A 144179-nucleotide genomic window follows, 5' to 3' on the forward strand; every position below is an offset into this window, starting at 1 on the left:
CACCCTAAACCACCACGAACACCACCTGGCTTGCTCCCCTCTTCGACCCCACCACCAACAACCGACCCCAGGCTGGTCGATCGCCACGGCGAGTCGAACCAGAGCCGTCATTTGGCCCGGTTCACCGCCGAGCCTCACCAACACCCCCTATCCTCGTCACACAACCACCGCAGCCATCCCCTAACCTCTGCCAAAACACCACGTCCCTCGCCGTCGACCCCACATCCGGACACCGTGACACCACCATTTCGACCTCCCCGAGTCCACGGTGGTGCCACCCCAACCTAAGCATCTAAAACCCGTCCGAAAACCCCCGCTACACCCGTGTGATCTACCCTATCAATAACAACCCCTGCCGCCAATTCTGCCACCAAGAACCACCCTAACCACCACCAACAGAGACGACCCAAACCACCCAACACCATATCCCCGACACCAGTCATCAACACCCCCTCCCTGAGACACGACACCACACACAAAATCCGACAGAAAACGCAAACAAAAGAGGAAGTTGTACTCATACCTTTTTCCTGCCACCCCAACAGCCACCACGGTTAACTGTGGACGTCGACAACCACCCTAGGACCCTCCTTGCTGCTCCGACAATACACGCACTCACTCTCCCTCTCTCGATCTGTGTGTTTGTTGGGGAAATGTGCCGCTGAAATGGTAGGCGTGTGAGGGGAATGGGGTTTTGTAGGGTTAGGGTAGAATTAGGTTAAATGTTTAATTGGGTCATGGGTAAATGGGCTAGGGTCAACGGGAGGTCAATGGGTAAATGGGTAAGTGTAGAAAAGGAATTAGGTGACGTGATTCGCTCAATTAACCCGTCTTAACAAGTTTACGATAACTCGATCGTACGATATCAATACAACTAAACAATTAACTCGACTCAATTAACGATATAAAATACGGAGTATTACACGCCATGTTGAGCACCTGTACCTCCAGGTGAGGGAATGGGTGGAACTAGTCTTGAGGGTAGGGATGCTAATGAGCCAAGTCAAGTTCGAACTTGGCCTTGTTCGGCTTGTGCTCAAGAATATCGAGCTTGTGAGCTTTAATGCGAGCTCAGCTATTCGAGCTCAAATCAAACCTACATATTTTTTTCTTCTCATATTTTCAATAACAAGGCTCAAATATTATATGTAAAATTATTTGGCAACCAGTGAGTCATTTGATATGTATGATACAAATATATAATCATTTTTATAAAATTTCGAGCAATATCTTAGCTAATCACACGAGTTCGAGCTTTACGAGTCGAGCCGAGCTTTTATGAGCCGATCTCGAGTTTCTCACGAGCTGTCTCGACTTATTATCACCCCTAGTTGAGAGATATGGGTATGCGGGAATTCTTAGGTTCATGACCGGGGTGTTGGGCTATATGGGAACGACAGATTAATGCGTTGTTTGATGATGGATTACGACGAGCTAATATGGTCATAATTAGGACAAGGGAGAGCTGTTGTGGCACATGATGGCGCCGAGGGAAAGGGATGAAGAGGGCTATGTGGTATAAGTGGAGTAGGGGGACTTCGAGGGATTATAGTGCGGAAAATTAAAATTGGTGTCGGTGTTGTGGAGGGGGTCGATGTAGGTTGGGTTGCGGTGTGTAGGGATGGAGAGGGTCATATTGAGTTAGGAAACAAAGACAACAAATCCTACACTAGGTGAGGGGGGGGGGGAGCTTTTTGAGGTGCATGAGGCTATTAGAGCGGGAATTGACCGTGTCGTGTACTCGTGTTTGAGATACTGTTTGACGTGATGAAGAATCTACAAAAGGAAAGGGAAGGACGTTGCGATGTTCATCTCATTTATGAGGACATCTGTGTCCTGTACTCTAGGTTTGTGTCTGTTTTTTTTTTCTGTTTTTTTTTTTCGTAGGCGTAGCAATAGGGTGGTTGATGAGCTTTTGCTCATTTGCCCATGGAATGTAGGTAGGTGGTTTTGGAAGGAGTCTATCCCTCAACATATTGTTTCTTTCGTTGCAGTGGATTTCATTTTACAATATTGTTACTTCGTATATAACTATACACTTGTATAAGGTAGTTGTACAACATTTTATTGTAAAACCACCTAAATCCGTTTTATAATTACTACCGTGTAAAACCGACTTACCCGGACTTAGTCAAGAAATAGATGGAGAATTAGAGATGATGGATTGCAACGAGTAGAGCATAATGCAAACCAAAGCCCAAGAAGCCCAATTGTGTAATACCCCATTAGATAATTAGATTACACAAGCGCTGAAACCTAAAAAATTGATTCATTTAATTTTCCACTCCATCTTTTCTAAAACAATGGATATGGAAACTCCTAGAAGTAGGCGAATTTGTTGGAAGAGATATGCGTATGGATCTTATAGCAAAGATCTATTCGTGTTTTCCTAAAGATCGTATTTTATCTTGTAAATCTGTATCAAGAGAATTTAACAAAGTTTTATCCAGCTACCAGTTCTCATCCACTGTTAGAAACAATAATGCCCTCTCTTCTCCAAAAGTTCTTCTTTATAAGGACACTGGATTCTCAATTATGGATCTGGATCACCCTTCAACTTCTTCGGTTCTATACACAAGAGCTGTTACTTTTCCCTCCCTCATCAGCGACATCTTAGCAAAAGAAGTAGAACGAGACGAGGATGGGATTTCTTTTCGTATTCATGTTCATGAGCAGGGGCGGATCTAGGGGGCCCGGGTGGGTACGTGCCCACCATAAAAGTTCAAGAATATATATTTGGGTTTTTACCATAATTATTCAGAATCTCTTACAAATCTTACCATATTTAGGTTATTAATGTGTGCCCTTAGGGCACACATTAGAAAACCCCTATATATTTATATGTGCAGATAATTGTCAGATAATAGTTCGGGAGGTGAATAATTACTCTCATGCCAAATAAGGAAAATGCACCTTACATATCACTCCCATATTTATTCCTCTCCTTTACCCTCAATCAAAGCAAACCCTTACTGTATTTTTGGACTTTAGCCCATAGCCCATCTCCATAGTCTACACTCTATTCATTGCAAATAGTTTCTTTAGCCAAAATTTATTTCCCACAAGATTAGAACCCAAGACCTTCAATATAGCATGTCAATGTTTGAACCACTAAGTCACTAGTGTTCAATGTTTAATATCTAGGTAAACTATATTTTATCTTAAATGAGACATTTTATAAATTACATTTTGTAAAAGAGTAAATAATTAAGAATTTTTTGTGATGTACAAATAATATTTAGCTCATCTATACAATATAATTAAAAGGCTAATGTAACATGGCAAATTAAATGTGACATGACAATTGTGACAAGGCAAAATTAAATATAACATGGCAAATTAAATATGACATGACAATATCATAATCCACATATTATCAATCTATACAATATATTTTAAAAGACTACATAAAACATTAAATTTTATTCCATGAGTCATTTTTACAATTAATTTGTATTTTGTATTTGATTATATAATATTTGCTTAGTGACAAATTACAATACAATATTGACGTCTTGAGGGATAATTTTTACTAAAAAAAGACACATTGAATGATAATTGAGTTAGCGCCCCGCCAAAAAAAAGTAAAAGCCTATTTGGAGAGGTGTATATCAATTATAAATAATTTTCTATAATAAAAAAATTACCACATGAACACCGAAACTTTGATTATTTCTAATATAACACTGTTTATTTTGAATGAGACCATTACAAGTAACTAAATTACCCTACAAAGTAATATTTACAAATTTTTTGGATCAACTTAAAAATAGTTTAAGTATTTGTGACTTTAAAATCGAGAAAATATTGCGGTCATACAAAAGAACGGTCTCACAAAAAAACTTTACCTTTATGTAGAATTTAGAACATAATCAACACAAATATTTATTATAATATTTATGTCATAATAATGAAAAAAAATGACGCTCAAAAGTCATGAACTTTGCTCCATGTTTATGCCTATATTAAATTTGATAATAATGAAAATAGATGTTCAAAAGTCATAAAAAATATTCTCAATTTTTTATATATTTTTGATGGATGACCAAATTTGTGAGACAAAAATAAATCTAAAACATTAAATACAAATAGCATAACAAACATTAAAGTTGGCCCTTTTTAATTTCTAGATGAATTTAACAACAATTAAAAATCAAATAAAATTCATACTAAATTTTAAATTTCTACTTTATTGTTAGAATATTCTAAGCAACACGTAAATATCACATAATTCTAATTTTATGCCGCTTATAGAATAATAAAGAATTTATAAAGATTAAGGGCAAATAATAAAATACTTAACATTAAACATTGACCTTTTAATTTTTCAAACTATGATAGGTTAAACGACAAATAAAAATTTACATCACTCTAATTTTAAACTGTTTATATGTGCAATTCCCTCTTAAATCTTATTGCAATAAACTTGCTCAATTTCATTAATTGGATACATAAAATCTATAAATATAATTTATAAATAAAAAAAAAGCCAAAATATCTACCATATTTTAGTTTCGTAAGATAAGTCCTTAAACAATTCTCATGCAATGTGGATTTTTTTTTAAATAAAAATAAAAAATTAAAGCAAATCTTTTACATTTTATTTCTCCTTACTCTATATTTATGTCTCAAAAGTCATTAACCTTTGCTACATATTTATGTATATATATTAAATTTGATAATAATAAAAAGAGACGCCAAAAATCATAAAACACATCCTCATTTGGCTATAATGTTTGATGGAAGATAATATTTGTGAGCCAAAATAAGTCAATATCCCTTTGCCCCCATCACCAAAAGAATTGTAAATAAGTGTTAATAATTGTTCTTATCATTTTATCAACATCAAGGTAAGTGTATTAAGGTTTTAAATTAATAATTTATTAATTTATTTTTAAGTTCCATTGGTTATGAATTACTTTTCACATTTTTAACCTTCTCATATATGTTGTTTTGTTCCATTTTGGGGCCTATCAAAAAATTGTGGAGTTGTGATATTCAAAGGTAAATACACTTACATCTTTATGATTCAATGCCATATTTTTTTCATTATTTACGGGAAAACTTAAATTGTTAACGATAAAGTTAATATTGCATAAATTAAATTCCAATATTTTGTTTGTTATTAATCACTCAATGCTTTTTGTTTTTGTTTTTGTTTTTGTAGGGATATTTCAATGGAGAAAGAAGATTATATGAAAAAGAAAATACTAGAATTGCATAGATAAATACTCCCTCCATTCCACTCATACTATATTATAAACTAACTACAAAATTGACAACACGAATTGAATATGAATGACTAATTGTTTTTAGGTTCATAATTTTTTTTTAGGATTTTAGAAACTTTCAAAAGTATGTTTTATTTGAGTATGTGTTGTTTTTTTATTTATCATTTTTCCTTTGAATAATAGCTCTCATAGAATGAAATTGGAGTTCCGAGGATCTTAATCTTATTAACAAGTTAGACAAAAAAATCCTATTGTCATGGATAAGATCTAAATATAAATTATTATCTAATATTTATGCATACATGTCATATTATCTATCTAAGTATATATACAGAACATATAATGAGATTGCAATGAAATTTGTAATAAGCTACTATATTTTTAACTCATTTTATCATTTATGCAAAAATTTAAAATTTAAAATTTTTGACAAATTGATATAGATGATATAATAAGACTAGCATTTATTAAACTTCATAACTATGTTACCATAAAAAATATAATTTATGAGAATTAAAATATTGAGAAAATAAAAAACCCTATAATCATATATGTTTTAAATTCTTTACATTGTGAGATTTATCTTTCTCAAAAAAAGAAAGAAAAAAAAAAGAGAAAATAATTCAACATTATGCATTCATTTGTCCTTTCATCTTCACTTACTAAATTTATTTATCTTAAATGGCAAAAGGACGTTCAAACTTTCACATAGAAATTTTAGTACAAAATATATACAATCTAATTAAAACGCAGCCTTAACCATTTTTTTCACATGGATGCCATGAATTACTAAACTCATTGATGATTTGAAGGTATTTTTTTGTTTTTTTAAAACCACATATTATTAGTATATTAATCAAAACAACGATTAAAGTATAATATATAGCCTATAAATAATATAAAAAGGCAAGCTTATAGTACAATAACACACCATTCACTTTTTTGGAGAGTTTTAAGCAAACCATGTCATCACATATTATTTAGAAAAAGAAAAAAAAAAGATAAATTTCATAATTAAATTTTAAACTGAGTTAAACACCAATAGTATAATTGTTAAATTTTTCAATATCTATATCAAAGAAACCGCGTATAAACTATTTTGTAATAACACAATCATCAAATTTGGCTTTTTATTCTAAAAGTAAAACTAAATAGTCACTAAATATCAAAACAATTACTAATTAAATTTTGGAATTTTATTATTATAAAAATTTGGCTGACAAAATCATCATTTATTTTTCTCAGCGTTTACAGTTCTCACGTATTCTTTCAAAATGATAAGTGCATATTTTATACATTTTAACCCCCTATATTAGCTTGATTTTCATGTCTTTAGCACTTATCTTAAGTGTTTTATAGCTAATATTTGCATTTCTAGTTGTTTTGGATGTTTTGACATATTTTGTAGGAAATAGGTTTTTTGGAGCTAAAATACTACAAAGTTGCTAGAAATTGCAAGCTAAGTGGAAAGAAGTGCAAATGGACTAAGAATTGGATGTTGTATGGACTTTGCATGAAGGAAATGTTGGATCAAAATAAAAATACAAGAGAAGTCAACAATCAAAGTCAAGCCCAAAATGAAGGTCCATATTTAAGGTGCAAGCATTGGATACCAAGAAGCTTAGGATGCTATGAATTTAGAGCATTACTGGGTGATTAAGGAGCATTAAAGCACGAGCATTGGGATTCCTCAAGTAATTAATCAAGAATTTAAGAAGAATAACCGGAAATCACACGATCCCGATCGGGGCTGCATGTTTCTAGGTTTCTTACGTTTCACCTTTGCTCCCCTATATAAAGGGGAGTCACTTCATAGCTTAGGGTATCCAATTTTTACGTCTCATTTTCATATATAGCCTTAAGCAATACAATTCTCTCAATAGTTTTCATTTTAGATTTCATTATAAGTTAATCTTGTAGTCATCAACATTTGGTTCTTAATAAACTTCAAGCATTTGGTTATTATTTGTTTCTTCCATACAAGTTCATCTCTTTTAAGGTATTTCTATTTCTAGTTTATAATTTTACAATTCTATTTAGTTTATACATAGTTTATAATTAAGTATTTTATTTATATTACTCTAGTTTTATTTCTTTCACATGTTATATCACCTAATTTATTTAAATCACAAAATCACGTCTAGCATTTCTTATAATATAGTTTGCAATTTATATTCCAACATGAGTAGCTAAATTTTCTAGTCTAAAGGCTAGGGGAGCCATGCAAAATCAAATATATAACATGTTTAAATAGGTTAATAATAATATTGTTCAATTGTTTCTATCACATGTTTGTATTGTCACGTTTAATCTTTGGTTATCGGCCGTAATCGTAGATTAAGTTTGTTCATTCGTTCTAAAGTCGATAGGCACGGAATTGAATTAGACTAAGCATGTATAGTAGGACGACCTAGTCATGGACGAGAGTTTCTCTAGGACCCGGTCCAAGGTTGATACTAATGCCGTAAGGTGGGTATCTCTAAGCCTAAACAATTGACAATGTTATTAGTACCGAATTTATAATGATCATATGTTTACCTTTGCATGTGTGACCCGAACCCTTTAGACTCCCTTTTAATTATATAATTTACACCATAGGTTTTATTAGTCATCAAACAAACAAACCTAACCAAAAACGAAATCGACCTTGATAAGAATCTTTCCATAGCATTTCACAACGTAATTCCCGTTTCTTGCGTTCGACCCCTATTGCTACATTAATTTGTTGTTTAGGGTAATTATATTTGCATAGGTACACGATAAGTTATCACAAAACAATGTTAACCATTCAATCTATTATGAATTATTGTTCGTGAATAAAAATATAGAAGTTTCTATTTTGAAAATTTTCTTTCAGATTGAATTATTACATAAATCAACTGTTTTAAATGAAATAATAATAAAAGATAGAAAAATGACTGACACGGATGAAATATAAAAAAAAAATAGAAAACAATAATAACAATAATCATTGCAAAAACACTAACAAATGTAGCAATATCTGTGGCAAAATACTAATAATCGTGGGCAAAAGTTTAGTAAATTGTGGTCACATGCATAACAATAAATATATGTGTATTGATTAATATTTTTTTCCTTAGGAGTCTATTTTGTCCTTAAGGTCTAGTGCGATCGCAAATGCGGGTGTACATGACACTATCGACAATATAGTTAGTCCCGTGAATTTCACGTGTAATAAAACTAGTTACTATTTTATATTTTACAGAAAATAATTTATAATATGTATAAAGTGCCTTATACGAAGTAAAAAGGAAGACAATTTGTTAAAAAAAAAAAAATTGTGTCCCCCTTGTACCAAAATCCTGGGTCCGCCCCTGATCACGAGGTTCAATTTTATGGCTCTACTCAAGGTATTGTCTGTCTAACAATTGACTCGAGTGGTTATATCGTATGGAATCCAAGTACAGGTAATTGCAGCGAATTTACTAGGTTTTCTCCAACTTTTGTTTATGATACTAGCTAGTGCGTTAATATCCGGGATGAGTGATACGCGTGATGGTGATATTCAAATTGTTTGTGTTGGAACTGCTGGTTATACGATGCCAAATGTTGGAGTTCCTATGATAATTCATCTTCTCTCTTTAAGCACCCGCGAGTGGGTTACTGTTGACACAGACGCTGTCTTTATGGGTACACATCCACATCCAATGTACGTTGGTGTTGCTGGAGATATGATGATGTGGGCGTACCCGTTTGTTAAACCTCTTAAATTATCGGCTTATAATTTCCGTACAAGGTCGGTCATGACCATCGACAAACCCCACTTGGTCCCTCCAAACCTCAAACATGCACAACAGCCACTGCCAAAAGATAAAGATGGTCTTCTCAGCCTATATGAAGATTACCGTGTTCGGATTTATGTTGGTGCGAATGTTTTCCGGGCATTTGGAGAATAGCGTGGACAAGAAACTTATTACTTTAGAACCTACGTGGATGATAGATGGGTGCGTGCTGTGGATGCATTTGAAATTCCAACAAACTATGGAATGGTCGATACATTGGTTGGATGTAGCTCCGATTTTACTAAACTCCTTATTCTTTCAGATGAACATCATCTGTTTTTGCTACATTTGGTTATGCAAGATGGTCAGTATCCCATTAGTGTGGTGGACTCACCCTCTACAACTCCCGAATGTCGCTAAATCGGCAAGTCAAACTACAGAGTTCAAAGACCTCCGTTTTATACAATTCGAGGATACTCTCTTCTTTCCGGGTCAGTAAACTCAAACCCTCTTTCATTTCCTTTTAAGCTTGCTTTTATTATGTTGATATGACATTAAATTATGTGAGTCTAATGGTCTAAACTTAACATACTCTACTTGATTACTGGGACTAATCAAGTCCGTTGTTGTGACAAATTGACAATGGTTGCATGAATTATTTAGTTTACGGAGTATTTTTTTAACTTTGTATTTTTTTCTTGTGGATGATTTCTCAATGTCTAGAACTAATACAGGTGACAGAATTACTTTAGAGTCAATGACATTGTGTATATTCTCTTGACCCAACGGGTCGGGTTTTGACCTGTTATTTACGGGTCAAGACGAGTTCGTGTATCTTTCAGGTTCGTTTTAAAAACTCGGTTATTTATGGGTCGGGTTACGGTCGGTCGGTTTTTGAGTTGGGTCAGGTTAATAGGTTTTGAGTTTTTGACAAGTCTAGTTAGCATCCATGATCCTGTCAAGAGGTTTTAAGAAATATACTGGATTATTTAATGTGAGTATAATTCTTTTTAGGATTATTTAACGGGAATACTCCAAACTATTGAACTTTAAATTAACTCGCAATAAACTATACTATTGAGCCTCTCTTCCCGTACTACACTAGTCCTGTTTTTAACCTGTAAAATCCGGTTAGAAAGTTAAATTGTCCGGTTACTACCATTAAATCACCCTCCAAGTCCCAATCACCATCATACCATCATCTCCAGTCATAAACTAATAACCTCACGCCTAAGTCAACCACTTCAACAACCATTCACCACCGCAGACAACCACAACCGCCACCATCTTCTACCCATTAAACCACCATTCACTCAACCAACACCACCATTCATGCAAACAACACCATAACCGCCCCTCCGATAAGCCAACCATTGTTAACAAAGACGAGAATAGCTTCGTTGCCGCCATTGTTGAGATGCGCACGAGTCTTGTTGGACTGAAAACAAATAGCTTTTTCACCATAACTTTTGGATTGTGATACTATTTGATTTTATGATTTATTCTAAAAGTTTTCTTAATTTTGTGATTTATCCTAAATGATTTCATGGTACACTGTCAAATGGGTTGGGATGTACATAAACCTAATTGCCTCCCCTTCTTCTTTGTTTGAGTTGTTTAATTTTGTGAAAAGAGGCCATGACCTCTTCTGCCTCGCCTTCTTGCCATCGACGATGCAGCACGACTCCGTCTCTTGCATTCTGACAGGCGTTGCCTCATTGCATCATTGTCATCGTCATTGTAGTGCCCCTCCGTCAATAGTTCAAAAACCTAGATCCCCAAATCAATTTGGGGGTAAATATTATTTTAGGTTTTGGGAGTATATTGGTGGTGTCGTTATTTTGGTGCTTAGTAGGGCTTAGATGGTCCGTAAGTTGGGCATATGTGTTGATGGGGTGGGATGGCGGCGATTATGTCAGTGGTGTGGTGTCGATAAGGCTGAGTAGGGTGGTACATGGGTAGCTTTGTAAAAAGAGAGGAGTTGACTTGTTACACAGGTAACTGGTTAAAGAGTGTAATATGAGAAGAGGGAAGCGACAATATGTTTTATTGTGAGTTAAATTAAAGTTCAATAGTTTGGAGTATTCACGTTAAATAACCCTTCTTTTTATGTGTGTAAACAAAAATTAACACGATCATGGGTGTCTTATACAAGTTTAAATTGACAATAATAAACACTCCCTTAATTCTTTGTAGGCATTACTATAGCAGTTCATAGACTATACATATGTAGTACCTCTTATTGACAATAATAAACACTCCCTTAATTCTCTGTAGGCATTACTAAAACATTACACTAAAAAAATATAATATTGCGCAAAAACTATATTTATAATGGTAATATGATAAAAAAAAATGTGTATATGCTCAAAAACTACAAGGCCATGAAACTAAGGAAGTCGAATCCTTGGAACACTTATTCAGGGACTGCGAAGTATCGTCAAGAATTTGGTTTGGTTCGGTGTTAGGCATCAGAACGAATCAAAATAGATCCTTGGAAATAAGTGAGTGGAATATTAATTGGATTACCTATCTTAAGGGTCATAAGCAGAGTTCTCGCAGCTTAACACACTTTTTAGCTACCTTGACTAGTATTTGGACGTTGCGAACAATTCTATTTTTAGAGGTGAAAGTTTTATAAAAAAAGTGTTCTTTAAACAGCTGGATAGTTTGGTTTCATTGGCCATGAAGGAACCTAAGAAGAAGAAAGGGGATAAAGCTGAGTGGCAAAATAACTCGCAAGGATCACAGATCTTGACTATGAGATAAAATGTATTAAACAGGGTCACCCCGTCTTCCTTATAGGCCCTTTTGACCCTTGTCCTAGAATGAGGATTTTGGTGCATGCAAGCTGGGAAGTGTCAGGGTCTTGCTGCTTTTGGTTGGGCTGTCTTTGGAGAGGTAGGGGGTCCGCTTTTTGAAGGAAAGATGAAGGGGCGAGCAGAGTCACCGCTTCAAGCGGAGGCTATTGGAGTTCTAAAGGTGATGGAATGGGCTAAGGCTCAGGGTATCCTTCACTTAGAGGTTTCCTCAGACTGTCTTAGCATGTTGCAACAACGGGCAGGAAAGGAACGCAAGCATCACCACATTAAAGGCATCATGGGAGAGATCACGTCTATCTCAGCAAGCTTTCATTGTTTATGTTTTAGTTTTATTCACAGGAATCTTAACAGAAGAGCTCATACTCTGGCTAAAAGGGCTATGAGAGAATGTTAGAAACCTTTATTTCTGCTTGCTAAAAAAAAAAAAAATAGTCTCTAAATCGAATGATTTGTAAATTCTACCATTGCTTTGACGATAATTTTTTTTTCCCTTTTTAGTAAGAGTGATGTTAATGAGGTACCCATATTGAAAATAAGATTGATATTTGAGGTACTTAAATTGAAACTATACAAATGTTAGGTACCTAAAATGGAATCAAGGCTAAACCTCTGGTACCTAAAATGAGATTATGCATACCTTGGATTTAATTGGAAATTTTCCTTTATTCAATTTGTTCTGTTATTTTTTTATTTTTCGACGGCGATCTAAAATCATCGTGTTAGTGTTATTTAAGGCGATTTTAAGTTTGGATTTGGAAATTTTCCTTTATTCAATTTCTTTTGTTATTTTATATTTTTCGACGGCGATCTAAAATCATCGTGTTAGTGTTGTTTAAGGCGATTTTAAGTTTAAAATAAACGGAGTAGGGATTTTAATCGTCATTAGTATGGAAAGATGTCGTTATAAGCTTAACGGTTTGCTAATTGTCTTCTTTTAGATGTCCCTGGAGCTGCCGTACCAAAGCATCCAGAGCATTGTTCTCAGAATCGCGATTCGATCCAACGATTCTACGATTTTACGATCCAAAAATGGTTGACCGATCCTGGATCCTACGATTCTATCTTAGTTGTAGAATCTTACGATGCTATTAATTTGAAAATTTCTAGAGATGGGATCATAATACGATCCTACGATTTTACGATCTACGATCCGATTCCATAATAAAAAAATCAATTTATATTTTTATATAATGACACCGTAAAACCCAATTTTCGTGTAAGTTGTTCATACAATGATACTAGAATCATTAATTACCAATATTTTATGAATAAATATTAATAAATAAGTGTTTTAATTTGTAATTATATGTTTTTACCCTCCCTATCGATTCAAAGTAGAATCCCGATCCTGACAACATTGATCAAGAGGGTTGTGACAGTACATCAACTTCTTCTCCAGTATAATCAGGTGGCAGTACATCATCAACTTCTGCATTATAAATACGCAATTGCTAAATCCCGCACATCCTTTTACTAAATCCCACGCAATTCGCCCTAATATTCCATAATTACCCTTCGTCATAAAAAGACCTAAAAAAATTCTCTCCCTTCTCTCCCTCACAAACCTAAATAATTCATTAACAACTTGACAATTATGATTGTAATTTGCACATCAAACATGTAATTTTTCCGTTTTATCAACAATTTTATTAATATCGTCTTTAAGGTGATTTAATTAATGTTTTTTTTTTAAAAAAAAAAAGGTTTCTTTAACAATTAGGGTTTGAATAGATGTAATTTATTTTATAATCAATAGGATTTAGGTGGATTCAATTGAAACGACAGATTTTTTTACTACTGAACATGATGCGAATTGCAAGGCTGCAAATATCAAACTCATTTGATTGATTTTATTGCTGATGGATCAATCGAAGGAGCATTTTTCCAGATTTGATAGTTTAGGTGACATGATGTTTATTTTTGGAGGTTTTTCGTAATTTTTTTTTTCTTTTGATAGGGGTAGAAATGAGAGGGGTACACTCAGAATAAATAAAGAAAATGTGCGAGATTTAGTAAAATAGTGTGCGTGATTTGGCATGTCCCTAAAAGACTTTACTGTTCGAAAAAGGCGCGCCTCAAATTATAAGAGGCGTTTTTATAGAATGGCGTCTCAAATATGCCTTCATTGTTAAAAAGTTTTAAGAGTTCAGTTGCGCACATATTAGCTTCGAAATCTCACAGGTTTGAGTCGAAATTCTAAGGTATTTTTTCTTTAAATCTCTCCGCATTCAATTTTCAATCATCAATTATCACCTTAGATTTCAATTTTCTATGTATTCAATTAGTTTAAATGATCTGAAAAACATGTGTTAGGTTGATTTTTGGTATTTGATCGACATTTAATTATACTGGAATGTTGATTCCAGTACTCCATCCATTCCATTGATATGTTTACACCTTTATTTCTCCCTCACAAACTAGAAGAGAGGAGTACTTAATTAGGGTTTGAATTTCAATTGTGCGACAATTAATTGCCGAATTCCTTAATCTTAGTTAGGGTTTGAATTTCTACTTATTCAATTAGATTGGGTAATTTCAATGGTTTATTTTATCGTCATTTAAAATTTGATAGAATGAAGATGTATGTTGATAGGAATGTTTAGTGTATTTGTGTAATTGAATAATTGGGATTCCGCTTTGACAATACTTCCCCCGTCCCAATCATTTGTTTCCCTTCTATATTCTTTGTGAGACGTATTTTAATCGAAGGTAAACAAATGATTGGAATTGACTAATTGAGGGAGTAGTTATAAATTGTAATTGAGTAATTGGGATTCCGCTTTGACAATACTTCTCCCGTCCCAATCATTTGTTTCCCTTTTATATTCTTTGTGAGACGTATTTTAATCTAAGGTAAACAAATGATTGGAATTGACTAATTGAGGGAGTAGTTATAAATTGTAATTGAGTAATTGGGATTCCGATTTGACAATACTCCTTCCGTCCCAATCATTTGTTTCCCTTTTGTAATTTTTGTGAGGCATATTTTAATCTAAGGTAAACAAATAATTGGAACGGAGATAGTAGTTGTAATTGAGTATAGTTCACTCTTGGCCTCAACTTATTGTTTGTGTTTGTATGATACTCCGTAGATATTCCGTTCAATGGATCGACACGAGATCAAACGACGAGCTGCAACTGAAAAAATTGTTCCAAAAATTAATATTATTAACGATGACATATTATGTTATATATTAACCTTTTTACCCTTGAAGGAAGCGGTGAGAACGAGTATTTTAGCAAGAAGTTGGAGAAATCGGTGGAAGTTTAATCCAAACCTTATTGTTAAATATCCTGATGGCATTAATATCGATAATATGCCAAATAGTAATACAATTATATCCAATATCTTGGATTCCCACAAAACAAAGTTACAATGTTGCCAGATACGCCACGGCATAAGCGATATTAATCAAGGACGGGTGCTCCAGTGGATTACTCGTCTCAGAGAGTCGCACCATGTCCAAGACCTCACTCTCAAAACTTTCTGTGTGAGTACTACTTATCTAGCACCATGTCATTCCTTATTCATTATGTTCCTATGTATCTACTTGATCCGTTTCTTGGTTTATGACGGATATGCCCGTTTTGAAAGTAGTTATCCTCCCTGTGATCACGTAAGAAATTGTCTAATTTAAAAAATTGTGCTACTTTGGACAGGATAAGGAGTACTTGAAATTTTGCACACCTGTTTTTGACATGCAGTTGTCTCCTCCATCAAAATTATTTGGGAGTCAAACCTTGCAAGTATTAAAACTCAGTCACTATGTTTTAAGGGATGGATCGGCATTTGAAGGATGTGTAAATCTCACAACTCTTAAATTACAAGATGTGAAGATCTTTTCTAGCAGGACTACTATTGCTGAGATCATTGCTAATTGTCCTCAACTTACAAATTTGAGTCTTACACATTGGGCAGATGAGTCACGAAGATCTATGGCGAAGGACTTGACATTGTGTTCTGATAAGCTCGAGTATTTAGAGCTGCGCCAAGAGAGCCGTATTCTTAGCCTATATATTGATGCAGTTAAGCTTCGCAGTCTTGTACTTGAATTTCGATTAAGTGTGGGTGATACTTATATCAACACTCCCGTACTTACTTCTTTTCGACTTCTTGACAACCTAGGATCAAGGTTTTTGCGTTACCCTCTCGGACTTACGGTAAAGCTTCTGTCACCAACATTGTCCGTTTTTTTTTCAGTGTGTAATCTTAAATGTCAAGTCTTTATTAATTCTTAAATACTTTCGTGTTAATGTAGACTACCAAAAGATTTAGACACAAAGGACTGGAAAATCTACACTACTTATCAGTAGTTATGGGTCTAAGCTACCAAATTGATGACGAGTTGTTGTGCCGTATCTTTCAAGTTTGCCTTCATCTGAAAGAGCTACATATCGTCAACTATCATCGTCTCCAGGTATGTCGCTGTCGTGAATGCTGCAGTGATAAAACTTATTGCAGAATCGTTGTACCAAATTAATTTTTTGTGTAATATGTAGGATTTTGGTGGACCTCTTGCACAAGAGAACATAAGGGAGAATGATGAACCGATCTTGTTTTGGGACGATGACAAGATTGAAAGCATATTCATAATTAGATTAAGGGCTTTGGAGGTGAGTATGTTTCGAGCTGATCGTTTGGAGATGGAGTTTGTAAGATATGTCATGTCCTACGCTGACCAACTGGAATTGCTTGTGCTACGCTACGATAAATTATGTTCAAGACAAGTAATAGACGCAGCTAACAAAATTCTGCTAGCCCATCCAAGAGCTTCTGGTACTGCTGCCATAAAATTGAGATTAGAAGAATCTTGAATATCTGATAATTGGCCGTCAAGATATAACAGTTAATTGTATTACTCGTAGTAGCCAGCGGAAGTATAGTAATTATAATTATAATTATGTATGCACGATTTCATGTTAAATGACGATTTCATTTACAGATTTATCTAATAGGAGTATATTTTTAGTTTGTTGATTTTACCTTAAATCCGTAAACTAATTATAATTATACTCCGTAATTATTATTGGAAAGGTGGTCTCTGGTTACGGTTTAAATTAAACGCGATTTGCCCAATTAAAGTCAAGGGGGATGAAGTTCAATCAAGAATAGGCATGGACTTCTTGATTAAGACAATCAGGATCCATTTTAGCATAAACGTTGCGAAATCAAACTCTTTCTGTTAGCTCAATAAAAATCACTCTCATTTTATCTCAGTCAATAGTTTACATTTGCTTTATTTCCCTCTCACAAAATAAAACACAAATACGAAGTATAAATTATTCACCGAGACAAAGGGAGTACACGATTGACGATTGTACAAAGTCTGAACTGCACATATTAATAGTAGAAGCGAAAATACAGAACAGCGTCTGAAGTTTGTACAAATGGTCTTTAAATTTTCAACCAAACAATCAAAATCAAAATACAACACTAGCTATGACAAGAGGGGGGAGAGCCGCCGGAGAGAGATGGCAAAAACATCTGATAAACACCGCATCTAAGCACTTACATCAAATTTCTTATTGTCGGATCATACAAAGGCGAGGAGGATATAAATAAAAGATGGAACCTAGCAGTCGCAACCGCCAGACCTTGCTTGGTTTGCATTCACTACGTCAATTGTGTCTGGCAAGTATCTTCAGTCGGAAGGATGGATGTAGCAGACATTGGAATATTAAGTAATTAGTCAAAGTCATGAAAATCAAGAAACATTATTGATACAACAAATATTAAAAACCAAGCAATAAAGAAGACAACAAGACCAGCATCTTAGTTTCTACTACGCTTTGATGAGAAGGGCTATATTCTCTGTTACCCCGACTTTCCGATACGGGAGTGGTGTCTGACACATGAGTGTCTGATACGGCAATTTTGTGCTATTTTTTTCAATTTTTTTGGTCTAAAATGAGGTGTTGAAGTGTCGTGTCGGTGTTGGATAGGAAGGTGTCGGACACGCGAAACGGCGGCTAAGTGAAGTGTCGGAGTAACATAAGCTATATTACCATGTCGCATGCATGAATAACAAATACTCCATGTCATTCGTATTATTCTCATTTAACTAGAAGGATATTTAAGATTTTGTGATGAAATATTATTCCATTGACGAGATGGAAGCAAATGTAGAGGCACCATATACCCTTACCTTTTACCACTATGCTGCTTAACAAGGGGTAATTTTAAAAGTTCAGTTTAATTTACTCGCTACAAAAGGGCTGGTTATCTCGAGATGGACCAAACAGGATATGGGGACAAAATATATGGGATGAAGGGAGAATTATAAACCAGGATGCAATGGAAAACGAAGCAAACAACAAATAAAAGCAGCCTCCAACACCGAGATGAAATAATTGACAACTAGAGGCTGCAATTTCTGAAGCAATGGATATTCAACTTACATTTCCTCTTCTTCACCACTCTTTAGGGCATCTTTTGCTATGCATTGGAAAGCTTCTTCAACGTTTGTGCCTTCCTTTGCCGATGTCTCAAAGTAAGGAATATTCCCCTTCGTAGCGCACCAAGCTCGTGCCTTTTTTTCAGGAACCTGTAGTTTATGTTGATCAGACAGAAGTCGACTACTAAATTTATTGTACTTTGTTTAATTACAAGCAGCTAAGACTAAGTTAATAGATCAGCACTCACCGCTCTACTGTTTCCTCCATCAACATCGAGCTTATTTCCTATAACAACAAACGGAAAGTTCTCTGGGTCGGAAGGGCTAGCCTGCAAGGAAGACAACCAGAAGTACCAAATAAGCTAATTAGAAACCGAAGAGATGTAGGGTAAATTGAGAAAATAAGTACACTAAGGCCTTTCCGTCACAGTTGCTCCTAGAGTTGGTAGCAGCCAATGTAATTTGGAAGTAGCTATCTAAAGCTACAATCTTTGCTAGTAGACAATTCTACGATGGTTAAGCATAGTCAGCCTTTGGAAGAGAAGCCTAATCCCGGTCAACCCAAATATACAGGCACACAATTCATCTCAGTATAGCATGTATTTTGGACTGTAAGAGTCACACTTTTGATAAATATCACTAAATAAGAGTGCTCAAACAAGAAACATTCGTGGAACATGCAAGGGTTGTATTCTCTCCATTTCATTTTTATTAATCAATTTCATAATAATTTTTGGTAAAAATAATAATTCAAATTCTTATTATATCCTTGCTAATACTAAAGCTTTCTGCCTATAATATTCTTTCTTGATCAAACAAACTTAAACTTGACGTCAACGGCAAATCAGGTATTTTGCATAATTTTGTAAACATAACCCTTGGTCAAATGCAGCCAATAAAAAAATGAAACCGATGAGTCCATTATCATTAGTGATAAGCTTTCTGCCTTTAATATTCCATTTGTTGGAAAATAACAAAAGAAAATTATTTAGAAGGCAGTGGACGAAAGAAAACTCACCTGTATAAGAAATTCTTCCCTCCAGTTATTTAGATTGTCGAATGACTTCATAGAATTAACGTCATATACAAGAACACAGCAATCTGCGCCACGATAGAAAGCAACACCTAGACTTTGAAACCTTTCCTGCCCAGCTGTATCCCAGATCTGACAAGTAAAAATATCAAGCAAAGACGATATTACAAGGAGAACAAAAACGTATCATTAATGGTTTGACGCAAACATCAGTATCATTAAGAATTGCAGTGTCATGGATAACGGTATCGCATTATCAGCTTCAGTGCCAAGAAAAAATGGAAAGAAAATCCAGCTACTATTTAGAGTTGCATTCATCTGAACTCGGTAATAATCGTAAGAAAAAAATTAATCCTTTTCCGAAGGTACGCCAAAGCCTAATGAAGATCTCTGACTCAAAAATCAACATAGGAAGCAACTCTTTTACCTTACTCTAAAAGTCTAAAGTGACAGCAATCATAACAATAACGCTGTTGAGAAAAAAAAAAAAACAGTATGCTTACAGAGTTGCGATAAAAATCAGTAATCTGAATGGCGAACATTCAGGTATTGAAATTTCTAATGAATCCATGGTGCATGACAACCAAATTGGAATTATCGGTAACCGTCTTTCAGATAGTACAACTACAGTCGTCACACTTACCTGTAAAGTAAAAAGCCGATCATCAAACTGCACTTCCTTTGTCAAAAAATCAGCCCCAATAGTAGCCTTGTATTGATTGCTAAACTTCTTGTTTACATATCTAGTCACTTTAGATTAAGGTAAACAGCTTCAAACAGCAAGAGTATACAAACTACAAGATATCCGATGGCATACTGTGGACTACTCCGTATAACAGAAATCTTTTCTTTTACATCAGAAAGCCTAATCTTCTGAGAAACACGGTTTAGCTTGGTTACTTGGTGGTTAGGACCAATCCGTTCAACTTCGTAACCAGGACAGAATCCCCTTACCCCCACAAAGCACTTGCCTACATACAAAAATCAAAATAAATACTCTTCGACTCCACTACATTGACTGCATTAATACGAGACAAAGGATACTGGTTCATCAAAGAGGTCTTCCCCACCCTGCAATCCAAATAAAAAACACCGGTCAATCGGTCATGACAAATGATGGATTTATAAAAATATTATATCGACAATATTTTACAGAACTACACACAGCTAAGAGGAAGGAGACGGATTCGATCTAAACTTCTTGATCCAGTCATTTGGTTCTCCAAATGAACAAACTACAGAGTACAGAGTGCATAAATATGCTTTATTTTGCTGCTGATTCATACAGTCTGGCGTCTATCTACGACACAAGTTATTTGAACATTAAAACAGATATGGCTTCTTATACCACAAGATGAAGGGATAATTTGCAGCAATCTCGCTATCTCGCTATACCAATCCCTCCTTGCTTCCCTAAAACTTCACTCAAGCATTGTAAATGACTTATTAAACCAGTAATTTCTATGACAACTCAACTCTAATCACGGCAAACAATAATTCTCACTACCCACCTAATTTCTATGACCCAAAAACTCAAATAAAATAGTTGTACGCCTTTCGCCTAAACCACGGCAAATTAGTTGTACTCAGTTCTAATGACGGCCTAAAACGAAAACCACGGACACATGGCTAGATTATTAATTAGCTGAAGTTCACACCTTTCGCCGATATAAACCAACGGTCGTTTCTATGAGACAACATATCCGTCTTAAGTTTAAAACGGGTCAACTAGCATCCCACTTTGATAGAACAGATGGCACAAGCTTTCTGCGGGTCCCATCTATCCTATTTGACCCATTTTAAGTTTAGAAATTGTGGAAAATAAAATCAAATGTCTTGTAAATGCAATTGTACTCTTAAACCTCATTGCAAAATTAATACAGCTGCTTAAATTAACATTATATATTATTAAAATAACACAAATCCAAATGAATTTCGTATTAATATACAAAAACAAAGAAAAAAAAAATGGAAAATTGAGGTATAGGAGAGATCGAAGGATATAAACAGTGAAGTACTCGGTCCGTCCCAATTATTTGTTTACCTTCAAATTGAGGTACGTAAATAAATGATTGAGATGGAAGGAGTAAATACAATGATTAAAAAAAGAGAAAAGAAACGAACCCGCTGTCGCCAAGAATGATGACCTTCAAGAGAGTTCTCCGTCGAGAAGGCATCCTCGGAAGATGCTGGATCTAAACACACACAGAAAATAATTAATAAGTTAATGAATGAATGTTGTGTGAAATGTGAATGTGTACATACGAGAGCGAACACGAGTGACAGCTGACAGGGTGTGCATGATGTGTTAGACGAAAGTGGTTTTTTAATTATTTGGGGATGTGGAGTTGTGGACCCTTCTTTTTACGGAGTTATCCAGTCGGAGTCTCGTGCCAAATGGGTTATTCGGGGCGGTTCGATCGGATTAAATTGGTCCGATTAAAATCTGATTTATCTAGCTTATTTTCAATTTTAATTCGATTAGGTTAGCCACTTTAATCGCTTTATATTATTTCGAGTTGGGTACGGTTCGGGTCGAGTCATTTGATTTATACATCTCTTAAGTTGAGGGGATTAGCTTAAATATCCCTCTTATACCTTTCAATGTGAATGTAATACTCCCTCTTATTTCAAATAATTGTCCCATTTGGACAATGACACGAAAATTAAAGAATGAAGTTAAAATAATGAAAAGTATTGTATAGAGGTAAGAATATAGGAGTTAAATAATGAAAAATATTGAATATGATGGTTTACGAGTGGTTGGGTGGTAAATAAAAAAAAGAGCCAAGGGTAGGAAAGTCAAAAAAACATGTCCAAATATGGCAAATGGGACATTTATGTGAATAGACGGAAATGACAAATGAGACAGTTATTCGGAATAGGAGGGAGTAATTCAAAACACTGTTAAATAAACAAAAAATAATGAAAAAATATCTAAAATATGTGTGTATTTATGAGAAATAAATATTTTTGATTTAGGTTAATCAATTCAGTTCAGTTTCTATGGTTCAAATATATTCAAGTTCAAGTATCATTCGGTTATTAAATAATTTAGTTTCGGTTCAACACGGATTGAGTCGGGTTTCGGGTATTATTTAGGTTACTCATATTGACTGTTCGATCGGTTATCTATTCAAATATTTTCGATCGATTTTCGGGTTCGGATTTATTTTGCCAGGTTTAAAACTCTCGGGGGTGTGACCACATGTGGAGCTTGCAAAATTGACCCAGACCGTACGAAACCCGAAAAGGCAATAAACCGAAAATCTAATTGAACCTAATCGTTTGATTTGACACCTGATGATTAGTTACCTAAACCTGAATCCGAATCGATATGATATGAACCCAACCTGATATTTGACCTATTACATGATGACCCGACAATTATTAAGCTTAATATTGATCAAAATGAAAACGATATATTCCCTCCTAGTCTGAGTGTTGGTTCCTCTTTCCATTTTCATGCTAGTCGGGTGTTGGTTCCTCTTTCCTTTTTTTGGTAAGTTTTGTGTGGTCCAAATTCAATTCCGTGTGGGGTAGGGTGTTTTGTGTGGTCCAAATTCATTTCCATAATTTTGGTGCCCAAAAGAAAGGGAACCAACACTCAGAATAGGAGGGAGTATTATATAATACGATACAACAATTGATTTAATAACATGACAAGTAACTAAATTAAATAATGATTGAAAATTAAGTTAAAAATAAAATTATGAAGTTATGTGATAAAATAATTAAACCTGATAAAACCCATTTAAAACAGGACCTAATCGAATACATTAATTTACTCATCACCAAGAATATCCTTTATTTGTTATAAATTTGTTGGCAATCCAGTAAAGTGACAATTATTGAAGTTAAAATGAAAAGGTAGGAAAAGGAGGACAACCAATGATTCCTATAATTTAGGAGATGGATGGAGAAGGAAATATTGATTAATTTTTCCTAATTGAGTTTCTATTAGCATGACCATTCTTTTCTACTTTCGTTGCTTTTCACATTTTGTTTGCCCTTCTCCACAAAGGTCTCTTTTCTTCTTCCCTTAATTATTTTTCTATGATCTTGATCTATACCCTTTATCTTTCTCCTTTTAGATGCATGATTCATACATTGTAAATTTATGATCAAATCATACGATATTTTGCACATAACAAAAGGAAATGCATGCCAATTATCAACATTAAGTACTATTGAAAATTATTGAAACTTGAAAAATGTTAGTGGTAATCAGGGATGAAGCAAAGCACATGATGACCGAGTCAGGGTCCAGACAAGCTTTTTGGGAAAAACAAATATACGCAACTTTTTTTCCCAGAAAAATAACTATAATTATTAATATAGGTAAAATTGATAGTTTGGCCTTAGGTTGAATTTGAAACTTTAAAACTAGTTTCGTCCTAATACATAATTGCCCTTACATTTATATTTACATGCATGTACGTTGTTATCTTTTTGTCCTTGGTTAATCTAAACGTTTGTTGCATGATGTTAGGGGCTTCCAGTTGGAGAAGAGGCAACATTGTGAAGAGTCTATATTATCACCCACGTTAAAGTTCATTGAAAAGATTTGATACATATGGGTTCGTCTGATAATAATAGTGAATCTCCCTCCCCTTCGGGTTCTTCCTCTGACTCAAATTCTGATTCAAGTTCCGATTCAAATTCATCATCTCCTCCGCCACCTCCCCCGTCAGATCAACCATCACCCCCACCTCCGTCTCAAAATTCAGATAACAGTGATAATAATAATAATAATGGAAACAATGGGGGTGATAACAATAACAATAACAACAACGACAATGGCAACAGCAACAACAACGACAATGGCAACAACAACGACAATGGCAATGGCGGCAACAATAATAATAAGGGAGACAATAACAATAACAACAACGACAACAATAACAACAACAACAACAACAACAATAATTCGCCATCACCTCCACAATCCAAAAACAAGTCACCAAATTCTCCATCATCGCCGCCACATCCAGGTTCAAAAGGAGGGTCTCGATCAACATTTACACCTCCTCCATCACTAAGCGATGATTCTTCATCCCCATCATCCACAAACAATATTAATGCCCCTCTCATAGCTGGACTTGTGGTGGGAATTGGAGTATTATTGTTACTTCTAATTATTATAGTAATTGTTTGCTCCAGAAAAAGAAAACACAAGCGACCTGAAACCATGCAATATTATAGGGATTCTTCTCAAAAAGGTACGTACAAAATTACAAGTTAATGTTCTTTAATTTGTTATAAATGAACATAAGAAAACTAATTAATTAACATCCTACAAGATAAAAAAATATTTATTTCAGAGTATACAACTTTTAATGTAGTGCCTTCATTCCAGTCATTTGTATACCATTAGCTATAACTTTAATAATTAAAATGCGCGATTCAAAAGGTTTAATAATATTTCGTTATATTAAAATGTTATAAAGGTAGTCAACAACAACAACAGCAGCAGCAACAACAACAATACAACGGTCAACCCCCGCCATGGAATATGGGTCCAAGCCAAGACATGAACTACTCTGCTGCAACAGGGATGTCCTCAGCTCAATGGGGTCCACCAATGCCACCACCACCGCCACCTAACATGATATCAGCAGAAATGAGTATGGGATACTCATCAGGACCCACAGGACCAGCATTGCCACCACCACACCCATCAGTAGCCCTAGGGTTCAACAAAAGTAGTTTCACCTACGATGAGCTATCAGCGGCCACATGCGGGTTTGCACAATCGAATTTGTTGGGTCAAGGCGGGTTTGGGTACGTGCATAAAGGAGTGTTGCCAAATGGTAAAGACATTGCTGTTAAAAGCCTTAAATCAGGAAGTGGACAAGGTGAAAGGGAGTTTCAAGCTGAAGTGGAGATTATTAGTCGAGTTCACCATCGTCATCTTGTGTCCCTTGTTGGGTATTGTATCGCCGGAGGTCAAAGAATGCTCGTTTATGAGTTTGTTACCAATAACACCCTTGAGTACCACCTCCATGGTTAGTACATACATAAATTGATCAAACGATAATATACTATTATCCTGTTTGAATCATTTGTTTAGTTTTGATTAAATACTCTCACAAAGAATATTAAATAGTAAACAGCTGACTGAGACATTGCTGAATCTCAATATTATTAATTGCCTTTGATTTTTATAGGAAAGGGTCGACCAGTAATGGATTTTCCGACAAGGATGAGAATTGCTCTAGGATCGGCTAAAGGATTGGCATACCTACACGAAGATTGTAATTGCCATACTAACTTGCTTGTGTTTTTTTCCTTCCTAATTACTCGCTCTGTTCCAGTCATTACTGATAGCTAAACAAATGGCTGGAATGGAAGGAATATTACATACATAATTGATAATTATACCGAGTACTAACTTTATTAAACACTATGTTCAGGTCACCCGCGCATTATTCATAGAGACATTAAAACCGCAAATATCTTAATCGACTTGAGTTTTGAGGCCAAGGTTCGTACCATTTTAATAAGTTGTTGTCAATTTTTAAAGTAGATGTTTTACTGTTGATTAATTTTACTTGTTTTGTAAATCGTAAGGTGGCTGATTTCGGATTAGCCAAGTTATCTTCGGATACTAACACTCATGTGTCAACACGCGTGATGGGAACATTTGGGTACGATATTAAACAAATCTGATCTGTATGTTATATTCTTCTTATAAATTTCATATTGAAGTATAACGATTTTTGTACCGTGTCATTGATTTAGGTACCTTGCACCGGAATATGCATCAAGTGGGAAATTAACCGAGAAATCGGATGTTTTCTCCTTTGGTGTGATGCTCTTGGAATTGGTCACTGGACGTCGCCCCATCGATCCTTCTAATGATGAGGAAGATAGTCTAGTTGATTGGGTTAGTACATAACTTTCTCATTCATTAGACCTGACAAAATAAATCCGAAACTAAAAAATCTATTGGAAATATCAGAACTGATAACTGATCGATAGTACCAATTAAAATTATAAAATGTATGTATGTAATGTAGGCAAGACCTCTGATTTCAAAGGCAATGGATGACGGAGTATTAGATGCACTTGTGGATCCACGCTTAGAAGGTGAATACAATCACCAAGAAATGCTACGCTTGATTGCTTGTGCTGGTTCATCCATACGACACTCCGCTAAAAGGCGGCCAAAAATGAGTCAGGTTCGTCATTGTCAACCGCTTTATCAATTAGCCATTGATCGTGTCTCAAAGTTTACTCACTACGGCATGGTGACGACATATGTATGCAGTCACATCCTAGGTTACAAAGTCATTATATAATCACAAATGTTTAATCTGTTTACTCACTACTGAATTGAATGAAGCTGAAATAAGAGATGAGCTGTAGAGCCAAACTGAACTGAAATTAAGTTAGGAAGAACTGTTTCGTTATATAATCACAAATGTGTAATCTTGACAATAATTTGTCATATCTAACACCAATTAATAACAGATTGTACGAGCATTGGAAGGAGACGTGTCATTAGACGATTTGAACGAGGGAACAAAGCCGGGAAATAGTGCCTTATTTAGCTCAAGCGGGAATAGCTCCGACTATGACACAGTGTCATACAACAATGACATGAAAAAGTTTAGGCGACAAGTGATGAATAGCACTGATTACACAAGCAGTGAATATGGAGCGACAAATGAATATGGACATGGCTCCAGTTCAAGCGGAGAATCACCCGGTATGCCTAAGAGAAACTGGACCTAGTCATTGCTTTTTACAACTTGGAATGTAAAATCAAATAACTGTGTGAACTATTTTGTGGGTTATAATGTTGTATTCTTGAATCGTCTAATTAAGGGCGCATTTGTTTGTTTCTTCTTTTCGACAAGCGTTTGTCGAGTTACCGCCTTACCGGGACAAAAATTATAATTAAGAAAAATATAGGTATGAATTATAACGGACAGATGAGATAAGTTTATTTCATAATCACAAACGAAGTTTCATTCACATTCAGTGTATGAGAGATAACTACTGCTCGGTTTAATAATAAATCTCGGATTTTATCAATGTGATATGATCATTTTTTTTTGTGTGTGTGTGATGAGAAGCGGGTAATAAGCCCAAACATAAAGAGAACAAACCAAAGTATGATACTACGAAACTACAAAAACATAAAAACTAAACAACATGAGCCGTGACAAGACGAGGCCACGCAATCCCTCCAACATCTTGTTGAGATAATTTGAACAACTGGTTCGGCACATTCGATAAATCAAATCAAATCAACTGCTGCATTTGAGTCACCTCATAATTCACCAGCCAGTCCGCACAAGCATTAGCTTCCCGATACGTATGATGCATCTCCACCCTGCATGAGGAATGACGAATAAATGGTTGGCATATTTTAATCATATGAATATGTGCCGTCGGAGCATTAAGCTCGGATTCCATGAAATCAACAATTACCTCCGAGTCAGATTGAATAATGAGACGAGGTATTTGACGCTCCAAAGCTATCATCAACCCCCTCTTAAAGGCTATAATCGTAGCCTGCATTACGTTGCTTCACCCAGCCTCTCCGCAAAAGCCTCTATGATCTGACCCGAAGAGTCCCGTATGATCCCTCCATCCCTCGCGGTCCTGGGTTACCTCTCGAAGCGCCATCGATATTCAAGGCCATCCAACCCTTCGGAGGAGCTAGCCACCTAACAAAAATCTTTCTTTCGGATTTCTTTCAACCCAACCCAGCCGTTCTTGTGCATTTACACAAAAGTATATGTTAATAGTATCGGATTAAATTGGGCTGGCTCGTCTAATAAATTTAAGGCCCGGTTCTATGTGTTGATTTGAGGCCCCAAATAACAAAAGAATTTTTATTTTTTTTTTATTTTTATTATTATTGATTTTGAAATAATGAATTGCAACCCGATTTTCGTCCGAGACTAGCTTATCGCATACCGGTACAGTCAAATGTCCTTTTTGTTTCTCAAAAATTATGTGGCTACTTTAACTCACCTGAGGAACCATTCGTATGATTTACGGACATATTTGTTCCGGGACATTGAAATCCCGAAATCCATGTATTACACACTTAAATTTGAACCGTTTGAGAGATATTACCGAGTCATGTTTATTGGGTCGCTTTATTAGTTATTGATGGGGCATATTCTGCACCCGCTGACCGAGTCAACATATTGACCAAGGTCAAAGACATCCACAACAATTCGACATCTCAGACAGCCTAGCCGATGCAACCTATCGGCCTGTCACTTGGGTCCCGGCTAGGACAACTAGCCAGCCGGGGCACATATCCGCGTACTCATATCCAAGACCCCTCGGCCGGCCTGCCATAGGTCCATCGATCGAGGGTAGAACGGTCTTTCCGCCTGCTAGCCACTTGGCCACTTGGCCACTACGTGACAAAAGGTGAAAGTCTATAAATACTCCTCAACCCTCATTGAGGAAAGGATCCACGATTTAACCTAAGAATCACTATTCATCTGGTAATATCTTCCTTCTCTCTCTACAATATACACTTAGCCAAGTAACAACAACTTACCTCTCTAAGTTTACTGACTTGAGCGTCGGAGTGAGTACGTGATACGACTCATTTAGTCGTAGTTATTTGGAGCGATTTAGTATGGTTTTAATGGCTTGGAGTAGTATTATGAAGCTTAATTGCAGGTTATTTGTTAGTGAGCTTTGGTTAGCTATTGGGCCGGTTTTACAAGTTTTAAACGGAGTCCAAGTCCGAGGAGAGATAGGCCCGGATACCTATGGAGATACATGAGACGTGTGCGCTTAAAGTGCGCTAATTGAGCGCGCATAAATCAAAAGAAAAGGGCAGCGGCAGCAGCTATGCGTGACCTGCGTTTGACCTGCGTTCGACCTACGCGCGACCGAGGCGCGACCTATGTGCGACCTATGCGCGTGCTGCTGTGTCACGCTTCCAGCTTTGTTTCCAATTAAATTCTTGTGTTTTGTTTCCTTATTTGACTCGGTTTGTTCCGATGAATTTTATTATTATTATTATTATTATTTTTAGTACTTTATTTCCTACTTTAATTATTTACCTTATTACTATATAACTTATTATTTTTAGTTTTAGAAAAGAGGGACACAACTTTGAGAAGAGAAACCCTATTATTGTTTTTAGCAGACGATGTGTAACTAATCTTTCTTCTTGGATTCAAGCAATTGAAGCGCTCATAATACGATTGTGAGTTTGAATGTTTTAGTTTCTCGTCTTGATTATTGTGAATTGCTTAGTTATTAATTTTATGAATGTCGATTGATTATTGCTAGGTGTACAACTAATGATTGATTTCTTCATTCTATTGTTAGTATTGTTAATTGAATAGGATTTATTGATTAACTCTACGCTAGTAATGTGACTAGGAATTAATATTGAACGGGATACGTTGATATTAGTACTTAGAAGCGATTCACATAAATATCTAAAGTGCAATTGGATTGTATGCATTATTTATTCTCTATCGAGTTCTCTATTTTATATTTTCTTTGTTGAATTAAATCTTGAACTGGATTGTTAAGGTTGCTTAATGATTAGGGTTGATTAAGAACGGGATTCGTTTTAATTAATTATTCTTAAGGAGAATTGGAATTTGTCATTCACGATAGAGTAATCAAGATTAGTAATTGAAACCGTCTTACAGTGATCAATTGTTATTGAGTGTGGATATATGCGTGGCTCTAAGACCCTTTTAAATCATTTGATACACCAAAAATCATTAGTTTTATTACTCAAATTGCATTAGCTTTTAATCTTAGTTTGTTAGAAAATCAACTCAAATCCCCCCCTTTTTGTTACTACGGTCTTTAATTACATTAAAGATCGACTGTTCCTACACCATAAATTGCATAAATTGTTAATCTGATTCCCTTGGGTTCGACCCTTATTTCCGCTTTACTACTGTTTAGTATTTGGATTTAAGTGATATAAATTGTTAATTTGAGGCATACGACTTTAGCTTGTCAAATTTTGGCGCTGCTTCTTGGGGAATTGGCATTAATTATTTTAGTGTTTTAGTGTAGGTTTATGCATAATACTCGTATTTCTAACCTGAATCTCGAGCCTTTCGATCCAGAGATTGAGCATACTCTTTTCAGGTTACGAAAGAATAAACGAGGTGCAATAGTGGCTGTTCCTGAAGGCAGTGAGTTCGACGATCTACATTCAGACTCTGAATATTCTGACATTTCTGAACAACCCGAACCTTTGAATATGGCTAGAGAAACCCGCACTCTAAGGGAGCTCACAGCTCCAAATCTTAACGTTCAACCATTGTGCATCACTTTTCCAGCATTGGATGATGGAGTCACTTTTGAACTGAAATCGGTTTGATACATCGGTTACCAAGTTTCGGTGGTATGAGCATTGAGGATCCGAATAAGCATCTTTCAGACTTTCATATTGTGTGCACTGGTATGAAGCCACCTGCTATTACTGACGAGCAGTTGAAATTGAGAGCATTTCCTTTCACCTTGAAGGACAATGCGAGAGACTGGTTAAACTATCTCCCACCGGGAAGTATCACTACTTGGGTAGGTATGAAGAAGGCGTTCTTAGAGAAATATTTTCCTCCTTCTCGATCATCTCAAATTGAAAAGAGCCATCGTAATGTTGAACAAGAAGACGGGGAAACTATGTATGAGTATCTTGAGAAATTTAAGAAGCTATGTGCTAGTTGCCCTTACCATGGTTACTCGATCGGGATCTCATTATGTATTTTTGTGGTGGATGAACCAAGATGACCGTCGCATGATTCACTCGCTTGTGGAGGAAATATAGCCAACAAAAATCCGGATGAGGCTTGGGAGGTTATTTTGAGCTAGCCTGAGACCTCTAGACAGTTTGAGAGGAAACCATCACGAAGAGGAGTGAATGCTATGGGTGTTAGTCCTGGTTTAGAGGAAAAGGTTGATAATATTGTTTCCACTCTCCGTGATATGTTATCTGGGAGACAGATGGCTACTGTTTGTGGCATATGCGCTACTGAGGGTCACCCTAATGATTTGTGTCCTTACTTGCGAGAAAATGGCCAAGAAGAAGTGAATGGTGTTTGGGAGAGTACTACAAATAACAGGAAATGGGATCCATATTCCAAGACCTATAATGAAGGATGGAAGGCTCACCCTAACTTTCGTTGGGGAAATTCTCAAGCTGGTCCATCGTCTGACCCCCCTAGAGGTCAGTTTCTCCAAAGACCACAAGGACAACAATTTAATCAACAAGTACCTCAACAAGCAGCTGAGCAAGCACCACCGAGTTCATCAATGTCCACGGAGGATATGATTCGGGCTCTTACTCTCAGTGTTACTCAAGATAGAGCAGATAATAAGCAAAATTTTAAGAATCTTGAAAATCAAAGTTAGTCGGTGGCCACCGCAATTAATCGGTTGGAGGCTAGAGATTCTAATGCACTACCATCTCAAACGGTGGTGAATCCTAGGGAGAATGTGAGTGCCGTATCATTAAGGAATGGTAGGCAATTGGTCGAGATTGAAAAGCCAAAAGCTAAGCCTAAGGTGGTGACCATTCATGAAAAAGAGGAAGAGATAGTGATCGAGGAAGATGAAAAAGCTTCTAATGTCAAGGAGAAGGAGCAGATTCCCTCTTCTATACCGAAGGAGGAACCGGAGGTACCTTTTCCCGATGCATTGAAGAGAACCCATCACTTTGAGCATGACAAAGACATTTATGAGGTATTTCAAAAGTGCGAGGTAAATATCCCTCTTCTTAATCTTTTAAAGAGTGTTCCTAAATATGCTAAGTTTTTAAAAGAATTATGCACTATTAAGAGGAATAACAAATTGAAAGGGATGAAGAAAGTAAAGGGTAAGGGTTCCAAGGGGGAGATTATTAGTGAATATGTGTCTGCTCTATTTCAAAAGAAATTACCCCCTAAATGTGGTGACCCTGGTATGTTTGCTATCCCTTGTACCATAGGAGACCTTAGGTTTGAGAAGGCCATGTTAGATTTAGGGGCGTCTATTAATGTCATCCCTTTTGCTATTTATGAGACTCTGAAACTTGGACCTTTAAAAGACACTAGTGTTGTAGTTCAGTTGGCTGATAGGTCTAGTGTCTATCCTAAGGGGATTGTGGAGAATGTCATGGTAGGGGTTGGAAAGTTGGCCTTCCTAGGTGACTTTTATGTTCGGATATGAAAAATGAGGCGGGTGCTATACCGGTCTTATTAGGAGACCATTCTTGAGGACCGCGGGGACTAAGATAGATGTCCCTAAAGGTTCTCTTACCATGGAATTTGATGGGACGGTTGTTAAATTTGAAATTAATAAACCATCTTATCGTTCTCCGACAATTCATTCATTGTGTGCCATAGACACTTCTACTAACCATGTGTTACCAAAGTGCCGGAAATCTCCTATTCCGAGCAATGTGTCTTATGTTTTGCAGGGATCCCCTCATAAGGAACAAAGGTGTGTTATCTTATGGGACTGTCGGGACGATGCAGAGGCATTTAGAGGTAAAAATGAGGCTTGGTTTGATAAGTTAATTCGCCGGAAGGGCTCCGGGAAAGGTTTGCAAACTATCCATATAAAATCTCGTCATCATTCTTCCTCTTGCAAACCTGTTGGTAAGTTAAGGTAGTTTACTTCTTCCTATCTTCAGTCCGGTGGTTACCATTCCAGAGATGTCGAGCCAACGACGTTAAACAAAAGCGCTCACGGGAGGCAACCCGGGTTTTGTATCCTTTTTCTTTGTAATTTTTCTTTAATTGTCGTTCATAGTTAGTTAATTTCTTTTGTTTTATTTAGTAATTTAAAATATTGGTGTGTGTGTTATTACTCGTTTTAATTAATTTTATTTTGACGGTTTATTATATGTGCTAGGAACCCAGAATGATGTTGCAAGATAGAGGAAACGAGCCGTGAAAATTAAAGGTCGATAAGTGAGTTGAGAGCCTCGATTTGCGTGTCACGGTGGCGCACTTAGGGCGCACTATTTGCACGCACATACCACATCAATTACGTCAAAAGGGCAAGCGACGAAGAATGTCGCGCGTTCGAGACTCACCAGGCGCGCGTTCGACATTCACCCAAGGTACACTTTACATTCACCTTGATCTCGCGCATCACTCAGGTATGGAAATTCTTTGATTCCTTCGACTCTTCATCTCCTTCCCTTCTATTTTCCTAAAAACAAAATCACTCAACCATAAATCCCTTCTTATTTCCAAATCTATCAAAAAAATTGCTGCTGAAATCTCACGAAAATCCCTCACAATAGCAATTGCCTTAATTCGTTCTTTGTTTCGCACAACTCCATCTCCATATTTCTGTAAGATTGTTCGAAAAAATTGGGTTTTTGTAACCCTAATTTCTGAAAAAATTGGGGATTATTGCTGCAATTCTCACATCGTGTTCATTCATTATGATTTCGACAAACAAATCGTCCCATTATTGCTGAAATCCGTTCCAATTGCTGCAATTTGTGCGAAAATTTTGGGGTTTATAACCCTAATCTCTGCGAAATCAACAATCAACCACGATATTCCCCAATTCGTGTAAGTTCGATCCTTTCTTGCTAAAATTTCGTCCCTTTACTGCTGAAATTGGGACGAAAACATGGGGTTTTATACCCTTAATTTCTGAATTGGAAATTGTTATTTCCATTGAAACGATTTGGGTGATTAATTTGGGTACTCGTGTCGAATTAGAACTGCTCACGCGCCTTTCCAATTGCTGTAAGTACTCATCTCTTTTATATTCTACTTCCCGTTTTGCACTGATTCGAGTTTTCATCGCTCGGGTAGAACATTTGTGAGTACTTATAAGCAGTTTTTATTCCTCTGCTGCGACTTATTGTTGGATTGGTGGTTGTGTTGAGGGATTGGTGAAGTGAGGTTAGGAAGTGCTGGGCTGTGTTGTGGGAGTGCTGAGTTGTTGAAGTTTTTGTGTGGTGCAGAGGAGTATTATTGCTGGATAAAGGGAGTGTTGGAATTGCTGTGGTGTTGTTGAAGATTGCCGGTGTTGTGGAGTTGCTGCTGTTTTGTTGTTGTTATCGGTTATTGCCGTGTTGTTGTTAGATGGCCCAAAACGAAAAAATCCACCCCGAAAAGATGCAGAAACTATCTCAAAAGTTGTCGTAAAGTTGTTGGAGTTGCTGTGTTGGGATGTAGCTTGAATGAGAGGCTGACGGGTCGGGCGAACCGGAGAGTGCTGAGGAAGAGGAGGGGGCTGATGATGGTGAGGGTACTAGTGGTGGAGAAGCTATTGATGATGCCTCTTTGCGAGGCTGTGTAGCGATTGAGCTGAGGAATTGAGAGATGAGTGACATGTTCAAGGACATGAATCCGGGGTCTTACAAAAACCCCGTGGATTCCATGTATGGAGAGTTGGCAGAGGGGCTCGTGCAAGAGTCCGGCAGACCCGTCGCTTCGGGTCTCCTTCTTCCTAGTTGGTGGTATGCCCCTTCTTGTTTATTTTGTGTTCCCGTACATTCGTACAACATTGGGGACAATGTTGAGTTCAAGCATGGGGAGGGGTATAGTCACTATTGTACATTTTATTCCGTCGTTTGTAATTTAGTTTGCTTTCCATTTAAAAAAAAAAAAAAAAAAAAAAAAACAGAAAAAACGAAAAAAATGAAAAAAATGGAAAAACAAAAAAGAAGTACCCGGCTAGGTGAAAACCCGAAAGGGCGCCTAGGCAAAAATGGGAAAAGTGGCCGAGGACGGAGTGAAAACCCGAAAGGGCGCTCCGGGTAAAATGAAGAATTGAGATGCGTGCCACGAGAGTAGTGTGAGGAAATAGCTAGAGTGAAAACCCGCAAGGGCGGGCGCTCTAGGCAAAATGAGAGATTTAGAAAAAAAAAATCCATTTCACACTAATTTTTGTGTCCTGTTTTTGGTGTGGCGTCATAAGAAAGGTGCTAAAGAAGGTCGGTCGGGTAGGACTAGTGGCTAAGGTGAGGAGAACCGCGGTGCTATGTTGTTGTTGGTTACACCTTGCTATGGCGGTTGTTGGTTTTGTGCTAGTGAGTGGAGTAGAGGTGTCTAGGATTATATACATGGCTAGTTGGTTTTTATTGTGAGCCTTGTGAATTTTTGGTTAGGATGGAGCGATAAGGGGCGTAGCATTGTTTTCTATTGCTCTATTGTGGTGATTACGGTCACTAATTATTGTTACTTTGCTCTTTTGTATTTTGAGGATGTGGGTGTGTTACTCTTTGCTAGGCGGAGGAAACGATTACACTTTTTGAGGGTGCTTTGGAGGGCGTGAGAGGGAAGTGAGCATTCTTGTTGTCTGTCATTTTTCTACCATGTCTTTGGGTTTGTCTTTGGTGTTGGTATGCTTTTTCATTGTGTTCTTTGGTTTACATCGAGGACGAGTAAAAGTTCAAGCATGGGGAATTTGATACGACTCATTTAGTCGTAGTTATTTGGAGCGATTTAGTATGGTTTTAATGGCTTGGAGTAGTATTATGAAGCTTAATTGCAGGTTATTTGTTAGTGAGCTTTGGTTAGCTATTGGGCCGGTTTTACAAGTTTTAAACGGAGTCCAAGTCCGAGGAGAGATAGGCCCGGATACCTATGGAGATACATGAGACGTGTGCGCTTAAAGTGCGCTAATTGAGCGCGCATAAATCAAAAGAAAAGGGCAGCGGCAGCAGCTATGCGTGACCTGCGTTTGACCTGCGTTCGACCTACGCGCGACCGAGGCGCGACCTATGTGCGACCTATGCGCGTGCTGCTGTGTCACGCTTCCAGCTTTGTTTCCAATTAAATTCTTGTGTTTTGTTTCCTTATTTGACTCGGTTTGTTCCGATGAATTTTATTATTATTATTATTATTTTTAGTACTTTATTTCCTACTTTAATTATTTACCTTATTACTATATAACTTATTATTTTTAGTTTTAGAAAAGAGGGACACAACTTTGAGAAGAGAAACCCTATTATTGTTTTTAGCAGACGATGTGTAACTAATCTTTCTTCTTGGATTCAAGCAATTGAAGCGCTCATAATACGATTGTGAGTTTGAATGTTTTAGTTTCTCGTCTTGATTATTGTGAATTGCTTAGTTATTAATTTTATGAATGTCGATTGATACACCAAAAATCATTAGTTTTATTACTCAAATTGCATTAGCTTTTAATCTTAGTTTGTTAGAAAATCAACTCAAATCCCCCCCTTTTTGTTACTACGATCTTTAATTACATTAAAGATCGACTGTTCCTACACCATAAATTGCATAAATTGTTAATCTGATTCCCTTGGGTTCGACCCTTATTTCCGCTTTACTACTGTTTAGTATTTGGATTTAAGTGATATAAATTGTTAATTTGAGGCATACGACTTTAGCCTGTCAGTACGCTCGGCCAAAGCCGAGCCCTCAGTTTGTTCATCATTTCAGGAGACCGAAAGGAGGATTCAAGCAAAGACGTCATTCTACAAGCACGGGTGGTCAACAAATAACTGCTCTGGAATTACACCCGGAACAATTGGCGCCGTCTGTGGGGAAGGATACTAGAAGCTAGTCACATTCATTCCCAAACTCAAAACAAAAAAACCCACCCAAAAAGCTAAGAAGATGTCGAAACAACAAGAGGTATTCGTGACTGACGAAACCGAATTCTGCCAAGATGATACCGTTCACAATTCTGGAGTTGCGCAGCCCTCCACCGGCGGAGTAATCCAACCGGATTATGGAATGCCAATAATACCAGATACGCCGCTGCCCGCCGACTAGGTCACCATCATGGGACACGTGGTTGATGCAGCCAAGCTGAAACTACTCCTGGACCTAATTGGTAGTACGCCGGCTCACACTGTCACACCGACAAGAGCGGCGGAACCCGTCCAGGAGACCAGGGCCCAAAATGTGACTCCGAGAAACTTGAACGGAGCGCTAGGAGAAGCTGACCCTGTCAAGACGCCGGGGGAGCCCAGAGTAGTCGTGGTAGACCTAAGTCCTTCCCGCACTCATGGGAGGACAGCGTCGCCGCGACACCAACGAGGCCTGCCCCAGAGGAGCGAAAGAAGTCCGACTCGTCAGAGTTGGAGAAGAAGCCCGACTCACCAGAGTCGGAGGAGAAGTCCTTCCCGCTACGAGGAGAGGAGCCGGACTAGGAATGCGAGGAGCCGATCGCCTCGTGTCGTTCGACACGTGGTCAGACAGCCCCTTAGTGCCTATGTCCTTGAAACCACCGTGCCAACCAAGCTAAAGTTGCCGGCGCTCACATACAAAGGGGATAGCGACCCCACCGACCATGCCGAGGCTTTCGAGTCGTACATGTCGGTGTGGGAACAACCCGATGAAGTCTGGTGCCGAGTCTTCCCAACGACCTTGCATGGGATGGCTCAAAGTTGGTACAAGGGGCTGCCCGACGGCTCGGTATACTGTTACGCCGACCTAAGGGACGCCTTTCTAGCCCAGTACTCTTGCAATAAGAGGAGGGCCGTGGAGACATCGGATCTCCTAACTATCAGACAGGAGGGGGGCGAGTCCCTACGAAGCTATGTGAAGAGGTTCGACGCCAAGGTTCAGCAGATTCGGGAGATTAATCCCGAGCTGGCGGCCTTCGCACTGATGAAAGGCCTCCCAAGGGGAGACTTGAAAAACGAGTTCATCAAGTACGGAGGCCTGGGCTTAGATGCCGCTAGGAAGATGGCTGACCAAGCCATCAAGGTGGAGGACTATCACAAGACCTGGGTAGGCCCCAGCGAGGCCGAGCACTCAGAAAAGAAGAGCCGCCGGGAGGACAACCCGGATGAAAGACGCCGTGACAATAATCGGTCACGGTCCGATGAAAGACGCCGTGACAATAATAGGTCACGGTCTGACAATTCTGCCGGGAAACAGAACTCGGCTGGTGCCGGGGGGAGCTCGGGAACGTACTACCAGAAGCGGTACAAAGATCGCACCCCCCTGGTCGTATCTGCCGCCGAGGTCTTCGCCCTGAGCAAAAACGAGGGCCAGAAGTGGGAAAGGCCCCGCAAGGCGAAGGGGGACGGTGACACGAGCCAGTACTGTGAGTACCACGGCCACACCGGTCACCTTATCGACAATCGCCGCATCCGAAGAATGCCATTGAAGAGCTGATCTGGAAGGGGAGCCTCGGCAAGTATGTTGCCAAAGGCCAAAAGACTGATGCCGGCGGTTCAGATAAGAAATCCGTCTTTGAACGCATAGGAGTGATCCATGTTGTCATCGGGGGCAACGAGAACGGTGGGTCCGCTCATGGGCACAAACGGCACCTGAACGACCTGTATCAGGCCATCAACTTTGTGCCCAAAACAGCGGTCCCCGCTTCCAACATCCCCGACATGACTATTGGAAAGAAGGACTACGCGGGAGTCATCGCCCCTCACAGCGACCCACTTGTAGTCCACTTGGACGTATCCAACCACCTGGTCAAGAGGTGCCTGATTGACACAGGCGCCTACACGAACGTCATGTTCAGGGAGTGCTTTCTCAACCTCGGTCTGAAGGTTGAAGACTTGAGCCCCTGCACCAGTTCACTGTACAGCTTTTCCGGGGCCGTCCTGGTACCCCTGGGGTCAATCAGGCTGCCGGTGATGTTCGTCAAGGGGAATGCGGCCAAGAATGTCCTAGCTGAGTTTGTGGTCATTGACGGCTCGTCCGCCTACAACGTTCTCATAGGCCGAGTCACTCTGAGCGAGGCCGACGCAGTGATGTCCATCCGGGCCCTGACACTGATGTATGTCTCGGACCGGGGGGAAGCGCATAAGCTCGTCTCCAAGGACGAGAAGGACGAAGTGGTCAATGTCCAGATATCTGCCAGAGGATGCAACATGCAATCCCTCAAAGTGGCAAAGAAGTCAGAGAAGGGAAAAAGCCCATCCTTACAACAGGAGGGCGACCTCATGGATGCAACTGACGACTAACTGGGGAGGATGTGCCTTTGATGAGCCATTAGGACACTGCCAATCTCGGGAAAAACTTTTTATGGCGGCGGAGGTGCCCAAGACAATTGTGGGCACCCCGACGCATGTTTATATCTAATGAAGAATCATCCAAGTTTTCCATCAAAGTGTTCATTTCCCCCCACAGTCACCATCAATAAATAGACGCCGTCGCAGTCACCCCAAGAAGTAGACGCTACGGCAGTCACCTCAAGAGGTAGACGCCGCAGCAGTCACTCCAAGAGGTAGACGCCACGACAGTCACCATCAAGAAATAGACGCCGTCGCAGTCACCCCAAGAAGTAGACGATACGGCAGTCACCCCAAGAGGTAGACGCCGCAGCAGTCACTCCAAGAGGTAGACGCCACGGCAGTCACCATCAAGAAATAGACGCCGTCGCAGTCACCCCAAGAAGTAGACGCTACGGCAGTCACCCCAAGAGGTAGACGCCGCAGCAGTCACTCCAAGAGGTAGACGCCACGGCAGTCACCATCAAGAAATAGACGCCGTCGCAGTCACCCCAAGAAGTAGACGCTACGGCAGTCACCCAAGAGGTAGACGCCGCAACAGTCACTCCAAGAAGTAGACGCCACGGCAGTCACTCCAAGAGGCAGACGTCACGGCAGACACTATCAGCACAGTTGATACTCGCGAAAGTGATCAATGTGCCTTAGAAGCGTTGAACACAGTTGAGATACGCACTCTAGACTGCCTCGGCCAGGCCGAGGCGGAAACAAAAGAAGCGCTCAATTAATAACGTGAGGAGAATACAGACGACGGCCGTCCCCATAAGGATAAGCCAGAAACACAACCTACCAAAGTTGTACAAAATACAGGGAAAAGAAAAGCAAAAGGTTACAAACATGTCATTTGAAGCGCCAAAAGATGGCAGGGAGGAAAGGCTTAATAATTGGCTCCCGAACAGCTGAAGCTATCTGAGACGCCGGGTGAGCCTGGTGACGACCGCCCGTCTCCCTATGCTTGTTGCTGCTTGCCATCGGCAGCGGTAGCAACATTTTCTTTGATGGGCAACCCAGCAGCTTTCTTAGCAGCCTCAGCCTCAGCTTTCTTAGCAGCCTCAGCCTCAGCAGCCTCAGCTGCCTTCATCCTCTCGGCTTCCTCCTTGGCCGCCTTAGTCTTCTCAGCAAGGGCAGCCTTCTCCGCGGCCGCCTCTTTCTCTATCTTCACCCTTACCTCCTCCTTGGCCTTCTCTTCCGCGGCTTTCTCTTTAGCTTCGAGCTTGTCGTCAAACAGCTCGTCGAATTTGTCCCACGGAAAGGAGCCATCAAGAGGGAAGAGCTCCCCAATCACTTCCCTGGCAGCTTCTTCGGCCAGGTCCCGGTATTGGGCGCACATGTTAGGGAGGATAACGGTTTGGAGCATCTCAATATCCTCCTCCCTTTGGGCGATGATAGCATCCTTGTTCCGAACCACCTTCCCCTGGGCCTGAAACAGGCCCCTAAATTCGTCCCTCTGCTTAAAATAAAGGTCGGCGTGCCTCTGAACAAGGTCACACTTCTCCAGCAGCTTAGCAGCTTCAGCCGCCGCAGCCTCGGCCTTGGCTCTCTCAGCAAGGACCTCCTTTTCAGCGTCCTCCCTGAGTTTTCTCTCAGCACAGACTGCCCCTTCAGCCTCAGCCTTGGCCCTCTTAGTCTCCTTGTTTGCCGCGTAGAGTTCAAGCCTTAGCCGCTCGAGCTGTGGGGCAGCGTCAGCAATGGTCTTCTCTTGCTCCACAATAAGAGCACCGGCCGTACCAGCCCACTTGGCCAGTGACCTGATCAAACTTACGCCCTCCGACTTAATCTGGAGGGGGGTAGGCTTCGGGAAGGAGGTGACAACGGTGTCGTCTTGACCACTTGCCTGCACAGTTTCCTTCTGATAGGCTATCGCACACCTATGCAAAGATAATATTTATACCCTAGACAACAAATGAATGTAGTACTTAGGGGTCGAACCCAAAGGAGACGGGAGTTATTAATTAATTGTTATGGATTGAATTTTACCTTGGTAGATTATCGATTGATTGATTGGTTTGGTAATGATAAAACAATAATAAAGAAATTGTCTAGGGAGGCCGGATCACGCATGCTAATTATGTAAATGCTCATGTCAAGTTAGGAAGTTGATTTTACGATAAATGTTTAGGCTTAGAGACACCCACCTTACGGCATTAGTGTCAACCATAGACCGGGTCCTAGAGAAACTCTCGTTCATGACTAGGTCGTCCTACTACACATGTTTAGTCTAATTCAATTCCGTGCCTCTCGACTTTTAGAATGAATGAACAAACTTAATCAATGAATAAGGCCTTTAAACATAGATTAAACATTAAGGTGCAAACATGTGATAGAAACAATTTATCAATTTAGCTTAACCTCATTTTGACATTTACATATTACTTAATCATGCAAGGCTTCCTTTATTCCCTAGACAAATGCAACTACTCTAACATGGTGGAAATGTAAACTAAACTAATACTACATGAAATGATAAACATCATAATGAAAATAGAATAAGAATTACCTTGAATGGAAATGGTAATGGAAATAGAAGAACAATGAAACTAGAACAAACTTGAAATGTAACTTGGAATTAAACTTGAAATGGAATTGTAATGTAATTGCTAAAAGGAAATGTAAACAAACTAAACTAAGCTAACCTAAACTAACTACTAAGATTTAGAGAGAATTTAGATGGAAAAATATGTGTAAGAGATGTCCAAGAAGTGTCGACCAAAGCTTCTATTTATAGGAGTGAAGGGAGTAACGGAAATAGCTACAGGGAGCTAACCCCGATCGGGGCCACCCAACCCCGATCGGGGTCGTGGTATTTCTCAAATTTCTCTTAATTCCGTCTTAACTTTGCACTTAATGTGGATGCGGAATCCGATGCTTATGTCTTAATGCGTCCGTCTAAGGTATCTTAAGCATCCTTTGGCATCCAATGCAAACTCTTATCATGGGCTTTCATTTGGATTTCATTTCTTTACATATCCACCAACTAAGATTGGTTTCCTCTTGCTCGGGTTTTCCAATTTCTTCCCAAAATGCCCCTATGCTTCCCGAAACTCCTTTGCATGATCAAGACTTGCTCTCATTAGCCTCGTGAACTCTTGTACTTGCTACTTTGACGGGAAAAAGCTACTAAAAGCTTAATTTCCTACAAAACACAATAGAAAACAAGCAAGCACAACTAGAACACGGAATTAGCTCACAAACACTAACATTAGTGCAAATGACATATAAAATAGAGCTAAAATAGGGGGTTAAAATGTATATAAAATGGACCTATCACCTTCTCGGCACGCCGTTCAATAGTGTGACCGGTTGACGGCAGCGGTTGATCTACAAAAAAATTCAATTAAAGCATCCGTGTCAACATACATGGACATACCGGCTAAATCTGAGCCACAGGATAGATCTGTACCATGCTTGGCCTTCTTGGTCGGAGGACGCATTTCCTTGCCGGCATCAGTTTCGGCAGTAGCAGCAGAAACATTATCGGCAGGAGCATGCTCTTTCCTCTTACGGACAAGGGGAGATCCCTCCGCATCGGAGTCCCCCCCATCGGTAATATCAACGATTTCCACCGTCTCCTTCTGAACTGAAGGGATGGGAGGTGGAACTAATGTCAACGCCGTCGCCGCCGAGGACTTTGTTTTCCGCGTTCGGCGCGACATGCTACTAGCAACCTTCGCCTGGGCCGCCTCCACATTCAAGCCTTTCAGCTGTTGATCCATGAGATCATTCGGCGACGTTCTGCGGTCACGGGCTAGAGCCTTAGGGTGCAAATCAGCAACGGTCTTATCCTTGTTCAGCCCCATTCTCCGAAGGATATCCTCAGACAGGTCCGGTCCAAAGTGGTCTGCAAAGGAAACAAAGCAAGAGTTAAGTAGAATAAATAAATCGAAGTTCAACAGAAACATTGAGAGCAGAGATGGGCCTCACACCGACCCCACTCACCCTGCGCTAGGGCCGGTATGAGGCCGACATGGCAGAGCGGCTCATCCTGAAGAATGATCTGCGTTGGGGGAATCCATCTTTTCGGCACCCCACTCTTGTCCGCCTCAAAAAGCCTCATCGCCAGCTTCTCATCCGCTTTAAAAGGGACCTTGCTAGCGTCTATCTTAAGTTTTTTTCGGGTGACCCATCTGTCATGCTCCGCCTTAGTCTCGCACCGCAAATTAACTTGGTGCTGGAAAGACCGGGGCAACGGATAGTCATTTGGCACCTCAACGTACACCCACCGATCTTTCCAGCCTTTGCAGGAAGAGAGCTTGTCAACGGAGACGTAACCCGGCTCCATTTGTACGTTGTACCATCCGACGCGACCAGCAAACGACGGCCGAAGGTGGTGAAGCCGACGGAATAAATTAACCGTTGGGACCTCTCCCTTGAAGAGACAGAGCCAGACAAAGCCGACTATGGTCCTAATAGCCAACGGGTGCAGTTGGGCCACGGCAACGTTCATGGCTCTAATGATGGCCATAACATATTCATTCAGCGGGAACCGGAGCCCGTACTCCAAGTGCCGGATGTATACGCCGGTGCAACCCGGTGGAGGGCAACAAACGGCCTGACCCTCCTCAGGGATAATAATTTTATATCCCCTGCCAAAGAAGAAATGACCCTCGAAAAATGTTTCGCCGGAACAACCGGCGAACTTATGGGTCCAAGCACGGTCAAAGCGGACCTTACAGGCGTCGCCGTGATCCATGACGTACTGCCTTCCCTCATTAGGATGAGCCCTTTCAGCATCATCACCGAAATCGTCATCATCATCATCCTCATCCTCCCAATGTAACACTACGGATTTTACTTGGTGACTACTCGACCGAGTAGCGCCTACTCGGCCGAGTAGTGCTGAGGTTGTGTGTTGTTTTGGTTCTGCCGAGGAACACTCGGCCGAGTATAGTTAACACTCGACCGAGTATGGGACACTCGGCCGAGTATACACTTACTCGGTCGAGTGCCCGGGTTGGCGGAGTGTTATTTCGACGGTTTGATTGGGGAATGTTTAGGGTATTTTATATTTCCGCGTCAGTTTCTAATATCATTTGAAAGCTTTATCATTCTACGATCTCTCCCTAATCACTCCCTAATCATCCTCATATCTCGTTGTGTGTGCAAATCGTCGTGATCCTTGCGTGTAGTCTCTTATTCTACTGTTGGTAAGTTTCATTCCCTTGTCATTTATATTCTTTTGGGGTTACTGTATATATGGAATTGGGGAAAATGGGATTGTGCAATGTGTAATGGTAGTATGTGATTATTGTTGTAGGTGACGACGTGATATTTGTTATGCATTTGTGTGGTTGATTACTGAAGATAGCGGATTGCGAAAAGGTAGGGTTTCCTACTCGTTTCTTGTCAATTGATTTGAGATTGTGCTTGTTGTAATTGTTGTTATCTGCTGATCATCGGAGTATGGAGATTGTTGTGACGATGTTGGTATGAGCGGATTGACATGGTTGTGATGTCATGTGATTGTGATAGTGGTGGAGTCACTTGCGGGAGTGGCTTCACACCCTAGTTCGCCCTCCGTGGAACCCGCCACGGGAGGGGATGTGCACATTAAGGGACAGGGATGGTTAGTCGCTCGTTGATGAGCTGGACTAGGTGGGGATGGGCTGCGGTCACCCACTGGCGGCGAGGATTACCTGTTGCGATGGGTAATCTGGCAGGGCTACACACTTCGGTGTGTAGTCGGTTACTGTGCGTGAGATCGATGATCGGCTAGCGGTAATGTTGTTGTCTTATATTGATTGAGTAGTCCGACCCCGTGTTGTTGTTTTGTAAAACTGCGGTGATCCATTCGGGGATGGTGAGCGGATTGTGACAGTGATACTGATTATTGAGCTTGGGGGCGATCATGGGAGAGTCACCACGCTGGATTAGATGACACCATCACGAGCTTTAGTTAATGTTTTGGTAGTTGTTGCCATTTGGATAATTCGTTTATTAGATTTTTGGAGACTATGTAACCTTTATAATTACCGTACATTAATAAATGTGTTTGGACTGTTGCTTTTGATAAATACTAACCTCGGGCAACCGAGATGGTAACAACCTTTCATGCTGGGGTAGTCCTGGTAAGGTACCTTGGTATGAGGGGGTGTTACAAAGTGGTATCAGAGCCGACGATTCCGGCACCTAAAACTAATGAACCCAATGAACTTAGGGAGTCTAAATAAAATGAACCCGGGGAGAGTTGTTTGGAGCTACCGCAAAGACTTGGGAGACGTCCCGAAGTTGCACTATGGCCCTCACAATCTCAAGCCGGTCACCAGGGGGAATTTGTTGTGAGTCTTTTCGATGCGTGTGTGTGGTATGTGGAACTTGAATGGTTGAATCATGTGAAAGGAAGTGAGATGTGTGGAAACATGTGTAAGACATGGTGAAACTTGTTGAAACGGATTTGGTATGAAATATGTTGGCATGTTAAGTGTTTATTATGTGGCTTTCAAAAGAGTAGTGGTACATGGGTACATAATCATGATAATGTTAATGTTTGGTTGTTGGTAGTAGCATGTGATTAAGGTCATGCGCCTATGCATATGAATGTCGTGTTTAAATTTTCATGTGGGTATGATAAAAGTTCACCTCTGTACTGGTTTTTAGAAGTATGGGGTCGTTATTATTTGTTTTATGCATGTTTAAGTTGTTTTGTTAAGGAATTTTGATTTGTATACAAACCGATTTTGGAAGGGTTGTCTTAAAACTGTCATAAGTCGAGTTCTAGAAATGATATTGCTGTGATTCCAAGTTTAGGTGATAGCTTGTCTTCTTGCGATTCTAACGATAGGTCGCACGCCCAGAATGACCAAGTAACGAGTGAGATATGACTGTTTTACGAAAACTGGACGGTGCTGAGAACTGCGCCGATACTCGACCGAGTAGTCCCTACTCGGCCGAGTATCTTTTATACTCGACCGAGTATTCCATATTCGGCCGAGTAATCTCTCTGTGATAATACTGTTTAGCGTCTGAGTCGTGAACTCGGCCGAGTAGTCTCATACTCGACCGAGTAAGGTCTACTCGGCCGAGTATTCCCAATAGTCGACCGAGTAATCCTTCTGCGACAATTAAGTTTGCTTCTGGAGTCGAAAAATCGACCGAGTAATATAGTTACTCGACCGAGTACCTTGTACTCGACCTAGTATGTTATGTACTCGACCGAGTACCTCATTGGGCGGCCACTTTGAGTCGGTGGCTATGTTCTTACTTTTGTTTTGAGTCGGTGGCTATGTTCTTACTTTTGTTTTGAGCCGGTGGCTATGTTTTTACATTGTTTTGAGTCGTAGGGTATATACACATGTATGTTTTGAGTCTTAACGCATTCTTTTATATGTGAGACGGTCTTGATACGTAAGTTACCGGAAGTTATGACATGGAGAATGATGGCTTATGAGGGACATGTGTTGGGTAAGGAAGACATGTGTTAATGTGGTTGTGAAGGATAGTGGAAAAAGAAAAGAGAAGAATGATGAGCTAATCGAGGTAAAGAGCATGTTTTGTGAGATATGATGAGTGATATAGTCGTGTGTTGAGTAGTATAAAAGTAAGTGTATATGGGCAAGGGTGATGTAAGTGTAAAGAAGGATGAGAATGAAAGATTGAGATAAAGGATACGAATAGTGGCATATTTGGATGTGTAAGGATTTATGGAGGAAGACAGCTAGGATAAAGTTGCTTAAGGATATATGTAATGGAAGGTTGTTGTAAGAAGATAGGAAAGAGAGGTATATAGTGAACTTAAAGGAAATTATATCGCGATGTGGATTTGTAGATAGTGGCTAAGTTTGGGAAGTTGGAATATCAAGGGGTGAGCCTAGTGTGTAATTCTTTGGACAAACGGTATGAAGTGAATTTTGGTTTCTAGAGATGCGAAAGGAAGATACGACTAATTGAAGAGTAACTGTTAGTGCGTGGACTTGATGGTGACAAGGGTGAGTGTGAAACAAGATGAGAGATGATAAATGATAAGAAGAATGATAAGATATTGATATGAATTAATGGAATTAGAGTTGTGGAGCTATGGAAAATAAACAAATGACTAAAGAGTTAGGTAGAAAGAGAAAGGAGATGACTTATTATTTGGCATTATTGAGTAAAAGGAGGGAAAGAAGGATGGAAGTAAGTTGAGAGAACGTTGACCGGAGTTAAGGAGCATGAAGGTAGGAAATTATGAAATGTACGATATCCCCACTATAGGGTGTGAGTTAATGGTTATATAGGAGAGCAGGACGACGTGTTAGCCGTGAGTTTCGAGGTATTAGGGGAATAAGAAGCTTGTGGAGTGTTGCAAGATCTGAGATTTTGGTGGAGAGTTAGGTAGCGATATGATAAAGGATAGACTTAGGAATAATGTTGAGGTATGTTTTGTTGATGGATTGGATGTTCTTATTTGGGATGATAACCAAAGAGAGGAAACAGATTGTTATATTAAGAAATGACAGTAAGAGAGTAGTCACATGAAGGATGTGGTGTCATAGTAGTGTCACTAGTGGCTGAGGATGATGTTACTTTGGGGAAGTTAGTTGTTCTAATGAGGTTGATTTTGTGGAGGTGGTTAGTATGTTTGGTTGTGAGGAAGTATAAGATGTGGATATACGAGGTGTTATTTGGAAGTTGGTGCGATGTTATGGCTACATTTTTGGGAGGGGTGATAAGCGTGTGTAAGAGAAGATATGTTAGGAAGGGCACCTGAGTTAAGTCCGGATAAGAGATATTCATTGTCAAGTGGTAACTTACGTGATCAGGATTGACTAATTGGATGTGATTACGGGTCTATGATATGTGTAAATGTTTGTGTGAGGTTCTGACCTCACAAGAAGTGGTATGGTGTGATAATTATAAAGTTGTTATATGAATGTTTTGTAATTTATGTTGGGTACGGTATACTAATGGAATGAGGTTCAAAAGGTAATAATTTGATTGATCTGGCATGGATAGTTAAAATTGTATGTGTATTGATGATACATGTTTATTCCGTGAAATGGTAAGGATGATGTTCATGAGATTCTTGTCAGTTTATTCCGTATAATATGTTGTGTTATAATCTAGCAAAACGGTTTTGAATGAGTTTTCTTGTTCAAAATGTCATACTGAGTCAGTGTTTATGGGAATTATATGTGATTGTGATGTTTATCGATGTGGCTATTGTGCCTCGAGTAGTGATCCGGGCATGGTACTTCATGTTGTGATGCGCGCATTTTCGCACTGCGGTGCGGGTGTTGGTGGCGGTGTTGCGATGCCGTCACCGGTTGTGGTGGAGTAGGCGGGATGATTATGATTCGAGTTTCGACAGTACATACCAGTTATACATAGATTGTTGTTCTGTTTGATGTTGCTCCCTGTGAGATTCAGTTTGTGCAGATAGACAGTTGTCTTGTTTATTGATGTTTTCTTTACCAGGTTAAGTTTGGGAATGAGGGTAGAGTATGATATGAAATAGAGTTGTATATGTTTTCGTTGTTGTCATGGTATAGTGATATTCTGTTGATGAGACACGTTTGTGAGAGGTTGTTACAGTAATTTTGATCTTGTTCTAGATAAGGCTTTAGTAGACATGGTAATGGCATGTGATTCGTAAAACATGTGTGGTAATGACCTGAAAGATGCAAGTGGTTCATAATCCTTTGTGGAGACAGTGAGTGTAGGGTGTTGGGGAATTGGTGTCATGTTAAGTTATGTATGAGTTTTGCGGTAATGAAAGAAAAGAACTTGAGGATCTAGTATGAGTGTACGTAACAAGAGTGGAATGTGAGTTATGCTTTTGGTGATATGAGTTTTATATAGTTTATATAGAGAGGTGTGTCATGTTGCGGTAATGTGGAAGATTTGAAGTTTTGGGTTAAGCTAAAGATTTTGAAATTGAAGGATGAGAGTTGTTTAAGTAAGAGAGCCTAAGATATATGCATGGCGACTGTTCAGATTATAAGTGGTTATCTTTGACACGCGGTGGTGATGGTGATAATGAGAAAATATAGCTAGGATTTAGTATTAGCGAGTTACGAGGACGTAACATTTATCTTAAGAGGAGTAGGATGCGATAAAGGATAAAAGAGATTTTGATGGTTGTACATATGGTAGTATAATTGGAAGTAGAGTGTTGGTGTAGCATAAAGGTCGGACATTTGTTTTGATCAAGGGCATGACCGTGCTTGTAGTAGTTCGATGTTTAGCAATGAGAGAATATTTCAACAGTGTTGATAGTTGAATGACAATGATTATGAGTCCAATAGTTTTGTCAGTTGGAAGATGATGTTTATGTGTGTGAGTAAACTTCGAGGACGAAGTTCGTTTTAAGGATGATAGAATGTAACATTCCGTTTTGATGATTGATCTTCTTTTGTGGTTGAGTGCTATTGAGTGTTATGGAAGTGATACAAGGTTGGCAACATTATATTGTGGTTATTGGGTAATGTTATGGAGTCAGTATTGAGAACCTATGCTATAGTTGAGACGATATCGTGAGCCATGTTGTGGAAGGAAGAGTGGTTTGTGGAGTTGGTGTTAAGTGTCCATGTTTTATAGGTTGGGTTGGAACTTCGCGGTCGTGTTTTGTTTTGTTTGTTGTTTTGCTTTGAGTCGGGGTAATGATTCTTGTGGAGACTTGTGTAGTTCCTTAGTGTTGTTATATGTGGTTGGTTTAGTCTTGGGGCGTAGTGTTGTGCTTTGTTTTATAGTAGAGTGTGAACTTCGGGACGAAGTTCTTTTTAAGGGGGGAAGATTGTAACACTACGGATTTTACTTGGTGACTACTCGACCGAGTAGCGCCTACTCGGCCGAGTAGTGCTGAGGTTGTGTGTTGTTTTGGTTCTGCCGAGGAACACTCGGCCGAGTATAGTTAACACTCGACCGAGTATGGGACACTCGGCCGAGTATACACTTACTCGGTCGAGTGCCCGGGTTGGCGGAGTGTTATTTCGACGGTTTGATTGGGGAATGTTTAGGGTATTTTATATTTCCGCGTCAGTTTCTAATATCATTTGAAAGCTTTATCATTCTACGATCTCTCCCTAATCACTCCCTAATCATCCTCATATCTCGTTGTGTGTGCAAATCGTCGTGATCCTTGCGTGTAGTCTCTTATTCTACTGTTGGTAAGTTTCATTCCCTTGTCATTTATATTCTTTTGGGGTTACTGTATATATGGAATTGGGGAAAATGGGATTGTGCAATGTGTAATGGTAGTATGTGATTATTGTTGTAGGTGACGACGTGATATTTGTTATGCATTTGTGTGGTTGATTACAGCATAGCGGATTGCGAAAAGGTAGGGTTTCCCTACTCAGTTTACTGTCAATTGATTTGAGATTGTGCTTGTTGTAATTGTTGTTATCTGCTGATCATCGGAGTATGGAGATTGTTGTGACGATGTTGGTATGAGCGGATTGACATGGTTGTGATGTCATGTGATTGTGATAGTGGTGGAGTCACTTGCGGGAGTGGCTTCACACCCTAGTTCGCCCTCCGTGGAACCCGCCACGGGAGGGGATGTGCACATTAAGGGACAGGGATGGTTAGTCGCTCGTTGATGAGCTGGACTAGGTGGGGATGGGCTGCGGTCACCCACTGGCGGCGAGGATTACCTGTTGCGATGGGTAATCTGGCAGGGCTACACACTTCGGTGTGTAGTCGGTTACTGTGCGTGAGATCGATGATCAGCTAGCGGTAATGTTGTTGTCTTATATTGATTGAGTAGTACTGACCCCGTGTTGTTGTTTTGTAAAACCTGCGGTGATCCATTCGGGGATGGTGAGCAGATTGTGACAGGTGATACAGTTATTGAGCTTGGGGGCAGTCATGGGAGAGTCACCACGCTGGATTAGATGACACCATCACGAGCTTTAGTTAATGTTTTGGTAGTTGTTGCCATTTGGATAATTCGTTTATTAGATTTTTGGAGACTATGTAACCTTTATAATTACCGTACATTAATAAATGTGTTTGGACTGTTGCTTTTGATAAATACTAACCTCGGGCAACCGAGATGGTAACAACCTTTCATGCTGGGGTAATCCTGGTAAGGTACCTTGGTATGAGGGGGTGTTACACCCAATCCTCCAAAGCTTTCGGATCGACTTCGGGAGAAGGAGACCTAGGGCCCCCAGACCTTATCGGGACGGTGTCTAGAATCTCCTCCTTATCAAGACGCGACGGGGAACCCCCCGGCGCCGGTTTACTAGTTCCGGCATCAGCAGAAGACATGTTTACAACAAAACTTACAAGATAAGAGATTGAGAAAAATTCGTTTGTTTACCTTGAAGAAAAGCACTAGCCGAGATAACGACTCTGAAGTTTAGAAGAAAAAGGAAGCCCTTGAAAATCTAAGAAAGAAGAAAAATTTTTGAGGAAATGAACTTTGTGCGGAAATCATGGGGGATACTGCTCTATTTATAGAGCAAAGCCCATGAAGAAGGACCAATCAAGGCACAGCCCATGAAGCGACAGCCAATCAGCGAGCATACACGTGTCAGACATGCAACCACGGAATGTCAATCGTTGCAATAGTTAAACGTCAATCAACGCAACAGTGACCAAGCGTCTTCAACACGCCCCTTCATATCTCCTTGCCTATTCATCTACCTCAGCAAATTCCTAAGCATCTGTTCTCCGCCGGCCACCTGATCAACCAAGCTAGATAGCACCGGCCGGGGGCAATAAAAAACAACCGGCACTCTCAACCCTGGTCTCGGCCAGCGTTACTTTCTTTTCCACATCGGATGCCCTTTACACATCCAGGTGGAGGGGGGATATGGTACGGCCTAAGCAGAACCAAGCCGAGGTAGAAGAAGCCGGGAAAGAAAATTTTTACTTGCGCAGAATATACGCTCAACATACATCGGAGCCCATACCACGGCATAGACTACGCTGGGGGCAAATTGATGGGCATATTCTGCACCCGCTGACCGAGTCAACATATTGACCAAGGTCAAAGACATCCACAACAATTCGACATCTCAGACAGCCTAGCCGATGCAACCTATCGGCCTGTCACTTGGGTCCCGGCTAGGACAACTAGCCAGCCGGGGCACATATCCGCGTACTCATATCCAAGACCCCTCGGCCGACCTGCCATAGGTCCATCGGCCGAGGGTAGAACGGTCTTTCCGCCTGCTAGCCACTTGGCCACTACGTGACAAAAGGTGAAAGTCTATAAATACTCCTCAACCCTCATTGAGGAAAGGATCCACGATTTAACCTAAGAATCACTATTCATCTGGTAATATCTTCCTTCTCTCTCTACAATATACACTTAGCCAAGTAACAACAACTTACCTCTCTAAGTTTACTGACTTGAGCGTCGGAGTGAGTACGCTCGGCCAAAGCCGAGCCCTCGGTTTGTTCATCATTTCAGGAGACCAAAAGGAGGATTCAAGCAAAGACGTCATTCTACAAGCACGGGTGGTCAACAAATAACTGCTCTGGAATTACACCCGGAACAGTTATTGTATTCGATTTCAGCATTAAATAACCAGTATTTATCTATTTTTAAGGAGTATCTGATTTTCGTCGGATACTCGTTTATCGCGCAAAAACGCCCTCAAATGTCCTCTATTGCTTCTAAAAATTTGTACGGCTGGTTTATCTGACCCGCGAAACCATCCATATGATTTATAGACATTTTCTTTGGAGCTCCCTAAAATGTCGAAAACCGTGTATTACAATTCAATTTAAGACATTTGGGAGGTAATACCGTTTTATGTTACTTTTTTCTCATTTTCTCTACCACGTGTTTGAGGTTGCTTCATTACTTACCGCATTATATTTCAACCCTAATAAGTATTCATCTACTTTTAAGGAGTACATGATTTGCGTTCAAGAATTGTTTATCGCGTTCCGACACCCTCAAATGTCTTTTGCTCCTTCTCAAAATTGGTATGATTGCTTTATCTACCCAAAGAACCATCCATATGATTTACGGAAATTTTTGTTTCAAGTCCCTAAAATCTCGAAAAACGTGTATTACACTTCAGTTTGAGCCATTTGGGTGCTCATACCGTTTTATGTTAGTTTTTCTCGCATTTTTTCTACCACGTGTCAGAGGTCGTTTCATGAGTTACCGTATTCGATTTCAGCCATAAATAACAAGTATTCATTTATTTTTAAGGAGTACCCGATTTTCGTTTATTGCGTACCAACTCCCTCAGATGTCCTATATTACTTCTCAAAATTTATGTGGCTGCTTCATCTTGCACGAGGAACCGTTCGTATGTATTACAGACATTTTTATTCCGGATCCATAAAATCCCGAAAATCGTGTATTATACCCTTCAATTTGAGCCATTTGGGAAGTCATGCCGTTTTTTGTTACTTTTTCTCCCTTTTTTTCTACCAGGTGTTCGAGGTCGCTCAATTAGTTACCGTATTCGATTTTGCCCTAAAAAAATAAGTATTCATCTATTTTTAAGGAAATCTGATTTGTGCCTAACTTATTTATCGCATACAGGCACACTTAAATGTCCGTTTATTTTAGACCCAAAAAAAGATATTATTAGTATCGGATCGAGTTGGAGTCGTCAAGGGTGTTTGTGTGGTTGAGGAGTTGGTCATGGTGGACGAGTAAGTGGGTTGAAGTCGGCTGTCTGTGGATTAATCGAGTCGAATGAGATTTTACCGTTGGTTCTGAATTGGATCTGGGTAGGATGTAGCTCCTAAATGCTTCAATTTATTTCATTTTTTAATTAAAATTTTCATCTTTTAAATGTAACTTTACTGATAAAATGCATAAATAAAACATTAAAATGTTTAATAGGATTATAGATCATGATGATAAAGTATAAATTACTGCGTAAATTATTATTTGGATGATGAAACAATTGTTTGTTAGTACTTGAATATTAAAATATGTTGTAACATCGTTAATAATCATTGAAATAAGTAAAATGACATATGAGAGTTGAACAAAAGATAAGAAAACACGAGTTTATAAAACTTAGTTATTCTTATATGTTTAAAATTTAAAAAATTAAAAATATGGGTCCATGGCCTATGGATAGGGTCTGGGTCTCAACGATAAAATCGAGATCAAGATCCGCTTAAATTTCTCTAAACTCATCCGGCCCCAATTCCATTAGATCTATAGAAACGAGATCCATATCCGACTCATCAAGTTCCGACCCGGTGCACTTGGATCCATTAACATCCGTACTATATCCATACTAGGTTTAAACCCGTGAAAATTCACGGGTTTGCTATAAAAAACTCTTAATTAGCAATTATATGTAATTATGTAAAACATACAAATAACTAAAAAACATAATTCATTGCTTTGTGATGAAGATAAGTCGGGTTTAAATATGTTTGTAACCGATATAAATTTTGATATTTTGTAAATGTATCATTATTGATTGATAAAATTAGTTATATAGATGTATTGAGCCATACTGCTATTAACACCTTTAAAACATTTATATGTTCATTCAAAATGAATGATTTCCATTTTCCACTAATTAGTCGTAGTTGATAAGTTCAGCCAACTTTATCCTGTGTATGCTTTCGGAAATGATTACACCCGTGTAATTTGGAAAAAAAAAGTACTTGAAAAATGATTTTCAAAAAAGCTCCTATAAAATTTATATTTGGATTACTATTATAGTTGTTCATAAGTTAACTATAAAATCAACTAAAATACTTTTAAAGAAGATAGGGAATACATCATATTTTATTTTAAATTCATTTTTATTATAGGAAACTTTAAATTTGTTGCCATATTTGTGTTTTGAACTTAGTTGTTTCATTAGTTGACATGTCATCTTGAGATCAAATTTTGTGATGCCATGTCAGCGGCTTTGGCTTTTGCATTAGATAAATATATGATGATAGGTGCTAGAGTTTCCTAGTTCTTACCACAATTAGAAAGTTGAAACAAATAGAAATCTTACAGTTTCGACCTCGAAATTCTAAGGTAATTTTTTTTTTTAAATCTTTCCGCATTCAATTTAATAGCTACGTATTCGATCGACATTTAATATACAAAATCTGTGATTCAGCAATTTGATTGGAATGTTGATTCTACTTAATTAGGGTTTGAATTTCAATTGTGCGACAATTAATTGTCGAATTCCTTATTCTTAATCAAGGTTTGAATTTCAACTTATTCAATTATATTGTGGTGATTTTAGGTAGCCATATATTCAATTAATTGTCGAATTCCTTAATCTTAATTAGGGTTTGAATTTGATAGAATGAAGATGTATGTTGATAGGAATGTTTTGTGTAATTGAGTAATTGGGATTCCGATTTGACAATACTCCCTCCGTCCCAATCATTTGTTTCGCTTTTATATTCTGTGTGGCGTATTTTAATCTAAGGTAAACAAATGATTGGAATTGACTAATTGAGGGCGTAGTTGTAAATTGTAATTGAGTAATTGGCATTCCGATTTGAAAATACTCCTTCCGTCCCAATCATTTGTTTCCCTTTTATATTATTTGTGAGACGTATTTTAATCTAAGGTAAACAAATGATTGGAATTGACTAATTGAGGTAGTAGTTGTAAATTGTAGTTGAGTAAGTGGGATTCCGATTTGACAATACTCTCTCCGTCCCAACCATTTGTTTCCCTTTTATATTCTTTGTGAGGCGTATTTTAATCTAAGGTAAACAAATGATTGGAACGGAGATAGTAGTTGTAATTGAGTATAGTTCACTTTTCGCTTCAACTTATTGTTTGTCTTTGTATGATACTAGTACTGTATAATATTAGCAGTTTTTAAAGCTTGAAATTTTTAAATCCGTAGGTATTTCGTCCAATGGATCGACAATTACGAGCTGCAACTGACAAAAATGTTCCAACAATCAATACTATCAATGATGACCTATTATGTTATATATTAACCTTGCTTCCTTTGAAAGAAGCCGTGAAAACGAGTATTTTAGCAAAAAGTTGGAGAAACCTGTGGAAATTTAATCCCAATCTTATTGTTGAATATTTTGATAACATTCATATCCAAAATCTGCCAAATAGTGATACAATTGTATCCAATATGTTGGATTCCCACAATACAAAGTTACAATGTTGCCAGATATACCACAGCGTAAGTGATCTCGATCAAGGACGGGTGCTCCAGTGGATTACTCGTCTCAGAGAGTCGCACCATGTCCAAGACCTCACTCTCAAAACTTTCTCTGTGAGTAGTACTGTACTTATTTAGCAGTTATTCTCTTTTAAGACGGTCATTTTTGGTTCAAGGAAAAAACGTAACCTTTTGTCATTCCTTAGCACTTGATCTGTTTCTTGTTTAAGATGGATATACCCGTTTTGAAAGTAATTATCCGTTTTGTGATCACGTGTACTACTGTAATACATAGCAAAACTGTGTTTAACATTGGACAGGATTATGAGCACTTGAGATATGGCGCGCCTGTTTTTTACAAGCAGTTGTCTCCTCCATCAAAATTATTTGAGAGTCAAACCTTGCAAGTTGTAAAACTCAGCCAGTATATTTTAACGGATGGATCGGCATTTGAAGGATGTGTAAATCTCATCACTCTTAAATTACAAGATGTGAAGCTCTTTTCTAGTACGACTATTGCGGAGATCATTTCTAATTGTCCTCGATTAACAAATTTGATTCTTATAGATTGTGTAGAGTCATCAACATCGAGATGGAAGGCCTTGAGATTGTGTTCCGATAAGCTTGAATATTTAGAGCTGCGCCAAGGTAACCGTATTATTAACTTGTATATCGATGCAGTTAGGCTTAGCACTCTTGTACTCGAAATTCCATCCAGTGTGTGGGACAGTCATATCAACACTCCCCTACTTGCTACTTTTCGTCTTATTAACGGTTGTGGATCAAGGTTTTTGAGTTTTCCTATCGGATTTCAGGTAATGCTTCGATCGTCAACATGTTTTTTTTTTTTTTTTTGGTTCCTAATTTTAAATGTCAAGTCTTTGTTAATTCTGATTTACTTTTCAACTTTTCGTGTTAATGTAGACTGCCAAGAGATGTAACTTTATACACAAAGGACTGGAAAATGTACGCTACTTATCAGTAGTTTTGGATCTAAGCTACCAAAGTAATACCGAGTTGTTGTGCCGTATTTTCCAAGTTTGCCTTCATCTGAAAGTGTTACATATCATCGACTATGAACGTCGCCAGGTATGTCGCGAATCCAACAGTAGTGGTCTGACTTGGCGCAGACTCCATCTGGAAGAGTATGATGAACCACGCTTGTTTTCGGACGATGACAAGATTGAAGGCAGAATCGCACATAATTTAAGGGCTTTGGAGATGAGCAATTTTCAAGCTGATCGTTTGGAGATGGAGTTTGTAAGATATGTCATGTCCTACGCCGACTTGGAATCGCTGGTGCTACACTACGACAAATCATGTTCAATACAAGTAGTAGATGCAGCTAACCAGATTCTGCTAGCCCATCCAAGAGCTTCTGGTGCTGCTGCCATAAGATTAAGATTGGAACTACCTTGAATCTATCATCATCCCACCTTCCAAGATTATCAGAGTCGATTGTTATTATCTAGCTAGCAGTAGTAAATTTGCTAAGCAGATATTAAATGGGAGAGATTGTACATTGTAGTCATTGAGTGTCAAACTGCTCTCTTATTAGAATACAGAATGCCTATGTAATACGATGATTATGTAGTTGGACTCATATTAGACTTTTCACAAATTCTCATGAGTAGTACTTGACTCATCGTAAGCTTGCGACGGATATGCCCGTGACAAGGGAGACTTGATGTAGACTATTATGGTGTATTTGGATAGCAAAAGTGGAGGGAAAGGGAAGGCAGATGGGATGTGAGTATTTGGATATAATTTTCCTCCAAATCCCTACTATTATGGAGAGATTTTAATTTGCCTTGGAGGGAAAATGGATCTCTCCAAATCATTCGAGAAAAAAGATTACGCATCTGAGGTAGTACCTCAGACCTTATAGTTTTTGAGTATATACACATTTTTTCTGAGCATATTACCATTTATAAATATAGTTTTTGAGCAATATTATATTTTTTAAGTGTAATGTTTTAGTAAATGTGCTCAAAAACTTTATACTAAAGCAGAACTCAATAACTATAAAATAAAATTCAGAAAATAAACAATAAGAGGTACTATCTCAGATGTATAGTCTATGAACTGAAATCATTCCCCTCAATTTCCCTCCACACTTATTTGCTATCCAAACAAGGTATTTTGAATCACCTACTTTTCCTCCCTTTCTTTTCCCTCCAAATCTCTCAACCAAACACACCTTTAGTTGTTAATGACTTATTTCTAGGCCTGAGCAAAAATATACAATACGATTTTGTTATACGTATATGATATGATATACAATTTAAATTATACGCATTTCCGTATATCCGATACGAATAACCGTATATCCGATACGGTTTATATAAAAACCGTATCGGCAAAATTTGAAACCGGATTTACAATATCCGATAGGATTTCTTTTTTTCTAGAATAAAGTATTTGATGTTTTGTAAAACTTTCTAGAATCAAATATGTTAGGTGATTAAACCTTATTAGCTTGGATTGAGGGTAAAAGGAGGGGGAATGAATAGGGGAGTAATAACTAAGGTAGAGAGTAATAACTAAGCTTCAGTTTTCATGTTTGACATTAGAGTAATTATTCATATCATGAATCTATTACCCTTATGAAAGGGTAATACATTACCCAAGGTAATGCTTAAGGGAGTAAAACATCTATTCAGATCATCGATAAACTCATTGCCCAAGTAATTAACTTCCCCAATAATTATTACCCAATTAAAATATACCAACAACAACAACAACAACAACATCAGAGCCTTAATCCCAAAATGATTTGGGGTCGGCTGACATGAATCATCCTTTAGAACCATCCATAGGTGAACGTACATCTCAAAAAGCGAATAGAAAAGGGAAAATGAAAAATAAGAGGGGGAGCGAAAATGTAATGGAAAGTCAAGGTAAACTTACAGGTTTTAAAATCGAATTTCGGATTTCTTTTATAAAGACTTAAAATTTAAATCGAGAGAAAAGATTAAAACGATTTTGAAAACCGGAATAGAGTTAAGGATCCGGAATGCTTTAAAAGTAAACCAAGTAAAATATATAAGAAAGTGGTCGGTAAAAAATGTAATAAAGGACAGAAGAACAAATAATTTAATTTTTTTAAATTAAATAAAAACACTAAATATGTCAAAAAAAATATCAAATACTAGAAATCAACATGTATCATTTCCCTCCACTGTGCCCTCTCCATCACCATACTCTCCTGAAGCCCCAGAAATCTCATATCGTGCTCTATCACTCTCAACCATGTCTGTCTCGGTCTTCCTCTACCTCTAGGGACCTTTTCTGTTCTCCAAGTCTCCGGCCTCCTAACTGGTGCGTCCATAGGTCTCCTTCATCTTGTCCTCTATTGGCACCACTTTTACCTTTTCCCTAATCACCTCATTCCTTAATCGATCTTTCCTTGTATGTCCGCACATCCATCTCAACATACGCATCTCCGCCACACTCATCTTTTGAATGTGACAATGTTTCACGGCAACACTCGGAACCGTAAAGTAAGGCAGGCCTAATTGCCGTGCGATAAAATTTTCCCTTTAATCTTTGGGGCATATCTTTATCGCATAAAAACCCCGAAGCACCCTTCCATTTCAACCATCACGCTTTAATTCTGTGAGCCACATCTCCATCTAACTCCCCATCTTTTTGAATAATAGATCCTAGATATCTGAAGAAATCTGACCCCTCAACAACATTCCCATCAAAAATAATACTCCCCGCCTCTGTCGATCTCAACTCCGCCACTTTAGTGAACGGACACCTCAAATACTCTGTCTTACTCCTGCTAAACCTAAACCCACGAGTCTCTAAAGTCTGCCTCCACAATTCCAACTTTCTCTCCACCCCCTCTTTCGTCTCATCAATCAACATAATATCATCAGTAAACATCATACACCAAGGGATGTCGTCCTGAATATCCCTCGTCAACTCATCCATAGCTATGGCAAAGAGAAAAGGACTAAGTGTGGAACCTTGATGCACCCCGATGGTAATGGGAAATTCTTCCGTTCTCCCAACATTAGTGCGTACACTTGCACTAGCCCCCTCATACATGTCCTTTATGAGGTCAATATATTTTCGAGACACACCCTTTCTCGCCAAAGCCCACCAAAGTACTTCTCTTGGTACCCTATCATATGCCTTTTCCAAGTCAATAAAAACCATATGCAAGTCCTTCTTCTTGTCCCGATGTTGTTCCATCAACTGTCTCATGATAAAAATCGCATCCATAGTCGATCTCCCGGGCATAAATCCAAATTGGTTATCCGAGATGTCTACACATCTCTTAAGCCTTTGCTCGATAATCCGCTCCCATAACTTCATCGTATGACTCATAAGTTTGATTCCCCGATAGTTGGAACACTCTTGAACATCACCTTTGTTCTTGTACAAAGGGACAAGAGTGCTTCTCCTCCAAGCTAATGGCATCTTGTTGCTCCTCCAAATTTTGTTGAAGAGGATGGTTACCCATTCGATCCCTTTCTCCCCGAAGCACCTCCAAACTTCTATGGGTATACCATCCGGACCCTCTGCTTTCTTTGACCCCATTTTCCTTAACGCCTTTCGAACTTCACTCTTTTGTATTCTACGCACAAATTCCCGATTAACCATGCTTGGTGTTACTTCTACATCCCCAAAACCTTGTTCCTGATGTCCATTGAATAAAGTATCAAAGTAATAACTCCATCTAGCCTTTATTTCGCTATCCTGAACCAGAACCTTGTCGTCCATATCTTTCACACACCTAACTCTCCCAATATCTCTCGTCTTTCGGTCTCTTATGCGAGTCAGTTTATAGATATCCTTCTCTCCTTCTCTCGTGTCCAACCTGGCATACACTTCTTGGTTAACTTTTGCCCTCGCATCCCGTACTGCCTTTTTAGCGGCTCGTCTAGCCTCCTTGTACTTTTCAAAGTTCTCATCACTCATGCATTTCCCCAAAACCTTATAGCATTCACATTTTGTCTTTAACGCTTGTTTCACCTCATCGTTCGACCAAGATGTGTCCTTACTTGATGGTCTATTTCCTTTAGATTCCCCTAACACCTCCCTCACCAAATTCTTTACAACATGCTCCAATTTATCCCACGTTGCATCAATATCTTTCTCCTTGCAATCTGACCAAATATCGCTAATTCCAACCTTATCCAAAAACGCTTGTTGATTTTCCCCTTGTAGCTTCCACAACTTGATTTGTGCCTCACCGATTATCTTTATCTTCCTCAAGTCTCTCTTACCCCGAAAATCAAGCACCACTAGTCTATGTTGTGTTGCGGCACTTTCCCCGGGTATGACCTTGCAATCGGTGTACTCTTTCCTCCACACATTCCTTACCAAAAGGAAGTCAATTTGACTAGCACTTCCTCCACTCCTATAAGTCACCAAATGAGAATGTCTTTTCTCGAACCAAGTGTTCATTACACCCAAGTCATATGCCAAAGCAAAATCTAATATGTCACTTCCCGCTTCATTTCTCTCCCCGAACCCACAACCCCCATGAATGTTCTCGAAGCCAACTCGACTAGTACCCACATGCCCATTGAGGTCACCACCAATGATCAATTTCTCTCCAATAGGGACTCGTTCTACAACCTCTTCCAGATCTTCCCATAAGGCTCGTCGAAAAGAAGCATCCAAACCTACTTGAGGTGCGTAAGCACTTATAACAGTCACCACCTCATCCCCAACTACAAGCTTAATGCTCATAATCCTATCACTCTTTCTTGATACTTCTACCACATCATCGATGTAATCTTTATCAATGATAATACCCACTTCATTGCGACTTTTGTCTTTACCCGTTTACCAAAGTTTATAACCCCAAAGCGCTATCACCCTTGTTTTATCTCCGACCCACTTTGTCTCTTGTAGGCACATTATATGCACTCTCCTCCTTTTCATAACCTCCCCTACCTCAGCTAATCTCCCTGTCAAAGAGCCAACATTCCAAGTACCAAAACGTAACCTACTACTCCTCCTCAAGTCATGTCCTGATTTCTTTACCCGCTCTTGACCATGCTTCCTAGATCCAAACCTATTTGACACCACACCCATACTTCGAGGTGGCGCGCCGCTTTTGGGCGACGACCTAACAACCCTTGCATATTTATCACTACACCCGGGTCTAGAAGATGTAGCACACCCTTGCCTATTTGACACCACCCCCAGATGTAAAGATGGCACGTCGCTTCCGGGCGACGACCTAGCAACCCTCACATACTTTTCACTACACCCGGGTCTAAGAAGTGCAGCGCGTCGCTTCTGAGGAGACGCCCCAACGATGTTCAAATTCCGATTCATGTCCATAAAATGTGACTAAGTTTTTATGCTGGCTGCCACAGACCTACCGCAACCCTCCTCCTTTATCCGGGCTTGGGACCGACAGTGAATGCCCGAAAACACTCACAGGTGGAGTTCCAATTAAAATATACCCCCGAATTATTTTATGGATTCCAGGCAACCCCTTAGTAAATTACCCTCAGATTATTCTATGAATTCCCGACAACCCCTTAGTATTAGCATTACACTTTTAAGTTATTTACTCTTAACACTTTTTAATGCACCTTAAGCTACTAACAAAACAAAAAATCACACATGGAAAGAAAGAAGAAAATATTAAATTAGAATGGGACAAAAAACCGAATATACGGAAAAAATGTATCGGATAAGAATACCAGAAATTGAGTTTTAAAAAACCGTATCGGATAAGGATACAACATTGTCACATTTCGGGCGAGTCCGATATAATTACATCAAAGTCTACGAAAAACTACGATTGTTCGGCGTCTAAACATCTAGAACTGGAGTTAGAAAGTACAAAGCAAAGCATCCAGATTCAAACTCAAACTCATAACAGAAAATCAATCTACATTTAACATCCATTTTAATTCTTGAATTTAACGTCAATTTCAATACCATAATCTTGTCCTCGAATTTTCTTCGATATTGTATCATGCTTATTGATTTCGAATTCTACCTTCCCATGTATAGGTTCAATAACATTGTTAATCCCCAATGCACTTAAGTTTGCTTCGATAATTAAAGTTGACCTGGCTGGAACAACAACTATAGATTTTAACAAGGCAATTTTAGAACCCGTCTTTGATTCCACCGCCTTGTCCGGTGGGCAGTCAATAAGCCTACTCTTATAATATTTCTTCTCGTAGCTTGTTGAATAATTATGACCGCTATAACAAGCAAGCAATGTCCCATACAAACTTGTAGGAATGTCAAGTTCACCATTAGCAGCAAATAATTTCACATCCACAAGAGCTTCAAATGCATTATCGAAAACTTCATAGTGCACTGCTGCATAGCCAACCTTACCAGGAACAACTGAACACACACGCCTTTCGTACATTTTCAGATCAATGTAACCTAAATGAAAACTTATACAACCCTTGCTCACTTCAAGCTTACCATCTGGATCCGTCAAGTTTAGAATTATATAGAAATCAGAGTTCTGAATAGCGCGATAATTGACCTCTATACATGCAAGACTGTGATCCCGCAATAATTCAGAGCAGCTCTCATCTCTGTTATAAATTGAGACTTTATCCAAAGATCCATCCTCAACCAAGATGGTTCCACATAAACCCGAAACCTTTTCGTTTATTCCACCAATAAATACAGTAAACACCTCAGCTTTAAGGAATCCACTATATTGCTTTGTTCTGGGCAAGGGTCTGGTGAATTAAAAGATAGAGAAACGTTAGCTTTCACCGTCTGCAACAAACTATAATCCTCCATAGATAGCTATTAACATTGGCTAAAGAGCTGTTACAAATCACTAAAACTTGGGAGAGACGGTCTTTCAATAAGTTATATATCTATCGGCAATATACGATATATACCATACAAGCTTCGTGAATAAACGGCAAGTAAGCAACATAAGGGAATTACGCATGAGGTGAACTGGTGAGAACGGATGGTTAGTTAAAGAGAGACACTTACGCTGGCACAAGATTTGCTAAAAGATGTTGATTGTGCAATTCCTGAATAAGAAAGATCATAAAGTCAGATTAAAGCACATTCAACAAAAAAAAAAAGGGAAAATGCACGCGGTGCCCTTCAACTTTGATATTTTGCCCGAAATACCCAATTTTTTGATCTAGAGAACTTTAAGAGACTATAACTCGTGTTTACTAACTCAGAAAGTGACGATTTTTTTTTTCAAATTGATTATCATTTCGAGAACTACGACTTGAAAAAAAAAATTGTCGAGTTTGGAATTCGTGAGCGAGAGATATGGCCACTCAAAGTTTGTTCATTAAAAAAAACTTTGACGTACAAAAACTCCTAGCCACGGGATCCAAATACGATAATTTTTTTTTTCAAATCGTAATTCTCGAAAAGATAATCGATTTGAAAAAAAAAATTATCATTTTCTGAACTCGTAGACACGAATTATAGCCTCTTAAAGATTTCCGGAACATAAAATTGGGTATTTCGGACAAAAATCGAAACTTCAAGGGCACCACGTGCATTTTCCCCAAAAAAAAAAGACATTAAAGCACATATGGATGATCGGTCGCCCTCACCCTTGGTCTTCTCTCCACCGTATCTGGATACAGATAAGCATCTCCCCATATAATTTGCACCTGAACACGAGCATATTGTGTCTGAATATATAAAGGAACTTCAGATTGTAGGTAAGCTGGAAACTGTAACCGATCACTAGCGATTTCACCATTTAAATCCCACAAGTTTACTTCGATGGCAAGGGTAGAATAGGTTGGCACAACCACCACATTTCTAGACATCCTGATGTTTGTCCCATCCAGGAGACGCAAAGGTAGACATGAGGGATGATCAAAAAGACGTGTCTCCAACAGCTTCACATCCTTTTCATCACTGCAATACATTCTAGCATTTTCATACCTAGCGACAACACTTCCATACATATCAGCAGTATTACACTTGTTCTCGTCATTATCAATTTTGGTAACTCTAACCTGAACATAGCCATAACATGCAAACCGGAATACCACATAGTACACAGACGCAGAGCCGTGAGCACCTTTGACGGTACCCTTCAGAAGTCTGTCATACGAATCTTCAGTCGAGAGATCCAATTTGAGCTTCCCATTCACAACATCCACACCGCGAATCTTATCCTTAAGCTCGAATTTTAATTTGGTTCTCATAGAGGGAAGGATAGCACCATCGTGAGGGCCAATTAAAGATAAGTTTCCGCTTTGATATATGGTCTCGGAATCCTCAGTGTGGCGATCATACAGATGAAACTGACAGTCGGACCCTTCAAGTACTCGAATTGAGCCGTGGATTTCACATGGTTTCCCATCATCAAAGTTAGTGGAAACGCGAACAGAAAACACCTGAACTAACGGTGTTGCTAAACGGCCATCAAAACCAAGATCTTCTGCCTCATAATTATCATTATCTTCAGACTCAATATCAGGCCGAAGAGAAGGTGTGATCCAGCTCGACGGAACGGGATTGCTTGCTGGTAGCATCAGGCTGAATTCCTCATCGTCGAAATCGGGTAGGTTGAGGTCTGGTTCATATCCTACCATCTGAGTCACGAGTAATACTTAAGTTTGTTTGAAGTTGGAATGCTACTCGCCTATTACATAGGTACAAAATCATTTGTTCATAGTTTTTTTCCTTCTGAAGAGTATTTTAATGGAAATTTTCCACTATGGTAGGCTAATTCCACTTTGATGACATGAGATTTCGATTATTTTCAAATTGGTGACCTAGGGTTTAAATAAAATCTCATTTTGGTGACCTAAAACATATAAAGTCAACTTCTATCTTAACTATTTAAATTTTTAAAATAATAAAGTGCAAAATAGTATATTAAATTATATATACCCTGCTAGTTGTTCATTTCTTCGCCCTTACATTTAGCACAAGAAATAAAGAAATGATTTTGGACCACACAAACTACTCTACCCCACACGCAAATCAATTTGGACCACACAAACCTTTCCATAAAAGGAAAACGGGAAGAAAATCCGACTAATATGAAAAAGGAAAGAGAGAAAAAGAAATGAGCGACTAAGAGGGAGTATTAATTAGAATAATAAGATAATATTGCCAAAAAAAAGGCTTGTTTTATTATGTTTAAAAATATATTTTTTTAGTAAAACATAATAAGGCCTTGTTTGGTTGCCATACGAGAATTAATTTCCTAGGATTTACAAAACACATGAATTGATTGCCCAGAAACTCGTTTTGTTGACATCTCGGTGTTGAATTGACACATTGAATTGACACAGGAGGAGTTTTCAATTAACTTGACCAATTAATCCAATTAACTAAAGAGATATGTAATTAAACTCTTCCATTGTGGAGGGGAGTTGGCAATTCATGGGTAAAGGAAAATCTCATAATTTGGAGTAACCAAACATCTTCCATTTTTCCAAATCATGGGATTTTTCAATCCACCCATTTTTATTGGGTCAACCTGTAGACACTTCAAAGTCGTCTACTAGACTTACGGTACCCGATGATGAGACTAATAATTTAATGACTAAATTAAAATTGACAATGTCATAATTAACGGCTCTTTACGCTTATTTCCCGAAATTACTAAAAATGGCATAAAACCATTCGTAAATATCCATTCGTTCTTTACAATTTAACACACCATTCATAACCAAACCTTACCATTAGTTACCCGTCTTTTGTTAATAGGTTCAAAGTAAATAAGGCAGTCCAACTTAACCGTTCACCTTGGTCACGTATTGGATGTCTAGTAGGAAAGAAAGTGACGATTTTCCTAAGTGCAAGAACGTTCTTAGCTAAGGGATTAAATTAAAGTGACATAATAACTTGTGTGTTTGACTAGAAGACAAAGATTATAATAATATGCATGCAAAATACTAGTGGAGCTAGATTAGAACGATAGAGGTTGAGTTAGAAAAGAATTGTAGTGGAATATGATGCATCAATACAACAACAGGAGTGTGAGATAACCAATTTTGGAAAAGGACGAGAGAAGATAATAGCGAAGGGGACAAAAACCACCGAGATATAAATAGACCAACACGAAAATTCAATACTCCGTACAAACCGTCTCAAATATTCTACCCCAGTTCTAAGATTAAACCACATACATCCGTATCAAATATTCTACCCCAGTTCTAAGATTAAACCACATACATTAACTCGTTCCCAGTTTCATACAAGCGCATAAGAGCCGTTAATCTACGACGAAATCGAAATTCATTAATAGTCAACATGCAGATATCGTTAACTTTTGTCAAAAATATAATATTACAAATAAATAGTAGAGGCCGTTTGATGGGTGGGTGGGCGGTCTGGGTGCCTAACACTTCACTGACCGTATACCCCGAACCCGCAATCTTTGGTTTTGGTTTGGTTTTAGTTTAGACGGAAGTGATGGATCAGTCCCATATCGGAGGGATCAAAAAAGCCTTTATCCGTTAAATTATTTTTGTATGGTTTTTTTTTTTATAAAAACTACGGACTACTCCTACCTCATTTAATCAAAAATCAAAGGTAAACAAACGATTCGGACGGAGTGAGTATAATCCCAGCCACAAATAACAATACCATCTAAATAAATCAAACACAATAATTTAAAATTCTAGTGACCTTATAATTCATGTTAAGACGGAGGTAAGTAAATCATAGACTTTCTCCATCTTAGTCATTTGTTTAACCTTTGGTTAAAATAGAATAAAATAGTACTCCCACCGTCCCGGTCAATTGTTGTCCTCTGCTTTTGGCACAAAGACCAAGGAATGGGAAGAGGGCCACTTATTAGATGACAAGTGGACCAAATTGGGTGTGAAGGATCAAATTACTCATGAAATGCAATCCTAAAATAGAAAGGACAACAAATGACCGAGACACCCGAGTGGAAAAGGACAACAAATGAGGGGACAGAGGGAGTAGTTAAACAAATGATGAGGATGAAGGGAGTACAATTAACAAACGAATTGTAAAAGTGAAAAGAAAACCAAAACAAAAAAAAGTAATTGGAAATTTACCGTGAATGCTCCAGTATGATTGAAGATGGAGGAGAAAGACTTGGAAATTAGGTTTTTGATTCATTTGCTAATTGATTGTTGGTTATTGCATTAAATTGGTTTAGGCTTTACATGTTGCATTTCGCTCTGAGATTGAACTCGTTCCATTAGGTCATTAGATCGAGTCTAGTTCTTGCTTGGGGACAAACAAGGGTTTGGTTTGGAGAAGTTTTTTTTTTTTTTTTTTTTTTTTGACAGAAGATGAATAACTTACATTATTGGTAACAATACAAAGTAAGCTACTCGACTAGGTAGCACCAGACACTTCTCATCTAGATCTAGCACTACCACTACTACAGAAATCATGAAGGACATCGGACTTCTAGACACATGGACATCGGATTATAGGCCGATGTAGAGTTCAGTCCCGTCCATATGGGGTGTAATGGACATGGGACTTTAAACCGATGTCCATTAATATATGCACATCGGATTTTTAAATATATCCGATGTCCATATGAGTAATGAACATCAGATTTTAACATTAATCCGATGTCCATATGTGTAATGTACATCAGATTTTTATAGAAAGCCCATGTCCTTTAAAGCTAGAATTACATCGAACTTTTATAAATCCGCTGTCCTTTATATTGTTTTTTTTTTTTTTTTAAATTTGAAAAGAGCAGGCCAATTCATATTGCATTACACCAATTTGAATGCCAAAACATTAATACAAAACATGCCAACTGCCATTCAACCAAAATGATCGATTTCAATTAATAAAAACCGATCCCAATCAACATACAACGCAACCGTCTCCGTCATCCGAATTCAACAACTAACGAACAACAACAAAGGGCATAACAAATCCCAGCCAACATAACATATGGTCTTGCAGATCATGTAATCAGTTTTTCAAAATGCAACTACCTAATACATTACTACGCTAGCTAGCTATCTACGGCTAGATATTGAGAAAATAGTTCGCCCACAAGTCCCGAACCTCATCTAATTCTTCTTGTGAATATGGCGTGGTGTCTTGAAAAACCTGTAATGCATATTAATGACAATGGGGCAGTCAGACATGGCCTCACAAGGGCAGCTTCATATAAGCTAATAATTAAGGGCATTCCTGAAAAACCTGGAAACATAAATATTTTAAATCTATGAACTCCTACATTGACAATATAAGATGAGGGCATTCCTGAAAAATGATCTCTCTTCCTTGCTTAAAAAAAAAATACAGAAACACATACGTTCAATAAGATACAGCAGACAACAACAATGGAATCAAATCCCTACACTCTTTTGTGATGGTGAGGAGGAAGTTACTACATACCTCTCAGACATTAGAACTTAGAAGAATGTAGAAGATCAATTAAGCTGAGTGTTCCATCAAGGTTCATCATTGTGTCTAATATCAACACTCTGTGAAATGGATTTCTGCAACAAGTTCGATAAAAATAACTTAATTATCTGTGAGTGCTGCAAAAATACGGAACAAAAGATAGATTCCCAAGCTTTGCCAGGCTCAAGATGTACCAAACCAAAAATCACATATATCTAGATATATCCAGCGAAGGAACTGTTGAGTGTAGCCTATAAAAAAATTTAAGTAGACCAGGCCTGGAGTGTTAGTGTTTGCTTCATTAAGCTTTAATTACAGTAAGACTTCTCGTAACATATTGGAAAACTTGAGACGAGGTGGACTGGTATGAAAAATAGACCAACAATTGTATAGGTCACTCACTAATTTTAAAAAAGCTCGTGCAAAGTCTGCTTCAGAACATCTCCAGCAGCTCACATTGCACCTGAAAAACAACATTTAGAGGAAAAGCATTAATCAAAATACAATTTGTCACTCAAGAAGAAAATCAAAACCCTCGAAATTGTATGATAAACAAAACTGAAATAAAAAAGTGTAAATAGCAAAAGAATATTATTAGTGTGAGTTGAAAAGAGTAAATACCAAAAAAAGATATGGCCGCAAGGTGTACCAGTAGGGTGTTAGAAGATCACTTAGGCGAGTGCCCTTGTTCTTTTGACCTGAAAACAGAAAACATAGATACAAAGAGGTAAAACAGAATGAACTAATTAAAAGCAACTCAATCAAATAAGAACTTGGGCTATAAATTGAGACCAAATATTACCAATTTCAGGAACAATACTGACATTTACCTGAGTATATTTGGACATTTGGGTATCCTTTTCAGTTTTCACTGCAATGGAGCATAATGAATAAAAAGGTAGAAAGTCCAGCTCCCTTAGCTTTCTTATTCTTTGCCGGGAAACAAAAAGCTCTGCAGAGAGGAACTTCTTCGATGTCCAAACAACAAAACACCATGAAAAATACAGGAAAATTCACTTCGGCACATCATATTAGTAGCACCTGATAAGTGGATTTACATTCTAGCTCAAAGAATTAATGAATTACTAGTAGGCGACAGGCGTAGCAATACCTGAAAATAATTATGTGTTTAGGTTTACGGCCCTTGCTCGTCATAAAGAAGTCCTTTAGTAGCTCGCTGAAAAATAGAGAATTCTTTAAAAACATCGCAGTATAACCGAATATACCTGATTCGGGTATGATTAAGCTCCAACAAAAACAAAATGCAGACTAGACAATGCGATGTACAGGCAATGATATCAATGCATTAACTAGTTACCTCATGCTACAATCGTCTTCTCCATTCTCCAATGGTTTGAACAATGAATCTATAATCTCAGTTCTTGGAGATTGAGTTCTTAGAGAGACTCTATATCTTGAAATGAGTGGCCATGATAAAGAGCCAACAACCTGTTATTTTAGAAAAGCAGGAAAAGAGGTGTGATCAGGACAGTCACTAGCTGCAATGATATTGTTTTGGGTAATTTTTGATAGTACACCAAAAAATCATACACACATAAACATCATCATTTGGCTCTTATTATCATGAAGATGAAAACATCCACAACAGACCATAGTTACCACTACCAACTAAACCTAATATAAATGTGACACATGAAGCACAATACATGACTGCTATCAATGAATATGCAAGCTCATTTCCTAAAATAAACCACACTTTTCTAGCCTACCATTGCTCTAAATAGCTACTGTACTTTTTTGGTCTATCAGCTACTCGGCCAGCTATGTAAGCCAGAAGAAATGAGAACAAATCCATTAGAAGGCTCATAAATAAGTGGAAGGGAATGAGATTGACATAAGGGTACAAAACTTACTGTCATGAGCAATAAATCAGAAAATTTGACGGATAAAAGAATCCATTATTCATACAAATCACCATAAAGACACTAAATTCTTATAATACAAAAAGTATGACAAAAAGATGTACAAATGTAAGGCATTAGTTCAGTCATTCAAGCTCGAGTTGTGACCTGACTCAAAAGTCAAAACAGCCATACCTAGTTCATGCTCGATCTCCAACTATCACTAACATCATCACAGAAAGTGTAAGATCAGAATTCCGAAAACTTATAATACAACAAGAACAATTTAAGTGATTACTTCAAAGACAATAACAATTATCATTAAATAAAAAGAATAACATCATTCAGCATCCTTACAAGTTACAACTAGATAAGCATAAGTGTAATTACCCATAAACCCTAAAATCTAAAATCAAACCAAATAAAAGTATACCTATAATTAAGGGACGAAGTAGTACAAATGACATATTGGCGGTCGGCGAGCTTATTCAATATAGACTCTACTTCAAAACTAAAATCACATCAAATAGAATTCTTATATCAATAGTAGAGCATAATGAAGCTGGTGGTGGTGAGAAAACCCAGAAAACTAAGTTAAAAATATGAATACGAAATTAGGGTTTGCCTAATTTTGCAATTCAACTTTAATAAACAAAACAAAAATCCAGTAAAGCATACAATTAGGCAGATATAATCAAATACTCAATAATAATTAGTCAAATATACATTATATAACTCACTAATCGGAACCTATTCACCAAAAATTGAGATTTGAGATTTGGGGGAAACTCTTACATTATATAACCAAACGCTCACAGGACGATAAGGATGCTGCTTGCAGTGGAGCGGTCTGACGTTGTCGGCATTGCCGCGTGTTGTTGGCCGGAGCGAAGGTAGGAGTGAGTGAGAGGGAAGAGAGGAAAGGGTATGAGTGTGTATGACGATATGAGTCATGAGGATAGGGTGTTGGGATGATTAGATAGTATATAAAAGATTAGATAGTGTATAAAAGAGAATTAGGTACCTAACCGTTTTAATAGAGAACGGTAAGGATAGGGACCGTCTTTCTTTGTTTAATCAGGAGAGATAAGCAGTTGGATATATAACCTAGTCTCTTTTATATTTTAAGACGGTTGGTCAAACCTAACCGTTCTCTTTGTTAATGTCACGAAGCGGTTTTGCGCAAAACAACCGGTCTTTATTGGAATCCTATATGCCCGCCAAACTAAAAATAACAAAGTGACCAGGTGCCCGCTATCAACCGTTCTTAAAGGAGCGTTCTCTTTGCCTTAAATTGTAGTAGTGAATAGATTGACTCAGTATGCTAGTGAAAATAATTTGGGGCGGGGGAATTGTTTTCATTTTGCGCCCAAATTGAGGATTATATGGACATGGGTTGTAATTTAATCCGATGTCCATTATAATGAACATGGGTTGAAAATAACAACCGATGTCCATATAATATAATTACATCAGACTTTTATAAAAATCCGATGTGCAAACTTATTACATCTGTTTTTTCAAAAATCCGATGTCCATCCACTGATGTCCTTGATGAATTCTGTAGTAGTGTACAAAGCCATACATAGAGATAACATAACCATTAATTAAAAGAGCAAGTACAACACTAGGATAAGCAAGATAGACGATTGAATAAATGCAAAAGACGGCAGCTTGGTCACGAACGTTGATGTCAGCTTCATAAACACAGTAGGCCTCCAAATTCCGTCGATACATACAAACAATGGAGTGACAAGGACAAGGTGCACTTACGCTCTTGCGAAAAGAACGTAGAAAGAAAAGATGAGAAGCAAGACGGAGTCTGCCCTCGACGGAGATAAAACTCCTACACCTTAGAAAACGCACCCATTGATCGTAGGACAAACGGACCAAGAAAACCACCATACAATGAGTAACCCGAACCCCTAGAGACACAAGCACCTCAGCACCATCACCGTTTAAAGGCCTTGGCTTACCACCAAAGAGACGATAAAGACTCCCATATAAGGAGATTATTAGCAGAAAAAGACAAAGCAGGAAAAGGAAGAGCATCACCATTAAAAACGAGAAGACCACCACCTCTAACCCAACCAACGCCACCACCGAAAACCCGACTCCACCCTACCCAACACGCCTCAACCAGAAAGGAACAGTCCCCAACAACCATGACCTCACTCCAACCAAGAAGCAGCCGGACGCGACAATCCACCCACAATGACACGGCCCATCCGCCAATCACAACACCAAACACTGAGACTCCAAATTCCAAACGAAACCCCCCCAGGACCAACGGCACACAAGCAACCCAACCAACCAAACGCACAACAGACCGACAAGAAAAGACTGGGACATGGGACCAATCTGGTGGGGGGAGGGGGCGAGGGGGAGGGGAACACCAGATCGTCCCAAAATCACCACCACTTAACAGAAACACCACCCAGATGAGCTATGCTCATCGACCAGACACAACAAAAGACCGACAACCGTACAAAACTCCGGTACATACCAGGGGTGGGGGAAGGGGCGAAGGAGAGGGGAAACACCCCTGGAGCGCTTGCGTAGCATTCGCTGACAGGACAGGGGAACGCGGAACGGAACGACCTCAGAAAAAGCCACACCAAACACCTTACCAAAACACCGGTCAGAAGGAGGACGATCAGAACCAAAAAAAGCGAGATCAGATCAGACCATTGGGGACCGCTAAAGAGGGGAAGCGTGAACAATCGCCGGAGATGGGTCAAGGAGAGACCCCATCTCCGGCGCAGGGTAGGCGGAGAAGGGTGGGGAAGTGAGTTGCAAGGGGAGGCGGCGGATCAGACGAAAAAAATTAGGGTTTTCTTTTTCTTAGAGAGTGGAGGGAGGTTTTAGAGAGAGAGAGCGTTGTTAGCTCCTTCAATGAGATTTTGTGCTAAGTTATTCCATTGGTTTGGGGAAGTTTGATGCATGTATTTTATATGATGTTTTACATCCCATTTTACACGCATTTCAGAGCTCATTCATGTAGTTTATGCTACATTTCTCCCTATTTCCGTCTACTTCCGTGTTTTTGTACATTATTGCAGAAATGTGAAGAATCTAGCGGAAATCGAGCTAAATCCGTCCCCGAGTATCTTGCATTGCATTTGATGTGAAGTATTCGCTTAAGGAACGAGCTTGGTGCGCAATTCAAGGCCCAAAAGACAAATCCACAAGATTATAGAAGTCAAGTAGCAGCTCAAGCATCGATCGACCACTGCCATCAGTCGATCGACCAACCTGCGGGTTCGAGGAAGCTATCAGATATCGAAGATCGTCGATCGACCACCATGCTCGATCGATCGACCAATCTGCTATCCAGCACGAGAATTAAAAGACCGAGGAAGCGCAAGCCCATTGAGTTTAGGTTTTGGAAATAAAAGTTACGTATGTTTGCTATATAACGTAACTTAGAACACCAGTTTTAGGGATCCGATTTTTATCTAAGTTTTACACAGTAACATTGAGTTTTATTAGGGTTTGGAATATTGTTTAGCATTGGAATTTTCGTTCTTGTTCCTAATCATCTTTCTGCTATTCTCGGTATTCTTCGGCCCTATTTCAATTCACTTATATTTCGTTATTAGCATAGAATTGCTAGTTAGATTCCCGAAACCGTTTTATCATTGCATGTTAATTGTTTGTTTTATCGCTTTAATTATGAATTCAGTACTTTTATGCCCTAGTTTTATTGTTGTTGTCACCTTCACCATTAGTAGCTAGATTAATTGTGCTAGGATGTAGGCGAATTATAGCGTAGGCGGCGTAGTATTAAAATTGGACTGAAATCGCGTGTCAGTCGATCGACCGCCATACCTGGTCGATCGACTGACCACGTGAGGTTACCTTTCGTTTTAATTGATTTTAATGTTGTATTTAACGAATCGAATGCATGCGATCAGTTAGATGCCTAATTTATAACTGACCCATTAGATCGAAAGATAGGGACAATTGTTAGACCACCAATTAAAATGACTAAACTGTGTTGAGATCGAAAGATAGGTATAGTTTAGACCGTTAGTCACTTTTCGGGACGAGAGTCAGTATTAGTGATATTAGGGACTTATAGCGAGATCGAAAGATGCTATCTGTTAAGAGTGGACCGAGAGGACCTCTTGTTTTCCCGCCTCACTTGTGTTTGATTCAGACCAACTTAGTATGCTGCCGCCGAAGCTGTAATGAACCGACCATCCTAGTACCCCTTCTTTATCTGTTTAATCCGTCTTTTTAGTTTGCTGTCTTTATTTATTCTTAGCTATAGACCAATTCAATTCAACCCCTACACTCGTTACCTTAGACTAGAATTAGACAGCTAGAAATTACGTCTGCCTCCTTGTGGTTCGACCCTGTTACCACTAGCCTAGGTTAGTCTTAATAAGAAATTATAAATCTTATTTTTGGTACTTACAACGACGGGTATCAAATTTTGGCGCCGTTGCCGGGGAGGCAATAGTTCTAATTTTTAGTTGTTTTATTTTAGTCTTTCTTAGTTTAAGGGACGTCCGTTCCTTAAACTTTTCTTATACTCTTTTTGTAGTTTCCTCTTATGCGCAGGTCACAGGGTGGTGAATTATTACCGTTTGATCCTGAGATTGAGAAATCTTTGCGTGAGTTGAGACGATCACAAAGGGTATTACCGACAGAGGAAGAGCTGAGTACTATGTCAAGCTTTTACGAGAACGAGCTGTTCGAGGAAGATCCACCTACATCTCCTGCTTCTATTTCTTCAGCTGAGACAGTCACTTCTCCAGAAATTCCAGTCATGGCTGAAGAAGCAACTATAGCAAGTCATTCAGAGCCGACAGCTGCGAATCTCTACAAAGGATTCGAACTACCAGGGGAGGCAAGAAAATTCGAGCCAAAGCCTTCCCTTATCAATTTGGTTGAGAGGAACCAATTCGGGGGAGCTGCAACTGAAGATGCAGCCAAGCACATGGAAATATTCATTGATTATTGCAGTTCCATGTCCCCACCAGCCGGTGTGACCTCAGACCAGGTCAAGGAAACCATGTTCATTTTCTCTCTTCGCGACGCTGCAAGAGAGTGGTATAGAGATCTAGATCGTGCTGCTCATGAGATCACCGACTGGAATTCCTTAGCCCTGGCATTCTACAAAAGGTACTTTTCTGCATCGAAGACGAATGCCATTAGAGCTCAGATCACGAGCTTTAAACAAGGACCTGATGAGAACTTCCATGAAGCATGGGTCCGTTTCAAGAAGCTGGTGCGAACCATTCCGCACCATGGGTTTGCAAAATGGAGCTTGTGTAATCAGTTCTATAACGGGCTGTATGATGATCAGAGGGCCATTTTGGATGCTGCAGCCAATGGCCGATTTGCTGAGAATATAGGAGCGACTAAGGGGTGGAAGATCATCGATGATTTGGCCACTCATAAGGCTGAATATGGGAATTCGAGAGGGAACCAGAGGAGAGCTGCTGAATCTTCCTCTGTTGCTGCACTAGAAGCTCTTACTGCAAGATTTGACAAATATGAATTGGGAGGATCTTCTAAAGACGGGATGTACCATGTTAACGCTGTTTCAGACGGTCCTTTCGTCTGTAGAAGATGTGGAGCTGAGGGGCATGTCTCAGAGAATTGTCCTAGTCCTTTCGAGTCTTGTGCTGCCTTTCAACATTATAGGCAGACAAACACGTACTATGAGCCGAATGTCCACCCCAACTTGAGGTGGAGTAGCCAGAATGTCTTGAATCCGACTCAACCTCCACCACAGCAGCAGCAGCAACCCTATGTGCCCCCTCATCAAAAGCAACAACAATATCAAAAACCTCCTTATGTGCCGCAGCAGCAACAACAATCCCATAGTTCTGATTTTGCTGAGTTCAAGAACTTGTTGCTGAAGGAGTCCCAAGCAAGAGAGGCCGGGATGAAGCTACTAGAAAGCCAAATTGCTCAATTGGCTAGTAAGAGTACCACTCGCGTTCCGGGACACTTACCGACTCAAACCGACCAAAAGGAGACCCTAAACGCCATCACATTGAGGAGTGGGTCCACCCTGGAGGGGCCTGCCATGGTCGAGGACGCTGTTGAAAAGAATGAGGCGGATCCGAGTCAAAAGAAAGCTGTAACGAATAATTCAAGAAAAAGGCGTCTACCAGGTATATCAGTCGATCGACTGATACACCCAGTTGATCGACTGATACGCGGGTTACAGCAGCTTCTGGAACTGTACATCTCGGTCGATCGACTGAGGATAGTGGTCGATCGACCAAGATCACTGCTGATAGCGAGATTTTTCGTCCTTCAATGCCCGATAATTTGAGAGACCATTTGTTCCGGGGTTCGACAGTCCCGAAAACATTGGGACAAGACCCGAGTGCTGATGGGTCAGTCTCGACTCCGAAGTTCGATCCGATGACGGTCAATGGCTCGCATTTGAGACGGTCTGAAGAGGGGTCAAGCTTCAACAAGGAGAAGGTGATGGACTTTCAGCCTAAGTCCACGGATACCGGCATGCGCAATTTAGAGGAGAGGGCTAAGGTACTTCTTACAGCCCCGTATCCAGAGAGACTAGTGCCGACAAAGGAACAGGTATCTTTCAATAAATTTGAAAAGGTTATCCGTAGTTTGAATGTACAAGTACCCTTCCTTGAGTTGGTCAATCAAGTGCCGGCCTACACTAAATTTATGAAACAAATCCTGTCTAAGAAAAAGTCACTTGAAAATGTCCATACTGTCGCATTAACCAAAGAGTCATGCTCTTATCTGTCTCACACTGTACCCCATAAGCTAGAGGACCCGGGTAGTTTTTCTGTTCCTTGCAATATAGGTACCTTCTCTATTGAAAAGGCATTATGTGACTTAGGAGCTAGTATAAGCGTCATGCCTTTGAGTCTAGCTAGGAAGCTCAAATTGACTAGGTTCGCAGTGACAGATATGACAGTACAGATGACTGACCGATCTGCGGTCCAGCCAATAGGAGTCTTAGAGGATATCCCCGTCCAAATAGGGAAGTTTTTCTTCCCTGTAGACTTTGTTGTACTTGACATGCCTGAGGATGCTCATATACCCATTATTTTGGGTAGGCCATTTCTGCACACTGCTGGTGTAGTCATAGATGTCGGTCTAGGTACCTTGACTTTTAAAGTGGGAAAGCATTCGATTGTCTTTGCCCAGCCGGCTAAGAAAAAGGACCCCATGTGGCCTGTGACTTGTAATACGGTTTCTGAAAAGAAATCGTACTTTGTGCTTCCTGAATTACCTGTCTCTATTACTACTCCTGTGTTAACACCTCCGCCCCAGGCTGGGAGCAAAAAGGAGGAAGATTCTGTTGTTTTAGATATTGCAGGAGCTGGTTTGGGGAAGGGAGAGCCACTTGTTGCTCCAGCTGTGAAAGAGCAAATCGTTTCAAGAGGAGGTCTTGGTTGCCTTAGCTATGCCACTGATGAGGAAGTTGATGACGAACCGGTCAAGGCAAGAAAGTCCGACTTGGATTCTGACGAGCTGGAGGAGGTCCTTGATTGGGGAGATGATGAGAGTGTTGATCCGTTAAGCCATACGGACGTGGAAGCTAAGAAGGGTGCAGCTGCTAAGATAAGCACCGTTGAGGCTACCTCTAGTAGCCAGAAGCCGACAAAGTGGGCCATTCCATGGCCGTTCTTGATCAACTACTAGTTGATCACATTGCTTATCAAACATTTTATTTGCTTTTGTTAGACACTTTTTATTGCTTTTGTGTGCGCGAAACTTCGCATTTTATTTTGCTTGCTTAGGATTTTATGCGTTTGAGACTTTGTTCTGGGTTTTGCGCAATTTTGGGCGCGTATTATTGTGCACTTGCAGGTTTTAAGACCTTATTCGCTCAAATCATTGAGCAAATACGAAGAAATAAGGAGTACAGCAGTATTTTCAGTCGATCGACTGGCTACATTGGTCGATCGACTGAGTTGCACTTTCCAGGAGCTACTGTTCCTGACACATTGGTCGATCGACTGCCATTCTTAGTTGATCGACCGAGGACGCTGCTGTACCTATTCACGACCTCTCCCCTGCTGTGTTTGGTCAATATGCAGACTTAAGGGAGTTTTCTACTCCGCTTTACTTTTCGTCAAATTATTTATTTCTTCTAATTTTCTCATTTGTGCACATACTTACCGCTTCAAATTGTTTTTCTCAGTCTTATGCGTGGTAATTTCTGTCTTTCAGGTACTTATTAGTAGCACTGCTGGCTACTGAAACCTCCTAGCTCACGCTGGTTTGGGGAGGTTTCCTTTGCTGCGCTTAAAGTCTTGTGAGTTCCTGATTTTTACTTCATATTTATTTGTTTATTTTCCCGCAAATTCCCATTTCTCTTTTCTTCATTACATGATTTTGCACAATGGGGACATTGTGCGATTTGGTTTGGGGAAGGGTTTTGCGTCGCATTTCATTTGCTTGCATTCACGTTTACACTTTGTTTTGCATTGTTTATTTCATTTCTCATACATATATCAAAAATCCAAAAAATTGAAAAAAATTTCAAAAATTTCAAAAATTTCCATAAAATGCACGTTTATTTTAGCATATAGGTCGAGTCGGAACGGTAGTATTTCAAGGATGATATTGCATTTTGCACCTGTTTTGCCTAAGCCTTGCTAATTGACATGTTATTAGTAGAATCATAAATGCATACCTACGAGTTTTCGTTAAATTATTTGCTGAACTTGAGATTTGACTTAGAATATTGGCAAGCTACATCATATTTCTGAGATTTAGAGCCTATAACTGGTGTCATCTATGACCAGTTTATTTAGGAATGTGAGTAGTTACTCCTTATGAAACATGTTTCCTTAATTTGCATAAATATGAACTTGATCTGCTTAATACCTGTATGCATTCGGTCTGTGGTTAGTTGACACATGTGGAAGAGGTTTCCTTTTCTCATTTTACCCATAAACCCCACACTGCCAAAAACAGCCTTTTGTCCCATTACTACATCCTACATTTAGCCTGCCCTTGTCAAGCTAGTAGTCTGTGTTCTTGGGATTGTTACTTAGTTTTTGGTAGCATATGCTCATGTTTGAGATAATATTGGAAAGATGAAAAGGAGGAAAGAAAGAAATAGAAAAAAAAATGAAAAATGATTCGCAAAGAAAAAAAAGAGGTTCTGTACTGTTCACGCAGTCGATCGACTTCCCCTTTTGGTCGATCGACTGAGGTTCGAGGGAAAGAAAAGAAATCAAATTCGCATAATTCAAATCCTTATCTTTTGGCGATTTTTGCTCCCATGTTTTATTCATATTTTATGGGGAGTTAGTTGATTACCTTTATACCTGGAGATTGTGAGATTTGTGCTTGCTATAGCACCGTTTCATTTGTTTTTGAGCAAGAAGTTGGATGTTGCCATATGGTTCCGTTTCGGTACTATCTTGATCACTTGTACCTCCACTTTTACATAAATGTTTTGCCTCTTCTTACCCATACCTCACATATCCACATATATACCTCGGCATGTGTCATGGTCTCTTGTTGGTTGGAATGCGTATGTACGGTTGTAGAGATTGCTTTCATATTAGACTGCAGGCATGTTCTTATGGGTCGTAGTTAGGTGAGAGTCACTACAAAATTAATTCTTTCTATCTTACATATATTCACCTGTGCTTATTTGAGTGATTTGAGCGACCCGTGAGAGTCCAATTTGATAAGTCTCTATGGTTAACGGTTCAGCAATATTTCCAACGACTTCATAACTCGTTTGCATGATTCATTTGCTAATTGATTTTTGGTTATTGCATTAAATTGGTTTAGGCTTTACATGTTGCATTTCGCTCTGAGATTGAACTCGTTCCATTAGGTCATTAGATCGAGTCTAGTTCTTGCTTGGGGACAAGCAAGGGTTTGGTTTGGGGAAGTTTGATGCGTGTCTTTTATATGATGTTTTACATCCCATTTTACACGCATTTCAGAGCTCATTCATGTAGTTTATGCTACATTTCTCCCTATTTCCGTCTACTTCCGTGTTTTTGTACATTATTGCAGAAATGTGAAGAATCTAGCGGAAATCGAGCTAAATCCGTCCCCGAGTATCTTGCATTGCATTTGACGTGAAGTATTCGCTTAAGGAACGAGCTTGGTGCGCAATTCAAGGCCCAAAAGACAAATCCACAAGATTATAGAAGTCAAGTAGCAGCTCAAGCAGTCGATCGACCACTGCCATCAGTCGATCGACCAACTGCGGGTTTGGAAGCTATCAGATATCGAAGATCGTCGATCGACCACCATGCTCAGTCGATCGACCAATCTGCTATCCCAGACGAGAATTAAAAGACCGAGGAAGCGCAAGCCCATTGAGTTTAGGTTTTGGAAATAAAAGTTACGTATGTTTGCTATATAACGTAACTTAGAACACCAGTTTTAGGGATCCGATTTTTATCTAAGTTTTACACAGTAACATTGAGTTTTATTAGGGTTTGGAATATTGTTTAGCATTGGAATTTTCGTTCTTGTTCCTAATCATCCTTCTGCTATTCTCAGTATTCTTCGACCCTATTTCAATTCACTTCTATTTCGTTATTAGCATAGAATTGCTAGTTAGATTCCCGAAACCGTTTTATCATTGCATGTTAATTGTTTGTTTTATCGCTTTAATTATGAATTCAGTACTTTTATGCCCTAGTTTTATTGTTGTTGTCACCTTCACCATGAGTAGCTAGATTAATTGTGCTAGGATGTAGGCGAATTATAGCGTAGGCGGCGTAGTATTAAAATTGGGCTGAAATCGCGTGTCAGTCGATCGACCGCCATACCTGGTCGATCGACTGACCACGTGAGGTTACCTTTCGTTTTAATTGATTTTAATGTTGTATTTAACGAATCGAATGCATGCGATCAGTTAGATGCCTAATTTATAACTGACCCATTAGATCGAAAGATAGGGACAATTGTTAGACCACCAATTAAAATGACTAAACTGTGTTGAGATCGAAAGATAGGCATAGTTTAGACTGTTAGTCACTTTTCGGGACGAGAGTCAGTATTAGTGATATTAGGGACTTATAGCGAGATCGAAAGATGCTATCTGTTAAGAGTGGACCGAGAGGACCTCTTGTTTTCCCGCCTCACTTGTGTTTGATTCAGACCAACTTAGTATGCTGCCGCCGAAGCTGTAATGAACCGACCATCCTAGTACCCCTTCTTTATCTGTTTAATCCGTCTTTTTAGTTTGTTGTCTTTATTTATTCTTAGCTATAGACCAATTCAATGCAACCCCTACACTCGTTACCTTAGACTAGAATTAGACAGCTAGAAATTACGTCTGCCTCCTTGTGGTTCGACCCTGTTACCACTAGCCTAGGTTAGTCTTAATAGGAAATTATAAATCTTATTTTTGGTACTTACAACGACGGGTATCACATACGTTATGCCAACAAAGCAAGCTGCAACCCACTTACGCTGAAGTTTACTCCTTCCTCTCCCAGTAGAGTACCACTGTATCATCCTCTGTTCAGGGAAGGAGCAATGTAACAGTTGTTGTAAAATCCTCATACATTGAACACTGAACGGGCATTGATAGAAAAGGTGATCATGTGACTCAGCACATCCACTACACAAGTAACACTCATCCCCATGTCCCACACCCATTCTAAGGAGTCTGTCCCTGGTAAGAAGCTTCCCTTGAACACTAGCCCAGTAAATAAAGGAGCAACGTGGGACATTCAAGCTGTTCCAATATAAATGTCTCCAAGGCACCTTATTCTTAGTAGTACGAAGCCAGTTATAACCCTCTGCTGCAGTATAATTCAAATTCCCATTAAGCCAAAGGTCACCAGTGTAAGCTTGTTTGAAGATGTCCTTGACTTGCACAATTTTCTTCCATGACCAGCTGCTATCAGTAGGAGCTTTATAGTTCTGCCAAGCTCCACCTTTCATATAAACATGGTTGATCCAGAACCCATAAGTGATCTTTTTTAGCAGCTAGCCACCAAGTATATTTGCCTAACAAAGCAGTATTCCAGAGTTTAGCAGATTTAATCCCAAATCCTCCTTCCTTTTTAGGAGAGCAGCAGATATTCCAGTTCACATTAGGAGTTTTCAGATAAGATTCTTTGCCCCCCCAAAGATAATTCCTGCAAATAGAGTTAATCTTATTCATGATGCTATTAGGAATAAGAAAAATGGTCGCCCAGTAGGAATGTAGAGTGGACAGTACTGAATTGACCAGCACCAACCTCCCTGCATACGAGAGATGTCTAGCACCCCAAGCTCTTATTCTAGCAACAATCCTATCAGTAAGCTTATTGCCCTCAGCCTTGGTCAATTTTTTTGAAGAGATGGGAACACCCAAATACTTAAAAGGGAGAGTCCCCTTCCTGAATCCAGAGATCTGCATAATGTTACCCATGAATTCAGAAGATACTCCATTGAAGAAAATGTCAGATTTGTCCCTATTAAGATGCAGGCCAGTGGTAGCAGAAAAGGTAGCAAATCCTCTAAGCATCCACATGATAGAAGTCTCATTACCTTTGCTAAACAGTAGTAAATCATCTGCAAATAGCAGGTGATTTAATTTCAAAGGGCCACAAAGTGGGTGAAACTTAAAGTCAGGTTGTTGTGCCACAACATAAAGCACCCTGGATAAGTATTCCATATATAAGGTGAAGAGGAGAGGGGAGAGTGGATCCCCTTGCCTCAGACCCCTTTTTCCCTGGAAGAAGCCAAATCCATTACCATTAATGCTCAGAGAGTAGGAGGGGGTAGTAATACATTTCATCACCAGGTCAATGAATTTTGTGGGAAACCTCATAGCTCTCAGCATTTGCAGAATAAAGCTCCACTCCACAGTATCATAAGCTTTCCTCAAATCAATCTTAATGAGGCATCTAGGGGAGGCACATTTCCTATTGTATTGCCTCACTATATCTTGGCAAATTAACACATTCTCTACTATGTTTCTACCTTTGACAAAAGCCCCTTGGTTGCTACAAATCAATTCAGGCAGAATCTCTCCCAGTCTATTGCACAGCAGTTTAGTGATACACTTATAAAGAATATTGCAGCAGGCAATAGGCCTGAATTCAGTCACATTAGAAGGATTACTGACTTTAGGTATCAAGGTAATAGTAGTTGTATTAAGTTGCTTCAGGAGTTTCCAGAATGGAAGAAATCAGTAATTGCAGCAGTGATATCCCCTCCAACCAGGTCCCACGAGTCCTTATAAAACTGGCTAGAAAAGCCATCAGGACCAGGAGACTTTTTAACTGGGATGGAGAATATACAATCCTTAACCTCAGCAGGGGTAACTGGTTTAAGTAAAGCTCTACAATGGTGTTCCTGAATAAGCTTACCAGTTCTGACAGTAGGCCCATGCACTTTTCTAGATGGTTTACTATCACCAAGTAGCTGGGTATAGTAATCCAAGAAAGCCTGCTCAATGTCCTTAGGCTCAGTATAAGTCTTCCCATCAATCCCTTGAATTTGAAGAATCTTGTTTTGAATTTGCCTAGCTTTAATTTTGCTGTGAAAGTAGCTAGAGTTCTCATCTCCATGTTGAATCCAGACTACCTTAGAATTCTGGCTCAGGAAACTATGATGAGCTTTGCTGAGTACACGAAATTCCTCAGCAGCTGCAGTCTCCTCAGCACAGAGAATCCTATCAGTAGGGCAATGATGCAACTTGTGTTGTAACTCCTCTAATCTCATTTTAGCCACCTCAACAGCCTTTTCAATATCAGAATACCTATTTCTATTCAACTCTTTAAGAGGTTTCTTCAAGAGCTGCAACTTCTTCACCACTTGAAACATCAGAGTACCAGATATAGTTGTATTCCAGTGATAAGACACAATCTGTTTGAAGTTAGGATCTTGCCCCCACATGTTGAAATATCTGAAATGAGGCTTCCTGGTTGGAACACTCCTTCTAAAACAGATGCAAGGATTGTGATCAAAAAGACCCTCAGGTATGAAGTAGGCATAACAATCAGGATATAATCTAAGCCATTGGTCAGTGACAAGAAACCTATCAATCCTAGAGAAGACCCTAGATTAAGGCTCATGTTTGTTATTCCAAGTAAAGAAGGCACCCATACCCTTAGCATCAGTCAACCCACAGAAATCCACACAATCCCTAAAATTCACAATTTCATTCAGACTCACATCTCTTCCAATTCTCTCATTGAAATTAAGGACATTATTGAAGTCACCAGTAATACTCCATGGGCCATCATATCTATTTTTGATATCCTTAAGCTCTTGCCACAATCTTTGCCTCTTGATATAGGACCCTTTTACGCCATTTTCCCCTCTAATTTCATGCCAACCGACTCCATTTGAGTCGGTTTTGATCGTCCTTTCTCGCATTTTGTGTCCCGATTCCCTTTACTATGACATTTTGGCCTCCTTGCAGAAATTGAGGCGGGAACGGGTGAAATGAAGCAAGGAAGACGGGTTCCCTAGACTCAACATGAAAGGAGGAAGAGAATGAAGCTGGAGGGTGTTCCCAGCCGGCCAGCCGGCTGGGAGTGCAGGTACATACGACCAAGGCTGAAACCAAGCAAAGAGGTGTTCCCAGCCGGTGGCCCGGCAGCCGGTCAGCCGGCTGGGAGAACAATTGAGTTGAAGATTTAAGGAGTTACAGAAACCTCCCAGCCGGTCAACTGACCGGCAGCCGGTCAGCCGGCTGGGAGTGTGCCCAAATGCCAGAAGTCAAGTTCCAAGTCAAAGATGTCCCAGCCGGTCGGTGACCGGCGGCCGGTTGACCGGCGGCCGGTTGACCGGCCGTGCCTACCTGATGACTTCCAAAATTCATTTCAACTTCCAGGAATCTCCCTGCCGGCCAAATGACCGGCAGCCGGTTGACCGGCCCGGAGTGCAGTGTCGTGTTTTAAAGCCCATTTCAAATCACACCCTAATCTTATACAAGCCTATAAATACCCCCTTCTTAAACCCTTTGTACACACAACCCTAGATCTCAGAATATTTCCCTTTCAAGTTTCAAACTTTGTTAATCCTTTTGCTAATCATTCCTTAATTAGACAAGTTCTTCAATTAATTTGTGATTGAAGTTGGGTTGTAAGAAGAAGATTGAAAGTTTATCCTTATTTATTCTATCCTAATTCCTTTCTTGCTATTTGATTGGTATTATTTCTCTTCTTATTTCCATTTGTTTACATCTCTTTTTCCTTCATGTTTGTTTGATTGTTCATGTTAAATTTGCATCTTTGTTGTTTGATTGTTGTTGTTTTCACCATTGTTCATCTTTTCATTGTTTATCTTTTCATTATTTCTCTTTCCTTTGTTCACCCTTGCTAGTTGTCCTCAAAGACTTAATCTTTGAGTTGATTTTGTTAAAGATTGTGTCTTTTAGTTTGTTCATCCTTGTTATTAGATTAAACCATCTTTCCTCTTAATTATTGTTGGATTGTTGAATGTTTAGAAGTAGAATTCATCTTCCATCCATGTTGATGTTTAAAGATTCCATCTTTGTTGTTTATTTAGCCTTTAGAGACATGATTAGTGAGTAGTCTCCTTCTAGGACTCGGTTTGACCCGATATGGGTAATTTCACTAACTAATTATCATTAAGGCTAATTTGTGGGGAAAATTGGTGAGGGTAGTTTAGAGGATTTTGCTTGTTTAAGGTTTGGGTTTTGGGTAGTGTCGACTCGTGACCCTTGATCACCAACGGAAGTTGGTTAGGTTGTAAGTTGGATACCCGATATTTGACCTTGTAACCGACTAAGGTTGAGACCGGAAGGGAGAACCGAGGGAGGGTGCCTCTAGACTAGCATTTGAAATCGACCTCCGGAAGGAGGAGTGGGATGACCCGAAATACGATGAGTACTTAATGACCTTGACCATTTACTTGACCTCCTTGGGAAAATGCATGTTCTTGGGGTTGTCGGGTTTTGAGTTAGGGATACCAACTTTCGAACCCGGGAGGGGGGGTTAGTTGGAGTTGCTAGTGTCCTTTTGTGAACCCGGAAGGGAGGATCTAGGCGAATTAGAGCCATCTCCCCCTTACCTTTCTACCCCTTTTGATTAGCCGAGAGGATTAGTATGTGGAATTACTTATATTAGTGGGAGAACCGAGTTCTAGTCCTTCTCTTTATTTGATCTATCCTTTATCTTTTAGCTTGTTCTTTCCTTGTCTAGTTTATAGTCTTTAAATTTGTTAGTTGAGAGTTAGTTTGTTACCCCCTCTTTGTTATTTATCGACTTAGCTAAGCTTATGAATTAGAACGATTAGTACTCCACCTACTCCTTGTGGGATCGACCCTTTAAAGTGTACAACGATAAAATCGTGCACTTGCGAGGTTTAACTTGAGACCATCAAGTTTTTGGCGCCGTTGCCGGGGAGTACGGCTTGATATTAATCGTTTTTGTTCTAGTTTAGACTAAGTCCTTTGTTACTAATCCTTTCTTTCAAGTGCTTAGGTCTTTTGCATGAGTAGGCGACGAAGAAGAGGTCAACCAACATATCAACTTGACCGCGAAATTGAAGCCACGGCAAGAAGACTTAATTCTCTACGAAGAAGGGGTTTACTTGATACACCACCAATTGAAGAAGGTAATCACCAAGAAGCTACCGAAGTGTTTGAAAATCCTTTTGGGGTTTTAGAAGAAGAACCTAACACCATGGGTGATCCGGTTCCGATAAGAGAGACTATGGCTCCTAAGCACATAGTCAACCCAAGCATCCAAAGGCCAAGAATTCAAGCTAATAACTTTGAGATCAAAAATGTCTTGCTCAACCTTGTTCAAGACAACCAATTTGGAGGAAGTCCCTTGGAGAACCCAAACGATCATCTAAATGAGTTCCTTGAAAATTGTGATATGTACAAGTCAAATGGGGTATCCGATGACGCGGTTTGCCTTAGGTTGTTCCCTCATTCTCTTAGGGGTTCGGCCAAGGATTGGTTGAAGAATTGTGACCCGGATTCCTTCAAAACATGGGATGAGTTGGCTTCGGCATTTTTGAACAAATATTTCCCACCCTCAAGAACGGCCAAAGTCAAGAGTGAACTACAAAGCTTTACTCAAGAAGAGGATGAGACCTTATATGAGGCATGGGAACGGTATAAAAAGCTCCAACGGTTATGCCCCCACCATGGCATCTCCGAGGCCGAGCTAGTGAACAATTTTTACAAAGGGTTGACTCAAGACCTTCGGCTTTCATTGGATGCGGGATCGGGAAAAGGTGCCTTGGACATTTTGGGGCATAAAGCGGCAAAAGAGCTAATTGAGGAGATGGCCTCAAGAACTATGGAATGGGGAAGTGATAGGCAATCAAGAAAAGGCAAGAACAAGGATTCTAATTCGGTTTTGAATGTGGAAGTTAAGGGAATGCTAGATGAACTCACCCAACAAGTTGCTTTGCTAAATTCAAAACCTAAAGGCTCCGATATGAGGCAATTCTTGTCGTGTGAGTTGTGTGGTGAACAAGGGCACACTCCCATTGGGTGTCCCTTGATTGCACCCCTCCAAGAGGAATGCTATGAGCAAGCAAATGGAATTTGTGAGTCCACTAGTGCATGGCAAGGGTTCAACCATAATAACAACAACCAATTTGTCAATGGAAAAAGAACTCACCCTTTCTTGTCTTATGCTTCACAAAACATTCAAAATCCAACCACTTCCCAACCTCAACAACAACAAAGGTTCAATCAAAACTCTCAATTCCAAAGACAAATTCCACCCGGTTTCCAATGGAAACAATTCATCACCCAAAACCAACAACCATTTGGGGGTTTCAAGGGGCAAAATTTCAATCAACAACAAAACCAAAATTTCCAACCACAAAACCAAAACTTCCAAACCCCTCAAAAACCATCTTGGGAACAAGCCTTTGAACAATTGGTTATTGCAAATCAAAAATACGACTCAAAGATTGATAACCACATTGCCTCACAAAACCGGGTTAATGATGAAATACGGGCATCACAAAAGGCTACGGAAACTCATGTGGCCCAAATTTCTCAACAATTGAGTCAATTGGCTCAAAATCCGGGAAGTTTCCGGGTAATACGGTTAACCCAAGGGAGGTGAGTGCGGTATTTTTGAGGAGTGGGAAGCAATTGGAGGAGGTTGAGAAATCTCCTAAATGGAAGAGGAAGAGGGTGTCTAGTGAAGTAGTGAAAGAGCACCCGGTTGAAGTTGTGGAAGAAGATGAGATTATGGTGGAGAAGTCTAAGGAGGTGGAGATAGTTGACCCTCCAAAGCAAGATGAGCCTATTGCAACTAAGGCCAAAGAATGTACTCCACCCCCAAGGGAGTATGTAGCACCGGTACCCTTTCCACAAAGGCTTGCAAGGCCTAGGCTTGAAAAGAAATATGAGAAGTTTGTTGAGATCTTGAAGGGAATGAATGTCACTATTCCTTTCCTTGATATGATTACCGAAATTCCATCTTATGGCAAGTTTCTTAAGGAACTTGTAACTTTGAAGAAGAAGAATGGAGAGGTGCAAACCATCAACCTCTCTAAGGAATGTAGTGCTATTCTTACTCACACCAACAAGCTTCCAAACAAGTTAGAAGATCCGGGTAGCTTCTCTATTCCTTGTTCTATCCAAGGGGTGGCAATTAAAAGAGCATTGTGTGACTTGGGGGCTAGTGTGAGCCTCATGCCACTTTCAATATTCAAGAGGCTTGATTTGGGAGATTTGAAACCAACTAGAGTTTCACTTCAACTAGCCGATCGATCGGTTAAATTTCCCATAGGTGTGATTGAAGATGTACCCTTGGTTGTTGGGAAGCTTGTCATACCATGTGATTTCTTTGTTATGGATATGCCCGAGGACTACAATGTGCCTATTATCTTGGGGCGACCTTGTCTTGCCACCGGAGGAGCTATGATCGATGTAAAGAGTGGCAAGCTATCTTTACAAGTGGGTGAAGATAGAGTGGAATTTGAACTCCACAAGTCCATGGAAGCTCCATACCTAGGTGACACTTGTTGCATTGTAGACATTCTTGAGAATCCCATGGAGGAGCATGACCCAAAAGCTTCCTCTATGGATCCTTTGGAGACTTGTCTTGTTAGTGGGTATGAGGTCGATGACAAAGATGTTGAGACTCTTGCATATGTATGGATGTTGGATTCGGCTCCAATTCATGAACAAGCTCCCAAGTTTGAAGTGTTAGAAGTCGGTAAGAAGGAGGAGAGTTCCACGCCTCCTCCTACGGTTGAACTTAAACCTCTTCCCTCTTCTTTGAAGTATGAATTTCTAGGCGACAATTCCACTTTTCCCGTCATCATCAATAGTGCACTTGATGACACCCAAACCTCAAAACTAATTTCTTTGCTCAAAAGGTTCAAGGGTGTCCTTGGGTACACTATTGGTGACCTCAAGGGGATTAGTCCCTCTTTGTGCACTCACAAAATCTTACTTGAAAATGAGGATGCATCCTCAATTGAGACACAAAGAAGGCTTAATCCCATAATGAAAGAGGTTGTAAGGAAAGAGGTCCTTAAGCTACTTGACGCCGGCATTATCTATCCTATTTCGGATAGTAGGTGGGTAAGCCCAGTTCATGTAGTTCCCAAAAAAGAAGGCATGACGGTAGTGCGAAATGACAAGAATGAATTGATTCCTACAAGGACGGTAACCGGGTGGAGAATGTGTGTGGACTATAGGAAGTTGAACAAATCCACCCGGAAGGATCACTTTCCTTTACCGTTCATGGATCAAATGCTAGAAAGATTAGCTCAACACAACTATTTTTGCTTCTTGGATGGCTATTCGGGATTTTTCCAAATCCCCATCCATCCAAGTGACTAAGAAAAGACCACCTTTACTTGTCCATTTGGCACCTATGCATATAGGAGGATGCCATTTGGGCTATGTAATGCTCCATCTACCTTTCAAAGAGCTATGATGTCAATTTTCTCCGATTTCATTGAACAAGAAATGGAAGTTTTCATGGATGATTTCTCGGTTGTTGGGAAAAGTTTTGAAAGTTGTTTAATGAATTTGGAGAAAGTTTTGAGCAAGTGTCAAGAGTCTCACCTTGTACTTAATTGGGAGAAGTGCCATTTCATGGTACAAGAAGGTGTTGTGTTGGGACAAATAGTGTCCAACCATGGAATAGAAGTTAATAAGGCTAAGATAGAGGTCATTGCTAGTCTCCCACCTCCCACCAATGTTAAGGGGGTGAGAAGTTTCCTTGGACATGCGGGCTTTTACCGCCGCTTCATCAAGGACTTCTCTAAGATTGCGAGACCTTTGACCGAGTTGTTAGCCAAAGATACTCCTTTCGTGTTCTCTAACCGATGTCTTGATGCTTTTAATAGGTTGAAGGAAGCCTTGACAAGTGCTCCGATTATACAACCTCCGGATTGGAGCTTGCCGTTTGAGTTAATGTGTGATGCGAGCGATCATGCCTTGGGCGCGGTTTTAGGCCAAAGGAAGGATGGAAAGGTGCATGCAATTCATTATGCAAGCAAAACTCTTGATGATGCTCAAACAAATTACTCAACAACGGAAAAGGAGCTCTTGGCCGTGGTTTTTGCAATGGAAAAGTTCCGGACCTACTTGGTGGGAGCTAAGGTTATAGTGTTCACCGATCATGTTCCCTTGAGACACTTGCTCATCAAGAAGGAGTCCAAGCCTCGATTGATTAGGTGGATATTACTTCTCCAAGAGTTTGACATGGAAATTAGGGATAAGAAAGGAGTTGAAAATGTGGTGGCCGATCATTTATCCCGGCTAATCAACCTCAATGTTGACAATGGGCTTCCTATCAATGATCACTATCCCGATGACCACTTGTTGTCCCTAAGTTTGGGTGAAGCACCGTGGTATGCAGATATTGTCAATTATTTGGTCTCCGGGATAATACCACATGATTATGACTATCACAAGAAGAAGAAATTCTTTCATGATGTGAAACATTATTATTGGGATGACCCATGTTTGTATAAGTCTTGTGCTGATGGGATGATAAGAAGGTGTGTTCCAAGAGAGGAAGCTACCTCCATAATGAGCCATTACCATGACTTACCTTGTGGTGGCCATGCAAGCTCCAATAAAACGGCCGCTAAAGTACTTCAATGCGGTTTCTTTTGGCCCTCTCTATTCCGTGACGTTGCCTTTTATGTTAAAGGATGTGACAAATGTCAAAGGAGTGGAAATATCACAAGGAAACATGAAATGCTAATGAATTTCATGCTTGAGGTTGAGCTCTTTGATGTGTGGGGGATAGATTATCAAGGTCCCTTCCCATCATCGTTCGGAAATGAGTATATACTTGTGGCGGTCGACTATGTAAGCAAATGGGTTGAGGCGATCCCGACCAAGACTTGTGATGCTAAGGAAGTGATAAAGCTACTTCAAAAGATCATTTTTCCAAGGTTTGGGGTCCCGAGAGTCCTCATTAGCAATCGTAGTACGCATTTCGAAGAGAGAGCATTAGAAGCTTTGTTGAAAAAGTATGGTGTGCAACAAAGGAAGAGTCTTGCCTACCATCCTCAAGCTAATGGGCAAGCTGAGATTTCCAACCGAGAGTTGAAGACTATACTCGAGAGAACCGTGAGCAAGTCAAGAAAGGATTGGTCCTTGAAAATTGATGATGCTTTGTGGGCTTACCGGATGGCCTTCAAAACACCGATCGGTACCTCACCATTCCGATTGGTGTATGGCAAGGCTTGTCATTTGCCGGTTGAACTTGAACATAAGGCGTATTGGGCCATCAAGCATCTCAACTATGACTTGAAGACGGCCGGTGAGAAGAGACTTCTTGACTTGAATGAATTGGAAGAATTTAGGCTAGAAGCCTATGAGAATGCTAAGTTGTACAAAGAAAGGACGAAAAGATTTCATGACAAGTGCATAATTAGAAGAGAATTCAAGGAGGGTGAATTGGTTCTTCTATATGATACCCGTTTGAAGTTCTTTTCCGGAAAATTGAGGTCGAAGTGGACCGGACCCTTCACCGTTGTCCGATCTTTCCCTCATGGGGCGGTTGAAATAAGCCAAGGAGACCGAACTTTTAAAGTGAATGGTCAAAGATTAAAGCACTATCACGTTGGCAATCCCGTCCAAAAGGAAATGAAGATCCTTGAAACCTTTCTAGTGAATTAAGATTCTTTTTTGTCCTCATCATGAAAATTGTTGGCTTGTTTACTTGGTCGAGCCTACGATATAAAACAAGGGCGCTACATGGGAGGCAACCCATGCAATCTTGTAAATATCATGCATTTAGGAAGGAATTTTGGACGGATGATACTCGTCATTTTGGTTGGTTTCGGTTGCAATTATCGAAGAATTTGGGATTTTGTTTGATGAACAAGCGTTTTACCATTTATTGACCCTTGTCCGACGTCATGAGTCGGGTTTGAAAGTCGAAAACACGGAAGTCGAGGCAAATAGATGATGGGATATGGAATAGGGGCATATTGGAGAAAATGTGATGGAACGTATTCCCAGCCGGGTGGTCGGCGGCCGGTCCTTTGACCGCCTGGGAAGTTCCTGTAACTTCAATGAAATTGTGACAAATTTACAAGGATGAGTTGTCCCAGCCGGCAGGCCGGCAGCCGGCCCACCGGCTGGGAAGGCGTATATTAGGAAAAATCCTTCATTTTGACAAAGGAGAGTAGTCCCAGCCGGCAGGCCGGCAGCCGGTCCACCGGCTGGGAGTACGCTTATAGGGGATTTGTGTCAAATTGACCCTTGAGAGAAGTCCCAGCCGGCAGGCCGGCAGCCGGCCCACCGGCTGGGAATGCTTATATTGAAGAAATGAAATTAGGGTGTCCTCCCAGCCGGGTGACCGGCGGCCGGTCTTCTGACCGGCTGGGAGTCTTCTGTAAATTTCCAAAAAAATATTAAATCAACACGTTTTCCCAGCCGGGTGACCGGCGGCCGGTCTCCTGACCGGCTGGGAGTGTTCTGATGCCTTAATTTACACGAAAAACACCCTAAACCATTCATTTTTTTTCGACTCCTCCTTCTCTCTTCTCTCACTCTAACCCTAATCCCCCTACCCCAACCTCACCAACAACCACCCCCTACCACCACCCTACCACCGACAAACCCACCTCAACCTATTCCCCAACCCTTTCCCTCCATCAAAACCACAAAAATGGCCCCAAAGAAAAGAGTGAGAAAGGGAGATTTGGCACTCCAACAAGCGGAGGCGGTGGCGGCGACCGACATGAGCACCGATCCCGACTTCCCGGATGTCCAATTCACTTCAATCACAATGAAAGGTAAGTTTGTTTTATTCAAAAAACGCCCCATTGCCCCAACCCGATTTATTGATAGACAATCCATGCGGGAGTTAGGGCTAGACCAAGTTACTCTTGACTTATTTAATGGGGTAGGAATGAAAATGATGTACGGGATTCATGAGAAAACCTATGCCCGTCTCACTTGGGAGTTTTTGAGCTCCCTTCGTCTTGACAAGCATCGCCAATCCCAAAAGGTAGCCTTTTTGCATTTCCGATTGATGAACAAGGACTACTCCTTGACCCTCCCGACCTTTGCTTCCCATTTCGGGCTTGATACAAGCCCTCCACATAAGGCACCCGAGACCTTTGACCATGGGGCCTTATGGAAGGCCATTACGGGTTTAGATGATGTTCCGGGGGTCAAGAGAGGCGCTAATACTGTCCATAATGCGGCTATTCGGATTTGGCATCGGTTTATGGGGTGGACTGTTTTTGGCCGTGAGGAAAAACACAATTTCCGAACGGAGGAATTGGAAATTCTCGGCTCTTACCTTCGTTCCAACCCCACTACCTTCAAAATCGACATTGCCCACCACTTGGCCCTTACATTGCAAAGACTAAGCAACTCTCCGGCCTCTTCAACGGCAATTGTCGTGGGTGGACTCATCACCCATTTGCTAAAGAGGCTCAATAGGAGAGTCAACTTGAGTGGTATGCGATATATGATTGGTGATACGATGTTTTTCAAGAATTATATCCATCACAACCTCAATTGGTTGAAGACCAACCCGAATGACGGCCTTGACTATTGACAAATTCGGCTGGACGGCGTTGACCGAAATTCTATCCCACTTCCTAACCCCGAGAAGATGAAAGTGGTGCCTAACTCGGAATACCATTTGCTTGAAATTGAAAGCGTTGAAGATCCCTCAATTCCACAACAACAAAACCCAAATCTTCGGTACACTCGTGGCCAACCTATCATTTCCGCGAGGTCTACCTTGCGGTATGCTCCACCGTCTACTCCTTTCATTGCCGGGCCCTTCTAACAAGGAGAGGGGTCCTCTAGTCACCAACCACAACAACCACCCCCTCTCCACGCCGACCTCATTTCCTTCATGGAGGATATGAAACTTAATATGGCAAACGCCGCAAGTGAGCGGCTTGGGCTTCAACAAAGACTTGACTGGATTTACTATGACCATTCCCTTGGTCAATTCCCGGTTTATGATGACATGATGAGGCACCAATACAAGCATCCCTCCGGACTTCACCCTTCCTACTATTTATTTCCGGATGGCGGACATCCGGACGATGGGAGGATTGTTTACGGCGACATTAATTTGCAGCCCGACTATTTTAGCGCCCCGGTCTTCCCCGCCCCGCCTTCCACTCAAGGGGAGGGTCAGGACACGAGGTGGTTCGGGGGTGCCCCTTCCATTTTCACTGAGGGAGGTTCTAGTGGAGCCGGAGGGAACACGGGGATGTTCGTCGGCATGAGCTCGGGGATGGATGAGTTTGGCTCGGATGCCCTTTTGAACACGGACGATTTCATCCGAGGGTCCGAGTTCGGGGCGAGTCATGATGATGGAGACGGTGATGATGATGGAGATGGAGACGGTGATGGTGATGGAGAGTATGAGTAGAGCCTAGTAATGAGGGCTCCACTCCCTCCCTTTCAATCCAAAATGACGAGTATGCCTCTTCCTTTAATCCAAATTCTCTCTTCACGTTTAATTTTTCGCATGCATTTAGTTAGAATTTCACTTAGTTGCATTCATATAGGATTGCATTAGATTTCAATTATGTAATATATTGTCACATTTATACATTGCATTCACTTAGTATACCTTGCATTGTCATTTACATATTGCATATAGAATAGAGCATGCATTGCATTTACAAAATTGAAAACCACTAAAAATTTGAAAAAACAAAAAAAATCACCAAAAACACGTAATTCATTTTCGAATTTCCTCTACACATTTATTTCCATAGGAAACATGTAAATAAATAAGTGTGGGGAGGAAATTCCACCTATTTAAAAATACAAAAACATGTTATTTCTTTTCAATTATTCAAAAATCCAAAAACAAGTTCTTTTACTTTTCCAACTTGCCCTCCCATGTGAATGAATAAGTGTGGGGAGGGCCTAAAAAAAAATGAAAATGAGAAAAACCCAAAAACATGTCTTTTCGTTTTTATTTCCTCCACACATTTATTTCCATTTGGAAGTAATGTAAATAAATAAGTGTGGGGAGGAAATTCATATATTAAAAATCAACAAAAATATGTCTTTTTAATTTTTCAAAAACAAAAGTCTCAAAAATATGTTATTTTTCTTTTGAAAATCCAAAAATTCAAAAATATGTTACTTTCTTTTTCTTATTCACTCCCTATGCTTTTGTCCATTGAGGACAATGTACATTTCAAGTGTGGGGAGGGAAATATCCACTCTTGTGAATATTTGTTTATATTTGTAAATGCTTAAAAATTTGATAAAAGGCCTAAAAATTGAAAAATTTCTGAAAAATTACAAAAACTTTGCATTGTGTATATATGTTTTGTCTAACCTTTGGCATAGCACGTTGACCATTTGAGGCAAAAAGGAGACTAGAAGACCGCTTGGTAAACTCGTTCTTATCTCTTTCTCCTTTTGCATTCTCTCTCTCTTTTATAATGTTGTATAATATGGAGGAGGATGGGATTTTTGTGCCTTGGATGTTCCCTCAGGGAACTTTGGATTGTTGGTGTTGATGTGCTGTTAGGATTAGCCAACTTGTTGCACGTTTCATTTCATGTTTGTTTAAATTTCCGCATGCATTTGTTCACATGTAAGTATGTGTTATATTTCCTTCATGTTGCATTGAGTTTGTATATAAATTTTTAAGAAAGAACATGGTCAAGGAAGGGAACCAAGTACCCCCACGATGAGCTATTGTGTCCAATTGTGCCTTTCCCCTCCCCGTGACTCGCACCCGTGGCCTCTTAGTTAGCCGAGGGAGGTGGGCTTGACCAATGAGTTTAGACCGATCTTGTGAGACCTAGGGCCGTAGACTAGACCTTAGGCTCGACTTTGCTACTCAAAGGTAAGGGTAGAGCCTCCTAGGGTGGGTACATTCATACCCCGCCCTCATCTAGGTTCGAGAGTAGGCCTCCTCGCGTGGCGTGTCACATCATTACGCATAAGTGTGTCGCATCGTCCTTAGACCGTGAAATTGCATTACATTTTTGTGCACATGATATGAAGCAAAAATCAGTTTTTATGAGCCTCACATAGCCAAATAGCCTTGTTTTCTCCCCTACATTGTTTCCCTTTTTTATTCACCCCCTTTGAGCTTAGCCTTTTCATTTGGCAAACCCACCTAAATAGCTACATTCCCATAACCACCCTTCCTTAATCAAGAATTGGTCGGTTTTTGTAGTTGTGTTGTAGGAGGTGATTTGGGTTGTGACGGTGGATGGCTTGCACGTCCACTTGGGTCGGATTTCGATGTGAATTTGGTTTTGTATATAAATAAGAGGTTGTAAAATTGTAATGAAAAGCAAAATAGAAAAGTGAAAATGTCATGAAAAATCAAAAAATAGTGAGTCGTGTTGTATATATGTTATAAAGAAAAGAAAAAGGCAAGCAACACCCCTCCTCATCATTAAATGGGGTAGAAAAAGCCGTTGCTAAATTAAAAAGGGGGCAAATTGATGTTTTTCCAAAGATGAGTCGGGTTTACACATTTTTTGCATGGCTTGGGAAACCGAGTCGTTGTTACGGTGTAGACGTTACCATTTGTTGAAGTAAAAGGAGTTTTATCAAATTTTTCCTTCTTGAGTTAGGTTTATGCAATTTTTGCATAGTTTTGGTCATCAATGCTATGTTAGGGCATAGACGTGTCTCATGTGTTGCAATAAGAAATGGGATGTGTTGTGTCGATGATTCTTGATTTGAGCTCCACATATCCAAACGGTGCTTGCACCAATCCCGTTTCGACCTTCTCCTTAGCCCCGTTTTAACCCTTTCTTCATTTTGCGTGCATTCTACCATTGTTGCATTTCATAGGACATAGGACGATCTTACACATTAGATTGCGGGCACGTTTTCGCTAGTTGAGTTAGTTGAGTGATTTTGGTTACTATTTGTCACAAAAATCACCTTGTTCTTTCATTGAGTGACGAGTGAAAACCGTGAGCCTTGGTCCCCTTAGTCATGGGTCCTTTGGTTGAATCTCGTGTCGGTTTTGTAATTCTCGGCGGTCTTGCCCTTTCTCCCCTTTCCCCGCTCTTGAATTTGTTTCTTGAGCATTGGTCACGCGAGGGTTGCTTTAGTCACGCTTAGGGGGTTGGCACCTCAATTGGCACTTCTGAGACGGTACTCCCGACCAAGACCGTGTTTTGTTGTTTGAAAAATTCGGCCACTTAGATGAGGAAAGTGGATCATTTTGTTAGATGCATTCTATTTATTGATTACGTGCTTCCATGATGGATGTGTCAAAAGTTTTGTAGCAAGACCCAACTTGCCTTGCAATAGGGCACTCTTCCCTCATGAGTGTCAAATTGCGAGTTGAAGGGGCGTTGAGTGCGCTAATACTCGATCGGCTTAGTTAATAGCGTTGTTGAGTGGTGCTTATATTGTGCACCCACTCTCCGTATTTATCTTAGTTGTACATCTGTTGAGGACTTACTCGGGGACGAGTAAGGTTCAAGTGTGGAGAGGTTTGATATAGGACCCTTTTACACCATTTTCCCCTCTAATTTCATGCCAACCGACTCCATTTGAGTCGGTTTTGATCATCCTTTCTCGCATTTTGTGTCCCGATTCCCTTTACTATGACATTTTGGCCTCCTTGCAGAAATTGAGGCGGGAACGGGTGAAATGAAGCAAGGAAGACGGGTTGCCTAGACTCAACATGAAAGGAGGAAGAGAATGAAGCTGAAGGGTGTTCCCAGCCGGTAGGCCGGCAGCCGGCCAGCCGGCTGGGAGTGCAGGTACATACGACCAAGGCTGAAACCAAGAAAAGAGGTGTTCCCAGCCGGTGGCCCGGCAGCCGGTCAGCCGGCTGGGAGAACAATTGAGCTGAAGATTTAAGGAGTTACAGAAACCTCCCAGCCGGTCAACTGACCGGCAGCCGGTCAGCCGGCTGGGAGTGCGCCCAAATGCCAGAAGTCAAGTTCCAAGTCAAAGATGTCCCAGCCGGTCGGTGACCGGCGGCCGGTTGACCGGCCGTGCCTACCTGATGACTTCCAAAAGTCATTTCAACTTCCAGGAATCTCCCTGCCGGCCAAATGACCGGCAGCCGGTTGACCGGCCCGGAGTGCAGTGTCGTGTTTTAAAGCCCATTTCAAATCACACCCTAATCTTATACAAGCCTATAAATACCCCCTCCTTAAACCCTTTGTACACACAACCCTAGATCTCAGAATATTTCCCTTTCAAGTTTCAAACTTTGTTAATCCTTTTGCTAATCATTCCTTAATTAGACAAGTTCTTCAATTAATTTGTGATTGAAGTTGGGTTGTAAGAAGAAGATTGAAAGTTTATCCTTATTTATTCTATCCTAATTCCTTTCTTGCTATTTGATTGGTATTATTTCTCTCATTATTTCCATTTGTTTACATCTCTTTTTCCTTCATGTTTGTTTGATTGTTCATGTTAAATTTGCATCTTTGTTGTTTGATTGTTGTTGTTTTCACCATTGTTCATCTTTTCATTGTTTATCTTTTCATTATTTCTCTTTCCTTTGTTCACCCTTGCTAGTTGTCCTCAAAGACTTAATCTTTGAGTTGATTTTGTTAAAGATTGTGTCTTTTAGTTTGTTCATCCTTGTTATTAGATTAAACCATCTTTCCTCTTAATTATTGTTGGATTGTTGAATGTTTAGAAGTAGAATTCATCTTCCATCCATGTTTATGTTTAAAGATTCCATCTTTGTTGTTTATTTAGCCTTTATAGACATGATTAGTGAGTAGTCTCCTTCTAGGACTCGGTTTGACCCGATATGGGTAATTTCACTAACTAATTATCATTAAGGCTAATTTGTGGGGAAAATTGGTGAGGGTAGTTTAGAGGATTTTGTTTGTTTAAGGTTTGGGTTTTGGGTAGTGTCGACTCGTGACCCTTGATCACCAACGGAAGTTGGTTAGGTTGTAAGTTGGATACCCGATATTTGACCTTGTAACCGACTAAGGTTGAGACCGGAAGGGAGAACCGAGGGAGGGTGCCTCTAGACTAGCATTTGAAATCGACCTCCGGAAGGAGGAGTGGGATGACCCGAAATACGATGAGTACTTAATGACCTTGACCATTTACTTGACCTCCTTGGGAAAATGCATGTTCTTGGGGTTGTCGGGTTTTGAGTTAGGGATACCAACTTTCGAACCCGGGAGGGGGGGTTAGTTGGAGTTGCTAGTGTCCTTTTGTGAACCCGGAAGGGAGGATCTAGGCGAATTAGAGCCATCTCCCCCTTACCTTTCTACCCCTTTTGATTAGCCGAGAGGATTAGTATGTGGAATTACTTATATTAGTGGGAGAACCGAGTTCTAGTCCTTCTCTTTATTTGATCTATCCTTTATATTTTAGCTTGTGTGGACAAGGCCCTCGGGAACTGCGTCCGAGGGATCCACACCCGGCATAATCGACTCGAGGTTCTTTCGAATCGAATTAAGACCAATTAGAGTCGCCACCAAGTTTTTTGGGAACTTGGAACCGTTCAAGTCAACTTTACACCTTTCATCGAAAAGCATAAAGCCAATCGACTACGAGTGATTAAAGATAAAGACTTGTACCCTATATCACTCGATTTGAATGACTCTCGTAATCCAATGGTATTTAGACGGATCCACAAACCATAGATCTTGAGTAAGGGGTGAGGGTACGTGTTGGGAAGCCCATAAGGACACCCAACCCCGCCCGTCGATAACGGCCTCTACTAAGTCAAGTGTCGGATTTCAAACAAGGTCATAGCTACTACGATGTATGATATGCAAACGTTGTTTTAACCCTATCATGTGACAACAATTTCTATGTCGTTTTAGATGCAACTAAACTAACTTTGTCAAAGTTGTAATTTAGCATGTGGGTTGATTGATCTAAGCAACATATAAACGAAAGCAAACAAGGCTTAGGGGGAATGGGGGTGCCGTTGGGATCTACCTATTACAAACCAGGCATTTCATGCCGACACAACGATAAATAAATTACAACTCGATCTAATTACAATTGCTACATACAACTCAACACACGACACAAAACACACGGCCATTGGGCCTTGAAAACCGTGCACATGAGGGTGGCCCACGGCTCACATGACCCACGGTCCTTGGGTCACTCCTCGTAATGCGTGCTCGCGCTTAATCTCATCGAATTAGACATAAGGCTACGCACCAAAGCATGCATTAGTATAAACCGGGCCATGTTGCTTTCGACAACATGCGGTTTACTACGCTCCTACAAGCATTGGGGAACAACCGTCTAACCAAACAAGACCAAGGTTTTTGAAAAGGTTTTGACTCAATAAAAGAAAGCTAACTTGAAAAAAATACAACTCGATAACAAACGATAAAATACAAACAATGAAACAACGAGGAAACAAACGGTATAAAAACAAAACGAGAAAGGTAAACAAAACGGCCACCCCACGGCCCAAACCAACGGCCACCCTCACGGCCAAGACGAGGCCAACCTAGCTCCTAAGTTAGATTCATTGATTAGATCGAGTGATTGCGAAAAGGGATAAGAAACAAGTTAGAAAACGAGTAAAAAAAACGATGTTGATTGATTGTCGCGCGAGGGTGCATTCTACACGGCCTAAAGGGTCTAATTAGGTCAAATTCGCTAATTAATTTAACTCATCGAGTGTCAATAAGAAGGTGCTAATCACGCACTCTTATACTAGCGAGAAATTAGGTGAAAGAGAGAGATGCATTCAATTATTTACAGAATCGTCGATTGATTTTATAACTTACGTTGAAGCCACCTATCGTGTCTAATTAGGTTATTAAATTAAATTAAAGTCATCTAAATACGTCATAGGTTAACAACCAGAGGTTAAACTAACATGCAACGGGTCCTAGGGTATATCGATTTGGTAAACAAGCTTGATAAAGGGGTCGAAAGCGATGAAAGTTAGACAACTCGTTTTATTTATGTCCTACCTTGAACACGAGGATATGTAAATGAGACGGGGGTGTACGACCGACAGAAGTAGCGGTTTCTTTTCCCATCTCAAGTCAACGCGGGTGTTCATGGTGGTACTTTAACTCATACTCGGACTAACTAGTTTCATAGTTAATTAAAACAAACGATAAACAAAACGAAAACAAACAAAAAACAAACTATAAAAAAAGCATAAAAAAACGAAATAAAAAGAGAAAAGAGAAGGGGATTTGATGCACCCTCAACCTACATGTATCGTTGACACCGTCTTGGGTCGTAATCGATGGTAGATTTTATCTCGAGAGGCCGTCGTCGACGAAGAACAAAGCAAACACGGGTTTTGGAAAGTTTCTGGACAGCGATTTTAAAACAGTGATATCTCCCTCGTTTCACGACAAAAATTCGATCCGAAAGATGTTTTGGAAACTAGAAAGAGAGGAGAACAAGGATCTTAAAGCAACCCCTGCTCGATTTGGGTTAATGGGCACGAAAAACGAGCACAAACAGAACTGGACAGACAAGAGTAAACCGCGAAAACAGAGTGTTATTTCACTCTGTTTTTCGAGGATCTCGTGTACTCTCAAGGGCAATTTGGCTCGTAAATCTTTGTCTAATGTGTAGATGGATGTTATGTGGTTAATTAGGAACAAGAAACTCGAATTTTTATGGAGGTTTGATGGAGGAACGAATGGGTTTTCGAAGGAGACACACAAACAGTTTCAGTTTGTGTGTCGGTTTTGTTTAGGGTTTTTGAAGGATGTTTAGGGTTTGTTTCTGAGGTTTAAAGCTTGTATGTGATGCTTGGATGTATGGAGGACTTAGAGGAATGATTGTATGGTGAAGGGGTGGTATTTATAAGGGTTTAAAATAGGTTAAAAGGGAGGAGAGGCAAATCGGGCTCAATGAACATAGCTGCTGTCCATCGGTTTTGGGAGGGGTTTCTAGGGTTCGTTTTGGGGGATTTCTTGGTGATCAAGCTAGGATAATATGGGTAGGATACTAGGGTATGGGTTAGGGTTAATGGGTACGGGTCTTGGTAGTGTTTGGAGCGGGTTTGGGCTCGGGAATTGACTCGCAAAACAGGGGACTGTTTGCGGTTTTATGCGGGCTGCTTGGGGTTGGTTTTGAACGAGAATTTGGGCTGCTTGTGAGGGGGTTCGAACATGGGTTGATGGGTATTGGTATAGGTGGGTTAGTGTACTCGAGATTCGTGCCAATTCGCAAAGGAAACGGGCTTAAAAACCGAGCTAAAATCGAGCTCAAAACACACGATGCAAAACGAGTTCTTCGCTTTTAAAAAACGATTTTTCAAATCAATTAACAAATTGAAATAAATGACTTTTCAAATCAAATATACTTATAAAATTATTTTTCAAATCAAATATTTATTTTATTTTCAATAAAATAACTTAAGAAAATAAATTCAAAATAAAGCTTTAATTTAAATATCATTTAAACTAAATAAAAATGAATTCACTCAAAAAACACATTAATTTTAAATATCATTTAAAATAACAAAATGAACCCACTAAAAACATTAATTTAAATATCATTTAAATTAACAGAATGAATTCACTAAAACGTTAATTTAAATATCATTTAAATTAATAAAATACTTCATCGACGACGCCCATTCTACCTCGTAAAACGAGCTCCAAATAATGACAATGACAACTAAAGAATACATGTGTCCTATCATCATCGGGTGTTTGTCGGGTTCTCTATAAATTCCAATATCGACGGATACGGGTATCTACAGAGCCCCCACTTTGACTGAGGCTTGGACAAGGCGAAAGTCAAAGTATACCCCAGTCCCTCTCGACCGAGGATTCTTTGGTCGTTTATAGTCCATTAGACTTGCGTATATAAGTCGCCTTGACCATAAGAAGAGATCATACCGAAACTTCGTTGGGGATTAACTCTTGCTTCCGTTGCGTCGAATTATCATTGTTGGTCATCGACCCATGAACTGCATAAAAGGTGGGTTGAGCCTTATCCTTAGGCGCCTACGTATCCGTTTTTGACGGAATCAAACCCGCGTCGTAGTTCGGCAACTCGCGACACATGCCCAAAGTTTATCATCTGCTGGCGTATGTCCAAAATTCATCATCTACTGACATTGGCCCAAGATTTATCATCTGCTGGCACTTGTCTAAATGGGACGGGACTTTCCGAGGAGGTTGCCGTCGCTTTCATCATTTTTCGGACTAAGGAATTCTTCCATTTCATACTCTTGTAATTGAATTGAATTCTGAGTGGATGTCATCCATTTCATCTTGATAATGGTCTCTGAAGCCAACGGCTCAGAGCCCCGATTTGTAATGGCTCTAAAGTCGAAGACTTTAGAGCCCCGATTGAAGCATATCCTGCTACATTTGAAACATAGAAAATGTACTAGCAATAATCATCACATAAGCACATTGGGATCATCGATCTTGGAATTGGATCATTTTGAAGTACTGGGTCATCGACCCGAAAATTGAATTTGAAAATTTTGAATGATTGGGTCATCGACACGAAAATTGAATTTGAAAGATCGGGTCATCGACCAAATTTGAACATGTTGACAATTTTGAATTTGAAATGAATCACTTGGATGTTGGGTCGTCGACCCAAAAAGTTTTTTTGAAATTTTGAAATTTTGAAACTTTGAAATTTTGAATGTTGAAACTTAGTTTTTGAAATTTTGAAATTTTGAATGTTGAAGCTTTTGATTGATGGGTGAGCATGAAATGCGACTCGGACATACTATATGATTCGTGAACGTGGGCGTAGCCCGCTACCGCAAAACAAAAAAAGAAAACAAAACCGTAAGTGTGCACGGGTTTTAATTCAATTATTGACTTGTTGGGGGTAAAAATGTAAATTGGCCGTTCCGGCGCCAAAAGATGGCAAATGGGAATCACAAGGTCGTCGACTTGGGATGTAAATATCGTATGTCATGGGCGTGCTCCCGAGGGCACACGGGAATCAAGATCACTTGGCATTGACAAGGTGGATTAAACTCATGGAGCAACAACGTTGGCTTCGCCCAGACGGTAAACACAGATTGATTTTATGAAAGCACTTAGACATCACACATGACTCTTGTTGGGAACATTCTGTCACTCTTCTCCTCGCCTCCTTTCTTTACAGCGAGTTTCATCATTTCTTGCCACCGCCTTCTTTCTTTTTAGCGGGCTTTTACTATTTTTTCTTCCACGCCTTCTTTCTTTTCAGCGGGTTTTTCATATTTTCTGTTCCCAACACAAACCTACATCTATATGACTCGGCATCTTTGCCTAAACCGTTAGATAAAGCTCATTCCGAGACTTGACACTACTCATCTGAACCTATATCCTTGTCCTAGCCTACATCGAGTACTAAGACCAACTCAAACAAAGGTGGCTTCATTTGGACTTGGTTAAGACCCGTAAGAAACCGACAAGATGACAACTTGGTTGATGAGTGGATTGAATCCCTTATTCTGAAGGACTGCCTACGTATTCGCATGGAGCGAAATCAAATCCGACGTAGTTCGATCATGGTGCATAAACATGGCATATTGATTGTGTGTACACACTCGAATGTTTCACCTAAGGTATCATGTCGTATCCCATTCTAGCCTGTAAGGTACTGTTAAATCCCGTGTCTAGGGTTGGTACAAAAGGTTGTGGTTCTTTGGGATGTGGAGCTTGGTAATAACAAGTTTGAATGGTTAACCATCATTCTGAAGGTTTGTTTTGTGGTGCTAAGGCTAAGGGCTATGGTTGCTGATGTGGATGGAGATGGTGTCTCAGGTTGGATGAAACGTGAGTACAAACGGGTTGGGAATCGATGTGGGTTCAAATTTCCATGTCTGGACCCTAAAGGCTTGGTATAACAGTACAAGTGGAATGATTCTCAAAATTCCTGATTATCCCCTTGTAACCGTCTCAGGAAGGACTTAGAGGGTAAAGAGGTCAGTACTTATGCTTTTGGGCTTCGCCCATTGAACCTCAACTATGGGTACTTGACTTGACTTCTGGCTTCTGTAACTTCGACATTCAACCAAAAAAGCATTCCGCAATAACTTCACCATCTTTTTTTCTTTTTTCTTTTTCTTTCATCTTTTCTTTTTTCATTTTTCTTTTCTTTCATCCTTTTTTTTTTTTCATCTTTTCATTCTTTTTCATTTTTCCAATTTTTCTCCTTTTTCTCCTTTTTTCATTCTTGTTGAAAAAAAGGTCTTCTACTCATTCTCCTAGTCACAAATGGATACACCTTGAAAACATGGCTTCGCCAACTAATTTGGGTAGGAACTAACAATTCCTTGTTAGAACGGGTTGATATCTTCTCTCTTCGAGAGGGGATGATTTTATGGGGAAAAGGCTTGCCTTCCATCATCGATATGAAAAACAAGGAGCTATTCCGGGTTCGTCCTAGAATCATCTAAAGGCTTGTCACAAACATTGGTTCAGATGGAGGTTTTCTACCACCAGACATGGAATAGGTAAAGGAATCAAACACGGGATCCTATTGTACCTTACATTTTGAAACGGGACATATTTCTACCCCAGGGATGCCTTTGAGTGTGTTGTGCATTTTATCATGCTTTCAGAATGATTGAGGATTGAAAACAAGACAAATTTGGAAACGAAACTGCAACTTTTTATTGGAATGGGAAATGCTCAACAGACTCGAAGGAACGATTCCTAGGACACACCCTAGGTCATCGCGGAACAAACGACTCAACTTTAAGAAAAGAAAAGTCCTAGACTCGACTCGACTAAGATAAGAAAACAGATCCCGACTCATAATTTTCAAATCTGGTCTTGAGCTTTCTCTTGTTGTTTGTCGGCTTAGATGCCCGGCTCGGTCCTTGATCCCTTTGATGGTCCGCCTCCATCCCGAGGTAGTCCTCCGAGGATCTACGCGATGATGAAGGTTGGTGAATCAAATTGTCTTTTATTAACTTCGTTAACGAGAGGAGTACATTCTAGAGCAAGACTCCCGACTTGAATTTCATTCTTCGGGTTTGGCAAGAATTCAAAGCAATCCACAAATATCTTCCCGATAAACACCCCTTTCAAGTGACATGGGCGGATAAGATGGGAATAATCGACATTGTCTTCGACAGAAACAAAGTTAGTGTGATCGCCAAATGGATTGGTGATGTTATTGGGTTTAACAGTTGGGATCGGGAGTGTTCCATTCTCGATCATGTCTTGATTTCGTGCTTGATCGATAGCACCTTTCAAGTATCATGGCCTTTCCCTTGATGAAAGGCACAATAGGCATTTGGTTTATACCATTTACCTTGTTGATCAGCGGGAGGGTCCGGAGTTGGACCAATAGGCTTCAGCTTTCCTTGGGCTATGAGCCTTTGGAGAGCGTATGTATAAGTGCATCCGATATCGGTGAATGCCCTAGGTGTTTGGCGTTGCGACTTCTTCGATTTCCCTTCTAAGAGATTGATGGCTTCATCAATATGGGTCGTTGCTGGGGCCTTGGCCTTAGACGATGAGGCCCCTTGGTACCCTTTCGGCTTTTCAGCCTCTGCCCTTATGACATCATCTTCTACCTTTATCCCGATTCTTATCAATTCTTTGAAAGAGCCAAAATTCTGGTATTTCAGAGCATTGCGGTAAACAGGTCGTAGATTCTTTACGAACTTATCTACCATTTCAACTTCATCAGGCTTCTTAGCTAACTTCACGCTTTCAGCGCGCCATCTTGCGAGGAATTCAGTAAAGCCCTCTTTCTCCTTTTGCGTCATCACCTCCAAAGTTCTTATGTTGGTTTGAATCTCAACATTGTCAGCATAGTGCTTACAGAACTCCACCGTAATATCTTCGAAAGTGGGGAAGTTCTTGAGGTCAAGATTATAGAACCAAGCCTTTGGGTGTTCACCCAGAGATTGGGCGAAAATTTCAGAGAGCATATCAGCAGGTACTCCCTTCAGTGCTAAGTACCCTTTATAGGCCTTAACATGGTGGACTGGATCTTCAGTGCCCTTGAACTTTGGGATGTCAGTGAGTACCATGTTCGTGGGCAACTTGTCTGAATCGGGGCATAGGCCCTAGCATTCTCATAGTGGATATTCTTCCCTTGGGAGAGCTTCAAACGGTCCTCGATGAACTTGAACCGTTTCTCCAAATCGTCGAGGTGGAGTAGATGAAGAGGAATCTTCAACCAACTTAGACTCGATCACATCCATTCGGGTCATCATGAGGTTCACGGCCTCCGTGAGCTTGTTGATAGCATCTTCCATTGCTTGACGTCGGGTTTTGGGCGGCCTTTCTACAAGAAAACCCCGTGACCGAGTCAATATTTAAAGTAAGAGCCCCCGCACACTTAAGGACACGACCCCAACTTGACTCAAACACAGACTCGACTTGAGATTGGTTAACCAAAGGTTCGACACACGGTTTGATTTAGACATTGGTTCATTTTAGACTCGACAAAACGACATGACTCAAGCTGTCATAACTCGATTCTAAATTGGACTTGGTGTGACCAAACCCGTGATGGGGCTAACATAGCCCATGGGTTCGCGTGAAACGTCCATAAGGGCCTAGCCTGGACGTTTTTTGTGGACTATTCTAGACCAAAAGGTCGACCAACATGACTCAAAGCCCAAGAGGTGAGTTTGGGTGACCCAACAAGGTCGTGTTCTAGACCCTTAAAATGAAACATACCCGGCCTAACATGGCCATGACCTGGACACGACTTGACGCATTTCATGCTTGGTTGAGGTTCGAGAAACATCTTGGATTGATTTTGAAAAACGAAGGATTGATTTGAAAATGAGATTTGAAATGGGCAGCATGCCGGCTATAAAAGCTCAATTTGGGCCGAAATTCTAGTCCTATTTGGGCAGCATTCCGCGTTTTGAAAATCATGCTAGGTTTGAAAGTAAGTTGTTCAAAAGTTCGGTTTTGAAAAGGACTTGGAATTTTCGAAAAAAAAAAGACTCGGGAAAACATATTGCACATTGTCATTCTCATGCTATAAGGATGTATGCTCCTAGACATCTCTAAGTCTCGGCAAGTCTTCTACAAGAAGGTCTATGCCCTCCATCCTTTGCGGTCTTATAAAGCGAGGTGTCTTAAGGTAAAGTACCTAGAAGATCGTCCCCATTCCCAAGAACCACGCGAGGCGAAGTGGAAGCGAGCAATGTGCAGCTTCCTGGCATAGTGGGACGTCGCCCCCCACGCATCACGAAGAAACGCTGGGACGGCCCGGGCAAGTCCTTAAGGGTTTATGCATGAATCGTAGCACTATGAGTAATGTTTTACTTTCCAACACTTTCTTTTCAAGTTTCACCTCGGAGGAAAAGACCCTAGAAACACAATGTAACTAGTCCTCTTTTCCCCAGTGAGTCGCCAAATCGTGGACAAGGCCCTCGGGAGGCTGCGTCCGAGGGATCCACACCGGCATAATCGACTCGAGGTTCTTTCGAATCGAATTAAGACCAATTAGAGTCGCCACCAAGTTTTTTGGGAACTTGGAACCGTTCAAGTCAACTTTACACCTTTCATCGAAAAGCATAAAGCCAATCGACTACGAGTGATTAAAGATAAAGACTTGTACCCTATATCACTCGATTTGAATGACTCTCGTAATCCAATGGTATTTAGACGGATCCACAAACCATAGATCTTGAGTAAGGGGTGAGGGTACGTGTTGGGAAGCCCATAAGGACACCCAACCCCGCCCGTCGATAACGGCCTCTACTAAGTCAAGTGTCGGATTTCAAACAAGGTCATAGCTACTACGATGTATGATATGCAAACGTTGTTTTAACCCTATCATGTGACAACAATTTCTATGTCGTTTTAGATGCAACTAAACTAACTTTGTCAAAGTTGTAATTTAGCATGTGGGTTGATTGATCTAAGCAACATATAAACGAAAGCAAACAAGGCTTAGGGGGAATGGGGGTGCCGTTGGGATCTACCTATTACAAACCAGGCATTTCATGCCGACACAACGATAAATAAATTACAACTCGATCTAATTACAATTGCTACATACAACTCAACACACGACACAAAACACACGGCCATTGGGCCTTGAAAACCGTGCACATGAGGGTGGCCCACGGCTCACATGACCCACGGTCCTTGGGTCACTCCTCGTAATGCGTGCTCGCGCTTAATCTCATCGAATTAGACATAAGGCTACGCACCAAAGCATGCATTAGCATAAACCGGGCCATGTTGCTTTCGACAACATACGGTTTACTACGCTCCTACAAGCATTGGGGAACAACCGTCTAACCAAACAAGACCAAGGTTTTTGAAAAGGTTTTGACTCAATAAAAGAAAGCTAACTTGAAAAAAATACAACTCTATAACAAACGATAAAATACAAACAATGAAACAACGAGGAAACAAACGGTATAAAAACAAAACGAGAAAGGTAAACAAAACGGCCACCCCACGGCCCAAACCAACGGCCACCCTCACGGCCAAGACGAGGCCAACCTAGCTCCTAAGTTAGATTCATTGATTAGATCGAGTGATTGCGAAAAGGGATAAGAAACAAGTTAGAAAACGAGTAAAAAAAACGATGTTGATTGATTGTCGCGCGAGGGTGCATTCTACACGGCCTAAAGGGTCTAATTAGGTCAAATTCGCTAATTAATTTAACTCATCGAGTGTCAATAAGAAGGTGCTAATCACGCACTCTTATACTAGCGAGAAATTAGGTGAAAGAGAGAGATGCATTCAATTATTTACAGAATCGTCGATTGATTTTATAACTTACGTTGAAGCCACCTATCGTGTCTAATTAGGTTATTAAATTAAATTAAAGTCATCTAAATACGTCATAGGTTAACAACCAGAGGTTAAACTAACATGCAACGGGTCCTAGGGTATATCGATTTGGCCTAAAACAAGAAAGGGGTCGAAAGCGATGAAAGTTAGACAACTCGTTTTATTTATGCCCTACCTTGAACACGAGGATATGTAAATGAGACGGGGGTGTACGACCGACAGAAGTAGCGGTTTCTTTTCCCATCTCAAGTCAACGCGGGTGTTCATGGTGGTACTTTAACTCATACTCGGACTAACTAGTTTCATAGTTAATTAAAACAAACGATAAACAAAACGAAAACAAACAAAAAACAAACTATAAAAAAGCATAAAAAAACGAAATAAAAAGAGAAAAGAGAAGGGGATTTGATGCACCCTCAACCTACATGTATCGTTGACACCGTCTTGGGTCGTAATCGATGGTAGATTTTATCTCGAGAGGCCGTCGTCGACGAAGAACAAAGCAAACACGGGTTTTGGAAAGTTTCTGGACAGCGATTTTAAAACAGTGATATCTCCCTCGTTTCACGACAAAAATTCGATCCGAAAGATGTTTTGGAAACTAGAAAGAGAGGAGAACAAGGATCTTAAAGCAACCCCTGCTCGATTTGGGTTAATGGGCACGAAAAACGAGCACAAACAGAACTGGACAGACAAGAGTAAACCGCGAAAACAGAGTGTTATTTCACTCTGTTTTTCGAGGGATCTCGTGTACTCTCAAGGGCAATTTGGCTCGTAAATCTTTGTCTAATGTGTAGATGGATGTTATGTGGTTAATTAGGAACAAGAAACTCGAATTTTTATGGAGGTTTGATGGAGGAACGAATGGGTTTTCGAAGGAGACACACAAACAGTTTCAGTTTGTGTGTCGGTTTTGTTTAGGGTTTTTGAAGGATGTTTAGGGTTTGTTTCTGAGGTTTAAAGCTTGTATGTGATGCTTGGATGTATGGAGGACTTAGAGGAATGATTGTATGGTGAAGGGGTGGTATTTATAAGGGTTTAAAATAGGTTAAAAGGGAGGAGAGGCAAATCGGGCTCAATGAACATAGCTGCTGTCCATCGGTTTTGGGAGGGGTTTCTAGGGTTCGTTTTGGGGGATTTCTTGGTGATCAAGCTAGGATAATATGGGTAGGATACTAGGGTATGGGTTAGGGTTAATGGGTACGGGTCTTGGTAGTGTTTGGAGCGGGTTTGGGCTCGGGAATTGACTCGCAAAACAGGGGACTGCTTTGCGGTTTTTTATGCGGGCTGCTTGGGGTTGGTTTTGAACGAGAATTTGGGCTGCTTGTGAGGGGGTTCGAACATGGGTTGATGGGTATTGGTATAGGTGGGTTAGTGTACTCGAGATTCGTGCCAATTCGCAAAGGAAACGGGCTTAAAAACCGAGCTAAAATCGAGCTCAAAACACACGATGCAAAACGAGTTCTTCGCTTTTAAAAAAACGATTTTTCAAATCAATTAACAAATTGAAATAAATGACTTTTCAAATCAAATATACTTATAAAATTATTTTTCAAATCAAATATTTATTTTATTTTCAATAAAATAACTTAAGAAAATAAATTCAAAATAAAGCTTTAATTTAAATATCATTTAAACTAAATAAAAATGAATTCACTCAAAAAACACATTAATTTTAAATATCATTTAAAATAACAAAATGAACCCACTAAAAACATTAATTTAAATATCATTTAAATTAACAGAATGAATTCACTAAAACGTTAATTTAAATATCATTTAAATTAATAAAATACTTCATCGACGACGCCCATTCTACCTCGTAAAACGAGCTCCAAATAATGACAATGACAACTAAAGAATACATGTGTCCTATCATCATCGGGTGTTTGTCGGGTTCTCTATAAATTCCAATATCGACGGATACGGGTATCTACAGCTTGTTCTTTCCTTGTCTAGTTTATAGTCTTTAAATTTGTTAGTTGAGAGTTAGTTTGTTACCCCCTCTTTGTTATTTATCGACTTAGCTAAGCTTGTGAATTAGAACGATTAGTACTCCACCTACTCCTTGTGGGATCGACCCTTTAAAGTGTACAACGATAAAATCGTGCACTTGCGAGGTTTAACTTGACACCATCACCTCTCTAAATCATCATTATGCCCATAAACCACAGTGTACATAAATTCATCTCCAGAAGCCACCTCAACAATATTAGCTGTAATCTGCTGATCAGAAGAAGTCACCAAGGTAACCTGAAAGCTAGTGTCAACCCAAATGAGCCAAACCCTACCTCCAGGATGATGTTGGCTATTATGAACACCTCTCCAATGCTGACCTAAGTTAGACAGAACCTTAGGAAAGTCCATGTCTTTTATTTTAGTTTCTACTAGACCATATAACCCTACCTTATTCTGATAAAGAAAACGTCTAACATCTAATTGCTTGGTCAGCTTATTCATACCCCTCACATTCCAACGCCCTATGTTATCCATTATTTAACTCTCCACTGGGTAGTACCTGTCCCCCACTCACTTTTTTAGTTGGACTAACTGCTTCAGCATAAGATTTAGGCTGAGAGTCACCAGGAGATTCACTCCTGTTATGCTCATGCCTAACAATTGTAGCAACCACAGACACTGGGGTTGGAGGACCAGAACTAGACTTAGTGGAATTTCCAGAACTAACAGCCACTGAAGTAGCAGGTAAAGGGTTCTGGGCAGGAATCCCGGGCTTAGTCACAGGCCTCCAAACCTTAGAGACAGCAGGTTTAGGAACAGGTTTAAGGACAACTTTTTTCCTGCACAAACCCTGATCATGACCAACTCCATTGCAAACAGAACATGTGACAGGTTTCCACTCATATTCCACCAGAACGCAAACATCATTTCCTTTTTCATCCTTGAAGTACAGTTTATCAGGAAACTTCTGCCCCACTTCCACTTCAATCATGACTCTGGCATATCCAATACGGGTTTTATCCATAGTAGCTCCATCACTCCTCATATAGGTACCAATAAATGAAGAAATCTTCTCCAAACATTTAGTACCCCAAAACTTCAGTCCTAACCCACATATTCTTACCCAAGTAGGAACCTTTTTCACTTTTTCCTTGGTAAGGCTGTCATTTTCAGTCCAAGGTTTTACAACAAGGGGCTTGTTGTCAAACATGGGAAACCCTTGCTGTAAAACCAGACGTTGACACTCCAAAGTAGGGAAACGGACCAAGAAAACACCATTGGGTAAAAACGAAACCTTATCATATTTGTACTTTCCCCATAATTTCTTAACAAATCCATTAACAAGCTCCCAAGGAGGATTGCCACCAAGAACATAACAGACTACCGCAGTACTCCAATAGTCTAATTCAGGTTGGACGTCCTCCATAGAGAGTTGCAAGACACCCGGTGGAACAACAGTATTAACAGATTCAGAACGAGGAGAAGGGGATCGTGACTTACCTCTGACCTCCGTCCACCCTTCCTCCGAATTCTCCTCAACATCAGAATCAGTAACCGCATCCTCAACAATTGCATCCATACGTAAAACAGGAATACCAACTATTTCACTCACCTCTTTCGTGTTTTTCGCATACGCCGTCTGAGGAATTCCCACGATCACACGATGCGACGATTCAGGCGAGTCCATATCCAAGTTTAAATTTTCACAATTAGTAAAAGAAAGTCTTAGTTTTGCTTTTGATTTTGATTTAATTGAGCGTCTGATTTGAGATTTTCTGGGTTTAGGTTTCTTTGCAATGTTGCAAAAATCCCTAAAATCCTAGAGAGAAGGAAGAGCATCCTCTCTCTAAAATCCCCATTCGGTTTCTATTCGAAAAAAAAAGTTATATCACACATAAGATTTGTGTTTTATTTGGTATTGTTTAAATAACTTTTATTGATGTCAATTTGTATTTCTCACCTTGATTTATTTTAGCAGATGGAATGGTACAATTTTCTTATTATTGCAAAGCTGGATTGTGCAGTTAATTACGTTATATATAAGGTATGTTCTACGAGTTTTGTTTGTGTAATTTATATATACTTATTGTAAAATGCACAGTTTTTTGTAATTTATCCACTAATATTGCTTTGTGGTAGATTTATTTTATACTATCTTTATGTAAACCCTCTTACAAGATTAATTGAATTATCGTTAAATGTATGTTTGTTTCTTATTCCATTTTTGTAGGTGATGCTTCCTTTGTCTTCTCATAATATTAACATAGTGTGTTAAAAAAAACTACATGGAAAATGTGTAGGTAACAGAAGGATTTAGTTGAACAAAAACTTGATATCCGTCCTTGAACCATGTTCTAATGATATTAAAACTTATTTGGTACGTAATTGTCTCACTTGATATAAAAACCAAACATTCTTAGTTTTTAATTCGAATTTAGAGGATCTTAATAAATTGTTTTTTTTATAACTCTGTTTTTGTAAAAAAAAAAAAAAAATACAATATAGTTAAAAGGTTACTTAAAATATCTAATTTTAATTCACATATCATTTTTATAGTATTGGTTAATATTAAGGCTACATCAGACTTATTTATTAAAATTCTTCATAAAATTTACTAATATTTTTTGATGGAAATCATAATACCGATCATGATTTAAATTATAAAAATGAATTAACCATAGAGATAGTAGTTAAAAGGTCTTATATGTAGTAAATAAAAAGTCTAATAATTTGGATTATAAAGTTACTAATAATATTTTTTAGTGGAAACCATAAGATCATGTACTAAATTACAAAAATAAATTAAGAATTTACTCTCATTATTAAAATTTAAATCGTAAAATTTATCCATATAATTCCTCATTAGTAATAAAGATAGTAGCTAAAAGGTCTTATATGTGGTAAATGAAAAATCCAATATATCTTGGATTATAAAGCTTCACAAGTTCTCATATTGTTACTTTTGATTTATTTCAAAACCATCTTAAATATTATAATTAGCACACTTACGAAAAAGTGAAAAATAAGGTGTATATATGCATGTGATTCAAACGTTCATAGTCTTCTTAAAAGTACTCCATATTTCTATCTTTTAAGATTTTAAAATTTTAAACGTTAAATAAGCTGTATAGTTAGTTTTGTAATTAAGATGATGCTTATTTAATTTTAATTTTAATTTTAATTTTAACTATCTCAATTTGCAGATTATTGATTGTGAGGAGGCTATTAAAAAGTGGAGATTACATGTTTGGATCTAAATGTGAAAAACGAAAACATATTTTTTACTCTTTTAGTTGACTTACAAAGTATCATCATTCATCATCGGCGTGATTCTGTATTTTACATGTATATTTTTGATAAAAAGTATAGATTTTGAGGAAAAGTTAAATTAATAGTATCCATTTAACTTTCTTAAAAAAACCTATCAGATATGTAACCGCGATCTTGGAGTGTTTTGTTTATCGACCTAACGACGCAGCCGTTTTTAGCTTAATTATTTATGACGTATATCATAAATATATAAAAATAACAAATTTGTAAAAAATTTAAACAAACATTTATAGTTATAAAATTAGCTACATTAAATTGTTGACTACAAAATATTCATGAATAATATTAACATGTATTAAAATATATGGAAATAAAATTCAAATTAAAACTTCTATCTATATTACTATGATCATGAAAAATAATGTAAAAGAAGTAAATATTTACAAATGTTTGGTTTATAGCTTATTCGCGATTAAAAAAATATTTTATATTTTAGTTAAAGATGGACGTCAACAAAAGCAAATAAATGGAACAAATATAACAAGTCCGCGATTTTCGCGGGTACAAAACTAGTATAATATAAAAAGACAAGCCTAAATATTAGCTTTTAACATTCACCTTTAAGACTATTAGAGCATGACACATCATCATTATTATTTAAAAAATTGAAAAAATCATAACATTAAACACTAATTAAATCACAATAAATATTAGTATTTGTTTTTTATTTGTTAAGAAAAATTAAACTTAAAATTAAAGCCAATATATCTCATATTAAACACAAATATAATTCTCACCATAATCTTTCAAAATAATGCTAACAATTCAATCTACCTTAAATTATTGTTCACAAATAAAAATATAAAAAAATCTATTTTGAATTTTTTTAGGTTGAAGTAATTACATAGCTAAACAAAATTGAAGACAATAACAATAATAACAATAATCGTGAGAAAACACTAATAAACGTAACAATATTCGTGGCAAAATATTAATAATCCACGGCAAACATTTAGTAAATTATAGAAAATATATATTGATAATATATTGACAATATATTATGGTAGTATAAGTATAGATTGATAAAAAAAAAAATTCTTACGAGTCCTTTTTGTCAATAGGGCTCAGTGCGACCGCAAATCCGGGATTGTATAACACCACCAATGTGACAATACAGCTAACCCCGTGAATTTCACGGGTAATAGAACTAGTTAAAGGTAAGATCACCCATAGCTAGCCACTTCTTTCTTGTATTAATTAAACACAACCAGAGAAATACTGTTAAAATTCACAAACAACAAAACTAAATAAAATCGAAAGATTAAAGAGAAGAAGTTGAGTGCGTAAGTGAGGGAGTAGATTTGTGATTTTTTTGAAAGAAAATTTGTACTATTAATTAAACAAAAACAGAGAAATAATGTTCAAAGTCACAAACAACAAAACCAAATAAAATCGAAAGATTAAAGAGAAGAAAGTTGAGTGCGTAAGTGAGGGAGTAGATTTGTGATTTTTTTGAGAGAAAATTTGTATTAATTAAACGAAAACAGAGAAATAATGTTCAAAGTCACAAACAACAAAACTAAATAAAATCGAAAGATTAAAGAGAAGAAAGTTGAGTGCGTAAGTGAGGGAGTAGATTTGTGATTTTTTTGAGAGAAAATTTGTATTAATTAAACAAAAACAACAAAATAATGTTCAAAGTCACAAACAACAAAACCAAATAAAATCGAAAGATTAAAGAGAAGAAGTTGAATGCGTAAGTGAGGGAGTAGATTTGTGATTTTTTTGAGAGCGAATTTGTTGAGGAAAAATGGTGGAGGAAAAATGGTGAGTTGTAGGTTGTACCAGTAATTAAGTGGAGACTGGAAATATGCAGAGTAATATGTTCAAATTTGTCATGTTATGTAGATTCCTTTTTTCGGTTATTATTACTGTACTGTTTTGTATCTTTTAACTCAAGGCACACCCATTTTTACTTCTACTTTCCTTTCTTTTCTTTTTTACCATTTCGTATTTGGGGAGTTCGTCTTAACTTTAAATTATTCGAGTTTTTAAGTTAAGACGATTTTAAATAAGATTTACTATTTTTTTCGAATTTAGTTCTCCGAAGTTTGAATTTCGAGCCTTTATTAAATACGGAGTATTCAACTATTTTTAATCAGTAAGTCTCTTACAAAACAAATGAATACCGTCTAAACTCCTTTTTTTTTTAATCATACCTTATATTTTCAGTTAATACAATCGTACAAGAATAGTTTATTTTGATAATCTAATACCGGTGTAGATCTCACACATTTGCGGTATACTCCGTATATAGAGGTTTTGTTTTTAGTTATTATTTATTATTTAAATATTTATATTGATCCCTCGTTGTATTTCGATATGAGAAAAAAAAAAAGAACTACGACTAATCAAGAGAATTTGTAAAGTTATAAAATGCGTGATAAAAAAATTCTTCAACATAAAACTAATGATTACAAATAATAATTTTTCTTAAATTATGTTAATGATTTTTTTTTTTTTTTTGACGAAGCTAATATCAGTTTAATATTTTTGTTTTATACAAAATGTGACAAAGTAGTCATTCTCTAATATATAATAATTACATTTTTTTTTGGAAATTTACAGTTTATAAATATAGTGAATTTATCTTATTTTAATTAAATTTATAATTTATATTTTGAAGAAAATATTATTAGTTGATTAAAATATTATATTTTGATGAAATGATAATAATTTAAAGGAATACGTGTTTTTGTTTTCTTATTTAGTTTAATGCCTTTTGGAAGGAAAACTTTAGAGAGTTTTATTGTCATAGTATAGTTTAGACCACATGCAATAAATGCACGGCAGAAAGAGTTTTATTTAGTTGTTCATTCTTCTCGTCATTAAATCTTACTTTGATAAATAAAAAGTTAAAACTAAAAATTAATTAAGAGAATCGAGTAGCGTGTTGATTTTTTTTTAAAGAATACATTTTATACCGTAAAGCTAATGATTCCAATTTATAAATTCTCTCAATTGTTTTTATCTCGAAATTAATTAAAACGGATTATAATTTTGTTTTATACCTAGTACGAGTCAAGTCACTCTCAAATAATAGCATCAATAAATTAGTAATTCATAGTTTTACACAAGTAATAGCATCAATAAAATATTAATTCTGGATTTTTCTTTTTTAGGTCAATTCTATATTTTTATGTTATAGGAAAGTCTCATAGAAGATTTGTTGTTTATCTTATATTTCCCCATCTCAGTTTTTAAAATTTTTCTCAAAAATTATTATCTTTTCTAAACTTAATAATGAAAAAAAATTCAATATTCAATCATGCCCCTAAATCTTAAGTATTACAATCTCCGTCACGATAAAATTATCTTAAATCTCTTTATATAAAAGGGGTAGAGTATGTACCTTATCACTTTTTTATTAAATCATCCCACAAGGTATAAATGGAGATAATAAAATTGGAAATTTGGGATGTTAGAAGTATCTACAACTTCTCATTTAAGAAGGGACAATTCCGTTTTAAGTTTAAGATGAGGAAAATATTGCCATTTTGTAATAAAAGGTAACCATTTTATGATAAAATGTTTTAGCTAATGTTACGGCTAAAATTGTTGTTTTAGTAACTTTTTAGCAAAATATAGTCACATTTTTACTATGAATGGGTCAAATTTGCTCCGTCTTGAGCTTAAGATGAAAATGCCCAGTCTAAAGGGAAACTTGTATTTATTCAACAAATTAGTTCCCTCTGATTTCCATAAATTATCCACCATTTCCCCTCTCATTGTTCTTCCCAATTTTCTCTAAATGCACCACCTTATCTTATCCTCCAAATCCCTAACCGTAAATGCATTTCCATCCTTGCCCACCACAAACCCTAACCCATTTCACCCTCTTCATTTTCTCCAAATTCAAAAAATTATATATAAACGAACTGTATCCATTTTCGATGACTTTATTAAAAGGGTGTTTTTGCAAACCGTATCTATTCTATTAAAACCTTCTTGAGTGGTACAAGGGACCAACCAGAAAACCTGAGTAGAATGCTGGAAAATCGTAGCACAACAAGAGAATACAAAGTATCACATATCACATTTCAGGTGAAGCCATGTCGAGACTTATTTCCTTACAAAGAGGGAGAAGAAAAATCACAATTAGAGTTTTCGAAAAGATCCAAATTCTTGGAGTAGATAACTGAAAGGTCACCCATTCTTCTTCAAACATGACCAAATTATCCCCCACTCCCCCCGATACAAATGGCCAAGCCTAATTAATCACATATCGCAAAAACTAAAAACAACCTAATTCGAAATCAACAAATCTTCCTTATGATTAGAGGTGTGATGTTACAAGCTTAAGACTTCTTATAACCTTTCAAGTAACAGTTGTTTTGATTGGATATTTATTTTGATTAGATATGTGTTGTCACAAGCTAATGACTTCTTACAAGCTTGTGATTGGATGTGTATTGTACTCTATATTTTGATCCGATGTGTGTTCTGTCACAAGCTTATGACGTTTTGATCCCCTTTCCATCTTAACATTAAATAAATTAAATATAACCGTCAAAAAGTTATAATAAAATTTGTGATTCGAGAAAACTTACACCCACCTGATCAGCCAACCCCGCATGAAAAGTCAATAACAACATGGTCAACATCACAAAATGACTCGACGAGGTTAGCAAAATTTCAAACCCGAACCAAATGACCCGTTTTCCGGCATACCCATCTTTTCTCCATTGAGACGTGAACCACGTAAAAAATTAGACATACATACTCTCTCTATTGCCAGGGAAAATTTGACAAGAATTGCAGATCCATAGCATCATTCATTCAGTCAACAATGGCGCAACCTCTCACTAAGAAAGACGATGATCGCGATGACGAAGGTAATCTCTCTTTACTGCATCCAATCTCTAATTTTTCATTATTCTGGAGTCTCGACAACAATTCAATCGACATTATAAACAATCTGTGATTCAGCAATTTGATCGGAATGTGGGTTCTACTTAATTAGGGTTTGAATTTCAGTTCTGGAACAATTAATTGTAGAGTTCCTTAATTGTAGGTTAGATCTTGTGAATTTTATCGTGCGATTTGAGCGAATTGTGATGTAATTAGGATTTGTGATAATGTTGTTGGTACAGCTGATTTCTCGCCATTTTTGGGACTCGAAAAGGGAGCCGTTCTTCAAAAAGCTAGGGTTTTCAATGATCCTCAGCTCGATCCTAGGCGTTGTTCTCAGGTTTTGTTTCGAAATGCTGCTGTTAATTTTATTTTTATTTTCAAGTTGTTGAAATTTTCGAGTGGTTGGGTTGCGTAAGTTTGTTAATTGTGATTTGAATTGATGTGTTAGGTCATTACTGAGCTTCTGTTTCTACTGAATCAAGGAGATAGTTTTACCAAGGTTAAGATTTAGTTTCCTCTCGTGTTATAATTTTACGCGATTTTAGTTGTGTTTTTGGGGTTAAATTCGTTGTATTGTGATGGGATTTGATTTAGGTTGAAGCCACAGAGGTGTTCTTTTCTGCGACCAAACTGTTCCAGTCGAAAGACACTGGGCTACGGAGAATGGTTTATTTGTTAATTAAGGAACTTTCGCCTTCGGCTGATGAGGTTTGTGCTTTGAACTTTGATTCTCTGTTAAAGCTAAGTCGTCCTACTTGTCGAAGGTTATACACTTATACTGAACATTACAGTTTCTTTCTCATTTTGGTGTTTTAGGTCATCATTGTCACGAGTTCCTTGATGAAGGACATGAACAGTAAGACTGATATGTTTCGGGCAAATGCTATTCGCGTGCTTTGTCGGATCACCGATGGTACACTTCTTACACAGATCGAAAGATATCTTAAACAAGCTATAGTTGACAAGAACCCTGTTGTTGCCAGTGCTGCTTTAGTTAGTGGTAATCATTTGCTCCAGGTACTTATGCTACCTAGTTGTTACATATGAATTTAGCATTACGGATTTTGTTGGCTTGTCCAACTCTTACGTGTTTTGTGGTTTATTAGACAAACCCTGAGATAGTGAAACGATGGAGTAATGAGGTGCAAGAAGCTGTTCAATCACGTTCCGCTCTTGTACAATTTCATGCCTTAGCTTTGTTGCACCAGGTATGGGGTGCTGCATTTTAACTTTTTCTTTCTTTCTCTGCAACAGATGTGGATTGTGGGTACATAACAACATTTTGTCTAAGGTGCTATATATGTATCCTACTGAGAGAGTGTATGTTTTTTTTCTTTCCCCATCGACAAACAGTTAACTCTCAATAACGCTGAGAATTGGGAGAGGAAAAGTTTGCGCGGTAGGAATAGTAATAGAGAATTGATCAATTGAACAGAGATGCGAAGTTAGTGTGGTAGGACTTAGGAGTGTAGGACACAGTTTCATGATAGATGTTTAAATAGATTTATGTTTTCAAAATTACAAGAGATAAATGCTGATTAGCGATTCTTAAGAGTGGAAGCTTGTAGCTGTAACACGTAGAAGAATAGTTTCTTTCATGTGCAATTCTCTCTAGGAAAAGGTACTGAAAATGTAACCAGGGTAGATGGATGTGTTTTTGTTATGTTTTGATGTTGGAACTTGGAATTGGGCTTATGCTTGGTTATTTGATATGCTGTAGCGCAACCTGAAATCCATACTAATGTGGAGAATAAATTTGCTTACCCTTTAAATATATCTGAATTTATATCCATGTACAAGTAGTCGTTTTTTCTTTCTGGTCATTTGATAAGCTCTTATTTTATACATTTCTTTACTTGCGTGATGAATTGTTTCTATTCCGCTCTTCATTAATGTAGTGAATGGGAGAAGTATCCAATGATCCCCACTGGCCACCCTTTATGTTATATGTTCAGTTCATCCCCTTAACTATTAAATTTTGCAAGTTGATACTGTCATACTGTCACTGTTGCTTGATGTGCAAAGGTGCAGTCAATTCCCTACATTATATGCCAACTAAATTCTTTTCTATATGCTGAAATCATACCAGAGAAGTAAAAAATACAACTCATGTATAGGCATCTATTTTAAGTATATTCTGTAACCATGATATCAAATCATTAGGGACTAGGACTTTGTTGTTGTAATATTATCATCATAATATCATGGGCCTCATGGCATTAAAATATTTGTACCTTCATAGAATTCACAAGAATTTTCTTGTTTTGGGCCTTTGCAGATAAGACAGAATGACCGTTTAGCGTTGAGCAAGCTTGTGTCGAGCTTGACCAGAGGATCAGTTCGCTCACCAATGGCACAATGTCTTTTAATTAGATATATAAGCCAGGTGCATACGTAATGACCTCTGTTCCTGCAGCATGAGATATATGTCTTGGATGTTCTCTTAAATTGATTACTTTCTGTAGGTGATTCGAGAATCAGGAGCTTCTCAAACTGGTGACCGTCCATTCTATGACTATCTTGAAAGTTGCCTTCGCCATAAGGCAGAAATGGTTATTTTTGAGGCTGCGAGAGCGATTACTGAGCTCGGTGGTGTTACAAGTCGGGAATTGACTCCAGCAATCACTGTCCTACAGCTATTTCTCAGTTCTTCAAAGCCCGTTTTACGTTTTGCAGCCGTTCGTACTTTGAATAAGGTGTTTTTTTGTCGCTTATATCTGCCAGTCATCTGCTCACACTTTTCTAAGACTAACTTTCCTTCGCTTCATCTTTCATCTCTAAATTGGAAGTTGGAAGTGTGTAAAATTATCGTTGATGCTTCCTAAAAATCATCAGTCTTATTTGTAAATTGTAATGCTATTGAAATGCTGTTGCCGGATATGTTAGCTAAACTACTCCGTTTTCTTTCTTGTAAGTTTACTTTGGGAAGAGGAGTAGGTGGAAGGAGTGCGTTCCCTGGTGTTTATTTAAAGAAAGGCACTGAGGGCAAATATTTAGGCTAGAGCCTGGGTTGTTTATAGGCTTGTCGATTAGTAAATATGTAGCACTAATGCATATTTTCAATTTATCTTATCTTGTAAACTACTAAACTGATAAACTACTGACGATGTTGATTTGCAGGTAGCTATGACACATCCCATGGCAGTCACAAACTGTAATATAGACATGGAAAGCTTGATATCTGATCAGAATAGAAGCATTGCCACTCTTGCAATAACAACACTTCTGAAAACTGGTAATGAAACAAGTGTAGATCGCCTCATGAAACAAATCACAAACTTCATGTCAGACATCGCTGATGAGTTTAAGATCGTTGTTGTCGAAGCTATAAGATCTCTTTGTCTAAAGTTCCCCCTTAAGTTCAGATCATTGTAAGTTTTTATCATTTTTGCTGTTTAAAGCTGTACATATCTAGTTATCTACGATTGATTTCCTTCTGATTGAAAATTATCCGTAATATTTAGCGATTTGGTCTACAGACTGCAGTCATAGATGGCTGATCTTTGCTCATGGCTCCATTGCAGGATGAATTTCCTCAGTAATATCCTCAGGGAAGAAGGTGGGTTCGAGTATAAGAAGGCAATTGTTGACTCTATTGTGATCCTTATCAGAGATATCCCAGATGCAAAAGAAAACGGGCTTTTGCATCTTTGTGAATTTATTGAGGACTGTGAATTTACTTATCTCTCCACACAGGTACATAATATATAGTTTTCACCGAGTTGAATTTGCTGGATATTATTTCCCAACTCTATTGCCCTTGCGCTTCAGTCTATTAGTGACACAATTTGTTTTGTTCATTCAGATTTTGCATTTCTTGGGTGTTGAGGGGCCAAAGACATCAGATCCTAGCAAATACATACGCTATATTTATAACAGAGTAATTCTTGAGAATGCTACCGTCAGAGCCAGTGCCGTGAGCACACTGGCCAAGTTTGGCGCGATGGTTGATTCATTGAAGGTCTCACATAGTTGTGTACTTGCATTGTCTTTATTTAAAGTTTAATAACTCAGTGGTCACCACTTCACCAGTGTGGCTTTTGTTTGCAGCCCCGTGTTTTTACATTGTTAAGACGCTGCCTCTTTGACAGTGATGATGAGGTAAGTGATTGATTGTTTGGTGGTTTGATTGTTGTTATACTGATCAGATTATTTCTATGCTCTCACCAAGAGGAAATTATGAGGGTTTACCTGCAATGTAATTTTCAGGTCCGTGATAGGGCAACCCTTTATCTGAACATGCTTGGCGGTGATGGTGCCGTTGTGGAAACTGACAAGGATGCAAAGGAATTCCTTTTTGGTTCCCTGGATGTCCCATTATCTAATCTGGAGACCAGTCTGAAGAACTATGTTAGTAATTTTCCTGGTCTTACTTTGTTACTGTTGCTGAGGCCACTATTTTATTGATTGAAATTCTTGCAGGATCCCTCTGAGGAACCTTTTGACATCAACACTGTTTCCAAGGAGGTCAAGTCTCAGCCCCTCGCTGAGAAGAATGCGACAAACAAAAAGCCAACTGGATTAGGTGCTCCGCCAACAAAACCTTCAACTGATGTTGATGCGTATGAGAAGTTACTTTCATCTATTGCAGAATTTTCATCCTTTGGCAAGCTTTTTAAGGTTTTTCAACTCTTATCTGTTTTTCATATTGTGGTTTAAATGTAGCAGCTTGTTCAGTAAATATTCTGATTTTATTATCTCCTGCTTGCCAGTCTTCGGCTACTTTTGAGCTAACTGAACCTGAGACAGAGTATGCCGTTAATGTGGTGAAGCACATATATGATGGACACATTGTGTTCCAGTACAACTGCACTAACACAATTCCAGAGCAACTATTGGAGAATGTAAGACCCATTAACAACATCAAAATTATGATTTTTGCTCTGTAGGCCTGCTCACAGAAGTTATAAGCTTTGGTCCGTTTGTTGCCAGGTTTCTGTTATCGTGGATGCTTCTGAAGCAGAGGAATTCGATGAAGTAGCATCCAAGTCTCTAAATTCTCTTCCATATGACACCCCAGGACAGACATTTGTTGCCTTCCAGAAGCCTGAGGGAGTACCTGCAGTTGGGAAATTTTCAAATATCTTGAGATTTTTCGTCAAAGAGGTAGGTACTAGTATGTTTTACTGTACTCATTTATGTTAATTCTTTACATTATCCCTTCAAATGAATTCACTACGTTTTTGTTCGGGTAAAAAATAACTCACAAAAGCACTCCTATCTGAGTGAGGGCACCAGTTCCTTTTTACATGGTAGCATCTCCTAGAATGATGTTCGAAATTAAATCTAGTGAAGTGAATGGAAGCCTGGAAGAAGTACCTTTATTTCTATTCTAAGTATTGTCTAGTGTATAAAGTATATGCTTGTCTTAGAATATTTATTAGTTAGTTTTCAGACGGATGCATATTTGTGAACTTGTGACACACTAATATTTTTGGTCGTTCAGGTTGATCCATCAACTGGCGACGCAGAGGAAGATGGCGTGGAGGATGAATATCAATTGGAAGACTTGGAAGTCGTGGCAGCTGATTACATGTTGAGAGTTGGTGTTTCTAATTTCAGAAACGCGTGGGAGAGCATAGGCGCAGACTTCGAAAAGGTTGATGAATACGGCCTGGGCCCACGAGAGAACTTGGCAGATGCTGTAAATGCTGTCATCAGTCTTCTTGGAATGCAACCTTGTGAGGTAAGCTTCTATAAACAATTTTGGAGCAATTAAATGACATGTTAATAGGAGTAACTTATTTCTTCGTTTCTGCTATCTATCCTCTTTCCTTTTTTTTGGTAATCCGTAGGGTACCGAAGTAGTCCCAAAAAATTCAAGGTCGCACACATGTCTGCTTTCTGGTGTATACATGGGAAGTGCTAAAGTCCTTGTCCGTTTGCAATTCGGTCTTGATTCAAGCCGAGAAGTAGCCATGAAACTTACTGTCAGATCAGAAGACGAAGCCGTTAGTGACACTATCCATGAAATCGTTGCAAGCGGCTGAATATCGAAGATTCTTTCATTTTGGCCTTTTTGGAGGTCAGATTGTATCGCGTGGCAGACTTTTTGATAGTTGTAGAAATGAAGACCTTACTATACAAGCTGCTTTGCTTGAACTCCTTATGTTCACCTTCAAGTTTACGCAAATTACTTCTACAAGAATGTGCCAATATTGCACATCACGGTGGTACTGAGATGATCGATTGTATTTGTAGTGACTCTAGTGAGCGGGCTATTGATTTAGGACTCGTCTCTCTAAATATCTTCATTATTTTTACTTAGATTGTGTAACTTTTATTTCAAGTTTCCTCAGACTCGTCAACTTTCAGGCAAATTGCCCGGTTGATATTGACATTTCATTCATATTTTTGAAATCGGTAAAGTAAGAGCATCATAGTTTCTTCCTATCCCTCACAGTTGAATGACATTTTCCGTTGAGTTACAACTTGCAATATGATGTTTTTTTTTTAATTAAAAAAACAGTGTCTCATTATAGACAGGAGATATCCGTCTATAGTTATACATGGGTCAAATATCCACCCACTTTAAGCAACAAGTTGCATGATGGGGCTAAAAAATGGTATCACTTTAAGCATATTTGACCCGTCTTTCACTTTAGACATGAGACTAATTGTTAAAATCAAGTACTTTCTATTGCATTTAGAAATTTTAAGGGAAAAGGTACTTACAATAGATGACCCGGTTTTTACAAAATTGCAGACGAGTATTAGGCACAGCCTTGAATATTTTAAAAAGTTCCGATGCCGGGAATCGAACCCGGGTCTCCTGGGTGAAAGCCAGATATCCTAACCGCTGGACGACATCGGAATTGTTGATTATTAATGCCAGTTAGTATAAGTAAATTATAATTTCTTAGGACATGATTTCCTTTCCACTTTTAAGTGATTTGAAGTAGGTCATGAAATGGACTTCTAAGGCCCAACTCTCTACGTGAATAGTCGATAAGACGAGAATAGCTGATACCAAAACCCAAATCTTTTAACAGAAAGTCTTGCTTGTGACGGGCTATTCCCGTCACAAGCTTGTGACCTCTCACAAAAGGGATAGAGGGGATAAAGTGGGGCACCTTCCATGTGCTTCTCACTCACTCCTAAATGAGTATTTTGTGAGAGGAAACGGTATCCGTCACAAGCTTGTGACGGATACCTCCGTCACAAACAAGAATTTGCCATCTTTTAAAGATGAATGCGAGATGTTTTGGTAACTAACCGTCTTCTAATAATACAACAACATAAGAATTTTAATTTCAAAATGATTTGGGGTCGGTATTTGACCCAAGTTTTGCATTTTTTTACTTAATGACGTGGTGTCATATGATTGGTTCATGGGACAAGCAAAAGATCGATGACGTAGCATGAGAAGTCCATATACTGAGCTAAACTAATGTTAGAACAATTAATCAGAACGAGTTTGCAGTAAGGCGTTGGTTATACTTTCCTTAAGGAATTACCCCCCACTATTAGGGTAATTCCTCTAGGATACAATACTGCAGTTTGAAGCCTTTATATATTTCAGATTTGATGAGATTATGATTGAAGATGAATGATGAATATTGTGGAGGCAGTATATTTATAAGTGTTAAAAAGGCACGAAGGAACAAAGTATTGTTTTGTGAATGTACTGACATTCTGTTTGGGCAAAAAGTTGGGTTTCAGATTTGCAAAAACTGAATCGGGATGATACGGAATCACCCAACGCCCCAAGTGCCCAAGTGTCGAGTCTTGATTCGTTTAAGTTCTAGGCCCATACTAGTGAATCCACACTAGTCTTTCACTAATGGCCCATTTATCTTAGCTAATAGAAATAAAACTCTTTCACTTATAAACTTTTCCTTTCCACTTATCCCATCAATATGGGACAAACTTACAAACTGTTTCAACAACCCCCCACTAGTTTGTGAGTTTTGTCGGTAATTACTCATCACGTGAAGCATTATGCATTATGAAAGTATCTCTCGATTTGAACTTCCATTTAGCAACTATGTCAAAGATCCTAACGAAGTTTTAGGTGTCCGAAGATTGAACCAAAACTTGCAAAGTCAGAACAACGACATACTGCACATAATACTTTAATGTTTATAGGCTTAAATGTATCGGCGTGCATATGGCCATGCGCTGCTGTATCCGATTCATGAACATTTACAACCCAGATACCCATCATCTTGATGCTGAAGCGCACCACTTCTATGTTCATATAGGTGAAGTTATATCAGATTATGTTACTTCAATCATTCTACCATCGTAACAGTCGTCACTCTTCAACTTATTTATTAGTTTCCCGAGGCTGTATAGGTGTGACATGTGGAAACATTACAACAACTTGTTATTACTCTTTGAACCTGAATTAGTGATACTAATTCATAGTTGGGTTCCTTTTGTTGGTTTTCTTAACGGGTTTAAGCCCCATTTCTCTAGATGTTGAACTTACTAAATCTCTTGGTAATGGTTTAGTAAGTGGATATGCTATATTACTTTTAGACTTAACATATACAATTGTGATCACTCCATTTGAGATTAATTCTCGTATATAGGCATGCCTTAAATCAATATGTCTCGATTTTCCATTGTATACGTTATTATAAGCTTTACACATTGTGGATTGACTATCGCAGTATAAGGAAATAGCTGGCATCGGTTGTGGCCAAAACTCTATATCCAGCAATAAATTTCTTAGCCAGTCTGCTTCCTTGCCTGCAGCTGTCAAAGCTATAAATTCAGGTTCCATGGTTGAATGTGCAATAATTGTTTGTTTCTTGGATGCCCAACTAATAGTACCCCCACCAAGAGTAAAAATCCAACTAATATGGGCAATGATGAAGGACCCCCGTGGCTCCTCAATGATCCCCACAGATTATGAGGCAGCCAAATGAAGAACAAGCAAGACTGGCCTTTGAGACGGGCGTCCCAGAATTAGTCTGGGCGTCCCTAAGAGAAGGACGGGCATCCCCAAGCTCAACCCGAGCACCCCCAAAGCAGGACGGGCGTCCTTCGAGACAGAATGAGCGTCTAACAAGGGCAGGTCGTGCGTCCCATAGTAGGACTTGCAAGGCGTTAGCTGTTAGACTTCATTTAAGGGGCTTAATCGTCATTTAAGCCGTTAGTTAACCTAATACTTGTACTTAATATAAATACTCCCTTGTATTAGCAAGTGATTATCATGTTATCTTAGATTAATTCAAGTTATTTAGTAGATTAATACAATTCAATTACACAATTCAATCTTAATTACATCTTAATCTTTCCTTAATTATTGTTCAACTATTCTTAGATCAAGTTGGGTAATTTGAATATTATTTGGAGATTATTGGAGAATTGACAACTCTTCACCATCAATCAAGTTTTCTTCTATTATTCTCTGGTTTCTATTTTGATCATCCTAAGTTGGTACAATTTCTTTACTCTTCACTTAATCCTTGTTTATTGTTTTACTCCTTCATCATGTTTAGACTTGTTAAAATGATTGACACCATTATTAGCTTGTTCACCATGATAATGAGTGAGTAGTTCCTTAACTAGGGTTAATGGGGAATTAGGGGAGTTAATCATGGGGTAGATCTTTACTTAATAAGTTCATATGAATGCTTGGTTGTTGTAGTTTCAACTTATGCGCATGTTATGTTTGATGAAATGCTTGATTGACAATCTAGCATGATTCTCTTATCCTTTCAACAAGACTTGTAAGACATAAACCAACTCAACGCATGTTAGATCATGCATATAGTTGAATAGGTAGAAATAAGTCGCTGTAGGTGTTGGAAAGTATTGACCGACTCGGCTCTAAAACCCAAAACTCTTTAGGAATTGTAAGATATAAACTAAATCGATTCAATTACAACAATAAATTGCTTGAATATATGAAACATATTTATGTTATCTCATCATGATTCTCTATGAAACCATGACACCCTAGTGCTTTAATCAATTGTTTACAAACCCCACTTGCTTACTTTGTTTTACTTTCATTCATTTACCTTGCTTTTGTTAAGTAGTTTAGATTGCAACTCTCAACCTTAACCCAAATTGTGACACCAAAAGACATAGCTATTCAGAACGGATAACTCAATACAATACCCGTCCCTTGTTATCCGACCTTTACTTACCACTCTATTAAGAGTAGTTTGTTGAGAATATTAATAGTGTTTTGATTGGAGAACTTAGACGACAAATTTTCGACCCACATCACCAATTTCAACGAGTATCCGATTTATAAGCTCGAGACTGGTTTATCGCACACCGGCAACCCCAAATTTCCTCTGTTGCTTCTCAATTTTTGTGAGGCCGCTTAGTCTGATCCGATAAATCATCCGTGTGATTTACGGACATTTTTGTTCCGGGAACATAAAATCCCGAAAAACGTGTATTATACACTTTGATTTGAGCCGTTCGAGAGGCCGTTCCTGATCGTGTTTGTTTTTCTCCCAATTTTTCTACAAGGTTTCTAGGATCGCTTCAGGAATTACCCTATTCAATTTAAGTACAACCTAATAAATATTAAACCAATTTAAAAGAGTATCCGATTTATAAGCCCGATAGTGGTTTATTGTTCACCGGCAGCCTCAAATGTCCTCTGTTCTTTCTCAAATTTTATGAGGCTTATTTGTCTGATCTAAGAAATCATCCGTGTGATTTACGGATATTTTTGCTCCAGGAACTTAGAATCCGGAAAAATGTGTATTATACACTTTGATTTGAGCCGTTCGAGAGGCAGTTCCTGGTCGTGTTTATTTTTCACCTGGTTTTTCTAACACGTGTGTAGGATCGCTTCAAGAATTACCCTATTCAATTTAAGTACCAAACAATAAGTATTAAACCAATTTAACCGAGTATCCGATTCATAAGCCCGAGACTGGTTTATCGCACACCGACAGCCTCAAATGTCTTCCGTTCCTTCTCAAATTTTGTGAGGCCACTTCTGATATGAGAAATCATCTGTGTGATTTACAGACATTTTTGTTCCGGGAACTTAGTATCTCGAAAAACGTGTATTATACACTTTGATTTGAGCCGTTCGAGAGGCAATTCTTGGTCGTGTTTATTTTTCACCCGGTTTTTCTACTAAGTGTCTAGGATCGCTTCAGGAATTACCCTATTCAGTTTTAGTACCAAATAATAAGTATTAAACCAATTTAAACGAGTATCCGAGTTTTAAGCCCAGACTGGTTTATCGTACACCAGCAGCCTCAAATTTCCTATGTTCCATCTCAATTTTTGTGAGCTGCTTTGTCAGATCCAATAAATCATCCGTGTGATTTACGGACGTTTTTGTTCCGGGAACTTAGAATCCCGAAAAATATGTATTATACATTTTGATTTCAGCCGTTCGAGAGGCCGTTCCCGGTCGTGTTTATTTTTTTTTTTCCGATTTTTCTACCAGGTTTCTAGGATCGCTTCAGAAATTACCTTATTCAATTTCGGTACTAAATAATAAGTATTTAACAAATTTAAATGAGTATCGGATTTATAAGCCCAAGACTGGTTTATCGCATACCGGCACCCTCAAATGTCCTCTGTTCCTTCTCAAATTTTGTGAAGCCGCTTTGTCTGATCCGAGAAATTATCCGTGTGATTGGCGGACATTTTTGTTTCGGAAATTAGAATCCCGAAAAACGTGTATTATACACTTTGATTAGAGCCGTTCGAGAGGGGTTCCTGGTCGTGTTTATTTTTCACCCGATTTTTCAACCAAGTGTCTAGGATCGCTTCAAGAATCAACCTGTTCGATTTCAGCCTCAAATAACGAGCTTTAACACATTTTTCACGATAATCCGAGTTTCGGCGAATGCTGGTTTGTGGCACAGCGACACCTCAAAATGTCTTCCGATGATGCTCAAACTTTGCGTAGCCGCTTTATCTGACCCGAGGAACTCTCTATGTGATTTCCGGAGAATTTTGTTCCGGGACCCCGGAATCCCGAAAAACCGTGTATTATACACTTCAATTTCAACCGTTCGGAAGGTCGTACCGGACCCTGTTTCTTTTTCTCCCTGTTTTTCAACCACGCGTCCGAACTCATTTCAGGAATCAACCTGTTCGATTTCAGCCTCAAATAACGAGCTTTAACACATTTTTCACGATAATCCGAGTTTCGGCGAATGCTGGTTTGTGGCACACCAGCACCCCCAAATGTCTTCCGTTGGTGCTCAAACTTTGCGTGGCCGCTTTATCTGACCCGAGGAACTTTCTATGTGATTTCCGGAGAATTTTGTTCCGGGACCCCGGAATCCCGAAAAACCGTGTATTATACACTTCAATTTCAACCGTTCGGAAGGTCGTATCGGACCCTGTTTCTTTTCCTCCCTGTTTTTCAACCACGCGTCCGAGCTCATTTAAGGAATTATTCTGTTCGATTTCAGCCTCAAATAACAAGCTTTAACACATTTTTCACGATAATTCGTGTTTCGGCGAATGCTAGTTTCTGGCACACCGGCACCTCCAAATGTCTTCCGTTGGTGCTCAAAATTTTCTTGGCCGCTTTATCTGACCCGAGGAACTTTCTATGTGATTTCCGGAGAATTTTGTTCCGGGACCCCGTAATCCCGAAAAACCGTGTGTTATACACTTAAATTTCAGTCGTTCGGAAGGTCGTACCGGACCCTGTTTCTTTTTCTCCCTGTTTTTCAACCACGCGTCCGAGCTAATTTCAAGAATCAACCTGTTTGATTTCAGCCTCAAATAACGAGCTTTAACACATTTTTCACGATAATCCGAGTTTCGGCGAATGCTGGTTTGTGGCACAGCGACACCCCAAAATGTCTTCCGTTGGTGCTCAAACTTTGCGTGGCCGCTTTATCTGACCCGAGGAACTCTCTATGTGATTTCCGGAGAATTTTGTTCCGGGACCCCGGAATCCCGAAAAACCGTGTATTATACACTTCAATTTTACCGTTCGGAAGGTCTTACGGACCTGTTTCTTTTTCTCCCTGTTTTTCAACCACGCGTCCGAGCTCATTTTAAGAATCAACCTGTTCGATTTCAGCCTCAAATAACGAGCTTTAACACATTTTTCACGATAATCCGAGTTTCGGCGAATGCTGGTTTGTGGCACACCGGCACCCCCAAATGTCTTCCGTTGGTGCTCAAACTTTGAGTGGCCGCTTTATCTGACCCGAGGAACTTTCTATGTGATTTCCGGAGAATTTTGTTCCGGATTCCCGAAAAACCGTGTATTATACACTTCAATTTCAGCCGTTCGGAAGGTCGTACCGGACCCTGTTTCTTTTTCTCCCTGTTTTTCAATCACGCGTCCGAGCTCATTTCAGGAATCAACCTGTTCGATTTCAGGCTCAAATAACGAGCTTTAACACATTTTTCACGATAATCCGAGTTTCGGCGAATGCTGGTTTGTGGCACACCGGCACCCTCAAATGTCTTCCGTTGGTGCTCAAACTTTGCATGGCCGCTTTATCTGACCCGAGAAACTTTCTTTGTGATTTCCGGAGAATTTTGTTTCGGGACCCCGGAATCCCGAAAAACCGTGTATTATACACTTCAATTTAAGCCGTTCGGAAGGTCATTCCGGACCCTGTTTCTTTTTCTCCCGGTTTTTCAACCACGCGTCCGAGCTCATTTCAGGAATCAACCTGTTCGATTTCAGCCTCAAATAACGAGCTTTAACACATTTTTCACGATAATCCGAGTTTCGGCGAATGCTGGTTTCTGGCACAGCGACACCCCCAAATGTCTTCCGTTGGTGCTCAAACTTTGCGTGGCCGCTTTATCTGACCCGAGGAACTCTCTATGTGATTTCCGGAGAATTTTGTTCCGGACCCCGTAATCCCGAAAAACCGTGTATTATACACTTCAATTTAATTTATTCGGAAGGTCGTCAGGACCACTGTTTCTTTTTCTCCCTGTTTTTCAACCACGCGTCATAGCTCATTTCAGAAATCAACCTGTTTGATTTCAGCCTCAAATAACGAGCTTTAACACATTTTTCACGATAATCCGAGTTTCGGCGAATGCTGGTTTGTGGCGCACCGGCACCCCCAAATGTATTCCGTTGGTGCTCAAACTTTGCGTGGCCGCTTTATCTGACGCGAGGAACTTTCTATGTGATTTTCGGAGAATTTTGTTCCGGGACCCCGGAATCCCGAAAAACTGTGTATTATACACTTCAATTTCAGCCGTTCGGAAGGTCGTACCGGACCCTGTGTCTTTTTCTCCCGGTTTTTCAACCACGCGTCCGAGCTCATTTCAGGAATCAACCTGTTCGATTTCAGCCTCAAATAAAGAGCTTTAACACATTTTTCACGATAATCCGAGTTTCGGCGAATGCTGGTTTGTGGCACACCGGCACCCCCAAATGTCTTCCGTTGGTGCTCAAACTTTGCGTGGCCGCTTTATCTGACCCGAGGAACTTTTTATGTGATTTCCGGAGAATTTTGTTCCGGGACCCCGGAATCCCGAAAAAACGTGTATTATACACTTCAATTTCAGCCGTTCGGAAGGTCGTACCGGACCCTGTTTCTTTTTCTCCCTGTTTTTCAACCACGCGTCCGAGCTTATTTCAGGAATCAAACTGTTTCATTTCAGCCTCAAATAACGAGATTTAACACATTTTTCACGATATTCCGAGTTTCGGCGAATGCTGGTTTGTGGCGCACCGGCACCCCCAAATGTCTTCCGTTGGTGCTCAAACTTTGCGTGGCCGCTTTATCTGACCCGAGAAACTTTCTATGTGATTTCCGGAGAATTTTGTTCCGGGACCCCGGAATCCCGAAAAACCGTGTATTATACAGTTCAATTTCAGCCGATCGGAAGGTCGTACCGGACCCTGTGTCTTTTTCTCCCTGTTTTTCAACCACGCGACCGAGCTCATTTCTGGAATCAACCTGTTCGATTTCAGCCTCAAATAACGAGCTTTAACACATTTTCCACGATAATCCGAGTTTCGGCGAATGCTGGTTTGTGGCACAGCGACACCCCCAAATGTCTTCCGTTGGTGCTCAAACTTTGCGTGGCCGCTTTATCTGACCCGAGGAACTCTCTATGTGATTTCCGGAGAATTTTGTTCCGGGACCCCGTAATCCCGAAAAACCATGTATTATACACTTCAATTTCAGCTGTTCGGAAGGTCGTACCGGACCCTGTTTCTTTTTCTCCCTGTTTTTCAACCACGCGTCATAGCTAATTTCAGGAATCAACCTGTTTGATTTCAGCCTCAAATAACGAGCTTTAACACATTTTTCACGATAATCCGAGTTTCGGCGAATGCTGGTTTGTGGCACAGCGACACCCCAAAATGTCTTCCGTTGGTGCTCAAACTTTGCGTGGCCGCTTTATCTGACCCGAGGAACTCTCTATGTGATTTCCGGAGAATTTTTTTCCGGGACCCCGTAATCCCGAAAAACCATGTATTATACACTTCAATTTCAGCTGTTCGGAAGGTCGTACCGGACCCTGTTTCTTTTTCTCCCTGTTTTTCAACCACGCGTCATAGCTCATTTCAGAAATCAACCTGTTTGATTTCAGCCTCAAATAACGAGCTTTAACACATTTTTCACGATAATCCGAGTTTCGGCGAATGCTGGTTTGTGGCACACCGGCACCCTCAAATGTCTTCCGTTGGTGCTCAAACTTTGCATGGCCGCTTTATCTGACCCGAGAAACTTTCTTTGTGATTTCCGGAGAATTTTGTTCCGGGACCCCGTAATCCCGAAAAACCATGTATTATACACTTCAATTTCAATTTGTTCGGAAGGTCGACTTAGGACCCTGTTTTTTTTTTCTCCTGTTTTTCAACCACGCGTCATAGCTAATTTCAGAATCAACCTGTTTGATTTCACCTCAAATAACGAGCTTTAACACATTTTCACGATAATCCGAGTTTCGGCGAATCTTTGGTTTTGTGGCACAGCGACACCCCAAAATGTCTTCCGTTGGTGCTCAAACTTTGCGTGGCCGCTTTATCTGACCCGAGGAACTCTCTATGTGATTTCCGGAGAATTTTGTTCCGGGACCCCGGAATCCCGAAAAACCGTGTATTATACACTTCAATTTCAGCCGTTCGGAAGGTCTTACCAGACCCTGTTTCTTTTTCTCCCTGTTTTTCAACCACGCGTCCGAGCTCATTTTAAGAATCAACCTGTTCGATTTCAGCCTCAAATAACGAGCTTTAACACATTTTTCACGATAATCCGAGTTTCGGCGAATCTTTGGTTTTGGCACACAAGCACCCCCAAATGTCTTCCGTTGGTGCTCAAACTTTGAGTGGCCGCTTTATCTCACCCGAGGAACTTTCTATCTGATTTCCGGAGAATTTTGTTCCGGGACCCCGAAAAACCGTGTATTATACACTTCAATTTCAGCCGTTCGGAAGGTCGTACCGGACCCTGTTTCTTTTTCTCCCTGTTTTTCAACCACGCGTCATAGCTAATTTCAGGAATCAACCTGTTTGATTTCAGCCTCAAATAACGAGCTTTAACACATTTTTCACGATAATCCGAGTTTCGGCGAATGCTGGTTTGTGGCACAGCGACACCCCAAAATGTCTTCCGTTGGTGCTCAAACTTTGCGTGGCCGCTTTATCTCACCCGAGGAACTCTCTATGTGATTTCTGGAGAATTTTGTTCCGGAATCCCGAAAAACCGTGTATTATACACTTCAATTTCAGCCGTTCGGAAGGTCTTACCAGACCCTGTTTCTTTTTCTCCCTGTTTTTCAACCACGCGTCCGAGCTCATTTTAAGAATCAACCTGTTCGATTTCAGCCTCAAATAACGAGCTTTAACACATTTTTCACGATAATCCGAGTTTCGGCGAATGCTGGTTTGTGGCACACCGGCACCCCCAAATGTCTTCCGTTGGTGCTCAAACTTTGAGTGGCCGCTTTATCTGACCCGAGGAACTTTCTATGTGATTTCCGGAGAATTTTGTTCCGGGACCCCGGATTCCCGAAAAACCGTGTATTATACACTTCAATTTCAGCCGTTCGGAAGGTCGTACCGGACCCTGTTTCTTTTTCTCCCTGTTTTTCAACCACGCGTCCGAGCTCATTTTAAGAATCAACCTGTTTGATTTCAGCCTCAAATAACGAGCTTTAACACATTTTTCACGATAATCCGAGTTTCGGCGAATGCTGGTTTGTGGCACAGCGACACCCCAAAATGTCTTCCGTTGGTGCTCAAACTTTGCGTGGCCGCTTTATCTGACCCGAGGAACTCTCTATGTGATTTCCGGAGAATTTTGTTTCGGGACCCCGGAATCCCGAAAAACCGTGTATTATACACTTCAATTTCAACCGTTCGGAAGGTCGTACCGGACCCTGTTTCTTTTTCTCCCTGTTTTTCAACCACGCGTCATAGCTCATTTCAGAAATCAACCTGTTTGATTTCAGCCTCAAATAACGAGCTTTAACACATTTTTCACGATAATCCGAGTTTCGGCGAATGCTGGTTTGTGGCACACCGGCACCCTCAAATGTCTTCCGTTGGTGCTCAAACTTTGCATGGCCGCTTTATCTGACCCGAGAAACTTTCTTTGTGATTTCCGGAGAATTTTGTTCCGGGACCCCGTAATCCCGAAAAACCATGTATTATACACTTCAATTTTTGTTCGGAAGGTAAATCTAGGACCCTGTTTCTTTTTCTCCCTGTTTTTCAACCACGCGTCATAGCTCATTTCAGGAATCAACCTGTTTGATTTCAGCCTCAAATAACGAGCTTTAACACATTTTTCACGATAATCCGAGTTTCGGCGAATGCTGGTTTGTGGCACAGCGACACCCCAAAATGTCTTCCGTTGGTGCTCAAACTTTGCGTGGCCGCTTTATCTGACCCGAGGAACTCTCTATGTGATTTTAGGAGAATTTTTTCAGGGACCCCGTAATCCCGAAAAACCATGTATTATACACTTCAATTTCAATTTGTTCGGAAGGTCGACAGGACCTGTTTCTTTTTCTCCTGTTTTTCAACCACGCGTCATAGCTCATTTTAAATCAACCTGTTTGATTTGACCTCAAATAACGAGCTTTAACACATTTTTCACGATAATCCGAGTTTCGGCGAATGCTGGTTTGTGGCGCACCGGCACCCCCAAATGTATTCCGTTGGTGCTCAAACTTTGCGTGGCCGCTTTATCTGACCCGAGGAACTTTCTATGTGATTTTCGGAGAATTTTGTTCCGGGACCCCGGAATCCCGAAAAACCATGTATTATACACTTCAATTTCAGCCGTTCGGAAGGTCGTACCGGACCCTGTTTCTTTTTCTCCCTGTTTTTCAACCACGCGTCCGAGCTCATTTCAGGAATCAACCTGTTCGATTTCAGCCTCAAATAAAGAGCTTTAACACATTTTTCACGATAATCCGAGTTTCGGCGAATGCTGGTTTGTGGCACACCGGCACCCCCAAATGTCTTCCGTTGGTGCTCAAACTTTGCGTGGCCGCTTTATCTGACCCGAGGAACTTTTTATGTGATTTCCGGAGAATTTTGTTCGGGACCGGAATCCGAAAAACCGTGTATTATACACTTCAATTTCAGCCGTTCGAAAGGTCGTATCGGACCCTGTTTCTTTTTCTCCCTGTTTTTCAACCACGCGTCCGAGCTTATTTCAGGAATCAAACTGTTTCATTTCAGCCTCAAATAACGAGATTTAACACATTTTTCACGATAATCCGAGTTTCGGCGAATGCTGGTTTGTGGCGCACCGGCACCCCCAAATGTCTTCCGTTGGTGCTCAAACTTTGCGTGGCCGCTTTATCTGACCCGAGAAACTTTCTATGTGATTTCCGGAGAATTTTGTTCCGGGACCCCGGAATCCCGAAAAACCGTGTATTATACAGTTCAATTTCAGCCGATCGGAAGGTCGTAAACTAGGACCCTGTGTCTTTTTCTCCTGTTTTTCAACCACGCGACCGAGCTCATTTGGAATCAACCTGTTCGATTTCACCTCAAATAACGAGCTTTAACACATTTTTCACGATAATCCGAGTTTGGCGAATCTTTGGTTTGTCAGGCACAATGACACCCCCAAATGTCTTCCGTTGGTGCTCAAACTTTGCGTGGCCGCTTTATCTGACCCGAGGAACTCTCTATGTGATTTCCGGAGAATTTTGTTCCGGGACCCCGTAATCCCGAAAAACCATGTATTATACACTTCAATTTCAGCTGTTCGGAAGGTCGTACCGGACCCTGTTTCTTTTTCTCCCTGTTTTTCAACCACGCGTCATAGCTCATTTCAGGAATCAACCTGTTTGATTTCAGCCTCAAATAACGAGCTTTAACACATTTTTCACGATAATCCGAGTTTCGGCGAATGCTGGTTTGTGGCGCACCGGCACCCCCAAATGTATTCCGTTGGTGCTCAAACTTTCCGTGGCCGCTTTATCTGACTGGAGGAACTTTCTATGTGATTTCCGGAGAATTTTTTTTCGGGACCCCGGAATTCTCAAAAACCGTGTATTATACACTTCAATTTCAGCCGTTCGGAAGGTCGTACCGGGCCCTAGTTCTTTTTCTCCCGGTTTTTCAACCACGCGTCCGAGCTCATTTCAGGAATCAACCTGTTCGATTTTAGCCTCAACTAACGAGCTTTAACAAATTTTCACGATAATCCGAGTTTCGGCGAATCTTTGATTTCCGGCACACCAAGCACCGAAAATATCTTCCGTTGGTGCTCAAACTTTGCGTGGCCGCTTTATCTGACCCGAGGAACTTTCTTTGTGATTTCCTGAGGATTTTGTTCCGGGACCCCGGAATCCCGAAAAACCATGTATTATACACTTCAATTTCAGCCGTTCGGAAGGTCGTACCGGACCCTGTTTCTTTTTCTCCCTGTTTTTCAACCACGCGTCCGAGCTCATTTCAGGAATCAACCTGTTCGATTTCAGCCTCAAATAACGACCTTTAACACATTTTTCACGATAATCCGAGTTTCGGCGAATGCTGGTTTGTGGCACACGGCACCCCAAAATGTCTTCCGTTGGTGCTCAAACTTTGCGTGGCCGCTTTATCTGACCCGAGGAATTTCTTTGTGATTTCCGGAGAATTTTGTTTCGGGACTCCGGAATCCCGAAAAATCGTGTATTATACACTTCAATTTCAGCCGTTCGGAAGGTCGTACCGGACCCTATTTCTTTTTCTCCCTGTTTTTCAACCACACGTCCGAGCTCATTTCAGGAATCAACCTGTTCGATTTCAGCCTCAAATAACGAGCTTTAACACATTTTTCACGATAATCCGAGTTTCGGCGAATCTTTGGTTTGTGGCGCACCGGCACCCCAAATGTCTTCCGTTGGTGCTCAAACTTTGCGTGGCCGCTTTATCTGACCCGAGGAACTTTTTATGTGATTTATGGAGAATTTTGTTTCGGGACCCCGGAATCCTGAAAAACCGTGTATTATACACTTCAATTTGACCATTCGGAAGGTCGACGGACCCTGTTTTTTTTTCTCCTGTTTTTCAACCACGCGTCGAGCTCATTTCCGGAATCAACGTGTTCGATTTCACCTCAAATAACGAGCTTTAACACATTTTTCACGATAATCCGAGTTTCGGCGAATCTTTGGTTTTGGCACACCGGCACCCCAAATGTCTTCCGTTTGTGCTCAAACTTTGCGTGGCCGCTTTATCTGACCCGAGGAACTTTCTATGTGATTTCCGGAGAATTTTGTTCCGGGACCCCGGAATCCCGAAAAACCGTGTATTATACACTTCAATTTCAGCCGTTCGGAAGGTCGTACCGGACCCTGTTTATTTTTCTCCCTGTTTTTCAATCACGCGTCCGAGCTCATTTTAGGAATAAAACTGTTTCATTTCAGCCTCAAATAACGAGATTTAACACATTTTTCACGATAATCCGAGTTTCGGCGAATCTTTGGTTTGTGGCGCCAAGCACTCCCAAATGTCTTCCGTTGGTGCTCAAACTTTGCGTGGCCGCTTTATCTGACCTGAGGAACTTTTTATATGATTTCCGGAGAATTTTGTTCCGGGAACCCGGAATCTCGAAAAACCGTGTATTATACACTTCAATTTCAGCCGTTCGGAAGGTCGTACCGGACCCTGTTTCTTTTTCTCCCTGTTTTTCAACCACGCGTCCGAGCTCATTTCAGGAATCAACCTGTTCGATTTCAGCCTCAAATAAAGAGCTTTAACACATTTTTCACGATAATCCGAGTTTCGGCGAATGCTGGTTTGTGGCACACCGGCACCCCCAAATGTCTTCCGTTGGTTCTCAAACTTTGCGTGGCCGCATTTTCTGACCCGAGGAACTTTTTATGTGATTTCCGGAGAATTTTGTTCCGGGACCCCGGAATCCCGAAAAACCGTGTATTATACACTTCAATTTCAGCCGTTCGAAAGGTCGTATCGGACCCTGTTTCTTTTTCTCCCTGTTTTTCAACCACGCGTCCGAGCTCATTTCAGGAATCAACCTGTTCGATTTCAGCCTCAAATAACGACCTTTAACACATTTTTCACGATAATCCGAGTTTCGGCGAATCTTTGGTTTTTGGCACACCGGCACCCCAAATGTCTTCCGTTGGTGCTCAAAGTTTGCGTGGCCGCTTTATCGACCGAGGAACTTTCTATATGATTTCCGGAGAATTTTGTTCCGGGAACCCGGAATCTCGAAAAACCGTGTATTATACACATCAATTTCAGCCGTTCGGAAGGTCGTACCGGACCCTGTTTCTTTTTCTCCCTGTTTTTCAACCACGAGTCCGAGCTCATTTCAGGAATCAACCTGTTCGATTTCAGCCTCAAATAAAGTGCTTTAACACATTTTTCACGATAATCCGAGTTTCGGCGAATGCTGGTTTGTGGCGCACCGGCACCCCAAATGTCTTCCGTTGGTGCTCAAACTTTGCGTGGCCGCTTATATCGACCCGAGAAACTTTTTATGTGATTTCCGGAGAATTTTGTTCAGGGACCCGGAATCCGAAAAACCGTGTATTATATACACTTCAATTTCGACCGTTCGGAAGGTCGTACGGACCCCTGTTTCTTTTTCTCCCGGTTTTTCAACCACGCGTCCGAGCTCATTTCAGGAATCAACCTGTTCGATTTCGACCTCAAATAACGAGTTTTAACACATTTTTCACGATAATCGAGTTTCGGCGAATCTTTGGTTTGTGGCACGATGACACCCCCAAATGTCTTCCGTTGGTGCTCAAACTTTGCGTGGCCGCTTTATCGACCCGAGGAACTCTCTATTTGATTTCCGGAGAATTTTGTTAGGGACCCCGTAATCCCGAAAAACCATGTATTATACACTTCAATTTCAAATTTATTCGGAAGGTCGTCAGGACCTGTTTCTTTTTCTCCCTGTTTTTCAACCACGCGTCATAGCTCATTTCAGGAATCAACCTGTTTGATTTCAGCCTCAAATAACGAGCTTTAACACATTTTTCACGATAATCCGAGTTTCGGCGAATGCTGGTTTGTGGCGCACCGGCACCCCCAAATGTATTCCGTTGGTGCTCAAACTTTGCGTGGCCGCTTTATCTGACCCGAGGAACTTTCTATGTGATTTTCGGAGAATTTTGTTCCGGGACCCCGGAATCCGAAAAAGCGTGTATTATACACTTCAATTTCGGCCGTTCGGAAGGTCGTCGGACCTGTGTCTTTTTCTCCCGGTTTTTCAACCACGCGTCCGAGCTCATTTCAGGAATCAACCTGTTCGATTTCAGCCTCAAATAACGAGCTTTAACACATTTTTCACGATAATCCGAGTTTCGGCGAATGTTGGTTTTTCGTGCACACCGACA

General features: G+C 39.6%; 6 protein-coding genes, 1 long non-coding RNA gene and 3 other non-coding genes across 13 annotated transcripts; 4 read left to right on the forward strand and 6 right to left on the reverse strand.

Moving 5' to 3' along the window:
• Nucleotides 1–13907: 13907 nt before the first annotated feature.
• Nucleotides 13908–16741, forward strand: LOC141648509 (F-box/FBD/LRR-repeat protein At5g56420-like). Of its 2 annotated transcripts, none has more exons than XM_074457231.1 (5): nucleotides 13908–13997; nucleotides 14889–15287; nucleotides 15457–15957; nucleotides 16056–16214; nucleotides 16297–16741. In XM_074457231.1, the coding sequence occupies exons 2-5, from the start codon at nucleotides 14901–14903 to the stop codon at nucleotides 16609–16611; spliced, it is 1362 nt and encodes a 453-aa protein (XP_074313332.1). In that variant the 5' UTR covers nucleotides 13908–13997; nucleotides 14889–14900; the 3' UTR covers nucleotides 16612–16741. The 2 variants fall into 2 exon arrangements, with proteins under 2 accessions (XP_074313332.1, XP_074313333.1); XM_074457232.1 differs by having other exon boundaries at nucleotides 13960–14398; nucleotides 14544–15287.
• Nucleotides 16742–17112: 371 nt separating this feature from the next.
• On the reverse strand, nucleotides 17113–21526 carry LOC141648510 (ras-related protein Rab7). The gene is made up of 8 exons (XM_074457233.1): nucleotides 21490–21526; nucleotides 21349–21419; nucleotides 20269–20295; nucleotides 19868–19967; nucleotides 19210–19356; nucleotides 18440–18520; nucleotides 18196–18341; nucleotides 17113–17436 (listed from the first exon to the last, which is right to left on the reverse strand). Exons 2-8 carry the CDS (start codon nucleotides 21399–21401, stop codon nucleotides 17370–17372), a joined length of 621 nt encoding a protein of 206 aa, XP_074313334.1. The 5' UTR covers nucleotides 21402–21419; nucleotides 21490–21526; the 3' UTR covers nucleotides 17113–17369.
• A 1718-nt stretch (nucleotides 21527–23244) lies between these two features.
• On the forward strand, nucleotides 23245–27079 carry LOC141646473 (proline-rich receptor-like protein kinase PERK15). Its single transcript, XM_074454351.1, has 9 exons — nucleotides 23245–23565; nucleotides 23717–24446; nucleotides 24675–25232; nucleotides 25395–25481; nucleotides 25641–25711; nucleotides 25798–25874; nucleotides 25969–26113; nucleotides 26247–26408; nucleotides 26701–27079. Exons 2-9 carry the CDS (start codon nucleotides 23801–23803, stop codon nucleotides 26962–26964), a joined length of 2010 nt encoding a protein of 669 aa, XP_074310452.1. The 5' UTR covers nucleotides 23245–23565; nucleotides 23717–23800; the 3' UTR covers nucleotides 26965–27079.
• A 27021-nt stretch (nucleotides 27080–54100) lies between these two features.
• LOC141649978 (uncharacterized) lies at nucleotides 54101–57773 on the forward strand. The gene is made up of 5 exons (XM_074458641.1): nucleotides 54101–54124; nucleotides 54957–55031; nucleotides 56152–56256; nucleotides 56463–56957; nucleotides 57067–57773. Exons 1-5 carry the CDS (start codon nucleotides 54101–54103, stop codon nucleotides 57559–57561), a joined length of 1194 nt encoding a protein of 397 aa, XP_074314742.1. The 3' UTR covers nucleotides 57562–57773.
• A 5086-nt stretch (nucleotides 57774–62859) lies between these two features.
• LOC141648523 (uncharacterized) lies at nucleotides 62860–65800 on the reverse strand. Its single transcript, XM_074457251.1, has 3 exons — nucleotides 64689–65800; nucleotides 64102–64142; nucleotides 62860–63833 (listed from the first exon to the last, which is right to left on the reverse strand). The coding sequence occupies exons 1-3, from the start codon at nucleotides 65682–65684 to the stop codon at nucleotides 63032–63034; spliced, it is 1839 nt and encodes a 612-aa protein (XP_074313352.1). The 5' UTR covers nucleotides 65685–65800; the 3' UTR covers nucleotides 62860–63031.
• Nucleotides 65801–68861: 3061 nt separating this feature from the next.
• LOC141648537 (uncharacterized) lies at nucleotides 68862–72328 on the reverse strand. Of its 3 annotated transcripts, none has more exons than XR_012546034.1 (8): nucleotides 72117–72328; nucleotides 70778–70908; nucleotides 70571–70636; nucleotides 70290–70427; nucleotides 70081–70157; nucleotides 69862–69922; nucleotides 69451–69554; nucleotides 68862–69159 (listed from the first exon to the last, which is right to left on the reverse strand). It is a non-coding gene; the product is annotated as an uncharacterized LOC141648537 (long non-coding RNA). The 3 variants fall into 3 exon arrangements; XR_012546035.1 differs by having other exon boundaries at nucleotides 70290–70424; nucleotides 72117–72311; XR_012546033.1 differs by having other exon boundaries at nucleotides 70290–70636; nucleotides 72117–72311.
• Nucleotides 72329–76479: 4151 nt separating this feature from the next.
• On the reverse strand, nucleotides 76480–76586 carry LOC141650136 (small nucleolar RNA R71). The gene has a single exon (XR_012546193.1). It is a non-coding gene; the product is annotated as a small nucleolar RNA R71 (small nucleolar RNA).
• An 11693-nt stretch (nucleotides 76587–88279) lies between these two features.
• LOC141650077 (small nucleolar RNA R71) lies at nucleotides 88280–88386 on the reverse strand. Its single transcript, XR_012546139.1, has one exon. It is a non-coding gene; the product is annotated as a small nucleolar RNA R71 (small nucleolar RNA).
• Nucleotides 88387–121222: 32836 nt separating this feature from the next.
• LOC141648518 (coatomer subunit gamma-like) lies at nucleotides 121223–127862 on the forward strand. The gene is made up of 18 exons (XM_074457244.1): nucleotides 121223–121450; nucleotides 121709–121806; nucleotides 121918–121968; nucleotides 122064–122177; nucleotides 122286–122486; nucleotides 122576–122677; nucleotides 123748–123855; nucleotides 123935–124165; nucleotides 124590–124840; nucleotides 124994–125165; nucleotides 125275–125430; nucleotides 125520–125570; nucleotides 125679–125819; nucleotides 125892–126089; nucleotides 126182–126313; nucleotides 126402–126575; nucleotides 126916–127155; nucleotides 127265–127862. Exons 1-18 carry the CDS (start codon nucleotides 121405–121407, stop codon nucleotides 127457–127459), a joined length of 2661 nt encoding a protein of 886 aa, XP_074313345.1. The 5' UTR covers nucleotides 121223–121404; the 3' UTR covers nucleotides 127460–127862.
• Nucleotides 127863–128211: 349 nt separating this feature from the next.
• TRNAE-UUC (transfer RNA glutamic acid (anticodon UUC)) lies at nucleotides 128212–128283 on the reverse strand. The gene has a single exon. It is a non-coding gene; the product is annotated as a tRNA-Glu (tRNA).
• Nucleotides 128284–144179: the final 15896 nt, after the last annotated feature.

Source organism: Silene latifolia, chromosome 3 (assembly GCF_048544455.1).
Source record: "Silene latifolia isolate original U9 population chromosome 3, ASM4854445v1, whole genome shotgun sequence".
Lineage (NCBI taxonomy): Eukaryota > Viridiplantae > Streptophyta > Magnoliopsida > Caryophyllales > Caryophyllaceae > Silene > Silene latifolia.

Bases quoted from the DNA above. Each gene is read 5' to 3' on its own strand.
- LOC141649978 (XM_074458641.1), top strand. From the start codon at position 54,101: ATGGGTCCATGGCCTATGGATAGG. The intron at 56,257-56,462 runs GTGAGTAGTACT...AACATTGGACAG, and splicing joins TCACTCTCAAAACTTTCTCT to GATTATGAGCACTTGAGATA. The intron at 56,958-57,066 runs GTAATGCTTCGA...GTGTTAATGTAG, and splicing joins GTTTTCCTATCGGATTTCAG to ACTGCCAAGAGATGTAACTT.
- LOC141648523 (XM_074457251.1), bottom strand. From the start codon at position 65,684: ATGGTAGGATATGAACCAGACCTCAACCTACCCGATTTCGACGATGAG. The intron at 64,143-64,688 runs GTGAGGGCGACC...TTTCTTATTCAG, and splicing joins CGGTGGAGAGAAGACCAAGG to GAATTGCACAATCAACATCT. The intron at 63,834-64,101 runs GTAAGTGTCTCT...TTAATTCACCAG, and splicing joins TTAGCAAATCTTGTGCCAGC to ACCCTTGCCCAGAACAAAGC.
- LOC141648518 (XM_074457244.1), top strand. From the start codon at position 121,405: ATGGCGCAACCTCTCACTAAGAAAGACGATGATCGCGATGACGAAG. The intron at 122,178-122,285 runs GTTTGTGCTTTG...TTGGTGTTTTAG, and splicing joins TTTCGCCTTCGGCTGATGAG to GTCATCATTGTCACGAGTTC. The intron at 125,820-125,891 runs GTTAGTAATTTT...AAATTCTTGCAG, and splicing joins AGACCAGTCTGAAGAACTAT to GATCCCTCTGAGGAACCTTT.
- LOC141648509 (XM_074457231.1), top strand. From the start codon at position 14,901: ATGGATCGACACGAGATCAAACGACGAGCTGCAACTGAAAAAATTGTT. The intron at 15,958-16,055 runs GTAAAGCTTCTG...GTGTTAATGTAG, and splicing joins GTTACCCTCTCGGACTTACG to ACTACCAAAAGATTTAGACA. The intron at 16,215-16,296 runs GTATGTCGCTGT...TGTAATATGTAG, and splicing joins TCAACTATCATCGTCTCCAG to GATTTTGGTGGACCTCTTGC.
- LOC141646473 (XM_074454351.1), top strand. From the start codon at position 23,801: ATGGGTTCGTCTGATAATAATAGTGAATCTCCCTCCCCTTCGGGTTCT. The intron at 25,875-25,968 runs GTACGATATTAA...TCATTGATTTAG, and splicing joins CGCGTGATGGGAACATTTGG to GTACCTTGCACCGGAATATG. The intron at 26,409-26,700 runs GTTCGTCATTGT...AATTAATAACAG, and splicing joins GGCGGCCAAAAATGAGTCAG to ATTGTACGAGCATTGGAAGG.
- LOC141648510 (XM_074457233.1), bottom strand. From the start codon at position 21,401: ATGCCTTCTCGACGGAGAACTCTCTTGAAGGTCATCATTCTTGGCGAC. The intron at 19,968-20,268 runs GTATCCTTTGTC...TAAAGTGACTAG, and splicing joins AAGACCTCTTTGATGAACCA to ATATGTAAACAAGAAGTTTA. The intron at 18,342-18,439 runs GTGAGTGCTGAT...CATAAACTACAG, and splicing joins ATGGAGGAAACAGTAGAGCG to GTTCCTGAAAAAAAGGCACG.